A 144,179-nucleotide genomic window follows, 5' to 3' on the forward strand; every position below is an offset into this window, starting at 1 on the left:
CCTCTTTGGCCTTATCAAGGGAACAGCCACTTCTTGCAATCCCTGCTGGGAATGGATTTCTTCACTTTTCCCTGAAAGGCCAGAGTATCCCCCTTTCCCTGAATCCCTCATCAAGCAGAGGCAGCTCAACCTTTTGTTTTTTTCTTATGCAGCTCCCTGGAGAAAAAATTTTACTTACAAATAAAAAATGTCTGTAATTTTAGATACCTTATCTTTGAAAAAGAAACAGAACAATTTTATTTTGAGCAGTGGATTTATGGAGTCCTGTTAGACGTTTATTCAGCATGCCTTTTTCTCTTTCCTACCAGGACTTGATTTTGTTTAGGTGTCTCTGCCCTCCTCTGTGCTGCCCACGTATGCTTTATAGCTTCCATTTGCCCCTCCAAATCCACCTTCGTCCTTCTCCACTCTGACCTGGGATCTGAGGATTTGACCTAGTGATGGATATGCACGGATGGCTTCCATGTACTGTGGCTTTCAGCAGAAAGTTAGAAAGTGGTAGAACAGTGAGGCTGGGTATTTATTCCCCTGGCTTCCTCCCTTTGTCAGGTAGCTGTAAATTGATGGCATCCTTCTATGAATGGACAAAGACTCTCTTGGCCAGACTTCTCCATATGGTTCTCTGTGTCTCTGGGTGTGGTCTGATAACTGCTTTCTCCCCTGCTCGCCAGGCTGAAGGGCATTAATGGTCCCCTGTTTTTGCTGGACCCTGGGTACCACACCATCTCTTGTTGTGTTTCCTAAATGTCATCTCAACTTAATAGTCACTTTATTAAAATCTCCTCATTTAACTAGCTTAAATATACCATCTGCTTCCTGCAGGGGCCCTGACTAAGACATCATGTAACTCATATGCCCTGTTTCAGAGGCTGTATGCTGAACAATCTAATCTAACCACAGTATCCCATTTGCCAGCAATTGGTTCAGAAACCCAAAGTTAAAGGCAATATTCCTTTAAGAAATGTTTTGAGCCAGACGTGGGCACCTGGCTTAAGTTGGCCGAATTAGATGGAAGAGAAGCATCTGACCTCATATATTGCGGCAGCCATCTTCTGAGCATTAGTGAAGCCCCTGTGAGGACAAAGACAACATAGTCATAGCGCAGAGCCCAGAGTAATGGTACTGGAGTCCTGATTATCCTGTTTATGGGCTTCCTGTTAGAGGAAGTAGTAGCTCTCCTTAAAGGTAAGCCACTTTTAGTTTTTTTGTTTGTTTATTTATTTTTGGTAATTTGTTGCTGAAAGCACTATAACCAGCATAGTTTCATCAGCATTTCTTTTATTTGTGTAGCAGTCATAGGGTTTAAAGCGTTTCCCATGCATTGCCCCAGTAGTCACAGGAGTGATTATAATAATAATAATAACTAAGGTAATTAGTAATAGTAATAACTGTTGTCAGGCCTTTTTTCTGTAGTGCTGCTGGGTGGGTTCAAACCGCCAATCTTTTGGTGAATAGCCAAGCACAAAATGTTTGTGTCACCCAAGGACTTTATAACAATAGTTATATCTAGGATAATTACTAATAATAATTGCTATATGCCAGATACTGAAGTACTTTATCTATAAATATAAATTTAGTTAATTCTCACAAGAACTGTATTCAGTAGACACCCTTATTACTCCTATTATTATTATTAGATGATGGAATGTAAGCACAGAGATAACAAAAACTAACACAGCTGGTAGGTGTCAAAACTGGAATTTGAACCCAAGCAGTCCAATCCCAGAGTGTGTGTTCTTTATCACCCTGAATTAAGGAAGGGAGGTTTCATCATGCTCATGTTTCATATAGTGAAACAGAGAATCGGAAAGCCAAGAGCTAGCTACTCAGAAGAAATATCAGGACTCATATTAGATCTAGTGTTATTTCCACTATCCCTCATCATCCCCCACTCCCCCCACCCCCCAGCTTCCTACCCAATTTGCCCTTGAAGCGGTGATGGTTGTATGCCATTAAGTCAAGTCCGATTCATAGGGAATCTAGGGTTTCGTAGGCTGAAATCTTTATAGGAATAGGTTGCCAGGTGTCCTCTCCCTGCATCCCCCCACCCCACCCCACTGCAGAGCAACTGGTGGGTTCAAACTGCCAACGTTTAGGTTAGCAGTCAAGTCCTTAAGCATTGTGTCACCAGGGCTTCTTGGTCTTGAAGTGGGACTGGGGAACCGTGAGAGGGAGAAGAGACTCCTTGAAAACCAGAGGACACATACACCCATGGAATCGTCATGAGCCAGAGTCGGCAAGCTAACAGCTAACAAAAATCCAAATTTCACCTTATATACCTCCTAAAAGTATTTTGTATAACTATATACTCCCTCACATATTTTAAGTTACCATCAAAATTTTTTATATGTCACAATTAAAATAAAACTGGTAGACATTCAAAGATATCTAATTTTCATCGTAATTTGTCACCATTACCCAGTCTAAAAAATGTGAAAATGTACGTATCTTTCCTTTTTTTCTTGAAGCCCTATTTCCATTCCACACTTCACAAAGAATTTTATACCAATGTAACGTATTTTATTCCTAAAAGCCTTTTATTTCTCTTTGAAACAAGAATATGCATATAAATTGAAAGTAAATCTATTTTATTAATTGCTCAACCATAAGGTCCTAAGTGTTAAAATATCTCTTTTAGATTAATATTTTTAAATACTGTGTTGTTGTTGCCGTTAGGTGCCACAGCATCAGTTGTGACCTATAACGACCCTGTGTACGACAGAATGAAACACTGCCCAGTCCTGCGCCATCCTCACAACCATTACGTTTGAGCCCATTGTTGCAGCCACTGTGTCAATCCATCTCATTGAGGGCCTTCTTTTTTGCTGACCCTCTACCAAGCATGATATCCTTTTCCAGGGACTGATCCCTCCTGATAACATGTCCAAAGTATGTGGGACATAGTGTTGCCATCCTTGCTTTTAGGGAGAGTTCTGGCTGTATTTCTTCTAAGACAGATTTGTTCGTTCTTTTGGCAGTCCACAGTATATTCAATATTCTTCCCCAACACCACAATTCAAAGGTGTCAATTCTTCCTTGGTCTTCCTTATTCATAGCCCAGCTTTCACATGCCTATGAGGTGATCGAAAGCATCTTGGCTTGGGTCAGGCACACTTTAATCTTCAAGGTGACATTTTTGCTTTTTAATACTTTAAAGCGGTCTTTTGCAGTAGTTTGCCCAATACAATGCATTATGTAATTTCTTGACTGCTGCTTTCAAATATTAGTATGCAATTCTTCAAAACAATATATTATAAATTTTGATAATAATTGATCAAAAAGTACACTTTTATTGGAAAAGTATTTATTAATTAGATGATTTTTTTACCCCATTCATTAGAAATTTACTTTTTTTCTAGAATGGGACAGAAATCAGTATTGATTCTATTTATGTCCTTTTCACTTTTTTATAGCTAAAGGTATTGAGAAATCTTATTGACATAAAAAAGTGATACTATAAGGTTTATTGTAATAGCTTTGCTCAAGTTTTTGAATACCTTCAGATTATTTGCCAAAATTATAGTGATCCCTCCTTAAAAATTATTTTTAATGAGCAATAAGATGCTTACTTTCTTACTTTACACTAGTATATTCCTTTTTATTTATTTTATGTGCCCCCCCCCGCCCCCAGCTCCCCTACCCATATATCAAGACGTGGACTCCAGAAGAACAGGAATCTTGCCGGTATTCTTTGGAACAGTATCTGGCACATAGTAGGTGCTTAAGAAATACTTGTTGAACAAATGACTGAGGTAGTCTGTAACCCAGAGGCAAGGCAACCTCAGTGGTTCTGTTAGGACAGTGGCTAAGGGAAGATTAGATGTGTAGGAGACTGGGTTCTCTATAAGCTCAACCGTTGGAGCCTCCTCCTTCCCCATGGGTAGCCTCTCTGAAGTATACTTTTGTTCCAGTAGAACAAAGCTGCTCCTCTTATCCCCAGATGTGGAGCTGGGACAAATCCCTGATTCTCCTGTACCACTGGCATCAGGTACCTTGGCAGCCACCCCTCTATTCTCTTCTCAGTGGACCCTCTTAATAGACCCCTCAGTAGACCAAATGACTCTTTGAGTCATTTCGATGTGTCTGGTGGTTCCATCAAACTTTGCTCAGTCTGGAGCTATGTGCTGCTTAGGGAAAAGCTCCTAAAAGGACCCTCTGGTAACTTAACAATACCACACTTACATCTCCACGCCCTTTGAAGATCTACACATTGAATTTTCATATTTTATTTTTATTCTTATACCAATTTTTGTGAGGTGGGCTGGGCAGGTTTTGTCATCCCTTAATTAAAGGTGAGGAAACTGAGGCTTAGGGAGGTAAAGAAAGGTGTTCAATAGCACATCGTTAGCAGATAGCTGAGCATTGGTTTGAATGCCTGGTCCAGAAGCAGCATAGATCTTAACTGGAGTCCAGATTGGTTCAGCGACTTAGTAGTATGACAATGGGAAGGTAACTTCTCTGAACTTTAGTTGACTTAGTAAAAAGGGACCATTAAGAACATTTGATGTCAGGGGGAAAATAATATATATTATATAAATAGTATACTTACCATCCTTCTCATATATTACCCTCCTTGTCACGAGAAGGTATTGTTATTATTATCCACATTTTGAAGATGAGAAAACTGAGATATAATCATGGCAGAGTATTATAGTTTTGAAGAGTGCAGACTTTGAAGTCAAGTTGCCTGAGCTCAAGCCCTGTCTCTACCACTAACTATGCAACCTTGGGCAAGTTACCTAATAACTGCCTGGCACAAGGTAAGCACTCAGTGCCTGCCAACTGATATTATTAGGAAACTTGCCCAAGGCCACAAAGCGACAATGGCAGTGCCAGGGTTCAAAACTAATCGATCTGGTTCCAGGGACCATGCTCTGAACCAGAGCACTATGTTATCTTTAGAGCTGGAAAGTCAGAGGGAAACACGAAGGTAAGTAAGAGAAAGAAAAGCTATATGGGCTGGAGGTTTGAGAGGTAGAAAGTACAGGGGAGAGAGGAGAGAAATTTGAGAGCAGCTGATCTGATGCCTTGGGGAATTTAAATGTTGAAGCAGGGGATGGAAGCATTTTGTTGTATGGCAAGAATGGAATTTCCCTTAGATGCTCTTTTTAAAAATTCCAGTGAAATTTAAATTGCTCAAAAATACTTCTTTACCGTTAGCATGATGTTTCCTTAGAAAGCAATGCTGTGATAAGATCAGCCACGAGGCAGCCCAGCTTTATTCAGGTTAAAATTGATGAAAGAATTCCAACAGTTCTGTCTGGACGAGCACCAGTGTGGGAGTTTAGAGGGAAGTGGCATAAATTTCTAGGACAAATCCCACTGTGTGTTCCCAGCAATGATGTGACCTGCACGCTGTGAATACTTAATCTAGCTTTAGAACAGACCAGCTGTTCCAGTCAAGATGCCCAACCCTCCTCTGAGAGTGTCTAGACAGAGCCACACTCCCTTCTTGGTCTTCACCTACTCCCATTTCAGTGCCATCCTAATTGAACCTACAGACAGTCCCCAGGTTATGAAGGAGATCTGTTCCTAACTGTGTCTTTAAGTCCATTTCGTAGGTAAGTTATAAAAGGTGCATATAGTTCTTATCTAGCCTTACTGGAGCCCTGGTGGCTCAATGATTAAGAGCTCAGCTGCTAACCAAAATGTTGGTAGTTTGAACCAAGCAGCTGCTCCTTGGAAACCCTATGGAGCAGTTCTACTCTGTGCTATAGGGTTGCTATGAGGTGGAATCAACTCGACAGCAATGAACTTGGTTTTTGGTTTAGTGCAAGTAAGGAGCCCTGGTGGTACAGTGGTTAAGAGCTCCACTGATAACCAAAAGGTCAGCAGTTTGAATCCACCAGTTGCTCCTTGGAAACCCTTTGGGGCAGTTCTACTCTGTCTTGTTGGGTCGCCATGAGTCAAAATCAACTCTATGGCAACAGGTTTTGGGTTTAGTGCAGGACAAGACTCAAAGCCTTTTCAATGATTTAAAAGCTACAGATGCAGCAAATGAAGTTGATCATGATGAATTTGTTGTGAGTAGGGGCTGGTTCAGTGGTCCAAAGTGAGGGCAAATTTGCATAATATTAAAGGGCAAGTACATCTGAGAGTCAGCCCTTGGAAACCCAGGGATTGCCTATGCTTTTCCTGCTGGCCAACTTCACTGAGGAGGTCCTACCTACCCTTCCAAGACTGATATTGTCCAAATTTTTGGTCTGGAGAAGAGTAATGGTCTCCTATTTTCAGCTCTTCTTAGCTGTTACCTGTAGCCACCTAAGTAAGGATAGGCTCTGAACTGACGTATAAGCATGATGTCTCCCAACAATCATCTCTTCCCTTTGCACTCACAGTAACAACGTTAATATCAACAATCATATCTAACATGTAGTAAGCAATTACTACAGGTACTTGCTGAGACCGACTGTGTGTCCTTTATAATGTTACTTCACCTGGCCTTAGTTAGGGGGCTACTATGCTGAAGGATATTTATGGTCTCTTTCCAGCTCCCAGATTCTACAAATTTTGTGTGTACTATGTGGTCCCTTATGGTTTCTAGCCAAAATCTCACTGCTGTTATTATTCTTATCAATAGTAGTAATAAGGGCTAACGTTCCTTGGGCACTTAATATATGCCATTGTGCTAAGTACTTCATATGCCTTAGTATATTTAATCTATACCAAAAAAAGAAACTATGAGGTATGTGTATATCATTATTATGTCCAATTTTCAAATGAGGAAATCAAAGCTTAGAGAGAACAGATAAATTTCTCAAGTTTTCAAAGACAGTAGTAGAGTCAGGATGTGAACCCACTTATCTGATTCTACATTGCTCACTCTACTATGAAGATTGGCTCCTTCTAAGGTACTCATGAAGAGGGTACTTCAGTATACCTTTATCTATATGCTTCAGGTTAGAGTCTCTGAAATACAACATGTACATTGGTCTAAATCTATATGCATCTTTCCAACCATATTTTTAGGAAAGATAGGATACTGCCTGTCAGATTTCTGCCTGGTAATGACAATAATGGTATTTATTTTCAGTGCAGATGAAAAGCCTTCCTGGAATCCTCTTTTGGAAGGTAGCAAGTTATGAAATAGGATCCAAACGAGGGTATTTCACTCACAGGGTGACACTCATCCAAATTGGATTCATAACTGGTTACCAAGTGGTGGCAGGATCCTTTATTTTCCTTGGAAACAAAGGAACTGTAAGAAATAGAACTGGACGTATATGAGTTAATTGAAAGCAAAGAAACCTTAAAATGGATCATTTCATAGGATAAGCAGTCATGGATGGGATTCTTGGAAGCAAATAATGCAGTTGGTATGAACAACGCATGCTGCCGCCGCCACTGCCACCACCATCATCAAAACACTCTGTAATTCTATTTTAGTTTGAGATCTTCCAGAAGCAGACCCTGAGAAAAGGATTCTAGTGCAAGTAGTTTATTTAGGAACTGAAGGAAGAAAAGTAGGAAAGAAAAACAGGGAAGGAAAGGCATTCACTAAAGGGAGCATTATCAGACAGCTATTGCTGTGGGAAACTGAGCTTAAAACCACTGAGGAAACTCTGGGAGCCAGTGCACAAAAACAAGCCTCAGAATTATTCAACCCAAGGGTCAGGAAGCTGGGTTATCTATACACAAAATTTTACTGGTCGTTGGTGGAGGGCTGATGGGGACGGGAAGACTGTTAATTCCTAGGCAGTTTTTTGTCTACCATAAGGGCACGCAAAAAGGCTTATGAGCCAGAGAAAACTCAGGAAGAGAAATGCGGGAGCTGGAAGTTGGAAGTCAGCCAAAGTGAAAAACACAATGGATCATTCTCAGCATCTGAAGCAGTTCTGCTTTTACAGGGTTAGACACAGATAATAGGTACTATTTAATTCTTAGAATTCACTGAATTCTCGCAATCACCATATAAAATGAGTACTACTATTATTGGCATTTTGAACTTAGCAAAAAGTACAGAGAGGTAGCATAATTGCTCATGGCCGAATAGCTGGTAAATGGCAGAGCCAAGGGTTGAACCCAGGCGGTCTGACCCTAAAATGTATTATGTTATTCCATGCAATATGAAGCTTCAGGCTCCTTAATCTATTTGCATTTCTCCAGCTGACATCTGCCCTATCCTTCTTGTCCACCTTGTGTTATAGCTATTTTTATCTGGAAAATATCCCAGTTTCTTTGAACAGGTTTCCACTGCCCCTTGATTTTCGATATCCTAGTCAGGGCTAGTGATAATGACTGCTGACACTTAACACTATCTTAAGCACTTGGAGGGTCAGTAAAAGAGAGGTAGACTCTCAAAGAGATGGGCTGATATGGTGGCTACAATGGGATCAGACATAACAAAGATTGTGAGGATGGTACAAGACCGGGCAGTGTTTCATTCTGTTGTACACAGATAGGGTCGCTATAAGTAGGAACTGACTCGAGGGTACCTAACTACAACTAAGCACTTTGCAGGTTTATCTTGTGTTATACTCTCATCAACCCTATGAGGTAGGTACTATTGTTATCCTCACCTTACCGATGAGGAAACCAAAGCACAAAGTGGTAAATAACTTGCTCAAGGCCTTATATTCATAGAACAGGAAAACTATGGCTCAGTCCAGCTCCAAACTTCCTTGCTTAATCACTATGCTGTGCCATCTCCTTAGTCAAAAATGTTTGAAAGAACAAAGTTTTGAGCAGACCGTACCTTTGCCAATCCCAGGAACTGGCTTTAAAATGAAACAGGAATAGTGAGCACAGGCAACCCAGGCAAATGGAAAAACTTCATCTCTACTTTTGCTTTTGATTCAGAATGACTGAATAAGGAAATACAACGAGATACTTCTTTCATCTCAGTAAGCATGCAAATCTTTGAGCTCTTATTCTAAAATGTCTATAAAAAGGCTGACACTGGACTTAAGAATGTCACATTTCATATAAAAGTACAGCAGGTACAAAGCATTCTTAGCATCAGGAGCAGGACTGGATTCTAGATGGTAGATCTTTGCTTCGAAGAAGTCAGTGGAAAAGATGGATTGGTAATTGACCTTTTCATGTACTTATATTTTCTTTTTTAGGTGGCATTTCCCACTACAGAAATGTGGAAATAAAGAAAAGCAAAATAACAAAAACGGAAAATTAGAATTACCCTTAATCACATCACTTTTTTTCTTCTCTTTAAAACAGTATATAAGGTAAATACTGAATGCCATACCTGCACCCCAATGCCAGCCCCACTAGTAACTACTGTCAAAATTCCGATACTTCTCCCTCTTGTCTTTTTTCCAGGGCTCTGAACCCTTGCTGAGAATTTGCTTTTCTAACAAGTTCCCAGGCGATGTTAATGCTGCTGGTTAGGGACCAAGTCTGAGAGCAGAAGAGCAGTGGTTCTCGAAATTTATTATATGTAAAAACCACCTGGGGATCTTGTGAAAACGTAGATTCTTATTCAGTGTATCTGGGGTGGAAATGGAAATTCTCAGCAAGGGTTTGAACTGCAATGAACTGGTTCGAAGCCCTGTTTTTTTCTCTGCAATCATACAAATGTGTACACACATACCGTGTGGGTACATATGCTCTACAGCTTCTTTTTTTAAAAAAAGAAAATATTGTCATGATTTTTAGTCATCATACCTCATAAACATCTCTGGCAGTATATACAGATTTACCTTATTTTTAGCTCCTGTACAATATTATAGGATTATTATAGATTATAATTTACATATATTATCTCTTACTGATAGTTTGGTTGTTTCAAAAATTTTGCTAATCCAAAAAGTGCTATAAAAGATCATCTTGGTGTATTTTTTCACACTCCCTAATTTGTGTCTTTTCAGAGCATTTGCCTGGGAATGTCAGATGATTGGGATTTTCCCCCTTGAATTGACTAGGTAAAGCCTAGCCAATTATTTAGTTTTCAGATCCCCAGATTCTCACCCACAAATACCTCCTCCTTCTGATTTTAGCTTAAACAAACAAACGAACAAACCCATTGCCGTTGAGTCTATTCTAACTCACAGCAACCCTGTAAGAACAGAGTAGAAGTGTCCCATAGTGTATCTAAGGCTGTAAATTCTTAGCAAGCAGACTGCCACATCTTTCTTCTGTGGAGTGGTTAGTGGGTTCAAACCATTGACCAAGCACTGACCACTTAACTACTGTGCCATCCCCATGATCAGTAGCAATCACTTAAAATTCTGGATCCTTTAAAGAAATAGTATTCTGCTTTCCTGTTCTAATACCCAGCCAAAAAGAAAACCCGATCAGCATCCTTCTTCTTTCCTCCACTAGCTCCCCCATCATCCCCACCACCACTGAGGTCCAGCCTTTCACCCTGACTGCTTGTCTCCAGGGCCAGTGCTGACTCCTTCTTGGATTCACAAAGACCAAAGCCTTGGAAGTTGTTGCTCAGCTGAAAAGAAATATGCCCCCACTGCTAGACACACATACACACACACACAGAGAGAGAGAGAGGTCCAGCTCTTTGAACAAAAGCTATATCTGTGAAAAGCTTTTTCGGTCTTGGAGAAACAGGAATACATTTTCTCCTTGAGCTCTGCTTTCTACACTTGGAATGTTGTTGTTGTTGTTAGGTGCCATGGAGTCGATTTTTGATTCACAGCAACCCCATGTGACAGAGTAACACTGCCCCATAGAGTTTTCCTGGCTGTACTCTTTACAGAAGCAGATCCCCAGGTCTTCCTCACACAGTGCCAATGGATGGGTTTGAACCACCAATGTTTAGCTTAGCCACAGAGCACTTAACATACAGTCAGAATATAATCCAGAAAAAAGATCAACTGGAAACCGAAGGCTCTCACAGTTTCTCCCCACCTTCCAACAGAAGGGAAGAAGCCCCGGGGCCCCAACTCCAGCGAGACCCAGCAATCTGATCTTCCTCTCAGGTTTTACTATTCCCTTCCCTCTTTCCACAAGGCTTGAGGGTGGATGGATCTGGAAAGAGGGGCAATGGGAGAGAGTGGAGACCTCCCAGTAGTTGGCAAACTGGGAACACAGAGGAGACACTGCGGGTCAGGGAATTCCACATCTGGCCAACCCACAAAGAGCTGGGTTAGGAAGGGAGTTGAGGTGGCGTTGGGAAGGGAAAGTGGAGGGTGCAATTCTGGGAAATCTCAGCTCCCAGTGCAGAGTGGCCCCAACACTTCTCTTTCCCCCACCCCCCATCGTTCCCTCACATGGAAGCAAACATGGATCCAAGGGAAAGCGGTACCTCCAGGACTTGGGCTGCCTTTGACAAATCAGCCTCCCTCGTGTAGAAAAGCAAGGTCATCTACGCCCTGTCGTCTTTAGGGGCCGCATGCATCTGACTTTTTCCCTCTGTGATCTTCCAGGGCGCTGCCTTTAGAGGGGAAGCTGAACTCCCATGGAGTCGCTGACTTTGGACTTCAGCGGGCTTCCCTTCTAGGCTGTTCAGCTCTGATCCTACCAGAGGTACTTAGATCGAGGCTACACCCTGACAACCCAGAAGACAGTCCGGGGTGGATGGGAAAGGGAACAGAGCAAGAGGAGGCCAAGCGCAGGCACACTTCTGGTCCACCTAGATGGAACTGGAGACAGTCCAATACAGAGATGGCTTAAGGAGCGCTGAGCGGGAGCTGACCCAGGTTCTGGCCAACGTCCCTGCGTGGATATAGGCCAGGAGCAGCCCGCCCACCTGCTTCCAAATCTATGGGAGGGGCCAAAGGTTGCTGGAGCCAGAAAATGGGTTTTAATTAAACTGCGCGCAGGCAGAGTCTGAGAGTCGTGTTTCTCTCCCTTTTGGAGTGTACATCATTGCCGTGCAGTGTCTGAAAGTTTCATGTTACCCCTCAACTCCATATCCTTTGAGAACTTAAAAGGCTTTGGCTATTTCGATGCCTCCCACTCTCCCATTTTCTCCCCCTAGGGATTCCACCTCCCCCACCCCCAGCTACGAATGGATCTAAGGTGAAAAAGAGCGAAGCGAGCTTAGGGCAGCCTCATCATCCCCGGGAGGGGTCCTTGCAGCTTTGCTCTTGGGTCACAACCAACCGGGCCGGCTCTGGTAATTCCTGGGAATTGAGCTAAAAACTACTGCCATTGCCTGTATGTCGATGGGATGGTATTCTAAATTCATCACATAGACACTGGATCTTAAGAATGACGAGATCTGAACCTCTTAAATGGACCCTGTGTTTGAAGTTCAGTCTGAACGAACTCTGAGCAAGGACTGAAGAGTGGCCCTTCTCTACCAGAGAAGCAGCTCCCTTTCTGCTCAGAGCTCTGCTGAGAGCAAGGACAAACGAGGGTGGAAGAAGGGGGGGGGGGGGAGGGGTCCCATAGACAGCACATAAACCCAAAACTCACTGGCATTCAGTCGATTCTGACTCATAGCAACGCTATAGGGCAGAGTAGAACTGCCCCCATGTGGTTTCCAATGCTGTAAATATTAAAGGAAGCAGACTACCACATCTTTCTCCCCTGGAGCTACTGGTGAGTTAGAGCCACCAACCTTTGGGTTAGCAGCCAAGCACTTTAACCACTGTGCCACAAAGGCTCCTAGACTGCACATTGTTGTTGTTAGGTACTGTGGGGTCAGTTCCAACTTATAGTGACCCTATGTACAACAGAACAAAACATCGCCTGTCCTTGCACCATCCACATAATTGTTACTTCCTTTGAGCCCATTGTTGCAGCCACTGTGTCAATGCCATCTTATTGAGCGTCTTCCTCTTTTTTGGTTACCCTTTTATGTTACCAAGCATGATGTCCTTTGGGGACTGATCCCTTCTGATAACATGTCCAAAGTATGTAAGATGAAGTCTCACCATCCTCACTTTTTAGGGAGCATTCTGGCTGTAATTCTTCTAAGACACATTTTTTCCCTTCTTCTGGCAGTCCATGCTATCTATATTCAATATTCTCCAACACCATAATTCAAAGGCATCAATTCATCTTTATCTTCTTTATTTATTGTCCAACTTTCTTATGTATATGAGGTGATTGAAAAGACTATAGTTTGGGTCAGGAGCTCCTTAGTTCTCAAGGGGCTATCTTTGCTTTTTAACACTTTAAAGAGGCCTTTTGCAGCAGATTTGCCCAATGCAATGCGTCATCTGATTTCTTGACTGCTGTTTCCACAGGTGTTGATTGTGGATCCAAGTAAAATGAAATCCTTCACAACTTCAATATTTTCTCCATTTATCATGATGTTGCTTACTGGTCCAATTGTGAGGATTTTTGTTTTCTTTATGTTGAGGTGTAATCCATACTGAAAGCTGTGGTCTTTGATCTTCATCAGTAAGTGCTTCAAGTCCTCTTCATTTTCAACAAGCAAGGTTGTGTCATCTGCATAATGCGGGTTGTTAATGAGTCTCCCTCCAATCCTGATGCCTAGTTCTTCATATGGTCCAGCTTCTCGGATTATTTGCTCAGCATACAGATTGAGTAAATATGATGAAAGAATACAATCCTGATGCACACCTTTCTTGATTTTGAATCACAAAATATCCCCTTGTTCTGTTTGAATGATTGCCTTCTTGTCAATGTACAGATTTCAAATGAGCACAATTAAGTGTTCTGGAATTCCCATTCTTTGAAATGTTAGCCATCATTTGTTATGATCCACACAGTTGAATGCCTTTGCATAGTCAGTAAAACGTAGGTAAACATCTTTCTGGTATTCTCTGCTTTCAGCTAAGATTCATCTGACATCAACAGTGATACCCCTTCTTCCATAAGAAAAAAAAATTGCCTCTTCTAAATCTGGCTTGAATTTCTGGAAGTTCCCTATTGATACACTGCTGCAACCTATTTTGAATTGCCTTCAGCAAAATTTTACTTGCATGTGATATAATATTTTTAATGATATTAACAATATTGTTCAACAATTTCTGAATTCTGTTGGATCCCCTTTCTTTGGAATGGGCACAAATATGGATCTCTTCCAGTTGGTTGGCCAGGAAGTTGTCTTCCAAATTTCTTGTCATAGCTTAGTGAGTACTTCCAGTGTTGCATCTATTTGTTGAAACATCTCAATTTGTATTCCATCAATTCCTGGACCTTGTTTTTTGCCAACGCCTTCAGTGCAGCTTGGGCTTCTTCCTTCAGTACCATCTGTTGCTGATCATATGCCCCCTCCTGAAACAGTTGTACATCATTTAACATTTTGCCCATAGAATCCTTCAATATTGCAACTTGAGGCTTGGATTTTTTCTTCGGTTCTTTCAGCTTGAGAAATGCTGAGTGTGTTCTTCTCTTTTGGTTTTCTATCTCCAGGTCTTTTCACAGTTCATTATAATACTTTATTCTGTCTTCTCGAACTGCCATTTGAAATCTTCCATTCAGTTCTTTTCCTTCATCATTACTTTGATTAGCTTTAACTACTCTACATTCAAAAGTAAGTTTCAGAGTCTCTTCTGACATCTATTTTGATCTTTTCTCTCTCCTGTCTTTTTGATGAGCTTTTACTTTCTTCATGTGTGATATCTTTGATGTCATCCCTCAACTCATCTGGTCTTCAGTCATTAGTGCTTGGCATGGATTGAATTACGCTTCCCCCAAAAATGTGCGTATCAAGTTGGTTAGGCCATGATTCCCCATATTGTGTGATTGTCCTCCATTTTATGATTGTAATTTTATGTTGAGAGGATTAGAGTGGGATCATAACACCACCCTTACTCAGGTCACCTCCCTGATCCAAGGTAAAGGGAGTTTCCTGGGGTATGGCCTGCACCACACTTCATCTCTCAGGAGATGAAAGGAAAGGGAAGCAAGCAGAGAGTTCGGGACCTCATACCACCAAGAAAGCACCACCGGAAGCAGAGTGTGTCCTTGGACCTGGGGTCCCTGTGCCTGAGAAGCTCCTAGACCATGGGAAGATTGAAGAGAAGGACCTTCTTCCTGAGCCAGCACAGACAGAAAGATTCCCCTGGAGCTGACATCTTGAATTTAGACTGTTAGCCTACTTTATTGTGAGGAAATAAATTTCTCTTTGTTAAAGCCATTCGCTTGTGGTATCTCTGTTATGGCAGCAGTAGGTGACTAAAAACGTCCTCAGTGCATCAAATCTATTCTTGAAATGGTCTCTAAATTCAGGTGGAATATACCCAAGGTCATACTTTGGCTTTTACGGAATTCTTTCAATTTTCTTAAGCTTCATCTTGAACTTGTATATGAGCAATTGATGGTCAATTCCAAAGTTAACCCCTGGCCTTGTTCTGAGTGATGATATTGAGCTTTTCCATCATCTCCTTCCACAGATGTAGTCTATTTGATTCCTGTGTATTCCATCCAGCGAGGTCCATATATATAGTCGATGTTTATGTTGTTGGAAAAGGGTATTTGTAATGAATAAGTCATTGGTCTTACAAAATCTAGCACATACATGGGCTAGATCAACAACTCAGTGCACTGGGGCAACTGAGACACAGCCACATTACCTGAACAGTCCTTGTTTTAATGCACTAACTGCCCAGCATGAAATAGACACTCAGATACTTGTTGAATTTCACCTAAAAAGTAAGAGCAATAAATTGCATTTTTGAACATTGTGTATTAACTGATTCTCTCCCTTCCCTCTCCTTTGTCAAACTATATAGCCATTGGCTGATTTTGGCTACTTTTATTCTACAATTCCTTAGTGAGTGGGATGGAGCAAAACTCATCTGGGGAAACAGAGCCCTTTCTTATCACAGCTGCATATCTGAAGGACTGATTTGGACTGTTCTGTTTTGCAAGAATTATTATTCCCATTTCACTTCCTAAATTGTTTTCTTCTAGGCACCAAGGTTTGAACAAAGTGTTCAGAGGAAATGTCATGACCACAGTGCCAGCTACTTATATTTTAAAGTTTGGTTTCCATTTCCCACCCCTGGAAAGACAATAAGCCTTCCACCCATTCCCTCCCAAGGTGGCCTTAAAACTGAGCAGCAAAGCGAAGCCAGGTTTCTTTGTGTTGGTCCTTCAGTAAAACACATCTAGAGATTGATTAATTTTTTTAATCAATTCATTTATGTCAACCACTTCATAAAACCTTCACAATACAATCTTCCCAGCAGAAAGAAATGTCATTTGCAGGACAAAGAAGAAAAGGAAAACACAAAATGGCAACTGAATGTCAGAAATGAAGGTGGAGAAGTGAAGGTCTAATACATTTAGCTTCAAATGGGATGTTTCATTTTCAGTGTCTAATGTTGCCTTTTCCAGGATAGAATTTTAACCTTAAATTGGCACAAATCTTATAATTTTCCTGCTCACAGCATTAATTTATATGCTTATATATTTGAACCATGTAGAAAAGTTTAAATTTTGCTTTAACCAAAACTTTTCTCAAATGGAAACCAGAGAGTCTTCATGCAGGGCATCCTCATAACTATCCATCTCTTTGGAAAGAGAAGATGATTGGGATCATGTTGCTGGGCTAAGGTGATCAGAATAATAATGACTAATCCTTATGGGAGCCCATTTGTACTTTATATCAGAATAGTAAACAATTAAAATTGTTAGATGTGACTGAAAGTGATAGAGAAGCTTCTTCTGTACACAAAAGATGTTATTTGATGTTTCTGACAATCTTATGAGTCAGAATCTTATGAGGTAGGTACACATTTTTCCTATTTTTCAGATGTAGAACCAGACAGAGTTTAAGCATCTGTCCAAGTAAATTCAGCTTAATGGAAAAATTGCCATTTGAATCAGGATGACCAGACCAGCACTTTTGGCAGATGCTACATACTCAGGTCTCAAATAATAACATGGGGGAAGCCTACTACTGAAAAAAACGCTACTTGGTTTTTGCCTATATAAAGCTTAAGATGCTGGGCATTGTTGATAAATGGTACACTTGTTCATTCTGTCTTTCATTCATTCAGCCAAAAGTTATTCAAAGTCTGCAGTGAGCAAGACAATCATCAGTCTAATTTCCTGGGTGTTGTATTAACTCGCCCTTAATTCTGTCCCACTCCTTTCACTTCGGCTGTAAAAGAATGTCTGTTGTCCTCGAGTCAATTCCACTCATAATGACCCTATAGGACACGGTAAAATTGTCTCATAGTGTTTCCAAGGAGCGGCTGGTGGATTCAAACTGCAGGCCTTTGGATTAGTAGCTGAGCTCTTAAGCACTGCACCACCAGGGTTCCACTGTGCTGCTCTGGCTCCCTCTGTTAATAGACATGCCCATTTACCACATCCTTTCTAGCCTGCCCTGCTGGGTAGGGCGTGGGCGCTGTCCGCGGTGCTGAGAATCTCCTCTCTGGGAGATGCGTGCTGTCAGTCGTCTCTCCTTGGTCTCCAACCTCAGACCCTCTCTCATAAAACTGGCTATTTTGTAACCTCAGGTGGCTCCTCCGCTCTGGGAAACGAGGTGTTTTTGTTTGTTTGTTTTTCCCTCCCCCAAGAGAGACTCTGCAGGGAGCCTCCGGCCTTTTCAGCTTTCCCAGGATCCCAGCGACGTCTTGGGAATGGAAACTTTGAAAAACGTTCTGCTTGCTCCTCACCCCCCACTATAAAATTTCATTTATTTTGTTAAACCAAGAAAATAGAGCTCAACAGGCCCCACAGGCTCCAAGGATGGCGGCTGCGAGGAGTATTTGAGTGCTAGAGGAGCTTAGAAGCTTTCTTAGACCAACAGTTACCACTTGCAAGTAATGCAGTTGTTACAGGTGGATTCTCTGCTCCTGGATGGTGCACTGGCTGGAGGCTAAGAAACAGTTTTAAAACATGTTCTCTGCAAGCACACACGGTAGGGTGGGGGCTTAAAGGAAGGACTAGATGCTCTGTGCCTCTGCTAGTGGCATTCTCAACTGAGCCACATCTTAAAGCATCTGAAAGTCAGAAGAATGGGGAGGAAGGTGTATTAGAATGAGTTACCTCTCAAGGAAACCCAATGGCCACACTTTTGAAAAGAGAGACATGAAGGAGAAACTTCAAAGACACAAGTGTAGGTCTATTCCTTATCTTTCCCTTTCTAAGTTGAAACTCCACTCTCCCAGACCCCCCAGTGAAGTGTGGGAATCAACCCTTTGCCACCATCTTCTCTACTTGCAAAGTCATTGCAAATAAGGACAGAATTCAACTCACATTTCTTTGAGAACCCTTAGGAATAAAGAGACCCCAGAGAAGAAGAGTTTATTTCTTCTTTAATAGATACTCCTTAATTAACTTCTATTTCTAGAAGAATAACCATAGGCATCCAAAGTATGCATCAGTTTTAAAAACCTCAGTGAGGAATGCTTATCCACTTACTTTCCTGAAACATCATCTACCTACTACAAATATTCTGAGGAAAAATAAGAACTGAAATTGAAGCCAATTGTCATTCATCTTTTATCCAGGTTTTTATGCTTCCTGTGGTAACATCTCCTTCCGTCTGTGATTTCTACAACTCTTAGGCAAGTCACTCTTTATTATCATTCCAGCCCCACTATGGGCAACTGCAAAGTTCTGCTGACATAATTTCGGTCCCTTTATTTAACAAACATTTATTAGGCATTTCTTATATGTCAATATTGTTCAAGAAGTGTAAATAGAAACTGGCCATAATCTAGACAAAACTGGTACAAGGGGTAATAATACCATAGTTTTTAAAAATCATAGTTTAGACTAAGATGCAACTTTTAAATAGCTTTTAAAAGAAAAGGGAAACTGCAAATTTAGTTGTTTCTCAATTTTTTCTTGCAAAATAACTTATTTGACAGACAGTCTTCATGACATTGCCTGTGATTCAGCTCACTCAGAACATTAAAAAAATTGCTGAGCACCTACTATGTGTTACGTCCTCAGAATTTCAGAGGTGAAGAAGATATTGAAGGTCCCTGGTTTTTATTAAGTTAACATTTTAATGATGTATTCTTTGAAACAAAACTATAGAACTTAGAATCCTAGAATTAAAAATTAGATTCATCTTTTCAGTTGCTTATGGAGTATTTGTAACGCTGCACACCTGTAATGTTCTTACATGTATTTTTGCCTGGACACATCAGGATCAGCTGTCATTAAAATGTTACTATTGTTTCCAAATGACTGCTCATTTACTAGGTCTTAAACAGGTAATAATATTAATAGAAATATATTGAATCCCATCACTGTAGGTGGGGCTTGGTTGTTGTTAGTTGTCATTGGGTTGATTCCGATTGGGCTTTTATATCCAGATAAAAAGAGCTAACTACTGACTTACTAAAATCTCAAAGATTATTTCACATTCAGTATAAAATTTCTTGCTGTAAAATTCCCAACATAAACTAAATTTTAACTTCAAATACATTAAAATATCTTCATCAGGACTAAAAATTGCTATTCAAGAAAACATTCAGTCAAAATACTGTATGATATTTAAGTTCCAAAGGCAATAGATTCTCTAATTAACATATAATGTGAAATAAAGAAACATTTATTAAAATAGTCCCTTTGAAGAGCATTTGAGGGTCTAGAGGAACACCAGAGAAAAGGTCCATTTCTGCTTTTAGAATAAGTGCCTCTCACTGGGTTCTATGAAGGCATGAGAAAGCAGACAGAGACATGAAAATCCCAACTTCAAAGCAACGAATCTTCAGACACATTCAGACCAAATTGCTCTTTCCTCCCAGCTGGCATACTTAGGCGAGTATTATTACACATTATTAATGGATAGGGAACAGCTATTTAAAGACACATGTGAGCATTTGAATCATAATATTTCAAGGCTGGAAGGAACCTTGGTTTATCCAGTTTAACTCCCTCATTGTTACAGAGAGGTCCAAAGAAGGCAAAAAACTTCCTCAAGGTGATGTAGTTGGCAAGTGGCAGAACTGACCACTCAAAGTCATAACTTCAGATCTCTAGTAAATTTGGTTGTGTATAAAGAAATCACTGGGGTCCTTTAAAATCCAGGTTTCTGGGTCCCATCTCAAGAGATTGTAATTGGGTCAAACTGGGGTAGTGCCAAGGAATCTACGTCTTATTCAATTTCCTATTGATGACAACAAAGCTGCTCTGAGGACCACACTTCAAGAAATGCTATGTAAACCCTTTAAAATTAAAGTGTTCTGAGAATTTGGAAGCAATGATTAAAGTCACTGTTATTCTCTTCTATCACTTCTCACATATTCATGTGTTCATATAAATTGCATAACCACAAAAGTCAAGGCCTGTTGACTTTGATTATCACAATCAATTTCTGTAATGGGTTGCAAGTCTGAGTCTCTGATCCTTTCTCCATGTCACAAGATTACCCAGCTATTGTATTTCTAAGGCAATGGGAGGAGTATACTCCGAAACCATGTTTCATTCTAAGCAATATTTGAAAATGCAAAATTTTGTAACCACTGAAGTTTTTAAAATATAATTAAAATTCTCACTTTCATTGTGGATTTGCTATTCAATAATGGATTTTCTTCATTCAATAAATATTTACTGAATATCTACCAGCCAGGCCCTTAGTCAACATCTATTGCCTAATAAGTATCTTTAAAATATCTCCCAATACAGACTTGACAATTGGATAGTGATATTGTAATATGTGGAGGTTAGGTGGGGAGTTTCATTACTTTGCACAGCAGTATTTATGATTACAATAAAACATACAAGAATTTTTTTGTATATCATGCTATAGAACTTTAATGTTTATAACTATTTTAATGAGCTCCTGAATTAAAGGAAATCTAATAGGCAAAATAACAAAGCAGTAAGTGGAATTACAGTTGAATAGAAAATGAACTTGTGGGTTAAAACATATTAAACCTGAAAATTCAACTCTAATGACAGTCTTGTGTTTAACATTTAATCACATATATTCCTTTAGGAAATCTCTATGGCAAATAACAAAAAAAAATTAATCTGGACGAAAATGTGACATATTGTTGATTTTTAATCAGTTGCAAATATGGGATTATCATCTCTACATCAAAGATGACCCCCAAATGATCCACTGCTATGCTTTTTTTGTATATATTAATATGCAGCCATTTCAGATTATTTTTATTTGTTGATCCTCCATCTTGTCCCCCCAAAATCTAAGTCTGTCATTTAAAATTAAGGTTTGCCTTTTCAGGCTTTTTCAGATGAAATGAAAGAAGCAATTGCGTTTCCATCAAGAGATTCACCAGTTGACAGACTAGGTTCTGCCCAAAATTTCACTTTATTTTCTGCAGGGCACTGCAAAGGATTCCAACTTCACCTACAAAGAAAAACATCATCCACATAGGCCACCTACATAATGAGCAAACACCCTTCAAGTGTTCTCAGTGTGCAAACACTAGGGGACCAGGGGAGCATATGGATAAGCTAGGTGCCATCCTATCTAAAGACGCTTATAGCTCACTTATTGAAAAGAGATCTGGGCAGTTATAGTATACATACTCCCAAGTTTTTAAAAGTGCTAGAGCTGCTAAGGTAACTAGCTACCTCTTTCCCTAAGCCTTTTCCCAAGGAAGGAGTTAATAGGTTTCTAAAAACCTATTAGAAAAAGAAATCACTAGCTGCTCCAAGTCTCTTTTATATGACTATGCTTAGATGTTTGCACCTAGTTTTTTTTATTTAAAAGTGTGGTTCACACAAACCTGTGTCAGAATCACCTGGGGTGTTATTACAAACACAAATTCCCAAACCTTACCTCAAAGTTAGTCAAGTTAGTCTGGGGCTATAGTCCAGGACCATTAATTTTTAATTAGCTCTCTGAGTGATTCTGAGGCACATTAAATTTTGAGAATGCATGATCTAACCGGATAGCAGCCTTGCTCAATAGACCAATGGACTAAGGTGTGACGATGGCCCTCCCATTATGCTGTTTTCACACTGACAAAGGGCCATATGGGCACAGACTGTCCATAGACATAGAAGGAGCCTAAAATATCCTCATTGTTCCGGAAGAATAGAAGGTCAATCCCAGTGGCCGTCCAGGGGATTTTGACTCATGGTGGCCCCATGTGATACAGAGTAGAACTGAGTTCCATAGAGTTTTCTTGGCTGCAATCCTTATAGAATCAGATATCCAGGGCTTTCTTCCATGGCTCCACTGGGTGGGTTTGAAATACCAACCTTTCAATTAGTAGTAGAGCACAAACCATTTGTGCCACACAGGGACTTTGGAAGACCATAGTTCTTTCCTGTTGGCATATAAGACCTATCTGATGATTGAGAAAGTAGATAGAAACTGTCTATTAAGGGATGAGATTCCAGGAAAAGCAATATAAATTGGGGACTTCTTAGAGGAAAAGGGTTGGAGAGGTACTATGGTTTGAATTGTGTCCCCCCAAAATATATGGCGAAGTTCTAATCCCCCAGTACCTGTGAATGTGACTTTATTTGGAAATAAGGTTTTTATAGTTGTAAGCATTAGGTAAGGTCATAGTGGATGACAGTGGGCCCTAAATCCCAAATGCCTGATGTCTTTATAAGAAGAGAAGAAGAGATACAGACACAGATACAGAGAAGGCAGCCATGTGAAGACAGGGGCAGAGATTGGAGTGAGGCAGCTACAAGCCAGGGAACGCTGAGGATTGCTGGTGACCACCAAAAGCTAGAAAGAGGCAAGGAAGCGTTCTCCCCTAGAGCCATCAAGAGAGCATGGCCCTGCTGACAGCTGGATTTTGGACTTCTAGCCTCCAGAGCTGTGAGAGAATAAATAGCTGTGATTATAAGCCACCCCATTTGTGGTACTTTGTTATGTCAATCCCAGGAAACCAAAACAAGAGGCAAAGGAGAAAGAAGGTCATGTCAGTGACAAGTCAGGGGTGGTAAGGTGGCATGGATCTAGGGGTGGGGTGCAATCCGGAAGGGAAAGGGGGAAAGGACACTCAAGGCAATTCTTTTTTTTTTTTTTTTGCCAACTGTTTTCTCCCTCAGTAAACCCATAGCTTACCTGGAGGTGCCTATTCTCCTTAATTCAATCTTTAATAACCGTTTTCTTTTTCCTATAGTGAAGGCAAGGAAACACAACCCTCTAATTCTGGGGAAGAGGGTGATAACAAAGGGTTTAAATTACTTACTGTTGATGGAGTCAGCAAGAATCTTGAGCTGCTCAGTATTATCCAAGACCTCGATCCTTTGGGTGTACGGATCATAGTGAACTGAGAAGGGTCTTGGGATAGTAGCAGCAAAATCCCTGAGACCAAAATCACAGACCTCAGTGAAGGGTGCCAATGGGGGAGAGCTACCTCTAGGAGATTTCCCAGTGGCATTTCACTTTGCTGTTACTAGCAATGAAGCCTCACTAAAACAGAAGTTTCAGAATCCAGCGGCTATGAAATGAAATGGAGTTTCATTGAGGTCCTTTTGGGAAACCTTTGTGTGTTGTGTGTCTGTGTGTATGTGCAACATAGGTATATACCAATAGCAGTTGTCACTGAGCCAACTTCAGCTCACGGTGATCCCATGTGTATCAGAGCATGACCATGCTCCACAGAGTTTTCAATGGCTAATTTTTCAGAAGTAGATCACCAGGCCTTTCTTCTGAGGCACCTTGAAGTGGACTTGAACCTTCAATCTTTTGGTCAACAGCTGAGTGCATTTGCACCACCGAGCGACTCCCACAGCATGCCTATACACATATTTATGTATTCACCTACTTGCAAAAAGACCGAGATAGCTTACGATAAAAGCATACATTACAATAAAATAAAATAAAATAAACCCTCTTATCGTTAAATAAAATCAAAAGAGTGAGCAAAATCTGGCCAAGGAATGCTATAAATATATATATATATATATGTTCTAAGATTCCTGAAAATCAATTTCAAAGAGGGAAACAGCACTCAGGGTTGAAGAAAATACTACGTTAATACTAAAATTTATAATACTAAAATTTAGTATGTACCAGGAACTATATTACGTCCTAACTGTTCTATACTCTTGACAAATACCATTCCTAATTCAACCTCCACAACAACTTTATATAAAAGATACTATTACTATCCCCGTTTTATGGATGTGGAAACTGAGGCTTAGGGAAGGTAAGTGACTCAACAAGGTCACATTGCCCGTAAGTTTTGAAGTTGGGAAGGGACCCTGTGCTCTGAAGGCCCCTGGTATTCCAATGCTTTACTCCTGGCTGTGGGAGGAATCTGCCAGGAGGGCCTGCATAAAGGACATACCAAAAAAACCCAAACCTATTGCCATCGAGTTGATTTTGACTAATAGCGGCCCCATAGAGTTGACAAGGAGTGGCTGGTGGATTCGAACTGCTGACCTTTTGGTTAGCAGCTGAACTCTTAATCACTACACTACCAGGGCTCCATAAAGGACGTAGAGCAATATAATTAAAAAGGTATTCCAGAATGGTTCATAAAATGTAAATTCAGAAAAAATTATATTTCTGAGTTGGTCCCTGGTGAACGCAGACTGGCAGGGCTCTCCAACTTTGGCAAGAGTGGTGTAGCACAATGGTTAGAAACGCAAGCACTGGAATCAGACTCCTGGGCTCAAATGTTGCCTCTGCCAGATCAGAAGACTTCTGTGACTGATTGGACGTGGGAGGGGGGTGACTTTTGTGGCCACTCTGTATACAAGAGGGCTGGGTGACTGGACTTGATGACTACATTGATTGGCAGGGATCAGGTGGCTGTGTTGGCAGCCATAAGTTGTCTACAGGGGACAGCATGTTCAACTAATAAGCTGGGAAATGAGGTTTGGCTAAAGGGCACTTCTCAACAGAATAGCAAGGGACAAGGGTGGATGCTGGGAAGATAAATTCTGTCTGCTCTCCAACATTGCTGTAGGCATTTAAGTTCACTCTCCTAAGCAAATATGCATAAATCACAGGGTCTGGTGTACTGGCACCAGACCCAGTTGGGAGGTCCACAGAGCTGCCGGGCTACCTTGGTCGCTGCCTCACCTCACTTTCTCCTTGGCATCGTTAAAGCTTTCAGCCACATAATACAGAGGCTGGAACTCTGTGATGGTGTACTCCTGGATGGCTGTCTTCTCCATCTCCAGGGGGAGGAGCTTCGGCTTGCCAGATAAGCAGTACTGTAGGCCCCAAGTGGAAAATTCGTGCAGTTAAATTAGGGTCGGTGATCCCTGGTGTCTCCCATAGGCTATTTGTATATCTTCTCCCATGTCACCCTGATTCCTTCCACACCACAGCCCAAATGCAGTGAGCTAAATTATTTTGCATGTCCTAGATCCCGCCCTTCATATTGCTGTGGTAGGTGCCATCGAGTCAGTTCTGACTCATGGCAACCCTATGTAAAACAAAAACTAAACACTGCCCAGTCCTGCACCATCCTCACAATCATTGCTATGTTTGAGCCATTTTGCAGCCACTGTTTCAGTCCAACCCATTGAGAGTCTACCTCTTTTTCTCTGACCCTCTAGTTTTCCAAGTATGATATCCTTATCTAGGGGCCGGTCCCTCCTGATAACATGTCCAAAGTATGCGAGATGAAGTCTTGCCATCTTCACTTCTAAGGAACATTCTGGCTGTACTTCTGAGACAGATTTGTTTGTGCTTCTAGCAGTCTGTAGTATATTCAATATTCTTCTCCAACACCATAATTCAAAGGCATCAATTCTTCTTCAGTCTTCATTATTTATTGTCTGGCCTTTGAATGCATATGAGGCAATTAAAAATATCATGGCTTGAGTCAGGAGCACCTTAGTCCTCAAAGTGACATCTTTGCTTTTTAACACTTTAAAGAGGTCTTTTGCAGCCAATGCAATACATCATTTGCTTTCTTGACTGCAGCTTCCATGGCTGTTGATTGTGGATCTAAGTAAAATAAAATCCTTGACAACCTCAATATTTTCTCCGTTTATCATGTTGGTCATTGGTCTAGTTGTGAGGATTTTTGTTTTCTTTACGTTGAGAGGAAACCCTGGTGGCGTAGTGGTTAAGTGCTACAGCTGCTAACCAAAGGGTCAGCAGTTCGAATCTGCCAGGCACTCCTTGGAAACTCTATGGGGCAGTCCTACTCTGTCCTATAGGGTCACTATGAGTCAGAATTGACTCGATGGCACTGGGTTTGGTTTTGGTTTTGGTTTTATGTTGAGATGTAATCCATACCGAAGGCTGTGGTCTATGATCTTTATCAGTGTTTCAAGTCCTCTTTGCTTTCAGCAATCAAGGTTGCATCATCTGCCTTTCAGCACAGGAACCCTGGTCCAAAGTACTCACATGTTCCTGGTTCTTCTTGCTTGGTGGTAAGAAGGTCCCTAAGTCTCTCTTCTCACTTTTCTCTTTCATATCGCAAAAAAGATTGATTTAAGACATAACCTAATCTCGTAGACTGAGCCCTGCCTCATAAACATAACTGCCTCTAACCCTGCCTCATTAACATCTTAGAGGCAGGATTTACAACACAGGAAAATCTGTCAGATTACAAAATGGCGGAAAATCACACAATACTGGGAATCATGGCCTAGACAAGCTGACACATGTTTGGGGGGGACACAATTCAATCCATGACACCACTGGTTCTTGATCATATGTCATCTCCTGAAATGGCTGAAGGTTGTTCAATATTTTGCCCATAGAATCCTTCAGTATTGCAACTTGAGGCTTGAATTTTTCTTCGGTTTTTTCAGCTTGAAAATTGCCGAGCGTGTTCTTCCCTTTTGGTTTTCTATCTCTAGGTCTTTGAACATTTCATTATAATATTTTGTCTTCTTGAGCTTCTGTATATCTCTTTTACTTCATCATTTCTTCCATTTGCTTTAGCTGTTCTACATTCAAGAGCAAGTTTCACAGTCTCTTCTGATATCCATTTTGCTCTTTTCTTTTTTTCCTGTCTTTTTAATGACCTTTTGCATTTTTCATATATAATGTCTTTGATGTCATCCCACAACTCATCTGGTCTTCAGTCATTAGTATCCAATGCATCAAGTCTTCATAGTCTACCTGAAATTGACAATCAAGATCCCCCCCCCCAAAAAAAAATACTACTGCTGTTGAGTTGATTCCAACTCATAGCACCCCTATACATATGGGTGTAATTCACCCCAACCACTCTCAAGAAAGGTGATCAATAGAAGATATGAGGGTTAACCACATTTTCTGATATGTGTTTGCATATGTCTGTAGGTGCAATTCAACCTTGGGATCAATGAGGCCCCTATGCCCTGGAGACCTGTGTACTTGCACCGCCTACCTCTAATGCCCATTTCTACCTCTGATACCCAAAATCATGACCAAATATCAGCTGCTAAGGTACCAATCACTGGGTGATGAGACCCTAGAATACACCTCATTATGGATGTAAAGGGATTTCAACAGCATTCAACAATGATGGTTTCCTGTACCCACCCCTTACAAATACATCCTTGGTTTCTGTCAGGGTCATACCTGTAATTCACCAAAAGATGATAAGAGCCCAGCACCATAGGCCTTTATGGAGCCTTCTTGCTTGCAGAGCCCAAACTCCACAGTAAACCAGTAAATCTGAAATGGAAAGTAAAGCTGAGAGCACACCCCAAGGAACAGGAAGGCAGCAGATGTCTTGTGGCCAAGGACAGCACTGTCCAAATGGGAGTCCATGCAGGCCTGTTCTCTGAGTCAACATGACCAAGGCTCACTTCTATGTGACCTATGTCTCATCTTACCTGGTCACCTGTTGAATCAATAGTTGGATGAAGGCAAGATGTGATAGGAGGCCATGGAAGGTCTTGAGGAGGCTCCAAAAGAGGGAGACTAAAAAGGACACCTCTAACACATTCCTTTATCTATGGCAGGAACTCTTCAATCCCTTTTTCTTTCTTATCTGTACCGTCAACTAGACTGAGATGTACCATTAAATTGGTCAGGTTTATCAGGCAATCCCTTCAGGCTTAGCAGTGGGAGGTAGGGGGATTTGGTGAGAGAATTGAGAGGAGAATCCCATCATTCACGCTAAAACTTGGGGTGTTTCTGACATGCCACCTGTCAACCACTGCAGTTAACCTCCCCAAATAACCAAGTCCTTTTTTTCAACGGTTCCTGTTCCAATATGTCCTAAATGCCTGGTCAGGGAAAAATGATCCTGGAATTCTGGTATAACGCTACTGACTGGGGCCAAGAGAAACTCAGAGGTCATTTAGATGCTGGAGACAGCCACAGTCTTGGAGAAAAAGGGGTGGGTTATTAATTAAGTCTGTTTATTGGACTGCTGTCATTGTTAGCTGGTGCCCAGGCAGCCCCTGACACATGGTGACCCCATGCACAACAGAAGGAAGTGTTGCCTAGTCCTGCGCCATCCCCATGATCATATGGGGATCAGACAGTTACGATCCATAGGGTTTTCACTGGCTTATATTTGGAAGTAGATTGCCAGGTCTTCCCTCTTAGTTCATCTTTGTATGGAAGCTCCACTGAAACACGTTCAGCATCATAGAAACATGCACATCACCACTGACAGATGGGGAAGGCTGTATATGAGGTGCATTGGCTACAAATCACAGCCAGGTCTTCCATGTGAATGGCTAGAATTATGTCACTGAACCATCAGTGCCTGTACTAGAGAATGTTAAACCTAGGAAGGTTGCCAGAGCTTCGTCAGTCTGGCTTCCTCACATGCAGATGAGGAATCTTCAGCCCAGGAAGTTGGAACAATGTATATAAAGTTACACAAAGAATTAAGGGCAGAGAAAGAACCCAGGACTGCTACAGTCCCATACATTAGTAATAAAATATTGTTTTTTTTGAGAGGTAAGGTGGGTTATGGGTACTTTGATCATTGTTACAGTAGGTAATATTATACTATGAGTCCTTCTTACAAGTGACTTTCCTTCTTACAAGTGACAGATTCTATCTAGTTCTGTAGCTTCTTTGAAAGCTGCTTTTTGCATCTGTACAGCATGTGGCATTCTAAAAATCATGTTCACAAAAATATAACTTTTTAAGTCCTCATGATGGACTTTTAAGATGGGCAGGATATGAACTATTCTACTTATTTGAATTATGGTGTTGGCAAAGAATATTGAATATACTGTGGACTGCCAGAGGAATGACCAAATCTGTCTTGGAAGAAGTACAGCCAGGATGTTTCTTAGCAGCAAGGATGGCAAGACTTTGTCTCATGTACTTTGGACATGTTATCAGAAGGGGCAAGTCCCTGGAGAAGGACATCATGCTTGGTAAAGCAGAGGGTCAAAGAAAAAGAGGAAAACCCTCAATGAGATGAATTGACACAGTGGCTGCAACAGTGGGGTTAAACACAGCAATGACTGTGAGGATGGCACAGGAATGAGCAATATTTTGTTCAGTTGTACATAGGGTCACTATGAGTTGGAACCAACCCAACAGCACCTAACAACAACAATTCATTTTTAGAGATGAGGAAAACATAGCCACTTGCCCAGGGTCTCCTAGCAGCTGGTCAGTGGAAAAGAAATTTCTGGGAGTGTTTGGCCTTTCTGGTAAATTGCATTTGTAAACTTTCAAGCTGGTACATCTTCATGGTGGATGTGCATTCATTTGAGGTCCCAAACTCCATTATAAGTTTTTTATTTTTCAACTTTCCGAATGAGGGAATTATAAGGGATACGGCCTAGAAGCTGGGGAGGAATGTGCTCAGACTGGAAAGGACTCTAAAGGAAGGAAATCACCTGCTCCACAGACTTACTGCTTCACTGAAAGAGTTTCATCAGATTCAGTCATGAGAGGGATGTGTTTGGAAGTCCACCTCCATTTCCGCCTTTGTTTGGGAAAGGAAAGACCCTAATGCTAGCTTCAGTGCCATGGTAGAGATGTAAATATTCCCTCTTCAAAGCTGTGAAGCCAGACTACTTCATACACATGTTCTGTGCCTGAGGGTTCTCAGAGGCTATTATTAAAGCTGTGGTGTTTTGAAGATACTGTGTTTAAAACTACATGTAAACATCTGTATGCATCAGATTTGAAAATTAAACCATTAAAAAGATATCAAAATGTGAAAGTTCACTTTTGTAAGCTCATTCCAGTGCATTCTGATATTTTTTCCCCAGGGGATGAGCAAAGCTTCAAAGGTCTGAGGGCTGTGGCCTTTAGGACTCCCACCATCCACCCAGGAAGAGAAGGGACTTCCAGTTTACCGTGGCGAGTTTCTCAATGTATTCATCAGGTGCACCCAGAGAGGCAAGGCCAATTTCCTGTAGTTGTGGAAAAACAGAGTCACTGGCACTGCTGGTGTCTGCCCATCTTCAACCTTTACTGCCAGTACCAAACTGGCACTTGACCATGATGTTGGTGTGGGGTCAAGTATCTTCAGAAGAACCCAGACTGACCTTGAATGTTTTGTCAAGCTTTCCCTATTCATAATCATAACATGACAGATTTCTAGAACAGGGTAAACCTTTCACCATCACTTGGTCCTTTGTATTTACTTTACCAATGGGAACACTGAGGCTCAGAGAAGGGAAATGACTTTCCCAAGGTCACGTAGTAAGCTAGTGTCTGAAGCCTCATCTCTTCACTCCAGTCCAGTGGTTATTCCCGCACAGCACAATTGGAACATTCCTGGAGTACCTGAATGAGTCTTAATCATGTAATATGAAAATACCACAGAAGAACTGCAGAAGACAGTCACTCAGATACATACAAAACTGGAGAGTTTGAAATATCATGGACAAATTCTCACCACAACTCCAACAGCAGAATTGCTCTACTGGTCTCATTACAGCATTTTCTTGTACGGGTTATTTATATATTTGTCTCCCCTACTATACACATTCATTCATTCCAAAAAACTGAGTGCCTTGTATGTGCTAGTGTTTATTGAGTGCCTTCTACATGCTAGGCAGTATATAAAATCAAATATCCTTGTTCTGTGGTGTTTAAATTTGAGTGTGTGGGGATAGACAATAAACAACAAGCATATAAACAGGTATTTTTAAAGGTGTTATTTCTTCTTTAGGAAGAAGAAATAAAAGTAGAAGAGGCGAAGAGGGTGGGGAGTGCCATGGAAGTGAGAAGAGTTTACCGTTTTAAATAGGGTTGGAGGGTGAGCATCACTAAGAAGGTGATGTGTGCACAAAGACTTGAAGGAACCAAGGTTGTTGGCTCTGGTGACATCTGCGGGAAGAGTATTTTAAGAGAAGTGTACAGATAGTTCAAGGGCTTTGTAAGGCATTGGGTTCAGGAAACAGTGAGAGACCGGTGTGCTTGTGCAAAGTAAGCAAGCAAGCGTGGTGGTGGTGGTGGTGGTAGAAGATATCAAAAAGGGGCCTTGGACTAGATCATGTAGGACTTTTTCGGGAAATTTAGAGTCTGGGCTTTTACTCTCAGTGAAATGGAAAACCATCGAAGAATTCTGAGCAGAGGAGGGACATGATCTGACTTATGTTACCAAAGATTGAATCTGACTCTTGTGTGAGAATGGACTCTAAGGGGTCAACGGCAAAGGATGTTGGAAGCTACTGAAGTCACTCAGATGAGAAACAAGAGTGATTGAGACCAGGTTCGTAGCAGGGAATGTGACGAGAAATGGTTAGATTTTACATAAATGGTTGGATGGGAAATGGGTAGATTTTTGAAGATAGAGTACACAGAATTTTCTGAAAGATTTAGCTATGGGGCATGTGGAAGACAAAGAAGTCAATGATGGTGCCAAGCTTTTTTAATTTGAGCAATGGGATGGATGAAGTTGCTAAAACTGATATGGGGAGGGCTCTGTGCAGGGAAAGGGACGCTGGTGGTGCAGCGGTGAAGTGCTCGGCTGCTAATCAAAAGGTTGATGGCTCAAACCCACCAGCCGCTCCACAGAAGAAATATATGGCAGTGTGCTCCATAAAGATTACAGCTTTGAAAACCCTATGAGGCCTTTCTAGTCTGTCCTGTAGGGTTGCTGTGGGTCAGAATCAAATCAATGGCAATGAGTTTGGGTTTGGTTCTGGGTAGAGAAACTTTGACAGGGAAGATCAAGAGTGCAGTATTGAAGGGAATGAACAGAGATGCCTAATAGATATCCAAGTGGAGATGCTAAGTAGGCAGCTGAATATGTAAATCTGAGTTTTGGGATTGAAATCTGGGCTTGAGTTATAAATTTGGTCATCGTCAGAGTAGAGATGGTATTGATCCATGCTACTGGATGAGATCACCAAGGGATTGAGTGTAAACAGAGAGCAGGACTCAGGATTGAAGCCACTTTGAAGCAAGAGTCAATGTGGTCTTCATCTCTGGGTCAAAAACAGTGCCTGGCCCACTGATTTAATACTTTGATTTAAAGCAAATCAAATTCAGACACCACCCTTAATCTGCTTCTACTCTCCTGCCCCCTCTCCATCTCTGCTTCATCCACCCTGCCCAGACATGCCACAATCCTGAGTCTATCAAAAGGCATTGATAAATCAATATGGCACCCTATTCTTCTAGGTACCATTCTTCCTTGAGAGCCCAGAACTTTCCTAAAACAGTGGCACCAAGGTTTCCCTGTGCTTTATTCCTACCCCATCTGCACCATAGTGGGAAGCAAGTCCTGCCTTTAGAACAAAAAAGGATATGCTCGGGGAACTTTCAAAATGAACTTCCTGCCTTGGGGCTGCCCAGATTCAAGTTGGAACCATGTCACACAGATGCTCAGTAGCTTCCATTGGTTGACTCGGATAATTGTCCACTCCTCTGTAGGGCTGCCTTAAAGAGGAAATGGCTAAAGGGAGATTGCCACTCACTTTCTGACTGGGCAGAATAGCTTCTGGGGCGAGAATAAAAAGTTCCTATTCTCTGAGGACAAAACTGATTGTTCTTTGGTCATAGTAAAAAGTACCCATTTTAAACCTGTCCTAAGCAGTCAATGGAAACCATTTTTTTAATTTGATTTTGAAGCAGTCAATGGCATCTTGGCAGGAGTAACCAAGTTTCTGAAAGTCTTGGTTACTTTCAGAAGCCCTGGCCCTGTAGCTAGAAAACTGAAGAGATTTGTTCCTTCCCTGAGAAAACTGGGTCGGCAATAGCCTCACTCCAGCAGTGACACTTCGACTGTCAAAATTCAACTAATCCTTAAATACTTCCGCTTCTGAAAGTTCAGCAATCTCTGAGCTCCATAATTCTCAAAACCCTGTATAACAGCAGCAGTGTTCTTTGGACAGGCTGTATTTTACAAGTACAAGCAAAAAATTTGCTTGGTTGGTTGGTTTGTCAGTTCGTTTCAAATATTAATTTATAGCCTCTTCATTCACCATGAATGTCTATCTAGTTCTTCCAGCTGAGGAAAAATGGTTATAAAACTTACAATCTCATTACTCTGGAATTCATACTTTGGTAAGAATGATGCCTCGGTCCAGCATTTGCTCATGAGTCATTCCATTCTATCCTCATTCTTCCTTGTAAGAAAGAACACTTGCCCACACCTGTGACCCACACCTGTGAAGACTGAGGCACAGGGAGACCTAGCAACTTTCCCAGGTCGCAGAGATGGTCAGTAGCAGAAGAGGGGCCTGTGGGTACATCAGAACCATCACTCAACATTCCCATGATTCCAGCTACTCAATCATGCATGGTTCTAGGCTGCTTCTCAGTACCCAGAGAGACTTGGTATAGTTCTTTTACTCATCCAAAAGGCATATTATGAGCCTGCTCACCACTGTGAACTATAGCAAAGATGAACTGAAATCTAGGCTGCTATTTTGATGCTGGTGACGAGATATTTGGCTTTTTATTTTTTGCCAAAAATGAGACAGGCTACTGGGACTGTATTTTTGGAAAATACCATCTTATTTAATCAGGGAATATAGACAAATGACTGCCTAACAAAGTAGAAAGTCACAAAGTACCTAAAAGAGGAGGAGAAAAGAGAACCTGGAAGAAGGTGAGGTTACTTCTCCGTGGGGATCAAGGAAGGCTTCATGAGTGAAAATGTTCTTAAGCTATACCTGGTAGGACCAAGGAGATTGGCAAATTCACAACACACATATAATTCAGAGAGTGGTTGATTCACCAACCCCACACTGTGGATCCCTGGGATGGATATTTAGCCTGCCGTCTCAGGTGGCCCCATAGAACTGCATCTGATTTCTACCCTTGTAGAGGGTATAAGCCCCTATTTGGGCTCCATTTGTTTGAGCTATCCAGGCCCTGGCCCTGAAGCTACGAAACTGAAGAGATTTTTTCCTTACCTGGGAAAACTGGGCAAAGCTGCGGTCTGAAAACAAGGGCACGTGTCCCAATAGCTCATGGCAGATGTCACTGAAAGACAGAATGCACAGAGCTTGGAGGGGAGGAGGATTATAAGCCAAGTGACTCAGACTTTCTATATGAGGAATGGGCTGGAAGAAAGAAGCTAACTCATTTGGTCTTATGGCCTCAAACCTAAGAATAAGATGTGTGCAGAACTTGGGGTCAGATGAGGTAAGGTACAAGAGAAAAGGAAAACAGGAAGATAAAGTTAGGAACAGGCCAGGACACAGCAGCCAGGGGGTCTTAGGAGTGTGCCTAGTAGTGTGTGGGACAGGAGAGCCAATGTTTCTCCCATACATCTGAGTGAACTGTGAGTGGTCAGCACTTTTCATCCTGTCTTCTCCTTTGGATTGTCATCTCTGAGCAAATACAATACGCTTAGTTATTCCCAAAGGAATTAGAAAAATAGTGCTGTCCTATCTTAGTCTGGAGGGAGGCAGAAGTCAGGGAAGAAACCCTGTATTTATTTAATACTTTATATGCCAGGTCCATTAGGAACGGTCTTTTCTGATTTGAAGCAATAAATTTTGTGGGCAAGGAAAAATCATTTTGCACATCCTGCTGACTTTTTTATATAGATTGCATGTATCCTATCCAACTAAAAAGTGGCTAAACGCAAAATTAAGAAGCACAGTGGCCAGCTATTCTCTAACTTCAACCATGACACAATATAGGCAAAGAAAGATTAAAATCACCTATACATCTATTGGAGCCCTGGTGGCGCAGTGGTTAAGAGCTTGGCTGCTAACCAAAAGGTAGGCAGTTCAAATCCACCAGCTGTTTCTTGGAAACTCTATGGGGGCAGCTCTACTCTGTCCTATAGGGTCACTATGAGTTGAATCTAACTCAATAGAAAAAAAATTTTTTAATACATATACTACCCTGGTGGTGCAGTGGTTAAGTGCTTGGCTGCTAACCGAAGGTTGGTGGTCTGAACCCACTAGCCACTTCACAGGAAAAAGATGTGGCAGTCTGCTTCTGTAAAGTTTACAGCCTTGGAAACCCTATGGGGCAGTTGTACTCTGTCCTATAGAGTCACTATGAGTTGGAATTGACTCAACAGTAACGAGTTCGGTTTGGTATACATACATCCAGGAGGTATTTAGATGGCTTGACTCTTGTTCTCGCTTGGAACTTTGTAGTTCTAACTTCTACACTTCCTTCAGAACTTGATTCCTACTGCCAGGGGGTTATGTATCCTTGGTTCACAGGCTCCCCAAATCTCTAATCAGCCTGGTCTCTTCTGACAGAGAAAATCCTCAGAGTGGGTGAGTTTCTCTCTTATCTTAGTACCACCATCAAACAATCCAGCCCACTATCCCTGCAGACCAGCCCACAAAAATCCAAACCTCATTCCTGGGAAAGGGAGAAAGGGTGCTCACTGTGGGTCACTACGAGTTGGAATCAACCTGACGACAATGTGCAGGGACAGTGGCTGGCTGTTAGGGTCAATACTCACGGTTCAGGTGTGTACATGGGCTTGGATCCATGTCTGATGTACTGTGTGCAATGGAAGACTCGGAAGGCCAGGCCACCCAAGAAATCCCGAGAGGAAAGCAGACCAGCCACAGGTCGAAGGCGGAAACCAGTGCAAGCTGAGAAACACAAAGGAGAAAGAACACTCAAACCCCATCACGGTGGAGCCAGAGGGAACTGAGACACCCTTAGGTAGGGATGCCATACACCCAGCTGCCTAGGAACGTGACTTTGATGCCAGGTAGGCTTGGCTTTGAGTCTGTGCCCCACTATTTTCTAGCTGGGTAACTTGAGTCAAGTTACTTCGTTTCTCTGTACCTCATCTGCAAACTGGGATAGGTACTTCTTAGGATTATTCTATCTAAAGAGCTAATGAATATAAGTACTTAACACAGAGCCTATCACATCGGAAACACTTGATGCATTTAGCTTTCACTATTATTAGAGAAAAAACATTAGTTTCCTCTTTTTGTGTTTCCAGAGTGAGGCAGGAATTCTCACTGTACTTGCCAGAAGGGAAAAGTACGGAAGGAGCACTTCCAGCTAATCTACCGTGCCTCACACAGTCCACCCCATGAGCGGCAGTGATTTCTCTAATTGGACCATTTGGGAGGAGGAAGTGAATATTCTTCATTTGACCCTTTCTGAACTGATTTTTCTCTCTGACCCTGCTTGCCCATAGAGGAGTGCATTCTGGTCTGCTTTCGGTCACGCAAGGGACTGTGTGTACCATGACAGTGAATTGGCAGGTGAATTTATCTAATTCAGGGGTAAACTATTAGGAAGCCCATTTTGGCTGTACATTTATGCTATATTCTCTAAATAGCTTTCTATCAGTAATAAAGCTGACATTTTGATTACCACCTCTCTGGTTCTTTTATTTGTCTCTCAATTCATTCCAAACTTGGAAGGAGAATGATACTGATAATGATAATAATAATAGCTAACAGTGTATATTACCTACCACATGTCAGGCACTGTTCCAGCTCTTTACTTATATGAACTAATTCTCACACTAACCCTATGAGATGGATGCTCTTATTATCCCCACTGGGCACCCTGGGCTTTGACTACGAAAGGAAATGCTTTTTATGGGCATGTATATGGCAAAACCTGTGTCTGATGCCTTTTCTTTGAGTAACACAGATTCATGGTGGGGGCTGGATGGGAAGAGAGGGCGGAGCACAGCAGTGAATTCAGTTTTTTCTGGGAGAATCAACCCATGTTTATCACCACAAACATATTTACTCTCCTGGCCTTATTCTTTCCCAGCCCTTCCCCATCACTTCCTTCAAGGCCTTTGGCCCTGATGTGGACTTACTCTGTAGAAATTGAGAAACTTCTTCCAGCTGGGGAATGTTATCTTCACGGAAACCGCAGTACTTTTCCAGAAGAGGGAAAATGTGATTGTGCTCATAGCAAGCGTGGGTTTTGTACAAGGACTTCAGGGTCCTGAACACCGTCCCCCAGGTTTTCTTTTCTTCTTCTGTGTATTCCACTCGAGGGATGGGCTGTCCACTAGAATACAGGCATGAAATAGTTGTCTCCAGCAGGGTAGGTGCAGAGGAGGGGACGAAGGTAAGATTGGCAAATAGAGATGGGATACAGAGTCTATGAGAGTCACCACCCAGACTGTGTTGCTGTTAGGTGCTGTTGAGTCGATTTCAACTCATAGTGACCCCATTTGACAGAGTAGAACTGCCCCATAGGGTTTTCTAGGCTATAATCTTGTTGAATCATTCTTCCATGGAGCCAGATCTTTCTTCCACAGAGCCACTGGGTGGGTTCGAACTGCCAACGTTTTTAGTTAGCAACTAAGAGCTTAACTGCGGCACTACCAGGGCTCTTTACCCAGACAATAGTGGATTTAAAACGTTACTGTAAAGAGGGACATTCCATTTCTTGATATAGGAAACATTCATGTCTCAATTTTCCAGGTGAAAGGGGATTTGATTAAGCTCTCATCTCATCAGCTGTGTCACTTGGGGAAATCACTTAGCCTTTCTGCTCTCCTACCTCTCCAATCATTTACCCAGAGTGGACATTCACCTACCTTCAGCGGCCAGGCTGGTAACATAAATGTGTAAAGTAGCAGGTGTAAGGCTGTAAGGAGGATGGGGGCTGAGGTGAACTGAAGAATGCATTTTCTTTCTAAACAGAGGCACCTAAGTTCAATTAAAGCAACATAGTGTTTTATGCCATGTCAACCAAAGCAATTGTATCTGCGGGCTAAACTGGATTCAATATGTGGGCCGTGAGTTTGAGACCCCTTGTTTAGTGGGGCATTCACTTCTTGGATTTGATACTTCTGTCCCTGGGAAGTTATCAAGGTATTTCTATGCATACACAAGATACATTTATCTAGCATCTTCTGCTATGACACAACAGAATTATAGGGAGCTTGTTAAAGTTCATATGGCAGGCCCTGACCATAGGTCCTGATTCTGTAGGGGAGGGGAGAGCCCAGGTATCTGGTTTCCAATAAACTCCTCCACATGATTCTGATGCACGCTACAGTTTTATAGTGTTCTGAACAGCAAAAACAAAGAAAATCAAACAAAGCCTGATTTCAAACACCAGTGACTATAACCTGTAACTCCAAGCTGCTTCTGTGACAGGGTACACAGTGTTTGGGACAAGACAGGGCTGTCTACTTTGGAATTATGTATTATTACCAGGTGGTCAGAGGGATAACTGATGGTGGGCTCAGACAGAGGATATTGGATATCTTCAAATGGTTTCTATCTCCACTGGCAACAGCCTCTGCCCCAGCCCATCAAAGCCCACAGGTGACCAAAGTCATCTGAGCATTACAACTGAAGCAAATGAATCAATTACCTGTGATGCCTTTCCCAAGTCTGCCCCTTTCCATCCCTCTACTGTATGTCAGATTGTGCTGACATATATCAGGAACTGATGATATATGTATACATGTGTATACATATATATACATGCGTATATATGTATGTATGTATATCTTCTAGCTGCTAGAGTAGAATAATACATGGCAGATAGCAGTTACTTATTCCACTTAGCACTAGAAGGAGGGTAGTGCTTAAATATTACCCAATTAAAAGGCTTCATTTTACAGAAAAGAAAACTGAAGCATAAAATATAGTAGAAGAAACTTTCACTTAAAGCACAATAAAATTAAAAAAAAAAAAAGAATATGTAGTAGAAGAGCCATGGTTAAAACCCAAGTTTCTTGATTCCTTGATACAGTTCTTTCTTCTTGGTAGCACAGCCACCAGGATTTATTAATTGATTGAAAATCCCACATTCTCAACTCAAGCAAAAAATCTCAAGGAGTATGTTACAGATTGAATTCTGTCTCCCAAAAAGTTGTTGAGGTCCTAACCCTGTATCTGTGAATGTGAGCTTCTTTGGAAATAGGGATTTTCTTTTATCATCAGTTAAATTAAATGAGTTCCTACCTCCTTTAGGGTATAACCTAAGTATAGTAGGTTGGGTCCGAAACTTAATCTCTTCTGAGTGGTGTCTTATAAAAGGGAGACACACACAGCGGAAAGACAGAATGTGAAGAATGCCAAGAAACACCCAGGGCAACATAAAGCCCACATAGAGAGAGCATAGCCCTGCCGACGTCCTGAATTTGGACTCCCTACCTCCAAAACTACAAGAAAAATACATTTCTGTCTTTAAAGCTATACACTTTGTGGTATTTTGTTACAAAAGCCCTAAGAAGCTAAGATAGACTGTATAGGTTCTAGGTTCCTTTATAAGCCTGGTGGCATAGCGGTTAAGTGCTACAGCTGTCAACCAAAAGGTCGGCAGTTTGAAACCACCAGGTGCTCCTTGGAAACTGGGGCAGTTCTACTCTGTCCTACAGGGTCGCTATGAGTTGGAATCGACTCGATGGCAACGGGTTTGGTTTTTTATAACTTTATAATTTTTTTACTGAATGCTAAATTCCATCTGGTAAGTACTCAGTTAGGTGCTGGGCACTGTAACACATCCTAAGGAAACAGACGAAGGTGCAAGCACTCATCTCAAAGAGTTTGTAGTCTTCAAGGGAAACAGACAGGTAGACAAAAGAATTTTAATCACTGAGGGATGAGTACTCTGGGAGCAGAGAGGAAGAGGGGATGGAGAAGAGAGGGAGAAGGCATTTGATTTGGAAGTGGTGGAATCTGAGTTGAGTCTTAAAGAATAGGTAAAAGCTTTGTAGGCAAAAAGGAGAGGAAAAAATTATTCCCGGCAGAGAAAAGGGCATGTCTAAATGTTCAGAGGTATTAAAAGGCACCTGGTAGAAGATGACTAGTTCAATTTGGCTAAAATAGATTGCATAAGGGCTAGAAGATGAGGCTGAAGAGGTTGGCTGAAGTCAGATGGCAAAAAAGCTCCTTAAGCCATACTATAGAAGAGTCGACTTTATCTTATGGGCAACAGCACATCCATAAAGTTCCTGAAAGAAGTGTATATAAAAATATAAGGTCGCAGAATTAAATAATGGCTCTAAAGTCAGCCTATGCAAGTCTAAAACCTGGTTTTACCATATCCTGGCTATGTGACCTAGGGCAAATTGCTTCTAAGCTTCAATTTTTTCATTTATTAAATGATACGAAAAAGAGTGATAACTTCATAACGTATTGTAGGAATAAATGAGATAATCCATGTAGAACTATTAATATAATGCCTGGGATATAGTAAGCACTCAATATGTTAGGTATTATTTTGCATTCATTTGTCCTTATGTATTTTTATTTACTTATTTTGGTGGGAAAGAGGGTCCCATAGCTTTATATAGATTCTCAAAAGAGTCCATGAATTCACCAAGAGTGAAAAAACTTCAGAGAAGTTGGAGCCCAATGGAAGGATTTAAGCAGAGATATAACATGACCAATGAGCTTTAAATAGGTTGAATTTGAAGGGTGTGTGGGATATGGGGGGTTAAAGAGTCATTTGATGAATGGGAATTTGTATGTGGCACTCAGGATAGAGTTCAGGGCTAGAGATTCAATAAGGAGCTATTGGTATGGATGGTGGCTGAAGCCAAGGGAGAAGGCCAAAGCTAAATCCCGAAAGATAATACAATTTCTGGAGTTAGAGGAAGAGACCAAAGAAGACTGAGAAAAAGCATTCAAAAAAGTAGGAGGGGAAGCAGGGAGATTAGAATGCCAGAAACCGAGGTAAGAGAATACTTCAAAGAAGGAAGTGATGGTAATCAGCATTATAAGCTTAAAAGAAATGAGGTAAAATGAAATAGGCTTTAAACTTCTGAATAAGTTCTGCTCCTAACTAGCTACATTACCTTGGGCACATTTCTTAACCACCTGGGGTTCATCTATAAAAGGTGGGAACTCAGCTAGAAGATCTCTCAGTCCTTTGAGAGCCCAGTTGTCTACCAATAAATTTCAATCATCAATTTAACTTAATTGGTTAACATCCAGGTTTATAAGGCATTCGATTCATTCCATTTGCCTTAATTCCTTTTTACTAGGTTTAACATTTTTATGGGAAGGGGGTTGAGGAGGATCAACAAGTGAGTGAATGTATCTCCTATGCTGCCCATCCTCGATTACATGGGAAATTGATGTCTTGCAACTCTGAGAGAATCCCCAGACACTCAGACAAGTGGCTGAAAATGACTTTGGAGTTGGACAAACTTGAGTCCAAAATCTGATTATGCCACTTATTACTTATTAGTCTTATGACCTTGGTGTCATGGATTGAATTATGTCCCCCTAAAAATGTGTGTATTAACTTGGTTAGGCCATGATTCCCAGTATTCTGTGGTTGTCCTCCGTTTTGTGATTGTAATTTTATGTTGAGGGGATTAGGGTGGGATTGTAACACCACCCTTACTCAGACCCAATGTAAAGGGAGTTTCTCTGCGGCATGGCCTGCACCACCTTTTATCTCTCAGGAGATAAAAGGAAAGGTAAGCAAGCAAGCAGAGAGTTGGGGACCTCATGCCACCGCGAAAGTAGTGCTGGGAACAGACCGTGTCCTTTGGACCTGAGGTTCCTGCACCTGAGAAGCTCCTTGACCATGGGAAGATTGAGGACAAGGACCTTCCTTGTCCTAGTCCTCCAGAGCCAACAGAGAGAGGAAGCCTTCCCCTGGAGCTGACGCCCTGAATTTAGACTTGTAACCTACTAGACTGTGAGAAAACAAATTTCTCTTTGTTAAAGCCATTCACTTGTGGTATGTCTGTTATGGCAGCACTAGATGACTAAGACACTTGGCAAGTTATTTCACTTAAAAAAGTTAAAGTTTTACTTTCTCTTCCTGAAAAATGGGTAGTTATTATTAAGGCTACATGAAATAATGTAAACAAAGCATTTAGCAAAGCCTCAGTGTAAGATAATAAACATGATCTACTAATGACCATCTGAAGAAGGGCTCTTGCCTGTACATGATTTAACGCTGTCCACCTGACTATGCTGGGGCGAAGGCAGGGGCAGTGAAGAGTGGTTACCATATTCTATGATTCCTGCTCAGCACAACCCAAGGCCCAGATGGGCCCCGAAGTTTTCGACCAATGTCAGCAATTTTCTGGATCCATCCACTACCAGGAACCATTCAGTGAAACAACTTTTCTCATTTTCTCTGGACGTATTTCCATTTTGAAGGTAACTATGGAGCCCTGGTGGTGCAGTGGTTAAGAGCATGGCTGCTAACCAAAAGGTTGGCAGTTCAAATCTACCAGCCGTTCCTTAGAAGCCCTATGAGGCGATTCTACTCTGTCCTATAGGGTCACTATGAGTCAAAATCAGCTTGATGGCAACTTTTTTTTTTTTTTCACACATTCAGTCAGGAGCCCTGGTGGCACAATGGTTAAGAGCTGGGCTGCTAACCAAAAGGTTGACAGTCTGAACCCACTTGGAGCTCCACGGGAGAAAAATGTGGCAATTTGATTCTGAAAAAATTACAGCCTTGGAAACCCCATGGGGCAGTTCTACTCTGTCCTATAAAAAAAAAGTCCTATAGGGTGGCTATAAGTCTGAATCAACCTGACAGTGCACAACAACAACATGAGTTCAGTATACAAAGTCCCATCATTTCCTTTATCTCCCTGATATAATATCAAAGCTTTTAATTTAAAGTGTTATTACCTCTGTGTTCTGGTCAACTTTTAAGATCTGTTTTTTACATGTCTGTTCTGACGCCTTTAACTCAGGAATAGAAACCCCATGTGTGTCAGAGTAGCTCTGTGCTCCACAGGGTTTTCAATCACTTATTTTTTGGAAGTAGATCACCAGGCCTTTCTTCCAAGGCACCTCTGGGTAGACTTGAATCTCCAACTTTTCAGTAGGTCAGTAGCCTAACACTGACTGAACCACCCAAGGATCAACTGAATAACTGAATTTTTTCACTCAGAGATGGTGCTCAGTTCTAAAACTCTAAGCTCCCGGTGAAAGTATTTCTCTAATTCCTACTGTGCAAACTAGGAAATCAGTCCTCTTCTCAAATAACACGTTTGCTATTCGCATTTTCTCTTGGCTAAAGCAGGGTAGGGGTGGAACCTAGAATCCCAAACAGAAAAAAGCAAACTCGTCATAAAATTGCCCTTTGCAGCTGGGTCAACCAGATAAAAGTAGAATGGTGAAGCTTGGCTCGCCTGAAAACTCAAATGATTCATTGGTTCAGTGAAGCTGCCAGCTCCTTCTTTAACGTACACGATTCTCTTTTTCCTTTGTCTCTGTTTAATGTAGAGAATACCAGTGGCTATTTTATTAGTACTGAGGCCTTTTAAAATAAGAGGCAGTTCCCGGGTTATGAATGTTGGTCTCACATACAACCCATAGTTATGAACCAACCCCCTAAAGTTATTATATCAAAAAATTCAAGGTACATACAATCATTTGTAATAACAAATGGGCGTTACATTGAGACGCACATCAAAACATTATTATTACTATTATTACTGTATTATTATGTTAAAAACGTTTTAGTATAACTGGAAATGTTTCTTCAGTGTTTTTTATGCATATGCTATATACTAAGACAAACATTTGACTAACATTAGATATAAATCATACCTACCTGTTCAGACTTAGGTAAAAATTCGACTTAAAGACAGGCTTAGGAACAGAACGTGTTTGTAACCTGGGGACTACCTGTACTTCAGACACCACTGCGTAGTTAGATAACAAAGCTTGGGAAAGAGCTGGGCCCCAGTGCAGTGGGTAATTCTGTTTTGTCTAAAGGCAATTTTTAAAAAACATGCGTTATTAAAGGGATGGTTTAAAGGCTTAGACACACCACACACACACACACACACACAACATACGCATAAAACATACACGCACACCACACATTCACAACACACACACACAACATACACTACACAGACAACAGATGCATTCAAACACAACGCACACACACAGAAGCCAGGACTCTCCACGCAGGTGTTTTCCAACCTCAGTCAAGGGAGAGGTTGGCTGGGGTGTGTGGTCTTCTATCTTCCCCACGACAAGTCAGGCAGACTTACTGTCGGTAGCTGTAGGCAATGTCAGCAAACTGCTTCCTTCTTTCTCTGTACACAGGATCTTTAAAACCCTAGGAGAAAAGAGACAACTGACTTCCTGGAGGCTTTTGGAGGGAGAAGCCTAGCATGGCTATGAATGTCTGGAACGGGGGCTGGTGAGACCTGATATTGCATCTCGCCTTCCCCCGATCTTTGAAGACCCTGGCTCCACCTTCACTGTGTCTCTACTTCTCTGAGCCCAGTCCCATGCCCTTTTCCCTTCACCTCAGTAATTGTCACTCCCAAGCAGCACCTGTAAAAATTAGTTGCCCAGGCTACCACCACTGACTGCTCTGACAGGAATCACAATAGAGGGTCCCAGACAGAGCTGGAGAAAAATGTAGAACAAAACTCTAACTCACAAAAAAAAGCCCAGACTTACTGGCCTGACAGGGACTGGAGAAACCCCAAGAGTACGGCTCCTGGACACCCTTTTAGCTCAATACTGAAGTCACTTCTGAGGTTCACCTTTCAGCCAAAGATTAGACAGGCCCATAAAACAAAACACGACTAAAGGGGCACAACAGCTGAGGGGCAAGGATGAGAACAAGAGGGGACAGGAAAGCTGGTACTAGGGAAGCCAAGGTCAAGAAGGGAGAGTGTTGACATGTCATGGGGTTGTTAACCAATGTCATAAAATAATATGTGTATTAACTGTTTAATGAGAAGACAGTCTGTTCTGTAAACCTTCATCTAAAGTACAATAAAAGTAAATAAGTAAAAATCAGTTGCCATTTAGTCAGTTCTGACTCATAGCGACCCCGTGTGTGTCGAGTAGAACTGGCTCCATAGAGTTTTCAATGGCTGATATTTTCGAAGTAGATCATCAGGTCTTTCTTCCCAGGCACCTCTGGGTAGACCGGAATCTCTAATCTTTCAGTAAGCAGCCAAGTGCATTAGCCATTTGCACAGCCCAGGCACTCCTTGTCCCTTTATACCCTGAAAATTAAGTCTCAGCTAAACTGGGGGTAAGGTCTCCCACCAGATATTAAGAGTGACACATTATTAGTAACACCTTCAATTCAGGGTGGGCCTCTCTGCCATGGAATTCTAAACCACAAATAGCGCCCAGGAGTATCCTGGTTCTAAAGAAATCTTATCCACAGCATTTTTAACTTAAAAAAAATTAGGCAAAGTTGGTAGGACAGCTCTCTCTGATGAAGATGTAAAATACCCACTAAATTCGTGACCAACAGTGTGTGTCTAGCACTGTCTCCTAACACCTTTAACTTTAATTCTCCCTTTGGGGGTTTTGTGTGTGTGTGTATGTGTGTAGATAGACAACAAAACCAAAAAAAACAAACCCGCTGCCATCAAGTCGTTTCTGACTCATAGTGACCCTATTGGACAGAGTAGAACTGCCCCATCGGGTTTCCAAGGAGCGCCTGGTGCCGACCTTTTGTTTAGCAGCTGTAGCTCTTAACCACTATGCCACCAGTGTTTCTAGATAGACAACAGGTACATGCTTATGGTTACTGCAATTTTTTAAGATACCATTTACTGAGTGCCTACTCTCTGCCAGCCTGTGCTAGGAACTTATTTAAAATTTTCACAACAAACTTGTAAGGTAGAACAGTATGATTATTTAGCTTTTTCTAGAGAATACACAGTGGCTTGAAGAAATGGAGGCACAGCAAAGGTAGCACCAGGATCTGAATTGCCCAGTCTCATGCCCTTTCCCCTACACCTCAATCACTGTCAACCTTTACATCTTGACAGAGGCTTAATTAACTGGGAAGCCTGGTTAAACCCCTTCTGTTGAGTCGATTCTGACTCGTAGCAACCCTCTAGGACAGAGTACAACTGCCCATAGGGTTTCCAAGGAGCGGCTGGTGGATTTGAACTGCCAACCTTTTGTTTAGCCGCCATAGCTCTTAATCACTGCACCACCAGGGCTCCCTCCACTGAGAAGCCTGGCTGGTACATAGAAAAATGATGATTGTTTCTCCTTCAAGGCTGACCTACAGGGAGAAAACAGGCCCAGTGTCTTTCAGTGTTGGAGAAGCACATACCTGAGTTGAAGGTGATCCCCCTTGATAAAAAGGGCATTTTCCTAAAAAGTTGGCTGTAATTCAAATTTTGGTAAGACAAGAGACTGGTGTGATCACTGTAGAACTCTGTTTTGTTCCCTCCAAACACTTTCCAGTAAGCCGTGACATCTATCACCTGAGCTAGCAATTTCTCTGCCCCAGCAACCCTCCAATCCTAGAAGTTAATGAACTGAAAACAAGGCTTGCATCGTGGAACTTAATACTTAAAGGAATTTTTTAAAAAGGTATATACTACCTAATTTTCAGATATTGCTTTTTGTATGTTGATTTTATTGGCTGATTCTTATTTGTTTGTTTGTTTAAACCAGTAATTCCAAAGAACCAGGGGTCAATGTATATAAAACCAAAAAAACCAAACCTGTTGCCATAGAGTCCATTCTGACTCACAGCAACCCTACAGGACAGAGTAGAACTGCCCCATAGGGCTTCCAAGAAGTGGCCGGTAGATGCGAACTGCAGACCTTTTGGTTAGCAGCCTGAGCTCTTAACCACTACACCAGGACTCCTCAATGTGTATAATGTAATTTTATCTGAGAAACTGTAACACAGTCTAGCATACAAATGGGATTACACACACACTTGTTGAAAGAAGAAAGGGAGGGAGGAAGGGAGGGAGAGAAAGGTAGGGTTAGAGGAAAGGGAGGAGAAAAAAAGGTTTTTTTTTTTTTCCTAAGATATATTTTGAGAAATCAAGAAATCCAAATGTTGCAAACCAGAAAAGTAAAGTTCCCATACATTTGTTATTCTAAAACTATACCGCAGATAAATGACGTGATTGGTCAGTTTAGACAGGGTTCTATGACGTGGTTATTACAAAGTGTAACCCTATTGCTCTCCCTAGAGTACTGAAGGGTTTGAATGAACCGTTAACTATATGTAGGAAAGCCTAGGAATCTGAGAACTTAAACCCACCGTAGGGCCTCACTTCTGCTGGGTGAAGATAAGTCACTTTGGGATGATGTAGTAAGAAAACTAGGCAGCATTATTTAATTTTCAAACACTGCTAACATACCCTTTAAGGAAGTTGACTGTTGAAGTAAAGAAGGAACACTTATTTTTACACATCTCCTTACTTCGGGCTAAATAAATTGAATATTTGGCAGTAGTTAAAGTTTGGCTGCTACAATTATTCTTACCTATCAGGCTGTTTTTATCAGTCAGTAGTGAATGGCTGAGGATCTCTGGTGGTGCAACAGTTGAGCACTCGGCTGCTAACCAAAAGGTTGGCAGTTGGAACCTGCCCAGCAGCTCTGTGGCGATCTACTCTCGTAAAGATTACAGCCTAGAAAACCATATAAGGCAGTTCTACTCTGTCACACGGGGTCACTATGAGTCAGGATTGACTTGATGGTACCTAAAAATAACAGTGAATGGCTTTTTATAGCTCTTAAGTGTAAAATGTAGACTTTTGCACCTGCAAAGCACCTTGGAGAACACCTACTGTTAAAAATTTCATCTACAAATAAGGGAAGTGAAGCCCATAGGGTCGTTTGTCCAAGGCCCTTAACTGCAGAACCTGCACCTCCATCCAGGTTTTCTGGCTCTACTCAAGATGGTAAGTTGAGGTTTGAAGGTTGAAGCAGGAAACCAAGGACGACAAGAAAAGAATTCAGCTTAACCAGTGGTTTTTCACTTTATCCTCCCTCCTCCCTCCAGGAATAGAATATTCATGGCAATTTCTCTTCTTTATTTGGCTGTTACTTTTTATTCTTAATGTGCCCTGTCTAGGTGTTTCACATATTTTTCCATCAGTGAAGAAAAGCTTAATATAAAACTGTATATCCATAAGGTTATATATATCTCATATATATCATATCATATGTATATCTCATGTGTACCATATCATATGTATATCTCTGGAAACCCTGGTGGCATAGTGGTTAAGTGCTACAGCTGCTAACCAAAGGGTCGGCAGTTCGAATCCACCAGGCGCTCATTGGAAACTCTACGTGGCAGTTCTACCCTGTCCTATAGAGTCGCTATGAGTAGGAATCGACTAAAAGGCACTGGGGTTTTTTTTTTTTTTTTTTTTTTTTGTATATCTCATATATATCATATCGTATGTATTGTTGTTGTTGTTGTTAGGCACTGTCGAATCAGTTCCAACTCATAACGACCCTATAGGACAGAGTAGAATTGCCCCATAGGGTTTCCAAGGAGCAGATGGTAGATTTGAACTGCCTAACTTTTGGTTAGCAGTCGAGCTTTTAACAACTATGCCACCAGGGCTCCATATCATATGTATATTATATATATATTACATACATCATACTGTATAGATCACATCATATCATAGCATATATATCATATATATCTCACATCATATACATATATCTTATTATATATAAAATGAAGGAAGGAATACACCAAACTGTAACAAATGTTATCTCTGGGTCATGGGAATTGAGTGGCTGTTTTATTTTTTATACTATTTCTGATTTTGAAGTTTTCTATTGTAAAAATCTACTATCAAATCATTTTGGGGAAGGGGCAGAAGATTAACACTTTAAGGAACACACAACACACACACACAATACACTACACAGATTTTCCACATGGGAAGGTTTCTAACCATGGTCTTTTCCAGCTCTAAGTTTCTAAGAAGGTCGTTATCCTCCTGCAGGCACACCCCATCTACCAAACTTCAGGGACTTTTGCTCTCTTAGTCACTAAGAACCAAAGAAAATTGTGGCCTTGCAGCCCTTTCTTGGGGCTTGACTCCCCCATCCTTTGGGCTGCCAGATGACCACAAGGCCTCTGGTTATGCAGGATGAATTCCGAATTAAGCTGCAGTTGGTGAATGACTAATCACCCGTCTCAATTTAGACTAATAGCAGCAATTTCAGGAGCATTGCATGTAATTTATTTATAATAACCCTGTCCCAATTAAACTAATAGCAGCAATTTCGGTTGCACAGCATGTAACCAAGTATGTTTTGACAGGAAAATATATTGTTGGTGAAGCAGGGGGGAGAGGAGAGGATGGGAGAAAGTAGAGCTCTCTATAGGATGCAAAATTATAACATCACCTGAAATCTACATGCAGTCTCTTCTCTTACTCTCAGAAGTTTCATTATTTGGGCAATAGTCAAGGTGCTGAGGGGTGCGATTTTGTGTTTGTGGACGTTTTGGAGAAAGACTAACATGGAAAGGATTTGGAGCAGTCTTCTAGACTGAGATATTTATCGCATCCTCTCTAGATATCATGGCTGTGGTTAAAACTCAGAAACGCTATCTTTAGCCTAGTGAGAAGAAGAGCACGAGGTCTAGAGTCAGACTGGCTGGGTGGAAATGCTGAGCCATTCATCCATTCATTCACTAGGAGCACGGGATCTGCCAATTCACCTCTCAGGATCTTAGTTTCTTCATCCGTAAATTTAGACTGTTAATTGTACCTCCCTCACAGTGTTGTGTGGTTGGACTGGATGGGCATCAAGCAAAAGTCTGAGCACATAACAAGGACTCAAAAAATAATATATTTATGAAAAAAAAAATGGTGGGAAATCCAGGAACTAAGAAGTCTGGCTCAGCATGTAAAAAGGATGTACTCTGAGCCCCTACTTCGGCTCTCAGGATTTTTAAACAGCATCTGCACAATTCTTTCCTTGCTATTTACATTTCCTCTACCCCAGTAATAAGTTTATTATATCCCATATGTCCCATTCTAACTGACTGGGGGAAGGATGGTATAAAGGGGACAAAAGGTTTAAACTGGTATCATTAAACATCTGTCATTCCCATGCTACAGACACTGGTGAAATAAGTCTTGCAAATGCGTAGACTAGGGGAATGCTGGAAACCCTGGTGGCATAGTGGTTAAAAGCTATGGCTGCTAATCAAAGGGTTGGCAGTTCAAATCTGCCAGGTGCTCCTTGGAAACTCTAAGGGGCAGTTCTACTCTGTTCTACAGGGTCGCTATGAGTCAGAATCGACTCGACCGCAGTGGGTTTTGAGGGAAGTGCTGACAGAGGCCCCCTCTCCTTGCCCACCCTGCATTGCTCGTCATGGTCACCACCAATAAGACCGAGAAGATTATTCTGGAAAGGATCCTGATACCCAGTTGCCCACTTCAGTAACCTGAGAGTCATTGCATTACTTCTCCTCTCCATTCTGCCTTTGCATTCAATAACCAGCTTCTGTCCATTCTACCCTCCATATACCTTGAGTCTATCATTTTCCCTTTATTCTCAGTGCTAACACCTTAATCCAGGCCACCATTATTGCTTGCTTGGACTATCGAAACTGCTTTCTAAGTTGCCGTCCTCTGTCCCCTCTTCCCCCTTCACTGCAGCCCAAGTGAACTTAAAAAATGTGGATCTGGTGAGGTCACTCCCCTCCTTAAAACCTTCAATAGTTTCTCTTTTTAAGTATAAAGTTCAAAATCTTTTACAAGGCATTATGTGACCTGACCCTGCCTGTGTTTCCAACTCTATGCTGAGCCATTCTTGCCTTCATACTGTGCTCTAATAGGACTAACTTTAAGTTCTCAAACACCCCACGGTCTTCCCACACCTCAAGGGCTTCACACGTGCTGTTGCTTCTCATTGGAATGCTTGTCCTCATGCTCTTAAACCAATAAACTCCCATCTGTTCCTTTGGTCTGAGTTTAAATTGGAGGCCTTTTTTGATTTTTCCCAAGCTTATTGGTTTCCCTCTACGATACCTTCCCTCAGAAACCTGCAGGCTTCTCCTTTCAGACAGGAGGTAATTACTAAATTTAGGGATCTGCTTCCCTTGCTTATCACTAGATTTTCAGTGTCTAGCATACCCCTGAGTAGGAGTTGTAAAGAAAAATTATCCAGAACTTGGTAAGACAGGAAAGTAAGAGTACAGTGTGCCTTTTCAAAGTCATATCAGGTTGTTGTCTAATGAGTCCCCTAGGTGCTCTAGGGACAGGTTGTTATGGATTGAATAGTGCTCCCTCCAAATATGTGTTGGAATCCTAACCTCTATACCTGTGGATAAAATCCTGTTTGGAAACAGGGTTTTCTTTGTTATGTTAATTAGATCATTACCTGAGTAGGATGAGTTCTAAATCTAATCACTTCTGAGTTATAAAAACAGCAAATTAGATAGATAGATGCACACATGAACACAGGAAGACAGACACCATGTGAGAATCGTCTACAAGCCAAGGAATCAGGGAATGCCCGGGACTACCTACAAGGAAGGAATCAACTTGGCTGAGACCCTGATGTGCACTTTTAGCCTCCAGAACTATGAGAAAACAAATTTCTGTTCTTTAAAGTCACCCATTTGTGGTATTTCTGTTACAGCAGCACTAGGGAACTAAGACAGAAGTATATTTGCCTGATGTACAATTTACAAAGGCCCGGGAACCTTGGTGGCATAGTGGTTAAGAGCTCATCTGCTAACCTAAATGTCGGCAGTTCGAATCCACCATGCCCGCCTTGAAAACTCTATAGCGCAGTTCTATTCAGTCCTATAGGGTCAGTATGAGTTGGAATTGACTCAACAGCAAAGGATATTAAGGCCCAGACTTTGCAAAGTTAGATGCTGACTTTTATTTATTTTTGTTTCTTTTTGTATGCAAACATTTTCATGAGTTTTTACAGTAGTGATGTCATACAATATTTGTCCTTTTGTGATTGACTTATTTCACTCAGCATAACACCCTCCAGATTCATCCATGTTAGAAGATGCTTCACAGATTCACCACTGTTCATTATCGTTGTGTAGTACTCCACTGTGTGCATGTACCACAGTTTGTTTATCCATTCATCTGTTGATGGGCATCTAGGTTGTTACATGCCGACTTTTAGAAGATGGATCTGTTGCAAAAGATTTTTTTTTTCTGATGCAGTTGCAAATGAAGTCTCTCTGGTAAAAAGGATAACACTCTCACGGTCATGGTTTTACTGCTTGCAGAAAATTAATCATTTGAGTATCCATCTTTGCAGTCTTGTTCCAGCACTCTATCATTCAGTGACTATATGTACTTTGATCTCTTGTATCTTCCTTTGAACCACATTTGTCATCCTGCTATTTCCTTTGTTGAGCCAAATAGATCTCTGACAGGTATTCATTATCTACATATATTGTAGATACGTTTTAAATTTTTTTGAAAATTATGCTTCGTCAGAGCAATGACGTAGGAGTACAGGTGTTTGGTGAGTGGATTGATGAAGCTTTAGTATAGACTCCAACAGGGTCCCCAGGTGGAGAAGGTGGGAGAGAGGAAAAGGAAAGGGGAGAAGTTTTGGAAAATAGCGCCCTGCTCTTGGAGAATTTGCTGGAGAGAAGGAATACTCAATACCTATGCCTTGAAAGATTGAGAAGTAGAAACAAACACAGAAGGCCAGTTGTGTTGGTTGATATTTCTCCTGCCAAAAAGTCCCCCGGTGCAGATCTTCAGCCTAGATGTAGCCACAGGTGGTAGGCTAACTGGAATAGGGAGCTCTGGAGTTAGGGAATGTGCAGCAGAGGCTGCTCATGCTTTCTAAGATCTGTCCTCCCCCTTCTTCCAGAGTACATAGCTAAACTACTTTTCCCAGTCTCCTTTGCAGTTAGCAATGGTCAGGTGCTTGAGCTCTGGCCAACAGAATTCGAGCAAAAGAATATGAGGCATCTCTTCTAAACTGGCTGTGAAAACCTTCCAGGAGCAATTCTCACCTCTCCCACTGGGAATACTTGGGTGGTGCAAATGGTTAAGTGCTCAAATACTAGGTGAAATGTTCGTGACTTGAAGCCATTCAGAGGTACCTGGGAAGACAGGGCTGGAGATCTGCATCCGAAAGGTCATAGCCTTGAAAACCCTATGGAGCAATTCTACTCTGCACACATGGGATCACCGTGAGTCAGAATCAACTCAACAGCAACTAAAAACAACAAACTTTCCCACGTCCTGGTAGAATGGAGGAGGGTGGAAGTGATGGAAGGAAACTTGATTTCTGAAAGACTGTGTGGAACAGAGGTTTCCTACTGAGCCACCCTGGAAATAAACTTTTACACACGTGTTAAGCCACAGAGATTTGAGGGTTGTTTACTTTGGGTGGAAACCCTGGTGGTGTAGTGGTTAAGAGCTACAGATGCTAACCAAAGGGTCGGCAGTTCAAATCCACCAGGCGCTCCTTGGTAACTCTATGGGGCAGTTCTACTCTGTCCCATAGGGTCACTATGAGTCGGAATCGACTCGACGGCACTGGGTTTTTGGTTTGGGTTACGTTGGGTGGTGCAAGCAGTTTGCAGTCAGCCTCTAATCTAATGGTTGGTGGTTGAAATCCACCTAGTGGAGCCACAGAAGAAAGGCCTGGCATTCTGCTTCCATAAAGATTACAGCCAAGAAAACCCTATAGAGCAGTCGTACCCCTATAGAGTAGGGGTCACCATGAGGCAGAATCCACTCAAAAGCAGTGGGTTTGGTTTGATTTTTTTAAATAAACCATTAGCCTACTCTGATGGACTCAGCTCAGAGCATCCTCTTTCAAGAAACCGTCCTTAAACATCCAGGCCACAGTGACCTCTCCTTCCTTAGAAGTGATAGCAGCAGCTGTCTGACTCATTAAATCTGGCTTCTAATTATATACTTTTCTGAGCTCTGATTTAAGCAAATATTGCCCAGACTCTGTTCCTTCACAATAATGTTCCTTGGCATTCCATTTAAAAGGACTTTGCTCAACATTTGCCAGTTCAACTTTTTACAGGTGTACAACTTATTGACAGCAATTATAGCAATCACTGTGCAACCCTACCCTCAATCAATGAGATTTTTCCATCACTGTTAATCCCCCTTTTCCCACTTCCTCCTTCCTCTGGTAACTACTAATAAACTTTGGTCTCTGTGTATAAGTGAAGTCATACAATATTTGTCCTTATGTGATTAGCTCATTTTACTCAGCATAATGTCTTCAAGCTCCTTCCATACTGTAGCATGTATCCAGAATTCATTTCTCCTATTGGTCGAGTAGTATTTCATTGTATGTATGTACCACTGCTTGTTTATCCTTTCATCTGTTGATGGGTATTTAGCATATCTATACAATGACCAAAAAAGAAAAAAAGGAGCTGCTGAAGCTGCTTATGTACAACCAAACACCTCATGGGATTTGGTTCTTTGGTTTGGAGGTTTAGGGTCATGGTTTCATGGGACACCCCAGTTAACTGGACTAATAAAGTGTTTAATTCTTCTCTTCTATCTCCTATTTCATTGCATAGTGCCTGGGGTTTTAAAATCCTGCAAGTGGCCTTCCAAGGCACAATTTGTCTCTATTTACCTGAAGCAACAGAGGAAGAAGAAGAGTCAGGAAAGGAGAAGGATATGGAATGTGTGGCTAATTGCCTCCATCAACAACTGCCTCCTTTGCCATGAGACCGGAAAAACTGGGTGGTGCCTAGTTACCATTACTGAGCATTTTGATCAAAGATTCCATAGAAGAATCCTGATCAAAAGGGGAAAAATGCAGAACAGAATCTCATGGACTCCAGATTTTCTTGAGCCACAGAGGGTGGAGTAACCCCCGAAACTATACCCTGAGATAATCTTTAAACCTTAAACCAAAAATATCCCCTGAAGTCATCTTAACACCAAACAATGGTTTAGCTTAACTAGTAAAAAAAATTCTGCCTTGAGAATTATGCTCTTTTAAGAACTATGTATATGGGATCAAACTGACAACAGCAACTAAAAAGATTAAATAGGAACCTTAGGACAGCAAGTTTATGCTAATGAGGGAGGCACAACTCAGAAAAAGAGAGTGAGATTGGTTGCACAACTCAAAGAATGTAATCAATGTCACTAAATTGTACATGTAGAAACTGCCAAATTTGTGTATGTTTTGTTGTGTATATTCTCAACAACAAAATTATTATTTTTTTTTTAATTTCAAAAACGGGGCTATGGGTAAATGAATTTGAGAAACATCAGGTGGAATGGGTCCCATTTTTACAGGACTTTCCAAAACCTCTAATGAGATATTGGAACTTGTCTATGCTTTAGATGTTTCTCTCTTTGAAGTGCAATATTTCTGTCTTTGATCGTGGGATTTTCTCTTTTCTTAGACTACAGTTTGGGAAACAGGCCTATGACTCTTTAACTTGTATATATCTTGTGCCTCATGTCTGAGGTTACAAGTCGTGGGTGAATGACTTTATCTTGGTCTGCTACTCTATGCTTACAGTATAAAACACAACGTGATACATACCATGACTGAGACATACACACAGTTCTACAGTAACGGCATGAAGAGCTTAGCCATGGCAGACATAACGGAAGGCTTCAAAGAGGCTGAGGAATATAAGTTGGGACTTCCAAGATGAATTAGCAGTTTGCCAGCAGGGAAAGAACAGATGGAAGGTAAGCAAAAGCACCCAAGGTAAGGATAACAACACGGACAGAAGCACAGTGGGAGGAAAATGGTCAAAGGAAGGGGAGCCACCTTTAGAAATGGTAATCAAAGAAAACACACTTAGATTCTGTCTGCCAAGGTCACAGTTATTATTCCAGACCCCTCTGGCAAACCTTTGGGGTTCTTTGGGAAGGGCAGATAGCTTTTCTCCCTGTACCCCACTACTTTAACAGGTCCCTAGGGGGCAAGGATTATGTTTTATTTATCATTTCAATCTCTTTTTTTAATATATATATATATGACCTGGGATCTAGTTCACATATACACAAGGCCACGCAGCCCTCTCTGTCTGAAAATGAGAAAGTACAACCCTCACTGGCTTGTCATAGTTTAAAAAAATAAAAAAAAATTTATACGACCCAGCAATTCCACTCCTGGGTATATTCCCAAAAGAATTGAAAGCAGGGACTCAAACAGATACTTGCATATCAGCGATATTCGCAATAGCCAAAAGATGCAAACAACCCAAATGACCATCAATAGATGAATAGATAAACAAAATGTGCTGTATACATACCACCTAAACCCCAACCCATTGCCATCGAGTCAATTCTGACTCATAGCAACCCTATGGGATAGAGCAGCACTACTCCATAGGCTTTCCAAGGCTGAAGATTCTTAATGGAAACAGACTGCCACATCTTTCTTCTGCAGAGTGGCTGATGGGTTCGAACTCCCAACTTTTTTGGTTAGCAGCCAAGCGCTTAACCACTTCACCACCAGGGCTCCTTATATACATACAATGGAATAATACCCATTGCAGTCTAGTCAATTCTGACTCATAGCAAGCGACCCTATGGGACAGAGTAGAACTGCACCACAGAGTTCCCAAGGAGCACCTCGTGGATTTGAACTGCCAACTTTTTGGTTAGCAGATGTAACTCTTAACCACTATGCCACAATGGTTTCCACAATGGAATATTACTCAGCCATAAATAGAAATGAACTCCTAATACATGCCACAACATGAATGAACATCAAAAACATGCTAAGTGAAATAACCCAGACACAAAAGGGCAAATATTCTATGATCCCACCTACATGAAATATCTAGGATAGACAAATGCCTAGAGACAGAAAGTAGACTAGTGGTTACTGGGACCAGGGGAGGAGGCAATGGGGAGTTTATGCTTAATAGGCACAGAGTCTCTGCTCGGGGTGATGAACAGGTTTTAGGAACAAATAGCGATGACAGTTGGCAACATTGTGAATCTAATTAACACCACTGAATTGTACACTGAAAAATAGCTGGCATGGAAAAATTTATGTCATATATATTTTACCACAATACAAAAAATTGAATTCTTAAATTTTAAAAATGCATGTAAAAGTGGGTATAGAAAATGGAGGGGGAAATCCAGCTTTCCAGGACCATGTTCTTCAAAGTATGGTTGGAAGAATGGCAGTAACCAACTCCTCTGTGTTATAGATTAAATTGTGTCACCCTCCAAAAAAATAAGTGTTAGAATCCTAATCCCTATACCTGTGGATGGGATCCTGTTTGGAAGTAGGGTTTTCTGTGTGATGTGAATTAGATCATACTAGCTCCAAATCTTTGGGTAGCTCCAAATCTAATGACTTGTGAATTATAAAAACAGCAGATAAGACATGGAGATACCACACATGGGGAAAGATGGAGGCCGCATAAGGATCACCAAGGAATCAAGGAACGCGCAGGATTGCCAAGGAAGCAAGGAATGCACAGGACTACCCACAATGAAGGAGTCAACATGGCTGAGACCCTGATGGAGAAGACTTTTAGCCTCCAAAACTGTGAAAAAAATAAATTTCTGTAAAAGAAAGAAAAACAAAATACACGTAAAGCATTTCTACATGCTTAAGAAATACAAGCTATTAATATTGTTAGCTTAATAAATGGTCGTGGAAGGAGGAAGGGCAAGAGGGTGAGGGAGGCAGGGAAAAAAGCAGAGACGGGCAGAGGGCAGTACGGCTCTCCTGGTTCATTTTCCCACTTAGCTAAAGCTGGCAGGCAGATGCCCTTTACGCCGTCTTTAGGAACACTCCCTTCTCAGCCTCATTCATTTCTCAAAGCGGCTGTTTTGTAGGCTGATGCGAGATCCTGGGTCAGGCGCCATTGCACACTGCCAAGAGCGCGGGCCAGGGGAGAAGAGGTCACACTGAATAAGAGGGACAGAGCGGAACAGAGGGTCCTTTCAGAAAGAACAGCCCCGCCACTCCTCAGCTGTGTCTGTTTGCAGTTCAGGCATTGAGGCCTGTGGTTGGTGGGGCCTTGGGCTGTGGGGAAGCACCCTGGCGGGTTTGCTTTGTTCTTGGCCCGTGTTCTAGGACCCGAAGAGAAACCACAGGAACAGGGAGAGCCTGGCGCCTCTTCTTCAGGGGACCATGTACCTGATAATTGCATTATGATAAAATTTGTGACACTAAAGGGCCCAGGAGCCAAAGACTTGGGCTGAGTTCTTAAAGAGGAATGAATTCCAGAGGGTTTTAGGCCAGCCTGTCAGCCTGAGGGGATATGAGGATAAAAACAAAAAACACACCCGTTGCCATCGAGTCCATTTTGACTCATAGTGACCTTATAAATCAGAGTAGAACTGCCTCATCGTGTTTCCAAGGCTGTGTAATCTTTACAGAAGCAGACTGCCACGTCTTTCTCCCGTGGAGCAGCTGGCGGGTTCAAACCGCGTTTCTGGTTAGCATCTGAGGGCTTAACCACTGCCTTGACATGAGGATAAAGGGAGGGAAATGTAGGTGTCTCAAACTAGCCCCTTCTCCCACGGCCCCAAATGACCAGGGAGCAAGTTTAATGGAAGAAGCACTGGTGGGAGTGGGAAAAAGTGAGGCTGGTTAGTGGAGGAAAAAGAAAAAACCAAACCCAGTGCCATCAGGTCAATTCCAATTCATGGCGACCCCATGCATTACAAAGTAGAACTGTTCCATAGGATTTCCTTAGGAGGAAATCTCCAGGCCTTTCTTCCGTGGTGCCACTGGGTGATTTTGAATCACCAACCTTTAGGTTAGTGGTAGAGCACGAACTATTTGCACCACCCAGGGACCTTGGTAAAAGGAGAAACCACCCTAATGGCTAGATTTACCCTAACGGGTAGAGTCAGCTGCTCTGAAAAATGGTATTTTAGGAGATACTCTGCTTTCTTTCTGCTTTAAAGCCTGGGGGTTGGGGGAGGAGGTCTTCACCTTTATTTCCACTCATAAAATACTATCTCATTGTAGAAATTTATAAAATACAGAGTAGTACAAAGAGAAAAACAGAAATGTGGAAATTATGGGAGAATCTTCATTTTCTTCCTCGTGCTTTTCTGTATTTTCAAGTTCACTAGAAGGAATTTTACTATTACAGTTAGAAACAAAACAAGCATAAATCATTCCTATTTTAAAAGCCCAGCTTGTCCCTGAAATCTCTCTCCCTTTGGCTCTGTTAAAGGGTCTGGAATTCTGCCATCAGCTAGACCTTTGTCTTCAGGCCCTGGTGAGCACTGGGTTAAGATCTAAGGACCCAAAGTTCACCATAAAAACAATGCCTTCTAGTCAGTTCTGACTCATGGCAATCCCATATGTGTCAGAGTAGAACTGTGTTCCGTAGAGTTGTCAATGGCTGATTTTTTGGAAGTAGATTGCCAGAACTTTCTTTCGGGGTGCCTCTGGGTAGACTCAAACTTCCAGCCTTTCAGTTAGCAGTTGAGCGTGTAATGATCTGCACCACTCAGGGACTCCTTAGAAAAGCTATTTACCTTCCTGGAGCCAAATGCATCTGTCTACAAAATGGGAACAGGTCCTTTGCTTACTGAAAAGTGCCTTTATGAAGAACAAGTGACATTGTGAGAGCCCCCTGTCCACTGTAAAGACCCACCTAGAGGTGTGCAGATGACAGTCTCCTGAGGGAGTGCAGATGCTTCTGTGGGCTACCGAAAACCATTACTAATACAAACAGTGTCCAAGTCATTTAAAGCTTACTTAGCAATTTGTCTGGCAGGGAATAAAGGACAGGCAACGTGATGGTGGTGCCACTTCTCACCACACAACTGAGTCACTGTCAGAGCAGGCACTGAGCCCCACCATGGGCTGCTCTGCCCAGGGCCCTCCACCCCAGAGAGAGGGAATGGTAGGACCCCTGCCAGGTTCTCTACTCAGAAACAGAGGATCCCTTCCCCTGGCCAACAGACACAGCGCAAGTGCCTTTGTGTTATATGTCAGACCTTTTTCAGTCTGACCCCAACCCACTGCCCTGGCCTCATCTCCAGACACTCACCTTCACATCAAAGCACCAACTACCTTTCCCGAAATATTCTGGGCACTTTCACGACTCTGAGCCTTTGTATACACTCTTCTCTCAGCCTTAGGTGAATTCTCCCTTTCCTATTTGACTACCGTCTGCTCAGTGTTTAAGATCCAGTTCCCATGCCTCCACTCCCTCTGCCCCCCACACCTGGCAGAGTTATTAGCACTGTTGACTGTTTCCCAAGAATCCAATTTAAACATCTGTAATTCAGACATTGTTGTTGTTAGGTGTCGTCAAGTCAATTCCAACTCATAGTGACCCTACGTACAACAGAATGAAACACTGCCCAGTCCTGTGCCTTCCTCATAATTGTCGTTATGCTTGAGCCCATTGTTGCAGCCACCGTGTCAATCCGTCTCATTGAGGGTCTTCCTCTTTTTTGCTGACCCTCTACTTTACCAGGCATGATGCCCTTCTCCAGGGACTGATCCCTCCTGATAATATGTCCAAAGTATGTGAGAGGAAGTCTCGCCATCCTTGCTTCTAAGGAGCATTCTGGCTATACTTTTTCGAAGACAGTTTTGTTTGTTCTTTTGGTAGTCCATGGTACATTTAATATTCTTCACCAACACCATAATTCAAAAGCGTCAATTCTTCTTTGGTCTTCTTATTCACTGTCCAGCTTTTACATACGTAAGAGACAATTGAAAATACCATGACTTGGTTCAGGAGCACCTTAGTCTTCAAGGTGACATCTTTGCTTTTTAACACTTTAAGGAGGTCTTTTGCAGTAGATTTGCCCAGTGCAATGTGTCATTTGATTTCTTGACTGCTGCTTCCATGGCTGTTGATTGTGGATCCAAGTAAAATGAAATCCTTGACAACTTCAATCTTTTCTCCGTTTATCATGATGTTGTTTATTGGTCCATTTGTGAGGATTTTTGTTTTCTTTATGTTGAGGTGTAATCCATAATGAAGGCTGTGGTCTTTGATCTTCATCAGTAAGTGCCTCAAGTCCTCTTCACTTTCAGCAAGCAAGGTTGTTAATGAGTCTTTCTCCAATTCTGATGCCCCTTTCTTCTTCATGTAGTCCAGTTTCTCAGATTATTTGCTCAGCGCACAGCTTGAATGAATATGGTGAAAAGATACAACCCTGACGTACACCCTTCTGACTTTAAACCACTCAGTATACCCTTGTTCTTTTGGAACGACTGCCTCTTGATCTATGTACAGGTTCCTCATGAGCACAATTAAGTGTTCTCGAATTCCCATTATTTGCATTGTTATCCATAATTTGTTATGTTCCACACAGTCGGATGCCTTTGCATAGTCAATAAAACCCAGGTAAACATCTTTCTGGTATTCTCTGCTTTCAACCAGGATCTATCTGACATCAGCAATGATATCCTTCTTTCCATATCCTCTTCGGAATCTGGCTTGAATTTCTGGCAGTTCCTTGTCGATGTACTGCTGCAGCCCCTTTTGAATGATCTTCAACAAAATTTTACTTGTGTGTGATATTAATGATATTGTTTGATAATTTCCACATTTGATTGGATCACATTCCTTTAGCACAGGCATAAATATGGATCTCTTCCAGTTGGCTGGCCAGGTAGCTGTCTTGCAAATTTCTTGGCATAGATGAATGAGCACTTCTAGCTCTGCATCCATTTGTTGAAACATTTCAGTTGGTATTCTGTCAGTTCCTGGAGCCTTGTTTTTTGCCAGTGCCTTTAGTGCAGCTTGGAACTCTTCCTTCAGTACCATAAGTTCCTGGTCATATGCTACTTCCTGAAATGGTTGAAATTTCACCATTTCTGTTTGGTATAGTGACTCTGTGTATTCCTTCCATCTTCTTTTGATGCTTCCTGCTTCAGTTCATTGTATGTATATAAAACCAAAACACCAAACCAGTTACTGTTGAATTGATTCCAACTCATGGCAGCCCCTTACATGCAGGGTAGAACAGTTCTCCATAGGGTTTTCAAGGCTGTGACCTTTTGGAAGCAGATCACCAAACCTGTCTTCCCAGGTACCTCTGAGTGAGTTCAAACCACCAGACTTTCAGTTAGTAGCCCAGTGCTTAACTGTTTGTGCCACCCAGGGACTATCTATCAATCTGTCTGTCTCTCTATCTATGCAATTTCTGGACTATGATTTATATTTGCTGCAATAATAATAATGATAATGATAATGTCTTATTAATCTTTGCTTCCCGAGTCCTGGCCAAAGTAGGCACTGGGTAAATGTTTGTTAACCAAGCAAATGAAGACACATTTCACAAGGGGGAAGGAGTAGGGTGGGAACGGGGAGGGAGGAGAAAGGATCTCATCCTAAAGAGGCATGGGCTCACCGGGTGGTCTGCATCCAGTTCTGCTCCATAGCTGAGAATCTGATTGGCAAATCTGTCGAGCTCTTGAATGGTCCTTGGGAACCAGGGCACTGCAACACAGAAAAGGCAAAGTCCGGAGGGGCTAACTGGCAGGATGTGGTCAAAGACCTCACCAAGGTTAGAAGCAAGATATCAGCACCAATTGAGTCAGTGGCGCAAGTAGGAACCCAGATAACCCCCAAATTACAATAATTTAAAACTTAAATCTATTTGCCTTTTCTGGGAACTAATTTTAAAATATGTTCCCAAACATAGTATGTTTCTGAAGATTTTCTCTGAAATATCTCAAAGTTAATCTCCCTACCACTCAACATGGTACAAAACCCATTGCTGTTGGGTCGATTCCAACTCATAGTTACCCCATAGAAGAGAGTAGGAATACCCCATAGGGTTTCTGTGGTTGAAATATTTATGGAAGTAGACTGCCACATCTTTTTCCTGTGGAACGGCTGGTGGGTTTTATTAGCAGTAAGACGTTGCATGTAACCCCAAAATACAAATTAGATAAAGCCAGAGTTGCTCTAGTGGAGGCAAAAAATGAGCCCCTGAAACCAACTCTCCTCACCCCATCTTCCCATCATGTCTCCCTCCAAAGGCCCCAAGCATCCCGCAAAATCCTTTGATCCCACAGTCAGTTTGAAAACCATTGGTGAAATGGAATGAACAGAGTCAGGTGGTCTGGGACTTGAAGATGCCTCACGGTTTCTAAAGAATTTGTGAGCTTGTTTTTGTAATAGCATAGTAAGGGAAAGAGGGGGGACCTGAGTTCTGCAGCTCACAATGGCTGCAGAGGAGGGACCCCAGGGAGAAGAGTAGGTAGCAGCATCTAAATCCCTGTGCCTTACAGGGAAGAAGACATGTTGAAGAAGAGGGGAGTGGGAATTGTCTCATGGATGAGCAGAGGGTAGGGAATTTGGGACTGTAAATTCCATGAGGGCAGGGGCCATGAGTACTCTGTATTTCTAGGCACATAGAGCTCAGGAATAAAGGGAGGAAGGAAAGAAGAAAGGAAGGAAGAGAGGGAAGAAAGGTGAGAGGAGAGAAGGGAAAGGAGAGAGCAAAGGAGAAAGGAAAGAGAAGAAAGGACAGAAGGAAGAAAGAAAAGAGGATAAAAGGGAGGGAGAGGGAAAGAAGGAGGAAAGAAGAATTGAGGGAAGGAAAGGAAGGAGGGAGGAAAGAAGGGAATGAGAAAGGGAAGGAGAGAGGAGCAAACTCTGGTTATGTTACCACGTAAGGGATAAGGGCAGTCATCACTATCCACAGAAGTTCGACTCTGCTCTAGTTGCTGTTTCTGAAGTATCTCCAAAATGAGGAAGGTATTATAACCCCTATTATACATATGAGAAACTGAGGCTCTGAGAGTCTAAATAACTGGTGTAAGATCACACAGGAAGCAACAAAATGGCAGGCCCTGAAAGAAACCAGAGGGCAGAGTAGTCATGGTGGGAAGCAAGGAAGTAAGCTCAAGGCGTCCAGTATTTCCCCTGAAATGAGGTTCAGGGGGAAGGACGCTGAACTTGCAGTCATTCAGGTCTGGTTTAGAATCTAGCCTCCAACATCTGTCTACTCTCCTCTCTGTGGCTCAGTTCCCACCTCCGTAAAAACGAGGATAACAGAAAGATTAATAAACTCTTTTCTGAGGCCTTACCATGTGCCAGGTACTGTGCTTAGCATTTCTAATAGAGCATCTCCTTTAATCTGAGGTCCTCCATGAGCAGTAAATGAGATTATAGGCAAAGTGCACAGCCTAACGTCTGGCACAGAAATGGTGGCTCACCATCTTTTGTTCCGTGACCTGGGGAAGTGGCAGGAAAGGACATGTGTGCCATCTAGTGGCCACACTTGGGGAAATGTCACTCATGAAATAAGCATATGAACCTCAGGACAAAAAGCAGCTGTATAAAACATATCACAAACAACAAGGAGTTTATCTCAATGGTGTTAATAAAGGCCACTTGCTTCCATTGATTGGAGGGCTTAAACTCTCTACTGCCCATATTAACAATAAAAACTAAGAGTGAGGGCTATTCTAAGTACATTACCAGTGATGTGGGTATGATTGGTATTCCCATATTGCTGTTGTTAGGTGCCATTGATTTAATTTCGACTCATAGCGACCCCATGTGACAGAGTAGCGCTCCGTCATAAGATTTTCTAGGCTATAATCTTTACAGGTGGAAATGCTGGTGGCGTAGTGGTTAAGTGCTACAGCTGCTAACCAAAAAGTTGGCAGTTCACATCCACCAGATGCTCTTTGGAAACTCTATGGGGCAGTTCTACTCTGTCCCGTAGGGTCACTGTGAGTCAGAATCAACTAGATGGCAATGGATTTTTGGTTTGGAATCTTTACAGGAGCAGATAACCAGGTCTTTTTTCCCATGGAGCCGCTAAAGGGTTTGAACCACCAAACTTACAGTTAGCAGCCAAGAACTTAACCTTTGTGCCACCAGGGCTTCTTATGCCCTTATTACAGATGAGAAAACTGAGGAACAGAAAGGTTAAGTGACTAGCCCAAATGCACACTCTGGTAAACAGTAGGGCCAGAATTCAAACTCAGGCCCAGCTAACTTCATAGCCTCTGGTCTTGACCACCAATCCATCCAGCCACTAATGGGAGCTGGCAGAGCAGACTGGTTAGGGGTGTGGCTCTGGAACCTGACTGCATGATTGTTGCTTTTCAGTTTCTACTTGGAGGTCTCCATGCCCCTAAGGCCCAGCCCACTCCTCTAGTTTGGCTCCCTGTGGACAGACATTGCAGTAGTTATTGCAGCTGATGTTTGTACAGCACTTGCTATACGCTAAGCAAAGGAGCCCTGGTTGTGCAGTGGTTAAGCACTTGGCTGCTAACCAAAAGGCCAACAGTTCAAACTCTACAGCCACTCCATGGGAGCAAGATGTGGCAATCTGCTTCGGTAAATATTTACAGCCGTGGAAACCTTGTGGGGCAGTTCTACTCTGTCCTATAGGGTCGCTATGAATTGGAATCCACTCAATGGCAATGAGGAAGTGCTAGGCAGGAGCCCTGGTTGTGCAACGGTTAAACACTTGACTGCTAACTGAAGGGTTAGCGGTTCAAACCCACCAGAAGCTCCACAGGAGAAAAGACCTGGTGATCTGCTCCTGTAAAGATTACAGCCTAAAAAACCCTTGGGGCAGTTCTTCTCTGTTACTTGGGGTCACTATGAGCCAAAATCGACTTGTTAATACACAACAGTAACATGCAGTAAGCACTCTCCTAGACACTGTACATATATATACTGCTTCATTTAATCCTCGCAACAGCCCCACGAAGTAGGTATTATTATGACCCTCATTTTACAGATGAAAAAACTGAGGGATGGCGGGGGAGTCTCTTGATAGATCTCCTTGGTTCCAACTACCTTGATCTCAGGGTCTGGAATGATACAGCATTGTGCTCCACCCACCTAACATGGAACCTGGCTTCCCACTTCACTGCCTAAACTTCTACCCAACCATTCTTTCCTCCTTTTGTCTACTGATCTGCCTTGCACAATGACTGCATTGGAAATGAAGTCCGTTTCCCACCTAGGTTTGGAAGGGCATAGGAAGGAGACCCCATGGTAGTCAGGCAAGGCTCAGGATTTCCTATGAGACTATTCCTATTTATCCAGAATGTTGCCACCAAGGAGCTTCATTGAATGACTCACATGGACAAGGGAACCTGTCCCTCACCTCTGGACTGAGCACCATTGATAAGCCCATCTCCTCACTTCCAAGCCACCCCTTCCCCATTCGTTCATCAGTTTTCTCTACCAGAAATCATCCGTAATTCTGGCAGTGACAGCTGCTCCCAGAGAATGTGCCCGGGGAAACCTTCTTGCTGCACCACCTTCTGACACTTGGGAACCTTAGACTCATCAAAGGAGAACCCACAAATATGTATTGAGTATCTGCTGTGTACCAGGCACTGGGCATAGAGGGGGGAACACCATGGAGTCTCCACACTTGAGATGCTTACATTCTGCTGGGGGAGACAGGAAATGCTAAATTTTAAATGTATAGCAATGCCAGGAAGTTCTTGAAGAAAACTAAAGCAGGGTAAGGAGATGGTGAGTGATGGGGATGCTGTTTTATATGACATCTTATGGCTTTAGACCTCAGGGTGAGGGTCCTGGTGGCTTGACGCTGCCTCACAAAACTGTCCACCACAAACTACCCACAGCCCAGTGGGATCTGGGACACCCAGAGCAGTCCTTAGGCCAGGGCTGGCTGCCTGTTTGTCTTGGGAAGAGCCAGCCTAGCAATGGTTAAGGGCATGGACAATGGAGCCCCACACCATTGGTTTGAATCCTATCTCTGTACTTACTAGCTATGAGACCCAGGACAAGCTGTCAAACCTCTCTGTGCCTCAGTCTTCCCATCTGTAAAATGTGGATATTGTACTTTAGATGAAGGTTTAGAGAACAAACTAGCTTCTCATTAAACAGTACACATATTGTTTTATGACATTGGTTAACAACCCCATGACACGTCAACACTCTCCCTTCTCAACTTTGGGTTCCCTATTATCCTATTACCAGCTTTCCTGTCCCCTTCTGCCTTCTAGTCCTTGCCCCTGGGCTAGGGTGCCCCTTTAGTCTCATTTTGTTTTATGTGCCTATTTAATCTTTAGCTGAAGGGTGAACCTCAGGTGTGACTTCATTACTGAGCTAAAAGGGTGTCCAGGGTCCCTACTCTCAGGGCTTCTCCAGTCTCTGACAGGCCAGTAATTCTAGTCTTTTTTTTTTTTTTCTTTTTGTGAGTTAGAATTTTGTTCTACATTTTTCTCCAGCTCTATGCAGGACCCTCTATTGTGATCCCTGTCAGAGCAGTCAGTGGTGGTAGCCAGGCACCATCTAGTTGTACTGGACTCAATCTGGTGGAAGACACAGTAGTTGTGGTCCATTAGACCTTTGGACTAATCTTGCTCTTGTATCTTTAGTTTTCTTCATTCACCCTTGTTCCCAAAGGGATGAGGCCAGTGGAGTATATTAGATCGCTGCTCACAGGCTTTTAAGATCCCAGACGTTACTCACCAAAGTAGAATGTAGAACATTTTCTTTACATACTATGTTATGCTAATTGAGCTAGATGTTCCCTGAGACCATGGTCCCCACAGCCCTCAGCCCAGTAATTTGGTCCCTTAGGGAGTTTGAATGTGTCTATGGCGCTTCCATGACCTTGCCTTGGTCAAGTTGTGCTGGCTTCCCCAGTATTGTGTACTGTCTTACCCTTCAAAATGGTGGTATTATTAGTACTAATTTATAGGATCATTTTGAGGTTAAATGAGTTAATGTATGTGAGTTGCTGAGAACAGTACACAGCACATAGCAAAAACTACTCAGCTGTAAGTTCCAGAGGATTTTTTTACACTACAGTTAGCTCAGCACAGAACAGAAAGAGCACACGTTTTCCAGCGCAGCTAGAAAGTCTGACACTTACTTTGTTGTGCAACTTTGAACAAATGTTTTATTTCTCAGAGCCTTAGTTTCCTGATCCATAAAATGGGTACAAACTATTTTTCCACGTCCTTGCATGAATTAATGCTGTAGCAAATGTGACTCACCTTAGCATAGTGACTGGCCCACAGTAAGTGCTCTGCCAAAGGTAGCCCATGAGGATGAGAAAGATTTTAACAAAAAGAGGAGGGCAGGGAGTATAAGGGGAAGGGGTAGAAAGGGGGAAGGGAAGGGGGAGGGGGAATTGAGAGGAGGAGAAGGGGGAGGGGAAGGAGAAGAAGAAGGTAAACTGGAGTCAGAAAGCTGGTTCTCAGTACAGCTCTGATATTAACGGGCTTTCTATTCTTGGGCCTCAGTTTCACGCTTCATAAAACAAAGGGTGTTGGATTCATTTGTTGCTGCAGTCTCGTTCGTGTTTCATCTACTGAGACCTGTGAAATGCCTGTGAGGGATGACGCTGGCCAGAGGACATATAAAAGGGCACTCACATCTCAACCGATGTGTCAGCCTCGCTTGTTCTAGAAATACAGTCACTGCATTTTTTTCAGTTCCCCAAGTGCACTTCCTGCATACAATTTCCCATTCTCCTCTCACCAAAGAAACAAGGTTGTACTCCAGGGATGGAAGCTTTTATGCTCCCATCCTAATGCAGAGCGGCGTGTGCTAGCCATCCCCCAACTAACCACCAGGGGGCAGCAAAAAAACAGCATAATTCCTGCTCTAGGTGACTAGTAGTTGGGCCGGTTAACCTTGTACGTTTTCAGGTCTCTTGATAGCGGAAAAAAAATGGAGAACTCAAGAGGGCTACAAAGACCCAAAAGATTCAAGTCTTGACAAAGAGGAGACAAAAGTCAAAGCAGTCTGCCAAGCCTTTTAACAGAACCTCATCACAGAAGCTTGGAGGGACACTGAGGCAGCTTGAAGCAGGACAGTGCCAGGCCATGGGGTGCTCACCCCAGTCCACGGGCCTCCAGTGTCTCCTGAGCCTCATCATCATCCAGAAAAGGCCCCAAACATAGCCAGGCTGGCAATGTGACAGAGCTTGGTGGTTAACTCTAGAGCCAGACTGCCTGGGTCCAAATCTCACTTCTGCTACTTAGTGGCTTTGGGACTTTATGGAGATTACTTTGGTCCTCCGTTTTCCCATCTGTAAAATGGCCTTAATACCAAAACCCGTTGCCATCGAGTCAATTCTGATTCATAACGACCCTATAGGACAGAGTAGAACTGCCCCATAGAGTTTCCAAGGCTATAATCTTTACAGAAGCAGACTGCCACATCTTTCTCCAGTGGAGCAGCTGGTGGCTTCGAACTGCTGACCTTTCAGTTGGCAGCCAAGTGCTTAACCACTGCACCACCAGGGTTCCTTAAAATGGCTACAATAATAGTGCATATAATAATATATAATAATGATATATTGTTGTTGTTGTTAGTTGCCGGTGAGTCAATTCCAACTCATGGCCACCCCATGTGTGCAGAGTAGAATTGCTTTATAAGATATTCAAGGCTATGACCTTTCAGAAGCAGATTGCCAGGCCTTTCTTCTGAGGAACCTCTGGGTGGGTTCAAATTGCCAACCATTTGTGTCATCCAGGGACTCCAATAATATATAATATGATTACATATAACAATATATTCCAATAGTACAGCTTCTATTGATGGGAGAATTAAAATGTGCTGATACTTATATAGTGCTTAGAACAATGCTTTATAAGTGCTTGGTATTATTATTACTATTACTATCATTATAGAGGAGCCCTGGTGGTGTAGTGATTAAGTGCTACAGCTGCTAACCAAAAGGCCGGCAGTTCGAATCCACCAGCCGCTCCTTGGAAACCCTATGGGGCAGTTCTACTTTGTCCTATGGGGTTGCTATGAGTTGGAATGAACTCAACGACAACCAGTTGGGTTTTTTTGTTTGTTTTTTATCATTATAGAAAGCCAGATGATAAGGCTGGCCTGGTTCATACTTCCTCCAGGCGGTGGCCCAACTCTATCTGCCTTGGAATCCATTCCTCCGCTCTTCCCAGGCATCACTTGAGATTATTGTCTCCCAGAAGCCTTTAGGAAGAATCTATGTATAATATAATGGAAGGAGGGCCCAGACCAGGCCTAACAAGTAAGAGGAGTTCACCAGCTGTCACCTTGGAGAGCAGGGGTAAGGCTTAAGGCAATGAGACTGAGGAGAGGCATGTTCTGGGTGTTTGGTAATGGGCGGATTGAGGCCCTGGCATGGCTGGTTTCCTGGGGCAGAGGCTGACCTGAGCAGGGTTGTGAAGCAAGCAGTAGGGAGACATCAGGTACTATAAAGGTAGAAAGACCAAAGAGGACCCGAAAACAAAATCGGTATCAAGACTTATATTTGTTTAAAAAAAAAAAAAAAATTGCTATGGAGTCAACTCTGACTCGTGGTGACCCCATGTGTGACCTAGTAGAACTGCTCCATAGAGTTTTCTTGGCTGTGATCTTTATGGAAGCAGGGCACCAGGCCTTTCTTTTGCAGCACCACTGCGTGGGTTCGAACCACCAACCTTTAAGTTAATAATCAAGTGTTAAACTGTATGTACTGATCTTCATAACATTCAAAGGTTGTGCACATCCTGGATTGGAGCCAGAGGTCTGAGTTCAAGTTTCATCCCTCCCATCTACAAACAGTGTGACTCTAAGAGAGTTACTTGATTTCTGAGTCTCCAGCTTTTCATCTGTGAAAGGGATGAAGCAGCCAATCCCTCTCCTGCCTCTTTGGTTGGGCTGAGAAGCAGCTGAGCCATAGCAGGTAGATCTGTGTCATCATTGCCCTTGGACTTCACAACAAACCCAGGGGACACCAGACTGGGATTCAGGTACATAAGGTCACTGGTGATGGAGCCAGAGTTCAGACTTGTGCACATCAACACCTGAGCCTTCCGATTGTTCTCAGCCAAAAGGTTATAGCTAACTCTCTTCCTTTAAAGTCACATTTTTTTGAGAGCTTACTAGGCACCAGATACTGTGTTAAACTGTTCACTTCCATTGTCTCTTTTGATTCCCAAAGAAATCCTGTGAGGTAGACCTTATTATTTCTGCTTTACTGATAAGCAGACTCAGACTTGTGAAGGTGAAATGACTTGCTCAAGATCACTGAGCTAGTGAGTAGCTGAGCTGAAATTTGAGCTCTGCAAGATGTGTGCTTACCAGGACTCTGCTGGCTTAAATTACAGAGTAGGAGCTCTAGTCAGTTCCTCTTCAACCACCTCAGGAGGAAAAGGAGGTGACGAACTGTGATGGCTTAAATTGTGCCCCCCCCCCCCCAAAAAAAGTGTGTTGGAATCCTGTGAATATAATCCTGTTTGGGAATAGGGTTTTCTTTGTTATTTTAATTAGATCGTACCTGAGTAGGGTGGGTTCCAAATCTAATCACTTCTGATTAGATGCAGAGACACACACACATGGAGGATGACAGATGTCACATATGAGGATTATCTACAAGTTAAGAAACCAAGTAGCCTAGGGCTACTTACAAGGAAGGAATCGACATGGCTGAGATCCTGATTTGGATATTTAGCCCTCAGAACTGTGAGAAAGTAGGTTTCTGTTCTTTAAAGCCACCCGTGTGTTATTTGTGTTACAGCAGCACTAAGATATTGAGAAGGAGTCCTTGGGTGGTGTAAACTGTTAATGCACTCAGCTACTAACCAAAAGGTTGGAGGTTCAAGTCCACCCGGAGGTAGCCCAGAAAAAGGACCTGGCGATCTACTTTTGAAGAATCAGCCATTGAAAACTCCATGAAGCACAGCTCTAGTCTGACTCGCATGGGATCCCCAAGAGCCGGAGCTGACTCGAATGCAACTGGTTAAAGGAAACTAAGACATAAGCTAGAAGTCTACAGGAAACTTGAAGAAAATCCTTGGAACAGCCCTGAGTCCTCACCCACTTTCTGTCCCAAGCCTCCCAGGATCTAGGGGTAGTCACTTTTTAGCACCTAAGTCCTCCACTTCTCACACACATCTTCACATTGCCTTTCTCCTCCCAGTGAAGGTTACAGGCCTCTCCCCTCACCCCAGTCCCACTCACAATGCTGGGAATCCAGACCGACCCCTGTGACCCAGGCCTCCGTTCTGAAAAGTTAAATCAGATTAGCTCATTAATGACCTTTCAAAATACCTCCTTGGTGGGCTGGCCTCTGTGAGTCCCTCCACGGCCTGGAGGGCTGCTGAGCTTGGCGGTTAATGAATGACTTGGACAGGCTGGTGCAACAGAGGCCCTCTGTGAAGACAGAGGGACCCAGGGGGCAGATCATTAATAAATATTGATTTGGCTCCAAGGGAAGCAGCCCATTGAAGAGCTGGCCCCGGACACCCACGTTGTGGTCCCATTAAGTTGGGGTCAGCTGCTCAACCAGGATGCCAAGGGGCGGCTGGCTCAGGATATTCCTGGGCAGAAGCCCCCACAGGCTTGGCCTGAGTCAGCTTCCTGGCCAGCAGGTCAGGAGCAGGCCCATTAAATTTATAGCAGTTCAAGGTGCAGGCTGAGTCCAGTCTAACCTCTCCCTCTACCAGGCTTTCACCAGCCCCAGGGTTTAGCCAACAAGGCACCCAGGCCTGCCCCAGACTTCTGCCTCCAGCCTGTCTCAGAAAGAGCCATAAATCCTCCATTTTTTAGGTCCAAAATAGCGAAGTATTTCACCCCTTACTCCAAGGCTCCCGGATGTTTCCTCCAAGGCAGTGGCCTCCAGCCCCACAGTGAAGCAACTGCTGTGCTGATCCCAATGGCTCCCCAAAAGGGAGAACGGTGGCTTGCAACAGGATGAAAACTGTTGAGAGCGAACTCTTTTAAGAAGTTTCTACTTCCCTTATGTAGAAGGGAATGCCCTTCAGGAAGGTCTTGGGAAGAGTGGGTGAGCCCAGACCTGGCTGATGGTGCCAAGCTATTACCCCCATCCTCCTGGACACAGTAGTGTTCAGGAGTGGTAGGATCAAGGCCTTTTATCATTGACATGATGGGCAAAAAATTGATCTCTCTGTTGTTAAAATGGGAATCCTGAAACCAGATGAATAACAGGGACCTAGCACGTGAAGTGAAGACTAAAATTGTGTTGAAATGAATGAACATTTGGAGTGAACTCATATGAGTGAAATCATAAATGAACAAAACAATGACCTCAAGGGTCATAATTCCAGCCACCAATCTAAACTGGAATTACCTTCTCATATCCTTTTCAAGACGTTATGTATCTCATACACATATCTATTGGCAGTTTGCCCAGTACATCCTAAAATACTCAGCCTGTCTCCTGAGAGAGAGTTTATATTGCACTGAAATCTGGCTGGCTGCCACTTAGAGTGATGGTCAATCCCCATTGAATTAAACAGAATACATCTAAAGTCTCTTACACATAATGTCTATCTCACTTCAGGCCGTCTTCCCTGGCCTGTTCTGCTCACCAAGACTAGGTTCATGGTGCCTTCTAAGTGAGGTACACCACCCTTCCCTATTATTGCACTATCATGCCCTATAGCAATTGTCCACTTACATGTTTCCCTTCCCTACTGGACTGTAAAGGCCCTGGCTGGCACAAATAGTTTGTGTTCATCTGCTAACCTAAAGGTTGGCAGTTTGAACCTACTCAGTGTCAGTGTGGAAGAAAGCCCTGGAAATCTGCTTCTGTAAAGATTACGGCCAAGAAAACCCTATGAAGTAGTTCTACTCTGTAACACATAGGGTCACCATGAGTCGGAATCAACTCCCCAGCAACAGGTAGACTGTAAGTCACATGAGACTAGGCACCATGTTTGCCTTTTTTACTACTGTATCCCTATCATTAAGGAGCCCTGGTGGTGCAGTGGTTAAGCATTTGGCTGCTAACTGAAAGGTCAGCAGTTCAAACCCGCCAGTCATGAGTTGATATTGACTCGATAGCACACAACAACAAAAACCTCCCTATTGTGGTGACTGACACCAAATGGGTGTTCAATAAATATCCATTGAGTGAATGATCAACTGAAGTAGGGGATGAGGTGAAAAAGAAGTTGACAAAGCTGACTTTGCTCTGCAGTTTTTTAAGTAGTGACAGAAGGAAGAAGAGAACTTGAATAGTCAGTGTTTCAAAAGTAAGGGTCACATACTTTATAAAAAGCTAAGAGAATTCATGGGGGATAATGGTGTGAAATGTTGCAAAGATGCCAAGGAAGGTGAAAATAAACCATAAAAAGGCTATTGACTTTGGTGATGGCAATTGTTGGGAAACTTTGAGAGCAGATTCTGTGAGCGGTAGGGTTAGAAATAATAATGTTTAAAGTCAAAGAGTGTGGAGGCGGAGCCAAGATGGCGGAATAGACAGACACTTCCAGCAAGCCCTCTTTACAACAAAGACCCCAAAAAACAAGTGGAACGAGTAAATTTGTGACAAGCTGGAAGCCCTGAGCTTCAAAGGCAAGCTTGGACAACAAACTGAGGGGCAGGTGGAGGAAGAGGCTGTTCAGAAGTGGAGAGGAGTTACCGGACCTGAATTGAGGGGAGCCCTCAGGCACCATTCCCAGAGCAGCGGCGGTGGCGGCGATGGTTGGCTGGTACTGGCTTTGGGCCACTGTTTCCTCAGGGAGAAGCAGCCAGCCACACAGTCCACTCACACCTCCGGAACCTGAGGAGAATGGCGCTCTCGGCAAAAGCTAAGTACTTGCGTATATTTTAATGCGCCCCCCACCCCCCACCCACAAACAGGCTTCAGCAGCTGAATTCCCTGGGCCTGAGATAGGCCCTGGTGAGCACCTAGAGCCATCCTCCCAGCCTTGGGAAAGGAAAAAATTTTCATTTTGGGGGAAAACATAATTTGCTAGCTCCACTAACCAGGGGAGCTCAGGACAGAAGCAGCTCCTGTCCAGGCATAAACCGTCCATGGACTCTGAGCACCTTTCCCTTCTTCATGGACCTGTGTGGGCCTATTTCAGGAGAATAGGCCCTTGTTGGCAGACTCCAACCATTTCACCTGTGCTATGGAGAGGTGGGTGTTTGACATTTGACATTGCTTTGCCTATTAAACAAGGTCCTCACCTACCCACATCAGGGACCTAAGGACTGGTAGCTCCACCCAGGTCACCCAGCCACCTGCGACAGGGGTCCAAAGAAAACTGGTACCTCCCAGTCCTTACAACCAAAAACTTTGGGTGCCTATGGTCCATCTGCAGAATCCACCCACCTGCATGCTCTAGGGAACAGAGATGCATTTTCCTCATAGACACTCAGGGGTCAGTTCTCAGCCCCCTGCCTTGTTCACAGCATGACCCCCTGCTGCAATCAGATACCGGTATATACGCCAATCACTCCTGCCCCTCTAAGACTGTAGGACAGAGCCTGTACCACACACTTGATGATCAGCTACCTGGAAACCTGAGCTGAATTCATACAAGAAAACTGAATGGACGCCTAGACTGATATACCTGATAACAACTCTAGCCATCTGGGGACAGGACGTCAGAGCTCCGAATGTGAAAATACTCATGCTAGCTCACTGAAGCAACCCATAGAGGTATACCAAAACAAAACAAAGCAAGAAGCTACGACACAGTAAGCAAACATAAATTAATACAATAACTTATAGATGGCTCGGAGACAACAGTCAATATCAAGTCACATAAAGAAACAGACCATGATCACCTCAACAGGCTCTCAAAACAAAGAATCCAGGGATCTTCTAGATGAAAGTGCATTCCTGGAATTACCAGATGCAGAATACAAAAGTTTAATATACAGAACCCTTCAAGACATCAGGAAGGAAATGAGGCAATACACAGAACAAGCCAAGGAACACACAGATAAAGCAACTGAAGAAATCAGAAAGATTATTCAGGAACATAATGAAAAGTTTAATAAGCTGGAAAAATCCATAGACAGACAGCAATCAGAACTTCAGAAGATTAACAATAAAATTACAGAATTAGATAACTCAATAGAAAGCCAGAGGAGAAGAATTGAGCAAGTAGAAGCTAGAATTTTGGAACTCGAAGATAAATCACTTGGCACTAATATATTTGAAGAAAAATGAGATAAAAGAATTTAAAAAAATGAAGAAACCGTAAGAATCATGTGGGACTCTATCAAAAGAAATAACCTACGAGTAATTGGAGTACCAGAACAAGGAGGGATAACAGAAAATACAGAGAAAATTGTTGAAGATTTGTTGGCAGAAAACTTCCCTGATATTGTAAAAGATGAGAAGCTATCTATCCAAGATGCTCATCAAACTCCACATAAGGTAGATCTTAAAAGAAAGTCACCAAGACATATTATAATCAAACTAGCCAAAACCAAAGATAGAGAATTACAAGAGCAGCGAGGGATAAATGAAAAGTCACCTACAAAGGAGAGCCAATAAGAATAAACTCGGACGACTTGGCAGAAACCATGCAGGCAAGAAGGCAATGGGATGACATATTTAAAAAATTGAAGGAAAAAAATTGCCTGCCAAGGATCATATATCCAGGAAAACTGTCTCTTAAATATGAAGGTGAAATTAAGACATTTCCAGATAAACACAAGTTTAGGGAATTTGTAAAAACCAAACCAAAACTACAAGAAATACTAAGGGGAGTTCTTTGGTTAGAAAATCAATAATATCAGGGATCAACCCAAGACTAGAACACTGGGCAGGGCAACCAGAAGTCAACCCAGACAGGGAAATCCAAAAAAAAAACAAAGCAAGATTATTAAAAAAAAAAAACAAAAAAAGCTCAAAACAGGTTAAGAGTGATGTTATTATATAAAAGAAGACAACATTAGAATAATAAAGAGGGACTAAAAAATGTAATCATACACCTTCCATATGGAGAGGAAGATATGGCAATACAAAGAAATAAAAGTTAGGTTTAAATTTAGAAAAAATAGGGTTAAATAAGATAACCACAAAGGAGACAAACTATCCTACTCATCAAAATAAAATACAAGAAAAAAATAGAGACTCAGCAGAAACAAAATCAACAACAAATATGAAGAAAGGACAATATATAATCTGCTCAGCACATAAAATTAAATGGGAAAAAGAAACTGTCAACAACACACAAAAAAAAGACATCAAAATGATAGCGCTGAATTCATACCTATCCATAATTACCCTGAATGTAAATGGGCTAAATGCACCAATAAAGAGACAGAGAGTGGCAGAATGGATTAAAAAACAAGATCTGTCTATATGCTGCCTACAAGAGACGCACCTTAGAACAGATATATGCACACCCATGTTTATTGCAGCACTGTTTACAATAGCAAAAAGATGGAAACAACCAAGGTGCCCATCAACAGATGAAAGGATAAACAAATTATGGTATATTCACACAATGGAATACTATGCATCGATAAAGAACAGTGAGAAATCTGTGAAACATTTCATAACATGGAGGAACCTGGGAGGCATTATGCTGAGTGAAATTAGTCAGTTGCAAAAGGACAAATATTGTATAAGACCACTATTATAAGAACTTGAGAAATAGTTTAAACTGAGAAAAAAAACATTCTTTTGTGGTTATGAGAGGAGGGAGGGTGGGAGAGGGGTATTCACTAATTAGTTGGTAGATGAGAACTACTGTAGGTGAAGGGAAAGACAACACACAATACAGGGGAGGTCAGCACAAATGGACTAAACCAAAAGCAAAGAAGTTTTCTGAATAAACTGAATGCTTCGAAGGCCAGTGTAGCAGGGGCAGGGGTTTGGGGACCATGATTTCAGGGGACATCTATGTCAATTGGCATAATAAAATCTATTAAGAAAACATTCTGCATCCCACTTTGAAGAGTAGCGTCTGGGGTCTTAAACGCTAGCAAGCAGCCATCTAAGATGCATCAATTGGTCTCAACCCACCTGGATCAAAGGAGAATGAAGAACACCAAGGACACAAGGTAATTACGAGCCCAAGAGACAGAAAGGGCCACATGAACCAGAGGCTACATCATCCTGAGACCAGAAGACCTAGATGGTGCCTGGCTACAACCGATGACTGCCCTGACAGGGAACACAACAGAGAAGCCCTGAGGGAGCAGGAGAGCAGTGGGATGCAGACCCCAAATTCTCATAAAAAGACCAGACTTAATGGTCTGACTGATGCTGGAAGGACCCCAGTGGTCATGGCCCCCAGACCTTCTGCTGGCCCAGGACAGGAACTGTTCCCGAAGCCAACTCTTCAGACATGGATTGGACAGGACCAATGTGTTGAAGAGGGATGCTGGTGAGGAGTGAGTTTCTTGGATCAGGTGGACACCTGAGACTATGTTGGCATCTCCTGCCTGGAGGGGAGATGAGAGGGAAGAGGGGATTAGAAGCTGATGAAATGGACATGAAAAGAGAGAGTGGAGGGAGAGAGCGGGCTGTCTCATTAGGGGGAGAGTAATTGGGAATAAGTAGCAAGGTGTATATAAGTTTTTACGTGAGAGACTGACTTGTAAAGTTTCACTTAAAGCACAATAAAAATTATAAAAAAAAAAATAAAGTCAAGGAGTGTGTAGGTTTTCAGGACATGGAGGGTGGTTGGTATAATCTTCCATAAAGCTTGGAGTTTGTAGGGCAGATACTAGAATCCAGGAGACACTGTTTTTGGGTTTTGGGGGGATTCTCTTGATGTGATGAAGATTCTTGATGTGGCACATTCAATCTAAGGGGATAATAGAAGGCAATAGCTAAAGACCATCATTTGCACTAGCAAACAAAAACGTGACACATAGGAAAGTGCAGGGCCCAACCCAAGATTTACTTTAACTGATGAGTTAAAAGTAAATCTTCACATGTCTGGCTACTTGTCATCATTTAGGTCTTGATTCCAAAGTCATCCTCTCTTTCTATCACACCAGTCTGCTTAATGTCCTTCATACATAACATGCATTATTATGTGAAATCATCTTGTGTATTTATTTGTTCACTTACTTAGTGTCTCTTTCCCCCTACCAGAATATGTGTCATGATCAGTCGTGTTGTCTGTGCCCCATCCAGTGCCTTGAATAGTGCCTGGAACACAGAAAATGCTTGGTGAATATGAGGAGGAAGGAAGAAAGGAGAGAGGAAGGGGGCCAGGGAGGGAGGGAGGAAACGGACGGAAGGAAAGAGAAAGGGATGGAATGAAAGAAGGAAGGGAGAAAGGGAGGAAAAGAGAGACAAAAAAAAGAATGCCCTGATGAGAAGCATTCTGTCTTCTATACCAGTGCTATTTCCAACTTAACTGTGGATAACGTTAAGAGTCAAAACCATGTTCATAGGAAGTAATATTCCGAAATAAGAGACCATTCCCTGGGTCCCTCACATTCACCTTATATAAAAAGCTGCCTCCCTAACCACTGGGTGAGGTTGGCCCCAATGAGGGGCTGGCTGCCACCAACTCCCTAGGTATCATTAACTTTTCCAGTGTCCATACCCGTGGATCTGATGAATGTAGTTGGTGGTTGTGGTTTAATGGCTTGTTGTTGTGCTGGGTTCATAGATTATAGAGATCTTTCCCTGTTGAGGCCTAAGGATACCTAAAACCAGAGACCTTTTTAACTCACACACCTTCAATTCAATCCACCAAATACCCTAACATACACAGCAGCTGGCATGGTTGCCCTATAAGCTCTAGGAAGTGGTAGAGTGGGCCTTAGCTCCATTTCACGGAAGAGGAAAAAGCGGCTGATGAGGTCACCCAGCCAGTAGTGGGTGAGATGGGGTCAAATCCAGCTGGCAGCGTGTGGAAGGGGGATCCATGTCCTGCTTTCCTGACTCTAAATCTGTCACTCTCCTGAGTCACCATGATGCTTCTCTCCATTCAGCATGAGTGGAATGTTGACACTGAGTTCCCATCACATCATAGTCTCTTATTCCCTCCTTCAATTGAGAAGAATATACCTGTCACCCAGAAAAAGGGTGTTCTCAGTCTTGTTCCTTTTAACTTTCACAATCTTTTGGATGGAGTCAAATAGCATAGTGCGGTGTGGTGGCCTTTCTTTAAGGAAGATCAGGAGTTTCGAGATTCTGGCTATCTTAGCTAGTGCTGCTGTGCTAGAAAAACCACAAATGGTGGCTTTAACAAACAGAAGTTTATTTCCTCACAGTTTAGGAGGCTAGAAATTCAAATTAGGAAGACTCTCTTTGTCCGGTCTGGGCAAAATCCTTGTTTCAGCTTCTCTAGCCCAGCGTTCCTCAGTTCCTTGGCGATCTCCACATGGCATCTATCTTTCCCCGTCTGTGCTTGCTTGTCTCTGTGCCTAATCTGCTCTTTTTATATTTCAGAATGGTTAGGTATAAGACATACCCTACACAGATATAATCTCATTAACATAACAAAGAAATCTATTCCCAAATGGGATTACATCCACAGGTATAGGGACAAGGCATATCTTGCGGGGGGGGGGTGGGGAACACAATTCAACCCATAACACTGGTCTTGCCTCAATCATACGGTTCACTGAGTATCCACATAAAAGACTCAGGGATAAGCTTACTAACACATTTTGTGTGGATCCTATGTGCCAGGCACTTTATACAAATCATATCGTGTAGTCCACACAACCACACTGGCACATAGATATCTCCATTTAACAAGTGAAAAATGGGAGGCCTACAGAGGGCAAACAACTTGGCCAAGCAGCTACTGCCCAGAAACTGAACTGGGCCAATGAGACTCCAAAATCCATGTGGCCTCTCAACTTTACATCTCTGCCTCACATCCTGATACTGAACATGAGAATAATGTTATCTACCTGCACTAGCTCTCTGAGTTGGCTGTTGCAAAGCTTGAACAGGACAATCTAATGAAAAAAGAGTTTTGAGAACACTAGATTCAACGTGAAAAAGAAGGATTCTTCTTAAAATGAGAGCCTATTATTTTATGATCTTCCCTAGCTCAAAGTCCTGTGACCTGGCAAATAGACTGGGCTGCAGAAATAGCATTGGCTTGGAGCTTTCCTTGCCAAGGAATAGAGCAGCCCCTGACAGAGTGCAGGGAGCAAGCTCAACGCCAAAAGACACCAAGAGGTTCTGCTTCCAGCTCTGAGGTTTGTGGTACCTCCCCTGAATGGGCTTATCGTCTTAGCTGTGTGTCTGCTCGTCTCAATGAGGCAGTCTGCAACACAAGTCATAACCCCAGCTGCTAGGGCTTAAGGCCACTGCAACACATCCATGTAAAGACTGGAAAAGGCCATCAATCCTGTGTGATTTCACAAATATGTAAATACTTGGTCTCCTGCATACACAGGGCCAGGAGCTTCTATAGCCCTAAGAGACATATGCAAGACAAGGTGAAATGTACAACAGAAGGCTTAGAACTGAGAAGGGGACAAAGGGAAGGTGGAAACACAGAATAGACAAGCAAAGGAAGGGAAAGGGGAAAATCCAGTACAGGTGGTAGAAATGGGGGCAAGACACCAACCATTTGGATCCCTCCTCCAGCCCCTAAGCAGGTTCTCTCAAACGGTTGTTAATACTTTGGAAACCATGACCCCTTTGAAAATCTTCTTTCCTGAAAGAATATGTATGTACACATATCATTTTGCTCACAATCCCAGCAGCTTTGCAGACCCCCCTAAGGAATCCCAACCCCTCTGCTGATCTGAAATTTCAGCCCTATCATGGCAACTGTTATTCAGGGGAGTGATACTGAAGTAGAAAAGAGAAAACTCAAGAGATCTGTCATGAATTGAATTCTGTTACCCAAAAATGTGTGTCAATTTGGCTAGTCCATGATTTCCAGTATTGTGTAATTGTCCAGCATTTTGTCATTAGACGTGATTTCCCTGCGTGTTGTAATTTCTGCCTCCGTGATGTTAATGAGATGGAATTAGTTTCAGTTATGTTAATGAGGCAGGACTCAATCTACCAGATTAGATTGTGTTTTAAGTCAATCTCTTTAGAGATATAAAAAAAGGAATTGAGCAGAGAGACATGGGGACCTCATACTACCAAGAAACAAGAGCCAGGAGAATAGTCCACCCTTTGAACCTGGAGTCCCTGCACTGAGAAACTCCTTGACCAGGGAGAGATTGATGATAAGGACCTTACTCCAGAGCTGACAGAGACAGAAAGCTTTCCCCTGGACCTGACGCCCTGAATTTGAACTTGTAGCCTTGTGAGAGAATAAATTTCTCTTTGTTAAAGCCATCCACCTATGAAATTTCTGTTATAGCAGCACTAGATGACTAAGACAAGATCTGAAAGGGAAGAGGGGGTATATAAGAAGGAAGGAATAAATATATGATGTTGCTATTGTCTTCTCACAATAACTTTTTCCTTAACTCATTGCTTCAGGAATTGATTCAAATACAAGAGGCAAATAACCCATAAGTGCTCCCTACCCCAAAACCAAACCAGTTGCTGTCATGTGGATTCTGACTCATGGCCACCCCATGTGTTTCAGAGTAGAATTGTGCTCCACAGGGTTTTTCAGTTTCCTTCGTTCCTTCCTCCGTTCCTCCCTCCCTCCGTTCCTCCCTCCCTCCTTTCCTCCCTCCCTTCCTCCCTCCCTCCCTCCCTCCCTTCCTCCCTTCCTCCCTTCCTTCCTTCCTTCCTTTTTCCCCTCCTTTCTTACATTCTGTTCTCCACAGAACATACAGTAGATTGGCAGTCTGGATTCACTTTTATTCTATACCAGGGCTTTCTTATAATCACCACAACTGAGCAAAATCCAGTAAGTGTCCATTTAGTCCTGGAAAATAACTCCAACCAGATAAATTACTCAAAAGGTGATGATCCTAATATCCCCTTCTACCCGGGACATTTTGTCCGTCTGCTTCTCCTGGCTGCAATCTGTCTCCATGTAGGAATTTTCCATCCCCGGCTAAATGTAATGTCATGCAGTAAACTCAAAGGGAAAGGGTAAAAGGATTAGTAGATTGATCGATGGAAGATATTAATGCTCTTTCATGTTGGGTTGAGGAAGGGTTTGATGTCTTTAGGAGAGAGGGTAGCAAGAGAATAGACCTCAAGTATTCAAAAGACTCTCTGAATTAAAATCCTATTAAACCCACATCAGCTTCTCCAGGAGGCATTTTAGAAGGTTGGGATTTCTTTAACATGTCACTGTAATTAACCTTCCCTTAAGCTGTTTTGGGTGGGATACTTTAGCAATTAAGAAACTGAAAACTTTCATTTTCTATCACCCACATGGCCTTTTGAACGGTTTAAAGACTAGAACGGAAAGTGGTTTAGCCTAATTGATTTGAGGGGTTCAGCTCTCCCACTTCAACCTGCTGTCAGACTTGCCCTGGAGATCTGAGCACCTCAATATAAAGGGCATTTTGTCCAGAGAAAGAATCAAATTTCAGATCTACTGCGATGCTTTTCTTCCTCTAATCGTTCTCCCACTGAGTTCTATGGAAAGTGCAACTTTGCAAAGTAATGGCTGTTTCCCCTAAAAAGATGTGTTTCTGGGCCCAAAGACTACCCCAGAAACCAAAAGAGCCCACACCTACCCACAGGTGGAAAGTCAGTCATTTCGTCCTCGGTTGCATCCTTAGCAGCTATTTGGTTCCATGTAACTTAAGGTCAGAGTTGGTGAGTAGTGGAAATAGTTAACACACTCGCCTGCTAACCGAAGACTAGAGGTTCAAGGGGTGCCTTGGAAGAGAGGTCTGGTGGTCAACTTCTGAAAAATCAGCCACTGAAAACTACATGATAAACATCGCTAATGTCACTGAATTACAAATGTGAAAAATGTTGAAAAGGCAAATGATTTGTTACATGTAAAGACTTGTCACCATAAGAAGAGAGTTCTATGCTGACACACGTGGGCTTGTCATGAGTTGGAATCCTCTCTAGAGCAACTGATAAATTAAGGTCAAGAAAAAGTGTCAGGTGGAAGCAGCCATCATGGGATGGGGTGACTCACTACCCAAAGAAACAAGGGTCACGAAACACGTGCTGTTTTAGAAAGGAGCAGTCTTAGCAGCTTTTCGTCGCTAGTTAAAATGTCAACTCAACTTCAAATATAAACACCCAGCAATTCTGAGCAATGAGATGAGGAGGCCTGCTGGGTAACCAGGCCCATGCTAAGTTCACCCTCTGATGATCCCAGGAATGCTTATCCAACCTATGGGTGAAAACATGGCTTTTTACTTTCACATTTGCTGAGTCCCTGCAGTTAAACACTGGAACTGAGACCAAGTTCCATCAACCCTGTCTCCATTACAGCACCTGGTACTTGGCTCTATCCCCTGGGTGTCACATGTCCCTTGCCATACCCCGAGCTCCTTAAACAAGGCAGTTTTCACCCTCTCTCTAGCTCCTAGCACAGTGCCTGGCACACAGCAACACTCAACACACACTGACTCACAACTGCACAGAATCTGCCCTGTGCCTTAAGGCAAGTCATGTTCTCTGTTTATTCAACGAAAACTTAAGGAGCCTATTGGGCTACACAACCTCTGAGGTCACTTTCCAAATCCCAGAATCTATGATAAAGTAGCCGTGTGGCTTTTTGAGGTCCCTGTGCTCGTACCAGAGTTCCTGAGTGGTGCGAACAGTTTGTTCTTGACTTCTGCCCTAAAGGGTGACAGCTGAAACCCATCAAGTGGCACTGCAAGAAGTAAAGGCCTGGCAATCAGCTTCCATAGCAATTACAGCCAAGAAAACCCTGTGGAGCAGTTTTACTATGTAACACATGGGGTTGTCATGAGCTGGAATTGACAACAATGGTTTTTGTTTTCTTTTTTTTATTTTTATGAGTGCTTATACCATTATTTTTAATAACGACGACAATAATGGTAAAAATAGAAAACATCTTTTAAGCCCTTAAAACATGCTCTGCACTGTTCTCTGTAGTTGTGTTATTTCTTTAATTCTATAAGTCAGGGACTCTTGTTATTCCCATTTTACACAGCAGGAGACTGAGAGGGTCAGGAATTTGCCCAAAGTCACACCAAGTGTGGAGCGGTCTGGCTCTGGGGTCTGGGCTCCTACCTATTCTGCCATATGCCCACTAAGAACCTCCTTCCCAGGCCTCCAGTTTGGGCTTCCAGCCCTTCAGCTGATCTATATACGCCTTCCCTGTCTCCCCAAGAGGCCTGCCTGCCCGCCTGTCAATTGCTTTGATTTCCTACACCCGCAGCCCCAGCTGGCCTGGGCTCCACCTGCTCCAACCAGAGGCAGAGCTGGCCCCAGGATCCTGCAGGCCCTTTGTCCTGAAGGGTCTGCAGCTCCTGTTGGGAGCAGGTGGCCGGAAAAGCAGAAGAGGGCTGTCATCAGGGAAGCTGCTCAGGAGGTGGAGGGGAAATGGCAAACAGGGTTGATGTGAGGAGGGATTCCAAGTGCCCGCCCCCAGTGACCTGAGCCCAGCTGCATGGTTGTCCACCCTCAGCAAGGGCAGAACCCTGCAGTGAGCTTCCTTGCCTCGGGTTCAGCCACAGGAGGATGAGGGCAGGAAGCACAGCATCTCCTAGGAAGGCCTGGAAGCTACCTTTCGGACAGTATTTCAGTGGCTTGTGTTAGGAGGTGGGCCTTGTCTCATTTTAAAGCATCTCCTCGTATTAAAATGCTATATTCAGCTACAGAGCCTGATATTCTCTTGACCTAAGGTCTTCAAAGTTTGGTAAGAAACTTTTGACTTTACAACGAGGAAAAGAAACATAAATTGGTTATTTAGGGGGGAAAAAATAGCTTATCTGAATAAGCTTTGGACCCTAAAAAGCAACCAGTTTGTTCCTTAGTATTCATTTCAGGGTAGCCATAACATGACAACTGCATGCTATCATTTATTCAGCCGTACAGTGCATCAGGCACTGTTCTATGCACTGTTTATTATGCATGATCTTTTTTTAACTCCACAAAATGCTGTGGAAATTTGAGGTCAGAGTGGTAAAAGTGGTCAGGGGTCTCAAAACTAATAAATAGCAGAGGTAGGACTTGAACTGAAGTCTGTCCAGCCCCAACTGAGTATGTGTCATCCCTCTACTCTATTGCGCTATGATGTTCTACCCGTAACCCACTGCCATAGAGTCAATTCCGACTCATAGCGGCCCTATAGGACAGAGTAGAACTGCCCCAAGGAGTGCCCGGTGAATTCAAACTGCTGACCTTTTGGTTAACAGCCACAGCTCTTAACCACTATGCCACCAGGGTTTCCTATGATCTTCTAGGGAACAGCAATTGACAACACGTCAGTAAGTAGATAAGGGGGCAAATCCAGTCTTGACAATGCATGTAATTACTCACTCACTCACAAATATTTGCTGAGCACCTTCGTACCAAGAACTGTGTTAACTGCTGAGAGTATAAGTATAGATAATAGACTATATTATCTCCCTGCTGCCAAGGAGCTCACAATCTGGTGGAAGAGAAAGACAAAGAGACCATTACAATGAAAGTCCCCACAATAAGGAGACAGGAATTCCCAGCTCGAGAACTGCCATGTTATGAGAAGAACTTAGGGAGAGCCAATTGGTTGGAATGAAGATAACCAGAGAATGTGTCTTGATGTTGTATTTACATAGGAAGTACGCTGGACCCCTAATCATCCCATCTCTGAAGATAGACTGTTGAGAGCATGATAATCCAGGGATGGAAAATATGTTAAAATTTTAGCCACAGAAAGAAAACTGCTGCTACTAACATGAGAAATAGTTATCTGGAAGAAGAGAGGAAATAACTAACATCTATTGGAAACCCTGGTGGTGTAATGGTTAAGTGCTACAGCTGCTAGCTAAAATGTCAGCAGTTTGAATCCACCAGGCGCTCCTCAGAAACTCTATGGGGGCAGTTCTACTCGGTCCTACAGTGTCACTATGAGTAGGAATCGACTCAACGGCAATGGGTTATTTAATGCTTGACACCCTGGTGGCACAGTGGTTAAGAGCTCAGCTGCTAACCAAAAGGTCAGCAGTTCGAATCCACCAGCTGCTCCTTGGAAACCCTATGGGGCAGTTCAACTCTGTCCTATAGGGTCACTATGAGTCAGAATTGACTCAACAGCAACGGTTTTAGTCAATGCCTGGGAGTCCCTGGTTAATGCACAGAGTTAAGCACTTGGCTGCTGTCATGGATTGAATTATGCCCCCAAAAACGTGTGTATCAATTTGGCTGGGCCGTGATTTCCAGTATTGTGTGGTTGTCCTCCATTGTGTGATTGTAATTTTAAGTTAAAGAGGATTAGGGTGGGATAGTAATACCCTTACCCAGGTCACATTCCTGAGCTAATGTAAAAGGTGTTTCCCTGGGACATGGCCTGCACCAACTTTAATCTTATGAGACATGAAAGGAAAGGGAAGCAAGCAGAGAGCTGGGGACCTCATACCACCAAGAAAGAAGTTCCAGGAGCAGAGCGCGTCCTTTGGATCGAGGGCCCCTGCACAGAGACACTTCTGGTCTGGGGGAAGATTGACGAGAAGGCCAACAGAGAGAGAAAGCCTTCTTTCCCTGGAACTGACACACCAAATTTGGACTTTTAGCCTACTTTACTGTGAGAAAATAAACTTCTCTTTGTTAAAGCCATCCACTTGTGGTATTTCTGTTATAGCAACACTAGATAATTAAGACAGCTGCTAACTGAAAGGTTGGCAGTTGGAACCCACCCAGAGGGACCTCAGAAGAAAAGTCACAACCACAAAAACCAAACGGAGCAGTTCTACTCCACGCACACGGGGTCCTCATGAGTTGAAATCAACGCGATGGCAATTGTTTTTTGTTTTGTTTTGTGTTTTTTGTGCCTACAATACGTTAGGCACTGGTCTAAGTGCCTTTCTTACATCTTCTTGCTTAATCTTCCAACAGTCTTGCAGGGTAGGTATTATTTTATGAAAAGAATATAGGGTCATTTGTGTCACTAAACTCCTTTAACTCTTACCTGTGTCTTTCTTCTTTTCTCGAGAAAGCTCATGAACAGTGGCTCCAATGTCATGCCTCAGGATCTTGATGATGTTTGGCAAAGCAGGCATGCTGCGTTTATCCAGATGAGTGAAAAATTCATACTCATCTTTTTTTAAACGTGAAGGTCTGGATTCAATGTGGGTCAGATTTATATCATTCTCCTAGGAAAAAAAAGTGGGAGTATAAATGGAAGTCATTGGGATGATTATAAAGAGTAATTCAGGGCAAAAACACAGAACAAAACCAGAAAAAACACACATCAAAATGAAATGGAGAGAGCTGAGGAACAGGGTATTTTTACGAGTAGAAGCAAGCCCTTAAGGTGGCAAAAGTTGCCCGTTTTTTCTTCTGCAAAGCCAAGAGACAAATGGCAAGAGGTGGGGTAAATAGTTCAAATATCCTTTCCCAAATGAAATCCTATAGAATCAATCAATACATTTTACAGAAGTGACATTAGAATACTTGAATAGAGTCCACAAAAGTCAGGCTTCTTGTATTTAAATCTAAGTTCTAAACTATATGGGCCATGAGATCTTGAACAATTGAATATTTCTAACCGTTGATTTCTGCTCTGTAGTTTAGTGGTCTTAATGACGCCTGTATTATGAGTTTGCTGGGAGCATTGGAAGGGATGATATATATGCACTGCCAGGCACACAGTAAATGCTCAGTAAAAATTATCTAGTATAATAACCATTAATATTTTTATATAATTACTTTTTATTAAGTAATTGAATGAATATACATGCAACACCTACCACATGCCAGTCATCCTTCTAGGTGCTTGGGATTCATCAGTGAATAAAACACCCAAAGGTGCTTCCTTTATAAAATTTCCACTTAAGTGTGAAGGTATAGACAACAAACATAATAAATAACTAATGTATATATTAAGGGAAACCCTGGTGACATAGTGGTTAAGTGCTACAGCTGCTAACCAAAAGGTTGGCAGTTCAAATCAATCCATCAGGTGCTCCTTGGAAACCCTGTGTGCCAGTTCTACCGTCCTATAGGGCCGCTATGAGTCGGAATCGACTCGATGGCAACTGGTTTTGGTTTGGTATATATTAAGGAGTCCCTAGGAGATGCAAAAGGTTAAGTGCTGCACTACTAGCCAAAAGCTTGGCAGTTCAAACCCACCTAGAGACACCTCAGAAGACACACCTGGCGATCTGCTTCTGAAAGGTCCCAACCTTGAAAACCCTATGGAGCCATGAGTTGGAATTGACTCAACAGCAATTAACAACAACATATATTGTTTTATAATAAGTGCTTAGAAAAAATACAAGGCAGAGCTGGGGGAAGGGGATGGATACTCCTGAGGTGGGGTGGGCGCAGGTCATAGTATTAGATAGGGTGCTTATGTGAGACCTCATTGAGAAGGTGAGATCAACAGGCCAGCGTGACTCATAGCAACCCAATAGGACAGAGTATGTTGTTGTTATTGTTGTGAGGTGCTGTCAAGCCGGTTGTGACTTACAGTGATCCCATGTACAACAGAATGAAACACTGCCTGGTCCTGCGCCATCCTCACAATCATTGTCATGCTTGAGCCCATCTGCAACCGCTGTGTCGATCTGTCTTATTGACGGTCTTCCTCTTTTTTGCTGACCGTCTACTTTGCCAAGCATGATGTCCTTCTCCAGGGACTGTTCCCTCCTGATAACATGTCCAAAGTATGTGAGACAAAGTCTTGCCATCCTTGCTTCTAAGAAGGCTTCTGGCTGTACTTCTCCCAAGACAGATTTGTTCATTCTTTTGGCAGTCCATGGTATATTCAACATTCTTCAACAATTCAAAGGCATCAATTCTTCTTCAGTCTTCCTTATTCATTGTCCAGCTTTTGCATGCATATGAGGCAACTGAAAACACCATGGCTTGGGTCAAGTACACCTTAGTCCTTAAAGTGACATCTTTGCTTCTCAACACTTCAAAGAGATCTTTGCAGCAGATTTGCCCAATGCAATGTGTTGTTTGATTTCTTTCTTTTTTTTTGGCATAGTTTAATTTTTTGACTGCAGCTTCCATGGGTGTTGATTGTGGATCCAAGTAAAATGAAATCCTTTACAACTTCACTATTTTCTCTGTTTACCGTGATGTTACTTGTTGCTCATTGTATGGACGTGTCATAATTTATTTAACCAATGCTATGGTGACGGGCATGTGGTTGGTTTCTTATTTCTTGCCACTATAAATGATAAACATCATTATTAGGCAAACAGCCAAAAGTGTACACATGCCTAATTGATTTCTCAGGATAAATGCCTAGTGGCCAAATTGCTGAATCAAAAAGTATTTGTCCTTTAAGGGTTCGTTGTATATATTGCCCCATTGCCCTCCAGAAATGGACCCATCTACCGTTCCATAATAGGGCTCACACTTCTCACCTGTACCAACCTTGAGAATTTTCAATATCCTTGACCTGATAGGCAAAGGTAACTTACATCTCACAGCTTAATTTTTATTAAATTGCTAATGAGGCTGGACATTTTTCCTATGTTTAATGGCCAATTCTATTTTTTCTTTTGTGAATTATCAATTCATATCATTTTCTCATTATGCAGTTATTTTATTTTCTGATTGGTAATAATGATTTATATTTGATGTTTACTCTCTATGATATAGTATTTAATTTTTTCAAGTTAACATTTATCTTTGACACTTCTATGAAAGAACAAAATTTTAAGCATCCTCAAAACAACGAGTGTGAATAGCCTTAGAGTTTGTAAGGAATACAGCTGCAACGTGAAGGCAACAAATCTTCCCCACCACTGTTTCTGTATTAGGCTTTCCTGATACCTTTAGAACTCAACTCAGTGGACTTCACTGGTTTATTATGGCACCTGCTGACTGTTGTTATTATGTTGTCAGGTGCCTTCAAGTCAGTTCTGACCCACAATGACGCTGTGCTCGACAGAACAAAGCACTGCCCAGTCCTGCACTATCCTCATGATCGTTGCTATGTTTGAGCCCATTGTTGCAGCCACCTGTGTCAATCCATCTCACTGACGGTCTTCCTTTTTTCACTGACTCTCCACTTTACCAAGCATGATGTCCTTCTTCAGGGACTGGTCCCTCCTGATTACATGTCCAAAGTATGTAAGATGCAGTCTAGCCATCCTTCCTTCTAAGGAGCATTCTGGTTGTACTTCTTCCAAGACAGATTCGTTTGTTCTTCTGGCAGTCTATGGTATATTCAAATATTCTTCCCAACACCATAATTCAAAGGCTAACTGATAATTCAATCTCCTGAAGGCTAGGCACGAAATCACCAGAACATAAACAAGAAGCACAAGGCTGGTTATATAATCTGCCCAAATTCATTCCCCCCCTCCCAAAAAATGAAAAAATGAATAAATAAGGCTAGCTGACTCAAGAGCCTCTGAGTCAATTCAGGCAATCTCTGGATTGTGCCTTTCTGAGAAAGGAGGCAGGAAAGTGGGGAGTGAGGAACTAAAGCCTCTCTCTAGTAATGAGATGCCACAGTCGTCCTCCAGAACCTGGACTCTAAAAACTGGCTCACAAACAGAAATGAGTTAAAAGAAGAAAAAAAAAAAAAAGAGAATGTCCCTCAACAGAATTGGTAGAGTTTAGTAAAGTTTACTGAATCCTCAACACAAAGACGTCAACTTGAAGTCATCAGTCAGGTTTCTCCGTTGGAATTTTAAACTACGTTGCAAACACCCTATTACCACATCCATGGAAAGAACTGAGAAGCTACTTTTATTAAAGGCAGCAAAAATACAAAATTAACAACTATTTACTACAGCTACTGAAGTTAAATATCTTTGGTAATATTTCAGTTATTATAGGTTTACTGTTATTGTTGCATGCCATCGAATTGATTCTGACTCTTAGTGACCCCATATGAAGCACCCCATAGGTTTACCTAGGCTGTAGTCTTTACATAAGGAGATCACCAGGTCTTTTTCTCACTGAGCTAATGGTGGTCTAAGCTGCCAAGGTTTCAGTTAGCAATCGAGCACTTAACCATTGTGCCACCAGGGCTCCTTATAGGTTTCACCAAAAAAGCACTGCTTAAATTGGTCCCAGATTTAAGTAACTGTCAACTCATCTGCTCTTATTCAGACAGCCTGTTATTTCATTGGTAGTACTGTTCATTAACAGAAACCCAAGGACTGTCCCCTTTGCTTCTCACAATTAAATAATAGGTGTTCCCCCAAACATTTAAATAGACAAAAGGTCCCTGAGAAAATGTTTAACTCGAATAAGTCTAAAATTTCAAAAAAATAAATTCTTCAACCTTGTAGTTGAAGACGTCTTTTTCTTTATTGCTGAAGAGCACTTGGGTCATTACAATAGTGATTTTTTTTTTTTTAACATTTGACTATAACTCCACAGCTTAGAATTATTTTCTGTGACCTTCACAACTATCCTCCAGGGAAGTTAAGGAAGATGTTAAAAATGAAACCAGGGATTGAAGGTGCTTTGCTGTAACTGTGGGAGGGAAAGACCCGTTTTTTCTAACCTCAGAGTCATTGGTCTTCCAACCACACTGCCTCTCATGCTGGTGATGGAGTGAGCACTCCACAAATGTCAGCTGTTCCCATTATTATTAGTGGTCTCTGGGTGGCACAAATGGTTATGCACTCCACTACTAGCCAAAAGGTTGGCAGTTCAAACTCACCCAGAGGCATCTCAGAAGACAGGCCTGACAATCTGCTTTTGAAAGGTCCCAGCCTTGAAAATGGTATGGAGTAGTTCTACTCTGCACACAAGGTGTCACCATGAGTCAGAAGCAACTCTATGGCAACTAACAAAAACAAAAAAAATTGTTATTATTACTATTATGCCAAGCCCCCAAAATTAAAACCTCTGTGCATAGTAAAAGCAATAATCCCTTTGCCATCCAGTCAATTCTGACTCACAGTGACCCTATAGGACAGAGTAGAACTGCCCCACAAGATTTCTGAGGCTGTGATATTTATGGAAGCATATTGCTTGGAGTAGCTGGTGGGTTTGAATCGCCAACATTTTGGTTAGGCAGCCAAGCACTTATAACCACTTCACCACTAGGGTTCCTTAAGGCAATAAGGAGTAACCTCAAATAGGATCTTTTCCTCCTGGCTTTTTCCCATCATCTCCAAGGGTGCATGGTGCAGCCGTTATTTATGGGCTCAGCTGTAAAGGACACACCCTGTAAGCTGTGGCCAGGTAACCCAGCAAGAAGACCTTGCCTGGAGAGAAAATGTGGCGGAGGGAAGGCCAGGGAGACAGCAGTTGCTCTGAAGCCTTCTCTGGCAAACAGAGGTTATAACCTTAACAAAGCAAAGAGCAATGTCATCCTTCTTGGCTGAGGAAGAGTAAAAAAAAAAAAAAAAAAAAAAATGGGTAGACGTCACCTGCTATTTATCTAAGTTGAAATTTCAAAAGATGAGATAACCAATTCTTGCTTTTTGTAGAGCAGGGAACACAGAGAATGGACACACCTCTGCAGTGCTTATTTGTGGAAAAGTTTGGAAAGGCAGGGTGAATGGGTGGTGGGGAGGGTGGAAGAAGAACTGGAAGGCAGGCTATAGGCCATTAGCATTCACCACCCACTCTCCACACCTCCAAATAGCTTCTTCCAGAGAGAAGTTCTCACTTTGGAATAGGCACAAAACAGGTTATGCCCCATGATCCAGTTTTTTTAATTCTAGAGATCTAACTGGAGTCCCTAGGTGGTACAAACGGTTAACAAACTCAGCTGCTAACCAAAAGATTGGCAGGTTGGAGGTTTGTACTCACCCAGAGGTGCCTCAGAAGAAAAACCTGGTGACCTACTTCCCAAAAAAATCAGCCATTGAAAACCCTAAGAAGCACGGTTCTGCTCTGACACACAGGGGTTGCCAGGGATCAGAAGTGACTCTATTGGCAAATAGTTACTGGGTTAGGGACTCAGCCTATGTGAAAAATTCACAAAGCCTTTCTTCGAAATTTGCAAGCTACCTAAATGCCTACCAATAGGGGAACAATTAGGTGGATCGTGGTGTAATAACCCAGCAAAAGATTATGCAAACATTAAAAAGTAACAACAACATGTATAGGACAAAGAGTGTCAGTGATAATTCCAACATAACATACACAGCGGTTGTCTCTAGATGATGGGCCTACACGTGATTTTCTTTCCTCCTTTCTATTTCTTTTTTAAAATTAGCATTGTTTAAGTTTTTTAAAAAAACAACAGTTTATTACTTCTGTAATGAAAAGTTAACTTAATTTCTTCAATGGTTATAATGATAATCTCTTGTGAAAATATTTAAGGTGGACATATACGTGCAATAATTATGAACATACTTTAAAAGTTATGCCCAGGTCAAAAGAAAAGACTAGAAGATAAAATATCAAAATAAATTATGATGAGAAGATTGTGGATCACTTCTATTTTTTTTGCCAAAAGTCTTTAATATGCTTCTATTACCCGTGTAATGAAAAACATAAGTTTTAAATGTGAGAGAAATTTCTGGCTTGGTATACAGTGAACACACAGCTGAATTCTTTGGACTATGTCTTTCTCATTTGAATCAATTTGTTAATTAGCCATTTAGTTCAGAGTGTAATTTCCTTACTGGGATTTTTCCAACATATCAGTGTGACTCTTCAGCTACCAACAATTTTGACTGCCAAAGGAGGTTTAAAAATTAATTTCCAACCCTGATTAGTATCATAGTTAATTCTCGGTAAATAAGCTTTTAATTTTAAACAAGGGCTTGATGCAGGTTTATAAATTGACACCCCACACACATTCACCACATCTCTAAGTGAGAGTTAAAGAAAGAATTCTTTCTTTTATTCCAAGTGGACATCTGAGGGAAGGCAAGAAACATTTATAATTAAAGATTTCAAAAACATTTTCATGATCTGTACACAAAAGATTGCAGAGTAAAACCTGGATTCATCGGGTCTCTGGAGCAAAGAGTGTGGGGCTCAGAGAGCTGTGAAATGAATAAGCAATTTAATTAAAAATTTACCAGAAACGCTTTTTACTTCCCATCCTTAAGGAAAATCTCTCTACAGGAGAATGGTCGTAAGTGAACAAAACTAAACCAAAACCCGTTGCTGTAGAGTTGATTCCAACTCACAGTGACCCTTAGAACAGAGTAGAGCTGCCTTATACAATTTCCAAGGAGCAGTTGGTAGATTCAAACTGCTGACCTTTTGGTTAGCAGCTGAACACTTAACCACCAAGCCAGCAAAACTATAAACCAAACCAAAAACCCAGTCCCATCAAGCCGATTCCAACTCATAAAAAAAAAAAAAACTCATAACGACCCTATAAAATCCAGAGAATTCACAGTGGCAGAAAAGTCAGTTTGTCTTTCTAGATCTCTGCTTAACCTCAAACTTAGGGCCCACTCCCCACCTCTTCCATTTCGTTTCTTGAGGAAAGGAGAATGGAATGGTGTAAGAGTGTAGGTTTTGGAACTCACCTTGAGTTCAAATTCTGGTTCTGTTACTCACTATCTTTGGATACTTTAGTGGGCCATTCTGAACTTTAGTTTGTTCATGTTTAAAATAAGGATAATGATATTACCTGGCAACTTAATGAGAATTAAGAAGAAAAAAAGTAGCACAATGTAGGCTTTATTGATAGATAGTAAGTACTCCTACTCTGCCTCCCACAACTTGGTATAGATAGATACACATTTCCCTGGGAGGTATATCACATTAAACTTGATGAGCCATTTAACTTGTTAATGTGTACTTTACCCTAAATTTCTCTCAGGTCTTTTCCTGAGAGCAGATTTCTAAAATAAGAGGGAAAGATGGAGCATATTTTGAGATGGGACTAGACTGAAAAGAGAATTTCTTGGACCATTGCGTGCTGTTATCTTGGAGTAAACAAATGAAATTTTGTCCTGGTCTCTTCAGAGGTTTCTGGGGACAACATCAAAAACATTCATAAAGCATATTCCAAGTAACTGGTCTCAAGTAAACAGACAGGAGCATTCAACGATTTATACTTAGTGCCATCCATGGCCAAACACTGAGGTAAAACAGTGCGTAAAGTAGAAAATAAATCCTTACCCTTATGGAAACCGGTTGCCATTGAGTTGACTCCGGCTCATGACTCTGTTGTACATAGGGTCGCTGTGAGTCAGAACCAACTCAATGGCACCTAACAACAACAACAACAACATGGCAACGTGTAGAACTGTGCTCCATAGGGTTTTCAATGACTGATTTTTCAGAAGTAAATTGCCAGGCCTTTCTTCTGAGGCTCCTCCAACCTTTTGGTTAGCATCCAAATGCTTTGACCATTTACACCACCCGGGGGTTCCAACTGTCACAATAGGAGATCCAATTTCATAAGCAAAGTTTAAAAAGTAAATTCTGTATTGATATTTCTCAAATATTCCCAGCTATGAACTGTTTAACAACTGAAAACAGTGCTATCTGAGATTTTCCATTTAAAATTCTTCTACTCAATAAATGTCGTAATACCCAACCCATACACAATGTTTAATATGGCACTGTCTGTGTAGAAAAAAAAAAAATGGAAACAAGCTGAATGTCCTCTAACAGGAAGATGGATAAAGTGTAGTCTATTCATAAAATGGAATACATAGAAGGAAAAACAAATCCACAAACCATATATATGTAGATCTCAAAGACAATGTTAACTATCCTTCTCAAAAAAAAGGAAACCGCAGAAGAATAGCTACAATATGATTCCAATTTTCATGAATTTTAAGAGCTTTCAAAATTGTACCACATATAACTAATGGATATCGATATATAGCAAAAGAATAAAAAGATGCGTGGGGATAATACGCATCAACTTCAGTTTAATAAGTTACCTCCGAAGAGGTAGTTGCCTGCGAGAAGGAAGGAATTCCACAGAGGCTTTAGTTGTCTCTGCAATGTCTTCTTTCTTAAGCAGGGAATGAATTACATGAATTTTCTTTATATCATTATTTATATCTTTTGGTTTAAAAAAATTTTTTTTAATCATCTGCATCATAAAAACTTTTTTTTTTTTCCTCCAGTGGAACTTGAAGCTTCAAAATAAAGAAGAAACATTCCTGGTAAACCGTTTGTGGCTCATTGTTGCTCTGCAGCAAAGGCCAGAGGGTAAAAGCAGTTCTTGTGATGCATCTTGATCTAGTCCTGCTCACCAAGCCCAGGGTCACAAGTAGGGCCACAAGTCCAAACCTTAGAAGAATAAACATCGTGTTTCTGCCTGGGTGTCCTCTCTGTAACCCAGCCCCGGCCCCCCGGAACACTGGGGTTGGCAGATGGAAGGGATATGAGGCATCCATGACTTGACCTCCTGTTTATGCTCTCTCATTGCTGTGTTCTTTCATTCTGGAGTTCCCTTCCTCCTTCCTCAGTCTTCTGGTCAACCCCTTCAGGTAGAGCTTAAATGTTATGTCTCCAAGAAACCTCCCCTGGCTTCTTCCCTGACATGTCTGGGCTAAGAAAGCTCCTTGAACCTTGAGGTCCTCACAGCACTTGTTGTATGCCACAGTGTACTCTATAGCAATCGCCTATTTATGTAGAGTCTGTGTGTTCTATTAGGGGAAAGACGGACTCACGTCAGTGTTCCCAGCACCTAGTATAAAATACCCATTGCCGTTGTGTCAATTCCAACTCATAGAGATCCTATAGGACAGAGTAGAACTGCCCCATGGGGTTTCCAAGGCTGTAATCTTTACAGAAGCAGGCTGCCACATCTTTCTCTCACAGAGCAGCTGGTGAGTTCAAATCACATACCTTTTGGTTAACAGCCAAGTGCTTAACTACTGTGCCACCAGGGCTCCTTCACCTAGTATAAGAGGTACTCCAAAAAAATTGAATGTATAAGTGAGGGAGTAGGAGAACATGATACATGGGGATGGAGTAGGCAGGGAAGCATGGGAAGGGGATGTGACAAAGGTAGAGACTGTGCTTTGTCTACTTGTTTCCAAAGGACCAGTCTACCATGAAAATGGAGGGTGAACTCTGAAGCAATTTTTAGGTCTCAGTGTCTAGCCTTAGGTAGCTTGCTATCAACGGAAGCTGCAGTCAAGAAATCAAGTGACACATTGTATTGGGCAAATCTGTGACAAAAGAACTCTTTAAAATCTTAAAAAGCAAAGATGTTGGTTTGATGACTAAGGTGCACCTGACCCAAGCCATGGTCTTTTCAATCACCTCATATGCGTGCATAAGTTGGACAGTGAAAGAGGAAGACAGAAGGATTGATACATTCAAACAGTGGTGTTGGGGAAGAATATTGAATATAGTGTGGACTGCCAGAAAAACAAACCAACCCGTCTTGGAGGACGTACAGCCGTAAGAGAGGTTGCTGAGTCTTTGGCCATTCACTTTGGACATGTCATCAGGAAAGACCAATTGCTAGAAAAGTACACGATATTTGGTAAAGTAGAGGGTCAGTGAAAATGAGGTAAACCCTGAATGAGATGGATTGACACAATAGCCACAACGATGGAAACGTACAAATGACCAGGAAGACGGCAACATTTCGTTCAGTTATACATAATGTCCCCATGAGTCAGAGCCGGCGGTACAGCAGCCAACAACAACAACTGAGCGTACCCATGTACCTCACACTGTCCCCGGGCACGCTCAGAGCTCTGTGCATCTACTTGTCTGTTTGTTCCTTCCCTAGAGAAAACCCTGTAAGGTTATCAGTGAAGAGTTGGCACAGAAAGGAAAACCTCTTCTTTGCTACTTACTCCCCGTCTCCCAAGGAGCCTCCTTCCAATTCTATAGCCCATTACTAATCCACTTGCAATAAAATCTCTCAGGAGACTCTTATCCTATGAAGGCATGAGACATGAGCTAGTAGAAGCCCAAAACACGTAAAACTACACAAGAAATACAGATAAACGTAAAGAATTGAGAGGCGGAACCATCCACTTAGGGCAGTGGAATGTTTGCAGGTTATCCAATAGGGGTTTTTGTATATTCCTAATCATTTGACCCCAATTCCCTGGACCATCTGCTTCATTCCCCCCACCACCCAACACATGCCAACACAGTACATCTGTATGTCTTTTATAAATATCAAATCTATCACGCTGTATTTGACATCATTATGAGCTGAGATCTGTAGGCCACAATCCCACCGGCAGGCAACATGGTCCCTTCGTGTGATGGTGAATTTGATGCCAATCATCCAAGGAAGAGATGGGCTCTCACACAGGGAATCAAATCTGGCCAAGTTGTGAGCCTCTCGCTTTGCAGACTCCTTTTTTTTTTTTCCTTTGAGGAGTTGGGATGCCTTGGTATGTGTTCTTGGCAGTGTGGGGCTAAGAAAGCTTTCACCACGTGGAGTCAGGCCAGGAGGGCTAGATGGTGTAGGTTCGCATTGCTGTTACCGTTTATTACTCTGGGCATTGAGTAAGGTTTGGTGAAATGTCCCATTTTCATCTCTGCTATGCTACAGAGGACTGATGGAAGGTCCCTGTGGTCCAGCTCATTAAGTACAGAGGTAACTGTGGCAGTACTTAGCAAGGGATTTGCAGGGTGCAGGTAATTCTCCCATATCGAATGTTTCTCCCACCACTACCAACCTTGGAGGAGCCAAATTTATTTTTATCGTTTGTCTCTACTAAGGAAAGTTTATTTATACTATAATTTTTGTTTTGATTCTGCTCTGCGTCTTGCTGGCTGTTTTGACAGGAGCAGTACTTGAAATTAATGCCTTCCAGCCCTCCTACGGTAGAGACATTGCCTTTAAGTGATTTCAAATATGCCTCCTTATAATTTCCACTCATCATCCTTTTGCATCTGAAGTTATAGAAAATAATTAGGATTCTTTCTTCATGATAGCCTTTCAAATATTTGAATGAAACTATTATGTTCCCCAGAAACCCTGGCAACATAGTGGTTAAGTGCTACGGCTGCTAACTAAAAGGTTGGGAGTTCAAATCTACCAGGCACTCCTTGGAAACTCTATGGGTCAGTTCCACTCTATCCCATAGGGTCACCATGAGTTGGAATCGACTCGATGGCAACAGGTTTGGTTTTCTGGTTGGTATTATGTTCCCGCAAGGAGCCCTGGTGGCACAATGGTTTAAGTGCTAGACTGCCAACCTAGACTGCCACTTCACAGGAAAAAAAGACCTGGCAATCTACTCCTGCAAAATTACAGCCTAGAAAACCCTATGGGGCAGTTCCACTCTGTCCTATAGGGTCATTACGAGTCAGAATTAACTCAATGGCACACAACAAGAGCAATTGTTCCCAACCCCATCTTCCCATCTTCAAAGTAAATAATCCTAGTCCTTTAATTATTTTTCATACAGCCATGAATTTAAGAGTCCCTAATGTTCCATGACCTACTACAAATATGGCACCTGAAATAATGAGACCAAGCATTTATTGATCTCTTACTATGTGCCAGATACACACACACACACACACACACACACACACACACGCCTCTTTGGCGTGTTCCATCTAGTCCTGGTAATTCGGTTACTCATAGTTTCTTTATCAGGTTGAAAACATCGTCCTCATTTACTATTAACTCTGACTTAGGCCTAAAGGGCAGCTTTTCAAGGAAAAAACTATCGATGAACTGTCTAATAGAAAGGCTGAATGATTAGTAGGAGAATTTTACAGGTATCTTCTTTCTCATGAACAGTTTATCACTCAAAAAGTATTTTCTCTTCCACACCCATTGCTTGCTCTTAGTCAGGCAGACATTTTTGTTCCTCATTGGGTAATCAGGTTGAATTTTATTAAAGAACCTCAGGGTAAGTTTCATTGGCTCAAACATAATCCTTCTTTTGTAAATCCAGGGAAGGAGAATAAAACAATCCCAATTCATAATTCATTTGCTCATATTTAAATTTAGTTTCATTCTTAACTGAACAATATATATAGTGTATGTGTGTGTGTTAATGTTAATTTCATCATCTTGAAATCCTTAATACATACATACATATGTTGTCGTTGTAGTTTGGTGTCATCAAGCCAATTTTCACCTCATAGCAACCCTATGTGGCAGAGTAGAGCTGCCCCATAGGGTCTTCTTTATGGGACCAGGTTGCCAGGTCTTTCTCCCACAGAGGTGCTTGCTGGGTAGGTTAGAACTGCCAACATTTTTGTTAGCAGCCTAGCACTTAACTGCACCACCAGGGCTCCTTACACACACACACACACACACATATATGAGCCCTGGTGGCACAGTGGTTAAAGTAATTGACTTCTAATCGAAAGGCCAGCGGTTCAAAACCAACAGCAGCTTGGAAGGAGAAAGATGTGGCAGTCTGCTTCCATAGAGATTTACAGCCTTGGAAACCCAATGGAGTCACTATGAGTCGGAATTGATGCAACAGCAGTGGGTTTGGTTTTTTTTTTTTTTAATGTATGGATCTGGGTTTGTAGAGAATATAAAAATAACTGACAGAAGGTCCTCAGCCTTAAGAAATGTTATCCTCAGGGACAGACAGAAAAGTGTACACTTAAGGTGGATCAGTGCTGCAGTTACTTTCAAATCCCTGAGAAGATAATTAATTCAAGGAAGGCTTGATGAAAGAGGTCTAAAGCCAGGGCTGGCTTCATGGGCTCAGAACAGCCCTGTGCTTGCAGTTTAATTCTACACATCATCTTGAAATTCTTAATAATTGTATCTTTGAACTTGTGTTTGTAAATGAAGTTCATTGGGACCATGACGCATGTACTGGAAGCTTAAGCCTCCTGCTGCCTACCCACATTCCCAGCATAGGTCTGGGCCTCTCTCATCTCCCTGGCACCCCCGGACACCTCTCTTCCCCATCCCACAATGGCTGCCACCTTCTGGCCAGGGTAGTGACTAAATGGCATGGGGTGTTGGGTGGGAGGTCCATGTTCTGTGGCCGCCATCTGTCACCAGTGATTTGACAATTGATTCAGTGGTGGTGACTTAGTGGGGACCAGCCTCTCACCCACCCCCACCCAGGTACCTAGTGCACCCTGCATGTAGCTTGCAATCATTTTGGAGTCACCTGTCAATGGATTGGTGGTCAGACCTATGGGAAGGAGAGACAGACTTCCTGTCTTCAGAAGGAGCAGGGCTTGTGGGGCCAGCAGCTGGCAGAAGGGAGAATCCAGCAGCTGGTGGGCTGGACATGTGCCCAAGAGAAGGGAGGATGCTGTTGTTATTGTTCTTTTGTGGGCCACCGAGTCGATTCCAACTAAGAGCGACCCTATAGGACAGAGTAGAACTGCCCCATAGGGTTTCCAAGGAGCGGCTGATAGATTTGAACTGCTGACCTTTTTTGGTTAGCAGCCGAGCTCTTAACCACTATGCTGCCAGGGCTCCCAAGGATGATATTAAACAGCAAATAAAAAACACCATGGACAGTTGAGGGTGAGACTGCAGAAGAACGGAAAAAGTTTCTTATTACTAAACCTTTAACAGTACTTTTTCCTGCTTTTTGAACAAGAGACCCCATATTTCCATTTTGCACTGGGCCCAGCAAATGATGTAGTTGGTCTTATCTGAGACAGCACAGTATAACAGTTAAGAAGGCAGACTCTGGAGTCAGAATGTCTGGGTTGAAACAACGTCTCCAGCATTTACTAGCTGTGTAAACTTGGGCAAGTTTCTTAACCTCTCTAAGCCTTAGTTCCTTTCTCTGAAAAACAGAGATAGAAATATTTTTATATTTGATGTTATTATAAGATTGAATGAGATGATATCTGCAAAAGCCCTGTCACCAAGAGACGTCCCCACCCTCCATCCCTGTCCCACAGGAGATACATGGCTGCTCAGGACACCTGCTTGCTCCCCTGGATTCTCAAGGAGACAGTTTCTCTTCCTTATAACACCTGCGTATCCTCCACTCTCCCCCTCCCCACCTCCCACACACAGAGTACTGAGAATGTCACAGGTATCCAAGCACTATTCCCAGCCCATATCCAAAACAGACTTGTTGAATACATGGCCAAACACACTGAGTTTTAACTGTGTGCACAGCCCTGACCAACATGCCACCCTTGGTTCCAACCTGCAGGAGAAGCCACAGAAAAATGGTTACAAGGCAATTCATCCTCCAGTGGGAACTGTCCCAGCCAAATCATGAACAAAGTACTTAGGAGAAATCTGAATTAGGAAACCTGTTTGGGGTTATGTGAAGTTCAAATGCCAGGCTAAAGTTCAAACCAGCATGTCCCAAACTGTCTTCCAATATGTGAATAGATATACTTGTAATGAAAAGGAGTCCAAAGTCAAATAAATTTGGAAAATAATACATACCACATTTCTCAGACTTTTCTTGTATATATTAGGGTTTCATAGGCTCTGAGAAGTCCACAGTAAAGAAATCAGATGAAATGATATGAACCCAAGTTTTCCAAATTTATTTGATCATGGCATCCATTTAATTATAAGAGATCTACCAGTGTCTTGAGGAATATTAGCTACTTTGAAATTAACTGCTTGAAATAAGAAACTGTGTCTTGTTTATTATTTTATGCATAGACACACAGAAGATGTTGTTGTGGTTAGATGCTGTCAAGTCGATTTCTACTCAGAGTGACCCACGTGACAGAGCAGAACTGCCCCACAGGTTTTTCTTGACTGTAACCTTTATGGAAGCCAATGTAGCCAGGTCTTTTTCCCATGAAGTTGCTGGTTAGGTTCAAACCACCAACCTCTCAATTAGCAGCCAAGCGTTTAACCATTTTCACCACCAGAGCTCCTTATATAGGAGATAATCAATATAAATAATCAATATAAATTTGGTGATTGTATTAATAGTTTTTTCAATCATTTTTTATCTAATCTTTTACTGTGATCACATACAACATGTATATAATCAGTTGTTTTGCAAAACATATGCTCTTATCACAAAAGTTCTGTTGAACTTGTCAAGACAGGTATTACCAACTCCATTTTACAAAGAGAGAAACTAAGGCTCTGAAAGAATTAATGTCACACAGCTGGTTAATAGAAAAGCTTGAGCTGAAAATCAAGTCTTCCAGTTCCAGATCCTATGTTCTTTTCATTGCATCTAACTACCAAAGAACACATTAGCCAAAGCAAAATATGGATAAAGCAGTTACCTCAAATAAGCGCAGGACCTTGGCCAGTGCACCAACTTCCTCTTTGAGCGAGAAGATCAGCGATATGTCGCCATTTTGATTGGAGTTGTCTTCAGTATAGCTTGTTTCCTGCAATATTAGAAGGACTTGGTTAAAGCTTAGCCAATTCATTTCACTGAGATCACCAAGAAAGACGCAAGCATGAACTCTATAAAAAAACCCCAAAACCTATAATGGCTTGCATATATTCTATATGGAAGTATATAATGTTGGTAGAAAATAAGTGGCCCACGGGTCATGAAATTATCATTGACACTCTTAGGTCAGGCTTTCAATTTTAGATAAGCTTTGATTATTTATTGATATCACCAGCCAACCCTATAAATTCAACACTTTTTAATTAGCACCTGCAAAGTGCCAGGCACTATTAGGGCTCTAAAAGATACAAAGATGAATAAGACAGTGTCCCATCCTTCAAGAACTCACAATCTGGCTTAATAGTCATATATACAACAGACTGGATAACTAGAGAAAAATCCTTAGAAGTGCTATAATAGAGGTCAAAAAGTGTCCCAGGAAAACACTGAGAAATACAGTGTAGAAAGTGCTAAAAATGGAAATGCACACAGGCTTTTGAGTCCGAAGACCTGGGTTGGAATCCTCTCTTCCATTTACCAGCTAGACCAATTTGGGCAAATTGCTCAGCTTTTTTAGTTTCCTCATTTGTAAAATAATGCTAATAATAAGCCCTATCAAAACTGCATTCAAATGTTATAAAAGAAAAAGATAAAAATGTTTTAAATAGAAAGTCAAGAGAATTCAATAAAAATAACGGACATATTATAAATATACAAGAATGACTTCTTGGCCTTTGGCAAAAGTCTCAGGGAAGCAGTAATATGTTCCCACGTACTTGGATCTGAGATATCCAATTTTTGAAAAAAGAAAGAATCACAAATATATAGACCTGGCCCATAGAGTTTCCAAGGAGCACCTGGTAGATTCTAACTACCAACCTTTTGGTTAGCAGCCATATCTCTTAACCACTACACCAGCAGGGTTTTCAAATATTTAAAAGCATACAAATAACCAACCAGAAGGTGAATGCTTTAAACTAAATAACAAAAAATGTCAAGGATCTAACCTTCCTACGTGTATACACCTAATCATGGGGATTTGAGTTGGCTTTCAGGAAGAGTTTGCCAAAACATTGCCAAAGGTTTAAAGTAATATGTAAAATTCTATGTGTGCCCACAAATCAAGAGCATGCGTCTAAAACTGGGAAGACAAAAAAAAATGTTCAGAACAATTGCCCTCTTGTAAGCAAGCTAATGAAATTAATAGAATGAATGTTACATCCTCTCAATGAGAGAAGGCTCTGTTGGGAAGACTCTGTCAGGAGTATGGAATAATAAGACCCATATGAATACTGATAACCCTTAGGATAAAATTCTTTCAATTTGGAACATTCAAATTTTTCCAGAACCTCACAGGAAAAAAGAGTATGGGGTAAAGGATCAAAATTATCAGCAATTGTGATTACAGAGAGTCTTAAATGAATTAGAAGATTTAACTGTTATATATCCCCATTTGGAAACCCTGGTGGCTTAGTGGTTAAGTGCTACGGCTGCTAAGCAAATGGTCAGCAGTTCGAATCCGCCAGGCGCTCCTTGGACACTCTAAGGGGCAGTTCTACTCTGTCCTATAGGGCTGCTATGAGTCGGAATTGACTCAACGGCAGTGGGTTTTTTGGGTTTTTTTATATGCCTGTTCCTGGAAACCCTGGTGGCGTAGTGGTTAGGTGTTACGGCTGCTAACCAAAGGTTCAGCAGTTCGAATCTGCCAGGTGCTCCTTGGAAACTCTATGGGGCAGTTCTTTGTCCTACAGGGTCGCTATGAGTCGGAATCAACTCGACGGCACTGGGTTTGGTTTTTTATTATTATTATTATTATTATTATTATTATTATTGGTTTTTCGTGTTTCTGGCTTATTCGGCAACATTCTCTCCTCCTGTTGGCCTCCAAGAGCAGTAACATATTCCTGATATACCTCAACAGATGCCACCTATGACAGGCAATTCAGACTTGAACACACGCTTATTCGAAGCTGTTACCTCCTCCCCACCTCTGTGCATGTCTAGCCAAGTCCAATCGGACCTCCTCCAGAAATAACTCTCAGAGCCAGGCCTTTCTTTTGTTCCCACTGCCTCCACTCAAATCCAGCTATTAGTGATCCGCATGGATCCAGCCTACCTGAATTTTGCTTACTTCAGTCTTCTACTCAGGATTCTTCAAAGTTTTCCCCATGACCATCAGGATAAAATACCTCTTGTTGATATTCAAATGTCTCCTTAGTGCCCACCCACAGGAACCTCCCTTCCAACCAAACTGGTGTCCTCCTTGCCTTTTCAACTTCTCAATAGAATAAATGCTCTGCATCCCTGCTTTCAAATATCTCATCCTTCTCAAAGGCCCTCTTGGGTCTTTTTTTTTTTAATTAACTTTTATTAAGCTTCAAGTGAACATTTACAATTCCAATCAGTCTGTCACATGTAAGTTTACATACATCTTACTCCCTTCTCCCACCTGCTCTCCCCCTATTGAGTCAGCCCTTTCAGTCTCTCGTTTCGTGCCAATTTTGCCGTCTTCCCTCTCTCTCTATCTTCCCATCCCCCCTTCAGTCAAGAGTTGCCAACACACTCTCCAGTGTCCACCTGATTTAATTAGCTCACTCTTCATCAGCATTTCTCTCCCCTCCACTGACCAGTCCCTTTCATGACTGATGAGTTGTCTTCGGGGATGGTTCCTGTCCTGTGCCATCAGAAGGTCTGGGGACTATGGCCGCCGGGATTCCTCTAGTCGCAGTCAGACCATTAAGTACGGTCTTTTTATGAGAATTTGGGGTCTGCATCCCACTGATCTCCTGCTCCCTCAGGAGTTCTCTGTTGTGCTCCCTGTCAGGGCAGTCATCGATTGTGGCCGGGCACCAACTAGTTCTTCTGGTCTCAGGATGATGTAGGTCTCTGGTTCATGTGGCCCTTTCTGTCTCTTGGGTTCTTAGTTGTTATGTGACCTTGGTGTTCTTCATTTTCCTTTGCTCCAGGTGGGTTGAGACCAATTGATGTATCTTAGATGGCCGCTTGTTAGCATTTAGGACCCCAGACGCCACATTTCAAAGTGGGATGCAGAATGTTTTCATAATAGAATTATTTTGCCAATTGACTTAGAAGTCCCCTCAAACCATGTTCCCCAGACCCCAGCCCCTGCTCCGCTGACCTTTGAAGCATTCATTTTATCCCGGAAACCTCTTTGCTTTTAGTCCAGTCCAATTGGGCTGACCTTCTTTGTATTGAGTGTTGTCTTTCCCTTCACCCAAAGCAGTTCTTATCTACTGATTGATTAATAAAAAACCCTCTCCCTCCCTCCCTCCCTCCCCCCTTCGTAACCACAAAAGTATGTGTTCTTCTCCGTTTTTTCTATTTCTCAAGATCTTATAATAGTGGTCTTATACAATATTTGTCCTTTTGCCTCTGACTCATTTCGCTCAGCATAATGCCTTCCAGATTCCTCCATGTTATGAAATGTTTCAGAGATTCGTCACTGTTCTTTATCGATGCGTAGTATTCCATTGTGTGAATATACCACAATTTATTTACCCATTCATCCGTTGACGGACACCTTAGTTGCTTCCAGCTTTTTGCTATTGTAAGCAGAGCTGCAATAAACATGGGTGTGCATATATCTGTTTGTGTGAAGGCTCTTGTATCTCTAGGGTATATTCCGAGGAGTGGGATCTCTGGGTTGTATGGTAGTTCTATTTCTAACTGTTTAAGATAACGCCAGATGGATTTCCAAAGTGGTTGTACCATTTTACATTCCCACCAGCAGTGTATGAGAGTTCCGATCTCTCCGCAGCCTTTCCAACATTTATTATTTTGTGTTTTTTGGATTAATACCAGTCTAGTTGGTGTGAGACGGAATCTCATCGTAGTTTTAATTTGCATTTCTCTAATGGCTAATGATCGAGAGCATTTTCTCATGTATCTGTTGGCTGCCTGAATATCTTCTTTAGTGAAATGTGTGTTCATATCCTTTGCCCACTTCTTGATTGGGTTGTTTGTCTTTTTGTGGTTGAGTTTCGACAGAATCATGTAGATTTTAGAGATGAGGTGCTGGTCTGAGATGTCATAGCTGAAAATTCTTTCCCAGTCTGTAGGTGGTCTTTTTACTCTTTTGGTGAAGTCTTTAGATGAGCATAGGTGTTTGATTTTTAGGAGCTCCCAGTTATCTGGTTTCTCTTCATCATTTTTGGTAATGTTTTGTATTCTGTTTATGCCCTGTATTAGGGCTCCTAGGGTTGTCCCTATTTTTTCTTCCATGATCTTTATCATTTTAGTCTTTATGTTTAGGTCTTTGATCCACTTGAAGTTAGTTTTTGTGCATGGTGTGAGGTATGGGTCCTGTTTCATTCTTTTGCAAATGGATATCCAGTTATGCCAGCACCATTTGTTAAAAAGACTATCTTTTCCCCAACTAACTGACACTGGTCCTTTGTCAAATATCACCTGCTCATACATGGATGGATTTATATCTGGGTTCTCAATTCTGTTCCTTTGGTCTATGTGCCTGTTGTTGTACCAGTACCAGGCTGTTTTGACTACTGTAGCTATATAATAGGTTCTGAAATCAGGTAGAGTGAGGCCTCCCACTTTCTTCTTCTTTTTCAGTAATGTTTTGCTTATCCGGGGGTTCTTTCCCTTCCATATGAAATGGGTGATTTGTTTCTCTATCCCCTTAAAATATGACATTGGAATTTGGATCGGAAGTGCATTATATGTATAGATGGCTTTTGGTAGAATAGACATTTTTACTATGTTAAGTCTTCCTATCCACGAGCAGGGTATGTTTTTCCACTTAAATATGTCCTTTTGAATTTCTTGTAGTAGAGCTTTGTAGTTTTCTTTGTATAGGTCTTTTACATCCTTGGTAAGATTTATTCCTGAGTATTTTATCTTCTTGGGTGCTTCTGTGAATGGTATTGATTTGGTTATTTCCTCTTCGGTGTTCTTTTTGTTGATGTAGAGGAATCCAAGTGATTTTTGTATGTTTATTTTATAACCTGAGACTCTTCCAAACTCTTCTATTAGTTTCAGTAGTTTTCTGGAGGATTCCTTAGGGTTTTCCATGTATACGATCATGTCATCTGCAAATAGTGATAGCTTTACTTCCTCCTTGCCAATCCGGATACTCTTTATTTCTTTGTCTAGCCTAATTACCCTGGCTAGGACTTCAAGTACGATGTTGAATAAGAGCGGTGATAAAGGGCATCCTTGTCTGGTTCCCGTTCTCAAGGGAAATGCTTTCAGGTTCCCTCCATTTAGAGTGATATTGGCTGTTGGCTTTGCATAGAGGCCCTTTATTATGTTGAGGAATTTTCCTTCAATTCCTATTTTGGTAAGAGTTTTTATCATAAATGGGTGTTGAACTTTGTCAAATGCCTTTTCTGCATCTATTGATAAGATCATGTGGTTTTTATCTTTTGTTTTACTTATGTGATGGATTACATTAATGGTTTTTCTGATATTAAACCAGCCTTGCATACCTGGTATAAATCCCACTTGATCAGGGTGAATTATTTTTTTGATGTGTTGTTGGATTCTATTGGCTAGCATTTTGTTGAGGATTTTTGCATCTATGTTCATGAGGGATATAGGTCTATAATTTTCTTTTTTTGTAATGTCTTTACCTGGTTTTGGTATCAGGGAGATGGTAGCTTCATAGAATGAGTTGGGTAGTACTCCACCTTTTTCTATGCTTTGAAATACCTTCAGTAGTAGTGGTGTTAAGTCTTCTCTGAAGGTTTGGTAGAACTCTGCAGTGAAGCCGTTCGGGCCAGGGCTTTTTTTTTGTTGGAAGTTTTTTGATTACCGTTTCAATCTCTTTTTTTGTTATGGGTCTATTTAGTTGTTCTACTTCTGAATGTGTTAGTTTAGGTAGGTAGTGTTTTTCCAAGAATTCATCCATTTCTTCTAGGTTTTCAAATTTGTTAGAGTACAATTTTTCGTAGTAATCTGAAATGATTCTTTTAATTTCATTTGGCTCTGTTGTGATGTGGTCCTTCTCGTTTCTTATTCGGGTTATTTGTTTCCTTTCCTGTTTTTCTTTAGTCAGTCTAGCCAATGGTTTATCAATTTTGTTAATTTTTTCAAAGAACCAGCTTTTGGCTTTGTTAATTCTTTCAATTGTTTTTCTGTTCTCTAATTCATTTAGTTCGGCTCTAATTTTTATTATTTGTTTTCTTCTGGCGCCTGATGGGTTCTTCTGTTGCTCACTTTCTATTTGTTCAAGTTGTCAGGACAGTTCTCTGATTTTGGCTCTTTCTTTTTTTTGTATGTGTGCATTTATCGATATAAATTGGCCTCTGAGCACTGCTTTTGCTGTGTCCCAGAGGTTTTGATAGGAAGTATTTTCATTCTCGCTGCTTTCTAAGAATTTCCTTATTCCCTCCTTGATGTCTTCTATAACCCAGTCTTTTTTCAGGAGGGTATTGTTCAGTTTCCAAGTATTTGATTTCTTTTCCCTAGTTTTTCTGTTATTGATTTCTAGCTTCATTGCCTTGTGGTCTGAGAAGATGCTTTGTAATATTTCGATGTTTTGGGTTCTGCAAAGATTTGTTTTATGACCTAATATGTGGTCTATTCTAGAGAATGTTCCATGTGCACTAGAAAAAAAAGTATATTTTGCAGCAGTTGGGTGGAGAGTTCTGTATAAGTCAATGAGGTCAAGTTGGTTGATTGTTGTAAGTAGGTCTTCCGTGTCTCTATTGAGCTTCTTATTGGATGTCCTGTCCTTCTCCAAAAGTGGTGTGTTGAAGTCTCCTACTATAAATGTGGAGGTGTCTATCTCACTTTTCAATTCTGTTAAAATTTGATTTATGTATCTTGCAGCCCTGTCATTGGGTGCATAAATATTTAATATGGTTATGTCTTCCTGATCAATTGTCCCTTTTATCATTATATAGTGTCCTTGTTTATCCTTTGTGGTGGATTTAAGTCTAAAGTCTATTTTGTCAGAAATTAATATTGCTACTCCTCTTCTTTTTTGCTTATTGTTTGCTTGATATATTTTTTTCCATCCTTTGAGTTTTAGTTTGTTTGTGTCTCTAAGTCTAAGGTGTGTCTCTTGTAGGCAGCATGTAGATAGATCGTGTTTCTTTATCCAGTCTGTGACTCTCTGTCTCTTTATTGGTGCATTTAGTCCATTTACATTCAGCGCAATTATAGATAAATAAGTTTCTAGTGCTGTCATTTTGATGCCTTTTCATGTGAGTTGTTGGCCATTTCATTTTTCCCCATACTTTTTTGTGCTGAGACTTTTTCTTAGTAGATTGTGAGATCCTCATTTTCATAATGTTTAACTTTATGTTAGTTGAGTCATTACGTTTTTCTTGACATTTTTCTTGAGTTATGGAGTTGATATTCCTTTTGTGGTTACCTTATTACTTACCCCTATTTTTCTAAGTAAAAACCTAACTTGTATCGTTCTATATCGCCTTGTATCACTCTCCATCTGGCAGTTCAATGCCTCCTATATTTTGTCCCTCTTTTTGATTATTGTGATCTTTTATCTATTGATTTCCATGATTCCCTGTTATGTATATTATTTTGTTTATTTATTTATTTTTTAGAATTAATCTTAATTTGTTTGTTTTTGTGCTTTCCCTATTTGAGTTGATATCAGGACGTTCTGTTTTGTGACCTTGTATTGTGCTGGTATCTGATATTATTGGTCATCTGACCAAACAATCTCCTTTAGCATTTCTTGTATCCTTGGTTTGGTTTTTGCAAATTCTCTAAACTTGTGTTTATCTGTAAATATCTTAATTTCTCCTTCATATTTCAGAGAGAGTTTTGCTGGATATATGATCCTTGGTTGGCAGTTTTTCTCCTTCAGTGCTCTATATACGTCGTCCCATTCCCTTCTTGCCTGCATGGTTTCTGCTGAGTAGTCTGAACTTATTCTTATTGATTCTCCCTTGAAGGAAACCTTTCTTTTCTCCCTGGCTGCTTTTAAAATTTTCTGTTTGTCTTTGTTTTTGGCAAGTTTGATGATAATATGTCTTGGTGTTTTTCTTTTCGGATCAATCTTAAATGGGGTTCGATGAGCATCTTGGATAGATATCCTTTCATCTTTCATGATGTCAGGGAAGTTTTGTGTCAGGAGTTGTTTAACTATTTTCTCTGTGTTTTCTGTCCCCCCTCCCTGTTCTGGGACTCCAATCACTCGCAAGTTATCCTTCTTGATAGAGTCCCACATGATTCTTAGGGTTTCTTCATTTTTTTTAATTCTTTTATCTGACTTTTTTTCAGCTATGTTGGTGTTGATTCCCTGGTCCTCCAGATGTCCCAGTCTACATTCTAATTGCTCGAGTCTGCTCCTCTGACTTCCTATTGCGTTGTCTAATTCTGTAATTTTATTGTTAATCTTTTGGATTTCTACATGCTGTCTCTCTATGGATTCTTGCAACTTATTAATTTTTCCACTATGTTCTTGAATAATCTTTTTGAGTTCTTCAACACTTTTATCAGTGTGTTCCTTGGCTTTTTCTGCAGTTAGCCTAATTTCATTTGTGATGTCTTTAAGCATTCTGTAAATTAGTTTCTTATATTCTGTATCTGATAATTCCAGGATTGTATCTTCATTTGGGAAAGATTTTGATTCTTTTGTTTGGGGGGTTGGAGAAGCTGTCATGGTCTGCTTCTTTATGTGGTTTGATATGGACTGCTGTCTCCGAGCCATCACTGGGAAACTAATTTTTCCAGAAAATCTGCTGGTACGCTGGCCTCTGGCTCTGAAAACAATCGCTGTCTCCCCGTATTTGTTCGTTCTCCGTCTCTAAATCTTTGTTTGTTGTTCAGAGTTCATAGATTGTTATGTATGTGATCGATTTACTTGTTTTTCCGAGTCTTTGTTGCGAGAGGGATCCGCGGTAGCGTCCACCTAGTCCCCCATCTTGGTCCCGCCTCTTTCCTCCCTCTTGGGTCTTAATATTCTCAGAAAACCTTTCTACTCTTTAGTCTAGATGAACAACCACTCCTTTATCTACGCATTCCCTTTGGCTTCTGATGCCCACATAGAACTTGATCATTGACTCACAGAGCCAGAAATGTCCTTGGAGATTGTCATGGATTGAATTGTGCCCCTCAAAAATATGTGTATCAATTTGGCTAGGCCATGATTCCTAATATTGTTTGATTGTCCACCATTTTGTCATCTGATAAGATTTTCCTATGTGTTGTAAATCCTGTCTCTATCATGTTGATGAGATGGGATTAGTGGCAGTTACGTTAACGAGGCAGGACTCAATCTACAAGATTGGATAGTCTCTTGTGCCAATCTCTTTTGAGACATAAAAGAGAGAAGCAAGCAGAGAGACATGGGGACCTCATGCCACCAAGAAAGCAGTGCCAGGACCAGAGTGTGTCCTTTGGGCGTAGATTCCTATGCAGAGAAGCTCCAAGACGGGGGGAAGATTGATGACAAGGACCTTCCTCCAGAACCAACAGGGAAAGAAAGCCTTTCCCTGGAGCTAGCACCTTGAATTCAGACTTCTAGCCTACTAGACTGTGAAAGAAAAAATTTCTCTTTGTTAAAGCCATTCACTTGTGGTATTTCTGTTATAGCAGTACTAGATGACAGTACTAGATGACTAAAACAGAGATTATCTGATTCGATCCTTTCATGTTACAGACTGGGAAACTAGAGGCCAAAGAGAGAAAGTTATTTCCTTGAGGTCACACAGGTAATAAGTGGCAGGTCAAGAACTTAAGCTCTTACATGAGGCTTTCTATACAGTTCCCTCTGCTATGGATATAATAAGAGAATTAAGACTTCTGGTTCTTTCAAAGTAAAGGATTTGTTTTGGTCAAATCACCCGGCAATTGCTCAGTACCACTATGAATACCCCACATTTGCCCAGGCCTATCCCCCATTCTCCACATGTCCCATACTCTTTATCCATCAGTGTTTCTCAATGAGTGTTCCTTGGATCGCCACTCCAAAATTATCTAGGAATTCTTTGCTAAAATGCAGATTGCTAGGATGCATCCAAACCTATCAAATCAGAATCTTTGGTGGGGCATTTTCATAAGCATCCCAGATGATTCTTAAATATGGTAAATTTTGAGAACCACTGAAAAATATACAACTTTTATCATTTTAATTATGACCTTTCCTAAATGTGTCTGGAAAATCACATTTACCATATCATAATGTACTACTTTTTGTTATTATTAATAGTAATAATAGAGCCTGCCATTTGCTAAGCATCCACTATGTGCCAGGAACCATACTTGGAACTTTTTATAGCTAATAAACATCACTGACAGCACTAACACTGTTCTAAGGGTTTACATGTTCATTTGTCCTCAGAATGACCCCATGGGGTGGGTACCGTTGTTATTCTCTTTTGCAAATGAGGAAATGGACTGAGCAGTTAAGTCACTTGCCCAAGGATATGGCTAATGAGTGGCAGAGCCTGGACTTGAATCCAGCTTCAACAATTCCAAAGCCCCTATTCTACCACCCATCAACAGACCCAGCTAGGACAATATACCAGTTGGCATCAAGTCAGTTCCAACTCATGGTGATCTCATATGTGTCAGAGTAGAACTGGGCTCCATAGAGTTTTCAATGGCTGATTGATTGGAAGTAGATCTTCAGAGCTTTCTTCCAAGGCACTTCTGTGTGGACTCAAATTATCAACCTTCCAGTTAGCTGCCAAGCACAGTAACCAGTCGTACCACCCAAGGACTTCCTTTTCAAAGCTTGGGGGTTTTTAAGTGAAAGGACTCTCACGGAAGTTGGTCGAATGATGTACCTTGAGTAGGTTCTGGTTGATCCAACCAGTCATGGTTCCTTGGGCAAATTACTTTCAGAAAATGTTTTTATTGGCAAATAATCTATACCTTACTTGTTTCCAACAGACATATGAGTTGACTTACAAACACATGTATACCCAGAATAGGTAAAAGGTAGAGAAAAGGAGCTCAGAACCTATGCAGATAAAAATAGGTTAGGGAGAAAGAACTTTACTTGGAAACAGGAAAGAAAAATCTTGATCATTGAGCAATACATTTCACAATAGAAGTTTATTCTCTTTGGTGATGTCTAACAAATTCATTGCTGCCTTTGGAACAGACCAGTTTTTAAAATTAAAAGCAATATGTTTTGACAACTGTATTCCAGAGCACTGGTATTCAGTTTTAGTTTTAATCTTAGTGCTTTTGAAGGGGACATGGTAGGATGCACAATTGCAAGAACACATACCTGTAGTGTAAGACAAGGCACCTGCCAAGGACACACCATACCTCTGTATTCCAGCATTTATCTACAGGAGGAAGCAGTGGAGTAGACGAGTAGGCGCAGGTGTTGGAGTCAGATTTGTCCTCAAATGCTGGCTGCACCATTCATACTTGGGGTTTCTGAGTTTCTTTCATCTTCTATCCCATTACCCTGCTCTATTTTTCTTCACAGCACTTATCTCTACATTAAAACGTGTGTTCATTCACTTGATGTATGATTAATATCTGTCTTCACCATGAGAGAGAACGTAAGTTTCACCAGGGCAGAACTTAATATTCTTTGCTGTACCTGGTACATAGTAGTTGCTCAATAAATCTTTGTTGAGTGAATGAATGAGCCACATCTTTCTTGCAGGATTGTTTTGCATGTTTTGTGTGTAAAGCTCTTGACATAGTATATGGCTTCACCACAGGGTGGTTCCTTCCTGCTGCCTGCCTTATGTCAGGATTACATCCAGTGCGTGGTGCTCATCTGGGTTAGGAGCTTCAAGAAGGCATAAGCTGTGTCTTTTTTGCAGAATGTTTGAGCTGGAGGCAATCCTAAAGGTCATTCTAGTCCAACACATCCCACCCCACGCCCATTTGACAGATACCAACCCGAGTCTTTTCACTCCAATTTAGTGATTCCCCTAATATACAGCTTAAGTAGACCAAAGACGAGGACTCAGGTTGCTTGACTCCACACCCACCAAGCACCCTTTCCATGACTAGGCTATACCAATTGCAGTGCCTGATTCTGTGCTTGTCCTTCCTGCCAGTGTTCAAGAAGCATTTCATTGAATGAATGAATAAAGAAGTTTGGGCTAGATAGACATTGGCATGTGTATCTTTCCCGTGTTCCAGGAACTGTTCATTTAAATCTCACATCAATCCTAGAACACAAATATTTTTATTCCTATGTTTTAAATAATTTTAAAAAAAGAAAACCCTAAGACTTTGAAGTTAAAAAAAAAAAAAAAAAAAACTGTTGCCAACTCATGGTAAACCAACGTGTTTCCAAGTGGATCTGTGATCCATAGGGTTTTCAATGGCTGATTGTTTGGAAATAGATCACCAGGCCTTTCTTCCAGGGAAACTCTGGGTGGACTTGAACCTCCAACTTTTCACTTAGCAGCCCAGCGTATGAATGGTTTGCACCACCCAGGGACTCCACAAAGTTAAATACCCTGCTTTAAATATAGAGAGGATACAAGGGGACTGCTTTAAAACTCCTTTTAAATAGTCCCAACTCCCCCCCATCCCCCCACCCCCGACACCACAATTGATATTGACAATTTGTGGATCCTCAATCTTCTAAGTGCTCCATGAATAAAACTTCCAGCCCCCATGGCTCTCTAACCAGAGCGCTGCCCTGAGCCCCCTTCCATGATTGTGGGGGCCCCACTGTCAGCAACACAGACACTAAATGGTGGATGGAGCCAGGACCTGTCCTGGGATCTGACTGCTGCATTGTTCCTCTTTAACACAAAGTTCTCCTGTCTCCCAAACACTGTGTACCATTTGCAAAGGAAGCTTTCTTTGACGTCCAAAACAAAGTCAGTCCAAAGTCCGGCAGCCTTTCTTGTTATACTACAAAAAAAAAAAAAGCCCTGTCTTCTCCAGCCTCTCTGTCCTCTACAGAAGATTTTCTTACTAATCCTACAGATAACTCCAGACTCAGATCATATCCTGGATCTGGGTTTTAAATCTCAACCTGAGTCCAGGAGGGTGATTCCTTGCCTTGGGTGAGTATATCAGTTAAATTAAAGAATGCATTCTGCACTTTTTAACTCAAGGAAAAGGCAACAAATCCTGAAGAATTGAATACAACCTGGACATTATCCCTGTGTCATGTTTAGGGTTCTCTCATATTCCAAGCCCCAATAACCTTACACCAGGAGGGGCTAAACCATGTTCATTTCCCCTCTCTTTACCCTCATTCCCTCCTCAGGTCTAAGTCTCTGAGTCCTCTTCATGCCTCACTTTCTCCAAAAGCGAAAGGGGAATACAGTGTCTCACAATTTTGACATTTCAATCCCTGGGTAAGAGTACTTTATAAACATCACAAATATCAGATCTAGGTGGACCTCCATTCCCCAGGTCATTAAGGACCAACCCTTTAGTTACAGAAGAGAAAACAGGCACTAGAGAGGAGCAGTGACTTGTCTGAGGACACACAGCTAGCTCATGGCAACCCTGGAAGCCAGATCCCTGATTCCTAAACCCAGCACCCTTTCCCTTGAAAGACACACAGGAGAAAACTAGAAAAAATTGTTGGGGACATGTGCTATCTGCTGACTTTCTGGACATTTCATCACCTTCAAATGAATTCGGACTTCTTGGCGAGTTTATGGAACTAGGAAACACCAACCTTCCTCCGACCCCTTTCCTTTGAAGCCAAACTCCCCTACCTGAGCAGATAAGCCCACCCTAACTCACCTGTCCAAAGTCGGAGAATTTCTTGCCCAAGCCTTGGCTCTCCAGGACTACAGCTGCCATGCTGGCTACCTGCAAGTGAGGTCTCTAGCTTTGGGGTACCAGTAGCAGGCAGGTTTGCAAACAGCACGTGATGCTGAGGTTTTTAAGCTGGTTTTAGGGAGGAGAGGAGAGGAGAGATTCCAAAGGGTGTTTCCTGCACAGGAACGCCCTTCTGGTGGGTGTCGTCCTGACGCAGTGGGCAAAGGGGGACCTTTACCCTGCTCCTGACCACTGGCCCTAGACTGCCCTAGGGGCAGGAGAGTCCAGTGCCAGGAGGCCACTGAGTGAACACACAGGCACCTGTGTCCTGGAAATCAGACTGTTTTGTCATTTCTGGAACTCTCCACCTCCTGGTAATAAGTAACTCTTCCTCTTCCTGATAGAAGCAGAGACAAGATCATAAGTTGGTTTTTTTTTTTTTCTTTTCTTTTTGGTCCTTCTATTAACCACTATTTTTTGGGTATTAACAACTAAGTAAACTGCCTTTCTTTCTTTTTTTTTAAATTTTTATTGTGCTTTAACTGCAAGTTTACAAATCAAGTCAGCTTCTCATACAAAAATTTATATATACTTACTAAAAAAAAAAAAAAAATGTTTTTTTTTTTTTTTTTTTTTTTTTTTTAGTACACACTCCTAATTGTTCTCCCCCTAATGAGACAGCACACTCCTTCCCTCCATTCTCTACCTTTGTGTCCATTCGGCCAGCTTCTGACTCCCTCTGCTCTCTCATCTCCCCTCCAGACAGGAGATGCTGACATAGTCTCAAGTCTCTACTTGATCCAGGAAGCTCATTCTTCACCAGTATCATATTCTATCCTATAGTCCAGTCCAATCCCTGTCTGAAGAGTTGGTTTTGGAAAAGACTCCTGTCTTGGTCTAATAGAAGGTCTGGGGACCATGACCACCGGGGTCCTTCTGGTTTCAGTCAGACCATTAAGTCTGGTCTTTTTACAAGGATTTGGGGTCTGCATCCCACTGCTCTCCTGCTCCCTCAGGGGCTCTCGGTTTCTCTCCCTGTCAGGGCAGTCATTGGTTGTAGCTGGGCACCATCTAGCTCTTCTGGTCTCGGGCCAATGCAGTCTCTGGCTTATGTGGTCCTTTCTATCTCTTGGGCTCACTAATTACCTTGTGTCTTTGGTGTTCTTCATTCTCCTTTGCTCCAGGTGTGTTGAGGCCCATTGAAACATCTTGGATGGCTGCTTGCTAGAGTTTAAAACCCCAGAAGCCACTCTCAAAAGTGGGATGCGAAATGTTTTCTTAATAGGTTTTATTATGTCAATTGACTTAGATGTCCCCTGAAACCATGGTCCCCAAACCCCTGCCCCTGATATGCTGGCCTTTGAAGCATCGAGTTTATTCAGGAAACTTCATTGCTTTTAGTTTAGTCCAGTTGTGCTGACCTCGCCTATATTGTGTATTCTCTTTCCCTTCACCTAATATAATTCTTACCTACTACCTAATTAGCGAAACCCCTCTCCCTTCTGCCCTCCTTCCCCACTCCTTACCATCAAAGAATATTTTCTTCTCTGTTTGAACTATTTCTCCAGTTATAATAATAGTGGTCTTATACAATATTTGTCCTTTTGGAACTGACTCATTTCACTCAGCATAATGCCTTCCAGATTACTCCTTGTTATGAAATATTTCACGGATTCATCACTGTTCTTTATCGATGCGTAGTATTTCATTGTGCAAATATACCATAATTTATCTATCCATTCATCCATCGATGGGCTCCTTGGTTGCTTCCATCTTTTTGCTATTATAAACACTGCTGCAATGAACATGGGTGTGCATATATCTGTTTGTGTAAAGGCTCTTAATTCTCTAAAATATATTCCAAGGAGTGGGATTGTTGGATCATTTGGTAATTCTATTTCTAGTTTTTTAAGGAAGAGCCATATTGACTTCCAAAGTGGTTGTACCACTTTATATTCCCACCAGCAGTGTATAAGTATTCCAGTCTCTCCACAACTTCTTCAACATTTATTATTTTATTATTTTATGTTTTTTGGATTAATGCCAGCCTTGTTGGTGTGAGATGGAATCTCATTGTAGTTTTGATTTGCATTTCTCTAATGGCTAATGATCATGAGCATTTTCCTCATGTATCTGTTGGCTACCTGAATGTCTTCTTTAGTGAAGTGCCTGTTAATATCCTTTGCCCATTTTTTAATTGAGTTATTTGTCTTTTTGTTGTTGAGTTTTTACAGTATCATGTAGATTTTAGAGATCAGGCACTGATTGGAAATGTCATAGCTAAAAACTTTTTCCCAGTCTGTAGGTAATCTTTTTACTCTTTTGGTGAAGTCTTTGGATGAGCATAGGTGTTTGATTTTTAGGAGCTCGCAGTTATCTAGTTTCTCTTCTGCATTGTTAGTAATGTTTCATATACTGTTTATGCCATGTATTAAGACTCCTAGCATTGTTCCTATTTTTTCTTCCATGATCTTTATCATTTCAGATTTTGTACTTAGGCCTTTGATCCATTTTGAGTTAGTTTTTGTTCATGGTGTGAGGTATGGGTCTTGTTTCTTTTTTTTCAGATGGATATCCAGTTGTGCAAGCACCATTTGTTAAAGAGACTGTCTTTTCCCCATTTAACTGACTTTGGGCCTTTGTCAAATATCAGCTGCTCATATGCGGATGGATTTAGGTCTAGATTCTCAATTCTGTTCCATTGGGCTATGTATCTGTTGTTCTACCAGTACGAGGCTGTTTTGACTACTGTGGAAGTATAATAGATTCTAAAATCAGGTAGAGTGAGAACTCCCACTTTGTTCTTCTTTTTCAGTAATGCTTTACTTATCCAGGAACTCTTTCCCTTCCATATGAAGTTGGTAATTTGTTTCTCCATCTCACTAGAAAATGTCATTGGAATTTGAATCGGAATTGCATTGTATCTATATATGGCTTTTGGTAGAATAGACATTTTTACAATGTTAAGTCTTCCTATCCATGAGCAAGGTAAGTTTTTCCACTTATGTAGGTCTCTTTTGGTTTCTTACAGTAGTGTCTTATAGTTTTCTTTGTATAGGTCTTTTACATCTCTGGTAAGACTTATTCCTAAGTATTTTATCTTCTTGGGGGGCTACTGTAAACGGTATTGATTCGGTGATTTCCTCCTTGATGTTCTTTTTTTTGTTGTAGAGGAATCCATCCAACTGATCTTTGTTTGTTTATCTTGTATCCTGATACTCTGCTGAACTCTTGTATTAGTTTCAGTAGTTTCCTTGAGGATTCTTTAGGGTTTTCTGTGTATAAGATCATGTCATCGGCAAATAGAGATAACTTACTTCTTCCTTACCAATCTGGATGCCTTTTATTTCTTTACCTACCCTAATTGCTCTAAGACCTCCAGCGCAATGTTGAATAAGTGTGGTGATAAAGGGCATCCTTTATCACCACACTTTTCCCAATCTCAAGAGGAATGCTTTCAGACACTCTCAGTTTAGTATGATGTTGGCTATTGGCTTTGTATAAATGCCCTTTATTATGTTGAGGAATTTTCCTTCTATTCTTTTTTTTGGTAAACAAGAAAAAAAGTTTTATTCAGTATATATTCAAAAAAAACAAAAGTGGGAAATGGACAGCCAGGCTGCTGGAGCCATATCTGCCCGTGTCCAAGGAAATATTACAGAATAAACAAGAATGGGAAAACGGACAAGCATGCTGCTAGAGCCACGTTTGTCCAAGTCCAAGGAAACTACAGAATAGAGCAAGAATGGGAAAATGGACAAGCACACTGCCACACCCATGCCTGCCCAAGCCCCAAAGCAAACTGCCTTTCTATGCTTTGAGTTTAGAAAACTGTAGATGACATTACAAATGCTGAGCACAGAGCTAAAGAATAAAGGTAAGAGCCAGCTAGGTTAGAATCCAGCAATGTGGCCTTGGGCTATTTACATAGCTGCTGGGAGCTCTGAACACAAAATGGAAGAGCCGCTTTGCTGGGATGTTTTAAGAATTTCAGGAACGAGGCAATGTATTAAACATTTAGTACAGTACTTGGCACATAAACTCTCGATGAATGGAAAACCAAAAACCAAACCTGTGTCTGTCAGTCCTGGTGATCCTACGTGTAATGTAAGTGCTTATTTAAAAGTTGTTGTTATTATTAAGGGCCATCATGTCCGTTCTGACTCATAACGACCCTATACACGACAGAGTGAAACACTGCACAGTCCTGCATCATACTCACAATCGTTGCTGTGATTGAGCCTGTCTTTGCAGCCACTGTGTCAATTCATTTTCTTGAGAGCCTTCCTCTATTTTGCTGACCCTCTGCTTTACCAAGCATGATGTCCTTCTCCAGGGACTGATCCTTCCTGATAACAAGTCCAAAGTATGTGAGACATAGTCTCACCATCCTTCCTTCTAAGGAGCATTCTGGTTGTACTTCCAAGACAGATTTGTTTGTTCTTTGGGCAGTCCATGGTATATTCAATATTCTTTACCAACACCAAAATTTAAAAGCATCAATTCTCCTTCAGTCTTCCTTATCCATTGTCTGGCTTTCCCATGCATATGAGGCAATTGAAAATACTATGGCTTAGATCAGGTGCACCTTAGTCCTCAAAGTGACACCTTTGCTTTTTAATACTTGGAACAGGTCTTTTGCAGCAGATTTGCCCAGTGCAACATGTTATTTGATTTCCTGACTGCTGCTTCCATGAGTGTTGACTGTGGATCCAAATAAAATGAAATCCTTAACAACTTCAATCTTTTCTCTGTTTATCATGATGTTGCTTATTGGTCCAGTTGTGAGGGTTTTGGTTTCTTTATGTTGAGGTGCAATCCATACTGAAGGCTGTGGTCTTTGATCTTCATCAGTAAGTGCTTCAAATTCTCTTCACTTTCAGCAAGCAATGTTGTGTCTTCTGCATATCACAGGTTGTTAATGAGTCTCTTCAATCCTGATGCGACGTTCTTCTTCATATAATCAAGCTTCTTGGATTATTTGCTCAGCATACAGATTGAATAAGTATGGTGAAAGTGTACAACCCTGGCACGCCATTCCTGACTTTATACCACCCAGTATCCGCCTATTCTGTTCGAACAACTGTCACGTGCTCTATGTAAAGGTTCCTCATGAGCACAACGAAGTGTTCGGGAATTCCCATTCTTCACAATGTCATTCAAAATTTGTTATGATCCATACAGTCAAATGCCTTTGCACAGTCAGTAAAACAGGTAAACATCTTTCTGGTATTCTCTGCTTTCAACCAGGATCCATCTGACATCAGCAATGACATCCCTTGTTCCACAACCTCTTCCAAATCTGGCTTGAATTTCTGGCAGTTCCCTGTCAATAGACTGCTGCAACTGTTTTTGAATTGTCTTCAGCAAAATTTAATTACTTGTGATATTAATGATATTGTTTGATAATTTCTGCTTTCTCTTGGATGACTTTTCTTTGAATGGGCACAAATATTAATCTTTTCCAGTTTGTTGGCCAGGTAGCTGTCTTCCAAATTTCTTGGCATAAATGAGCAAGCACCTTCAGAGCTGCACCCATGTGTTGAAGTATCTCAACTGGTATTCTGTCAATTCCTGGAGGCTTGTTTTTCACAAATGCCTTAAGTGTAACTTGGACTTCCTTCAGTACTGTCAGTTCTTAATCATATGCTACCTTCTGAAATGGTTGTACTTTGAGAAATTCTTTTTGGTACAGTCACTCTGTATATTCCTTCTGTCATAAAATCCTTGAGAAATGCCAAGTGTGTTCTTCCCTTTTGGTTTTCTAACTCCAGGTCTTTGCACATGTCATTAAAATACTTCACTTTGTCTTCTAGAGCCACCCTTTGAAATCTTCTCTTCAGCTCTTTTACTTATTTCGTCCATTCACTCTAGCTACTCGACATTCAAGAGCAAGTTTCAGAGTTCCCTCTGACATTCATTTTGTTATTATTATTTTTTATTGTACTTCAGTTGAAGGTTAACAGAATAAACTAGTTTCTCATTAAACAGTTGGTACACATACTGTTTTATGACACTGACATCCATTTTGATCTTGTCTTCCTCTCCTGTCTTTTTAATGACCTCTTGCTTTCTTCATGTATAGTGTCCATGATGTCATTCCACAACTTCTCTGGTCTTCAGTCATTAGTGTTCAATGCCTCAAATCTATTCTTGAGGCATACTCTAAATTCAGGTGGGAAATACTCAACATCATACTTTGGCTCTTGTGGACTTGTTTTAAGTTTTTTCAGCTTCAGCTTGCACTTGCATATGAGCAATTGATGGTCTGTTCTCCAGTCGGCCCCTGGCCTTGTTCTGCCTGATGATATTAAGCTTCTCCATCATCTCATTTCACAGGTGTAGTTGATTTGATTCCTGTGTATTCCATCTGGCAAGGTCCATGTGTATAGTTGCCATTTATGTTGTTGAAAAAAAGGTGTTTGTGATAAATAAATCATTGGTCTTGCAAAATTCTATCATGAGGTCTCCGACATTGTTATCCTATTACCAAGCACACATTTTCCAACTACTGATTCTTACTCTTTGTTTCCAACTTCCACATTCCAATCACAAGTAATTATCAATGCATCTTGATGGCATGTTTGATCAACTTCAGACCGCAGAAGTTAGTAAAAAATCTTCAATTTCTTCATCTTTGGCCTTAGTGGTTGATGTGTAAATTTAAATAATAGTTGTATTAATTCATTTCCCTTGTAGGCCTATGGATATTAACATACCACTGACAGCATTGTGGAGCCCTGATGGTGCAACAGTTAAGAGCTTGACTGCTAACTGAAAGATCAGCAGTTTGAATCCACTAGCTGCTCCTTGGAAACCCTATGGGGCAGTTCTGCTCTGTCCTACAGGGCCACTAAGAGTCAGAACCAACTTGAGGGCAAGAGGTTTGGTTTTTCTTTTTTTTGTTTGAACTGTATTGTACTTCAGGATATATCTTGAAATGTTCTTTTTGGTGATGAATCCAAAGCCATTTCTTTTCGATTTATCATTCCTGGCATAGTAGACCATATGATTGTCTGATTGAAAATGACAAATACCAGTCCGTTTCAGCTCACTAATGCCTAGGATATCAATATTTATGTGTTCCGTTTCATTTTTTATAACTTCCAATTTTCCTAGACTCATACATTCCAGGTTCCAGTTAATGATGGATGTTTCCAGCTGTTTCTTCTCATTTTGAGTCATGCGACATCAGCAAATGAAGCTTTACTCCATCCAGGTCATTAAGGTTGACTCAACTTTGAGGAGGCAACTCTTCCCCAGTCATACTTTGAGTGCCTTCCAACCTGAGGAGCTCATCTTCCAGCACGTAATCAGACAATGTTCAGCTACTATTCGTAAGGTTTTCACTGGCCAGTTTTTTCAGAAGCAGATCACCAGGTCCTGCTTCCTAGTCTGTCTTAGTCTGGAAGCTCAACTGAAACCTATCCACCATGGACAACCCTACTGGTATTTGAAATTCCACTGGCTTACCTTCCACTATCAAAATAACATGCAAGCCACCGCAGTACAAAAAACTGACAGATGAGTGGTGATTTTTTTAAAAGTATGTTCAGAGAAATCTAATAACAAATAATTGTTGAGGGCCTATTATTCAAGTAGACAGGAAGGGTGCCGTTAATCCCATTTTTCAGATGAGGAAACTGAGGTGCAGTATTAGCCGTCATTTGGAGAAACAAAATATAAGAGAACACTGCAAAGCCAGTGGTTTGGAAAGAATGTGGAAAACTGAAGGCATCAAGGCCTTGACCAAAATAATAAAGTTAAATTAAATTAAAAATTGCCTTCAAGTAGATTCTGATTCATGACTACTCCACATGTTTCAGAATTGAACTGCACTCATTAGGATTTTCAATGGGCTTTCTTTCACTATGCTGCTGGGTGGATTCCAACTACCGACCTTTTGGTTAGTGGGCTAGGCAAATTGCTTGCACTAGCCAGGAACCTCAAAATCTTGAGTGGCTGCCTAATATTTACCCAGCAGGTGTCAATGGGCTGGAAGTAGAGGGGCCAATAGTAGAGGTTGCTAGAAATCCACCCCTCCCCTCCCATTCCTCTTTGACTACATGGCCAAGCTTCAGGAAAAAACAAAAGCTCAGCAGTTGATATTTGACAAATGCCCCAAATCAGTTAAATGGGGAAAAGACAGTCTTTCTAACAAATGGTGCTTGCATAACTGGATATCCATCTGCAAAAATATGAAACAAGACCCATACCTCACACCATGCAAAAAAATGAAGTCAAAATGGATCAAAGACCTAAATATAAAATCTAAAGCGATAAAGATCACGGAAGAAAAAATAGGGACAATGTTAGGAGCCCTAATACATGGCATAACAGTATATGAAACATTACTAACAATGCAGAAGAGAAACTAGATAACTGGGAGCTCCTAAAAATCAAACACCTATGCTCATCCAAAGACTTCACCAAAGGAGTAAAAAGATTACCTACAGACTGGGAAAAAGTTTTTAGCTATGACATTTCCAATCAGTGCCTGATCTCTAAAATCTACATGATACTGTAAAAACTCAACTACAAAAAGACAAATAACTCAATTAAAAAATGGGCAAAAGATATGAACAGACACTTCACTAAAGAAGACATTCAGGTAGCTAACAGATACATGAGGAAATGCTCACGATCATTAGCCATTAGAGAAATGCAAATCAAAACTACAATGAGATTCCATCTCACACCAACAAGGCTGGCATTAATCCAAAAAACACAAAATTATAAATGTTGGAGAAGTTGTGGAGAGACTGGAACACTTATGCACTGCTAGTGGGAAGGTAAAATGGTACAACCACTTTGGAAATCGATTTGGTGCTTCCTTAAAAAGCTAGAAATAGAATTACCATATGATCCAGCAATCCCATTCCTTGGAATATATCCTAGAGAAGTAAGGGCCTTCACAAGAACAGATATATGCACACCCATGTTCATTGCAGCAGTGTTTATAATAGCAAAAAGATGGAAGCAACCAAGGTGCCCATCAACAGATAAATGGGTAAATAAATTATGGTATATTCACGCAATGGAATACTACACATCAATAAAGAACAGTGAGGAATCTGTGAAACATTTCATAACATGGAGTAATCTGGAAGGCATTATGCTGAGTGAAATTAGTCAGTTGCAGAAGAACAAATATTGTATAAGACCGCTATTAAAAGAACTCGAGAAATAGTTTAAACAGAGAAGAAAATAATCTTTGATGGTTATGAGAGTGGGGAGGGAGGGAGGGAGGGAGAGGGGTATTCACTAACTAGATAGTAGATAAGAACTACTTTAGGTAAAGGGAAAGACAACATACAATTCAGACGATGTCAGCACAACTGGACTAAAAGAAAAGCAAAAGTAGTTTCCTGAATAAACTGAATGCTTCGAAGGCCAGCGTAGCAGTGGCAGGGGTATGGAGACCGTGGTTTCAGGGGACATCTAAGTCAATTGGCATAATAAAATCTATTAAGAAAACATTCTGCATCCCACTTTAGAGAACGGCATCTGGGGTCTTAAACGCTAGCAAGCGCTCATCTAAGATGCATCGATTGGTCTCAATCCACCTGGACCAAAAGAGAATGAAGAACATCAGGGACACAAGGTAATTACGAGCCCAGGAGACATAAAAAGCCACATAAACCAGAGACTACTTCATCCTGAGACCAGAAGAACTAGATGCCCAGCTACAACCAATGACAGCCCTGACAGGGAACACAACAGAGAGCCCCTGAGGGAGCAGGAGAGCAGTGGGATGCAGACCCTAAATTCTCATAAAAAGACCAGACCTAATGGTCTGACTGAGACTAGAAGAACCCTGGTGGTCATGGCCCCCAGACCTTCTGTTAGCCCAGGACAGGAACCATTCCCAAAGCCAGCTCTTCAGACAGGGATTAGACTGGACAATAGTATAGAAAAAGATGCTGGTAAAGAATGAGCTTCTTGGATCAAGTAGACACTTGAGACTATGTTGGCATCTCCTATCTGGAGGGGAGATGAGAGGGAAGAGGGGGTTAGAAGCTGGTGGAATGGATACAAAAAAAGATAGTGAAGGAAAGGAGCGGGCTGTCTCATTAGTGATAGAGCAATTAGGAGTATATAGCAAGGTGTATCTGAATTTTTGTATGAGAGACAACTTGGTTTGTAAACTTTCACTTAATGTACAATAAAAAAATTAAAAAAAAAAAAAGGTCAGGTTTAGATTCAAAGCAAATGTATCAACTCCTGGTTCCACCTCTGGTCAAGTCACTTAATGCCACTCTATGCCTCAGTTGTTTTGTCTTTAAAATAGGCATTTTAAGGGTTGTTGTTTAAGTTTCATTGAACACTCTACTGTGCCAGGCTCTCCTACAGAGAGGACTAGGATAATTTCTGTCCAAAAGGAGTCCTAAAACCAAAAATAAAAAAAAAAAAAAACCCATTGCTGTCTAGTTGATTCCAACTCATAGCAACCCTATAGAACAGAGTAGAATTCTTTCATACTATTTCCAAGGAGTGCCTGGTGGATTCGAACTGTCAATCTTTTGGTTAGCAGCCATAGCTCTTAACCACTACAAAAAGGAATACCAGAGCTGTAATTAATATTTCCTATGGTACATTCTTTTCTTTTGATGTTTCCTGTGTCATTTAATATTTTCCCTGTAGAATCCTTCAGTATTGCAACTCAAGGCTTGAATTATTTTCTTCAGTTCTTTCAGCTTGAGAAATGCTGAGCCTGTTCTTCCCTTTTGGTTTTCTATCTCCAGGTCTTTGCACATGTCATCATAATGCTTTGCTTTGTCTTATTGAGCTGCCCTTTGAAATCTTCTGTTCAGCTCTTTCACTTCATCAGTTTTTCCTTTCACTTTATCTCCTCCACGTTCAAGAGCAAGTTTCAGGGTCTCTTCTGACATCCATTTAGGTCTTTTCTTTCTCTCCTGTCTTTTTAATGACCTCTTGCTTTCTTCATGCATGATGTCCTTGATGTCATTCCGTAACTCATCTGGTCTTCAGTCATTAGTGTTCAACGTGTCAAATCTATTCTTAAGAAGGTCTCTAAATTCAGGTGGGATATACTCAAGTTTGTATTTTGGCTCTTGTCGACTTGTTCTAATTTTCTTCAGTTTCAACTTGACCTTGCATATGGGTAATCGATGGTCTGATCCACAGTTAGTTCCTGCCCTTGTTCTGACTGATGATATTGAGCTTTTCCATCATCTCTTTCCACAGATGCAGTGGATTTGATTCCTGTGTATTCCATCTGGCGAGGTCCACTTGTATAGTCACCATTTTTGTTGGTGAAAAAAGGCATCTGCAGTGAAGCAGTCCTTGGTCTTGCAAAATTCAGTCATGTGATCTCCGGCATCATTTCTGCCACCAAGGCTGTATTTTCCAACTACCTATTCTCCTTTGTTTCTATCTTTTCCACTCCAATAACCAGTAATTATCAGTTCATCCTGATTGCATGTTCCATCACTTTCAGACTGCAGAAGTTAGTAAAAATCTTTAATTTCTTCATCTTGGCCTTAGTGGTTGGTGTATAAATTTGAGTAATAATCATATTGACTGGTCTTCCTTGCAGGCATATGGATATTATCCTATCACTTACAGCGTTGTACTTCAGGATAGGTCCTAAAATGTTTTTTGGTGATGAATGCAACACCATTCCTCTTCAAGTTGTCAATCCCAGCATAGTAGACCATATGATAGTCCAATTCAAAATGGCCAATACCAGTTCATTTCAGCTCTCTAATGCCTAGAATATCAATCTTTATGCATTCCATTTCACTTTTGACTATTTCCAATTTTTCTAGATTCATACTTCATATATTCCAGGTTCTGATTATTAATGGATGTTTGCAGCTGTTTCTTCTCATTTTGAGTCATGCCACACCAGTAAATGAAGGCCCAAAAGTTTGACTGCATCGACGTCATTAAGGTTGACTCTACTTTGAGGAGACAGCTCTTTCCCAGACATATTTGAGTGCCTTCCAACCTGAGGGGCTCATCTTCTGGCACTAAATCAGACAATGTTCTGCTGCTATTCATAAGGTTGTCAGTGGCTAATTCTTTTCAGAAGTAGACCACCTGGTCCTTCTTCCTCGACTGTCTTAGTCTGGAAGCTGAGCTGAAACCTGTTTGCCATGGGTGACCCTGCTGGTATTTGAATACCAGTGGCATAGCTTCCAGCATCATAACAACACACAAGCCCCCACAGTATGACAAACTGACAGACATATGGGGAAAAATTCAAGCTTTGAGTTGCAATACTGAAGAATTCTATGGGAAAAATATTAATGATGCAGGAAACATCAAAAGAAAATAGAAGGAATACAGAGAGTCACTATTACCAAAAAGAATTGGTTGACATTCAACCATTTCAGGAGGCAACATGTGATCAGGAACCGATGGTACTGAAAGAAGAAGCCCCAGCTACATTGAAGGCATTGGCAAAAAAACTACACCCTGGGAATTGACAGAATACCAGGGATATCATTGCTGATGTCAGACGGATCCTGGCTAAAAGTAGAGAATACCAGGAGGATGTTTACCTGTGTTTTATTGACCATGCAAAGGCATTTGACTGTGTGGATCATAACAAATTATGAATAACATTGCAGAGAATGGGAATTCCAGAACACTTAATTGTGCTCTTGAGGAACCTTTACATAGATCAAGAGGCAGATGTTCAGACAGAACAAGAGGATACTGAGTGGTTTAAAGTCAGGAAAGGTGTGCATCAGGGTTGTATCCTTTCATCATACCTATTTAATCTGTACGCTGAGCAAATAATCCAAGAAGCTGGACTATATGAAGAAGAATGGGGCATCAGGATTGGAGAACACTCATTAACAATCTGCATTACGCAGATGACACAACCTTGCTTGCCGAAAGCTAAGAGGACTTGAATCACTTACTGATGAAGATCAAAGACCACAGGCTTCAGTATGGATTACACTTCAACATAAAGAAAACAAAAATCCTCACAACTGGACCTATAAGAAACATATAATAAACAGAGAAAAGATTGAGGTTGTCAAGGATTTCATTTTACTTGGATACACAATCAACACCCATGGAAGTAAAAAAAAAAAAAAATGAAACCCGTTGCCGTCGAGTCGATTCCATCTCATAGCAACTCTATAGAAGTCCTCTTCAAAGTGTTGCAAAGCAAAAATGCCATCTTGAGGACTAAGGTGTGCCTGACCCAAGCCGTTGTGTTCGCAAACGTCTCATATGCATGTGAAAACTGGACAATGAATAAGGAAGACTGAAGGAGAATTAACATCTTTGAATTGTGGTGTTGGTGAAGAATATTGAATATACCATGGACTGCCAAAAAAAGAACAAATCTGTCTTGGAAGAAGTACAACCAGAAAGCTCCTTAAAGGCAAGGATGGTGAGACTATGTCTCACATACTTTGGACTGATCCTCAGGAGGAATCAGTCCCTGGAGAAGGACATCATGCTTGGTAAAGTAGAGGGTCGGTGAAAAAGACGAAGACCATCAAAAAGATGTATTGACGCAGTGGCTGCAACGATGGGCTTAAGCATAACAACATTTGTGATGGTGCAGGACCGGGCAGTGCTTCATTCTGTTGTGCATAGGGTGGCTATGAGTTGGAACTGACTTAATGGCATCTAACAACAACAATAACATGGTACCTTGGAAGGTCAATGCTATTGAACATAGAAGTCCAAGACCTTGACTTCCACCCTCAGGAGATCTTTATCCTTTATCTGACTTCAATATTTTTCTAGTGCAGTAGACTTAAAATGTAGTGTTTTCCTTAGCCTTGGAATTGCCATACATGCATCATTTTATTCCCTGGAGCTGCTGGTATACTAGGAGAGCAATGGCTGTGACAGCACCTGAAATGCAACAGGAATGCAATAAATAAGCACAAACAACAATAGCTACTTATTTGCATGCACACTATGTGTTAGGCACTGTGCCAAGCTCTCCACATGCATGATCTCATGTCCTCCTCTCACCAACTCTGTGAACTACACATCCCTACTTTATAGATAAGGAAACTGAGGTACAGGAATTTTAAATAATAGTCCAAGATCAAAGTATGTTTCACCCAACTCCAGGGCACTGGCTCTTAAATACTCTTTCTTTCCTTTCTGAAATCAGGAGAGCAAAATGATAGCACATCTCTTTCCTCTCCACACCAGCTCAGAATTGAATTGTGAATCCTATCTCAGATAAAAATTCCCCAGATATGGTTTGGAAAGACAGCACACTAAATTGTCTGCTACCTCAGAGAAAAATACAAATAGCTTCTTTAACAAAAAAAAAAAGAAATTCTTCTGGCAAAAAGGGACAATTTATCCATGGGCTAAGATACAAAAGAAAATAACAGTTGCCATCAGGTCGATCCCTACTCATGGCGACCTCATGCGAGTCAGAGGAGAACTGGGCTCCATAGGATTTTTGTGACTTCCTTATCTGGGTTGACATCTGGCTACTCTGTCCTGTGATCTAGTCTTGGGTTGTTATCTGATATTATTGATTTTCTAACTAGAGAGCTCCCTTTAGTATTTCTTGTAATTTTGGTTTGGTTTTTGCAAATTCCCTAAACTTCTGTTTATCTGGAAATGCTCTAATTTTGCCATCATAGTTAAGATATATTTTTGCTGTATATATAATTCTTGGCTGGCAATTATTTTCCTTCAAGGCTTTATATGTGTCATTCCATTGCCTTCTTGCCTGCACGGTTTCTGCTGAGTAGTCAGAGTTTAGTCTTACTGACTCTCCTTTGTGGATGACTTTTCATTTATCCCTAGCCATTCTTAAAATTCTCTCTTCATCTTTGGTTTTGGCAAGTTTGATTATAATATGTCTTGGTGACTTTCTTTTGGGATCTACCTTGTGTGGGGTTCGATGAGCATTTTGGATAGGTATCTTCTTATATTTCACGATATCAGGGAAGTTTTCTACCAACAAATCTTCAACAATTCTCTCTGTATTTTCTGTTATCCCCCCTGTTTTGTACTCTAATCACTTTTAGGTTATTCCTCTTGATAAAGTCGCACATAATTCTTAGGGTTTCTTCATTTTTTTTAATTCTTTTATCTGATTTTTTCTCAAGTAAGTTTGTGTCAAGTGCTTTATCTTCGATCTCGCTGATTCTGACTTCCATTGCCTCAATTCTGCTCCTATGACTTTCTATTGAGTTGTCTAATTCTGAAATTTTATTGTTAATCTTCTGGATTTCTGTTTGCTGTCTCTCTATGGATTCTTGCAACCTGTTAAATTTGTCATTTCGCTCTTCTGTAATCTTCTTAAGTTCCTCTATTGCTTTGTCTGTGTGTTGCTTGGCTTGTTCAGCATTTTGCCCAATCTCCTTCCTGGTCTCTTGAAGAACTCTGTATATTAATCTCTTGTGTTCTACCTCTGGTAATTCCAGGAAGTTATCTTCCTCCAGAAGATTTCTTGATTCTTTGTTTTGAGAGCTTGATGAAGCCATCATGGTCTGCCTGTTTATGTGATTTGATATTGACTGTTTTGTCCAAGCCTTCAATATGTTATTGTGTTTATTTATATTATATTTGCTTAGTGTGTCCTAGCTTTTTGTTTTCATATGTCCAAAAAGGCTGCTTGTGTGAGCTAGTTTGATTATTGGTGCTTTTGAAGCTCCAGCGTCCTGTCACCAGGTGGTTAAATCTGGTACGAGGTATGTGAGCCCAAGAGTGTGTTTACTTTTCTTGTACAGGTTCAGCTCAGGTTTCCAGGTAGTTGGTCACCAAGTGTGTGCTGCAGGCTCTCACCTACAGTCCTAGATGGGCAGGGGTGATTGGTGTAGGCACAGGTATCTTACTGCAGTAGGGGGTCATGTGCTGAGCAAGGCAGGGTGCTGACAGCAGCCTCTGAGTGTCTGGGAGGAAAGTGTTTCCCTGTTCCCTATAGCATGTAGGTGGGTGGGTTTTGCAGCTGGACTATGGGCACCCAAAGCTGCTGGCTGTAAGGACTGGGATGCACCACTTATTCTTGGACCCCTGTCACAGATGGCTAGGTGGCATGGGTGGAGCCACCAGTCCTCAGGCCCTTGATGTGGGAAGGTGAGGACTCTGCTTAATAGGCAGAGTGGTGTCAAATATTACAAATCAGCCTCTTTGCCATATAGATGGTAGTCGATGTTAGGCTTCAGGTATATACCCTGTGGTGCTGTGCTAATGAGGGCCTACACTTTGAAATGGTCCCACACAGGTCTATGCAGGGGTGAAAGGAATTCAAAGTCTGTGGACCCCTTATTCCTGTTCCTAGGCAAAGGAGCTGTGTCTGCACTGAGTTCCTGGCTTACGGGTGCTGGCATATTATTTTCTCCTGTTTGTTAATTTGTTCCCTCTCCAAAGCAGAGAGAATGGCTCAGAGCATGCAACGGGTCCCACTTCCAACCTAGGGGACGCGGCTACCACTGAAGCTGGCTCAGGACCCAGAGAGAGGTCAGGTAAATGGGGAGAGGTTTTTCCCAAAGAGCTGTTTTTTGATCCTCGAGGTAGGTTAGATGCACGTTATCTTTTACCTATTGAGCGTCACTTTTCATTGGTTCTGGAGGTGTGAGTAGACTCTCCACCACTCAGTCTCTCTGGATGTGGAAAATGAGTCCCGATTCAGCCTGAAGGGTGCTGGTTCCCACTGGGTAAGTTCTGGCAACTGCTTGCTGCTTCTGAACAGTCTCTTCCTCCCTGTGCCACTCAGAACAATTCCTCAATTTTGCCTTTGATGTTCAGGGCTCCTAGTTTGTCATATATAATCAATTCACTTGTTTTATTGGATCTTTGTTATAAGAGAGACTACAGGAAGCATCTCGCTACTCTGCCATCTTGGCCCTGCCTGACCTCCATAGGGCTTTTAATGGTTGATGTTTTGGAGGTAGATCTCCAGGCCTTTCTTCTGAGGTGATTCTAGGTGGATTCAAACCTTCAACCTTTAGGTTAAAAGCTTAACCATTTGGATCACCCAGGAACTCACCTAATAAGGAATTGTTTGTGACATGAATTTTGTAGATAATTTTAAACAATATTAATGTTTGATTTGGGTAAAATACAATATGTTGCTGTTACTAATAAGTGTGGTGCTAGGTGCTAAGCAAGTAGAGGAGAAAGACAGTGCAAGTCTAGAAGGAACATTCCACAATTCATCTGTAGACCACTGTTCACGGTTATGCAGAGGTGGGCACCATGTTGCAATATGTGTCATTGTGTACCTGATAGACTTAGAGCTCACCTTCATTGATTTGAAAGTTGAAGATTTCTCAACCACTGCATGTTATCAGTTTCTTTTTATTTAACCTCATGTGCATAAAAAAGAAAGGAGCACCTGGTGGACTCGAACTGCTAACCTTTTGGTCAGCAGCCATAGCACTTAACCACTATGCCACCAGGGTTTCCTCCAAAGGCTTAGGGAAACTAAAATGTCAGAGTGGATTTATCAGCTTAAACTCACAGACCTACACATGGAGTACCCAGAGGACACATCTTTTACCACAATTGTAAGGAACAAATTTGTGAAGGCAGCTCCAGCGTTCTTGAATACTGCTGTGATTGCTGTTTAATATAAGTCAGATTTGACAGTAAGAACTGTCCTAATTTAAGACACCTTACTATGATGGAAACCCTGGTGATGTAGGGGTTAAGAGCTACAGCTGCTAACAAAAATGTCAGCAATTCTAATCCACCAGGCGCTTCTTGGAAGCCCCATGGGGCAGTTCTACTCTGTTCTATAGGGTCAGTATGAGTCAGAATCAACTTGATGGTAACGGGTTCATTTCTTTCTATGATGGGGCTGATTGGACCTCTTGGTGGTAGGGGCCAAGTAGCAGCACTCAATCAACAAAGACAAGGTGGGTGTGGTTACCATACTGGAGAGCGGAGTCAAAGCAGTAATCAGAATAGTCTGACTCATATGGACTTATGGCTTTGGCTACATTGTCATGGCGTTCCTAGGAATGAAACAGATGGGAAGTCTACTAAATATTTACTTGAACTGTACAAGTGGAAGAATTCTAGGTCAAATGAACAGCAATCTAACTTGAACCACCAGAATAGACAGTCATGGCCCCTCAATCAATTCCCAGACTTGAGTGAGTTTACAGACCCACAGCCCTTTGAATGAAGGGGAGGCTAGATTCCCCTGAGGAAGGACCCCACTATGCTGCCAAAAATGTACAGTGTTAATCTTCCTCCTAGGCTTCCCCAAAGGGATCTAAGGCCTTTTATGAGAGTGATTGTCCGTTGGAGAAAAGGAAATAACGAAACTTTTCAGGGATCACTGAATACTGGCTCTGAACCGACACTAATTCCAGGAGACCCAAAACATCACTGTGACCTACCAGTCAGAGTAGGGGCATATGGAGGTCAGGTTATTAATGGGGTCTTAGTTCAGGTTTGTCTCACAACGTGTCCAGTGGATTTCTGAACCCATCGTGTAGTGATTTCCCCAGTTCCAGAATGCGTAATTGCGTAATTGGAATAGATATACTCAATAACTAGCAGAACTCCCACATTGGATCCCTGACAAATGAAGTAAGGGCTATTACAGTAGGAAAGGTCAAGGGGAAGCCATTAGAACTGCCCTACCTGGAAAATAGTAAACCAAAAGCAATACCACATTCCCGGAGAGATTTTAGAGATTATTGACAACATCAAGGACTTAAAGGATGCAGGGATGATGATTCCCACGATATTCCCATTCAACTCTCCTATTTGGCCTGTTCAATGAGCAAATGGATCTTGGAGAATGACAGTGAATTATCATTAACTTAACCAGGTGGTGACTGTAACGGCAGAGCCTGTTCCCAATGTGGTTTCATTGCTCGAACAAATTAATACATCTCCTGATACCTGATATGCAGCTATTGATCTGGCCAATGCCTTTTCCTCAATTCTGGATTTGAAGGAACACCAGAAGTATTTGCCTTCAGCTAGCAAGGCCAGCAATGAACCTTCACAGTCATCCTTCAGTATTATATCTACCCTCCAACTCTATGTCATAATTTAGTTCTCAGGGAACTTGATCACCTTTCCCTTCCATAAGACATAACACTGGTCCATTACCTTGATGACATTATGCTGATTAGAACTAGTAAGGAAAAGGTATCAATGACTCTAGATTTATTAGTAAGACATTTTCATACTAGAACGTGGGAAGTTAATTCCACAAAAATTCAGGCATCTTCCACCTCACTGAAATGTCTAGGAGTCAGTATTGTGGGGCATGTCAAGATATTCCTTCTAAAGTAAAAGAGAAGTTGTTACATCTGCCCCATTCTATAGCTTAAAGAAGGCACAACACCTGGTAGGTGTCTTTGGATATTGGAGGCAACATAATCCTCATTTGGGTGTGATACTCTGGCCCATTTATCAAGTGACTCGAAAAGCTGGTAGTTTCGAGTGGGGCTCAGAACAAGAGAATGCTCTGCAACAAGTTTGGGCTGCCATGCAAGCTGCTCTGCCATTTGGGCCATATGATCTGGCTGAACCAGTGGTGCTTGAAGTGCCAGATAGCAATCCTTTTCTGAGCCTTTGGAAGGTCCCTATTGGTGAAACACAGCACAGGCACTTAGGATTTTGGAACAAAGCCTTGCCATCCTCTGCAGATACCTAATTTCCTTTTGAGAAATAGCTTTTGGCTTGTTATTGGGCCTTAGTAGAGACTGAATTCTTAACCATTGGCTACCAAGTCACCATGAAGCCTGAGCTGCCCATCATGAACTGGGTGTTGCCTGACATACAGAACCATAAACTTGGTTGTGCACAGCAGCACTCCATCATTAATGGAAGTGGTATATGCGAGATCGGGCCCAAGCAGGGCCTGAAGGCACAAGTAAGTTGCGTGACAAAGTGGCACAAACACCCATGGTCTCCATTCCTGTCACATTACCTGACCTCTCCCAGTCTACACCTATGGCTCTATGGAGAGTTCATTATGATCAGTTGACTGAAGAAGAGAAAACTCATCCCTGGTTTACAGATGGTTCTGCCCAATATGCAGGCACTACTCAAAAGTGGAAAAGTGGGCAGTGGCAACACTACAGCCCCTTTATGAGACTTCCCTGAAGGACAGTGATGAAGGAAAGCCCTCCAAATAGGCAGAACTTTGAGCAGTGAACCAAGTTGTTCACTTTAGTTGGAAGGAGAAATGGCCACGTGTGCAATTGTCTACTGATTCATTGGCTGTGGCCAATGGTTTGGGCGGAAGGTATGGGACTTGGAAGGAACATGTTTGGAAAATTTGAGAAAATGAGGCATGCAGAAGAGGTATGTGCATAGACCTTTCTAAATGGGCCAGAGAAATGAAGATGTTTGTGTCTTATGTGAATGCTTACCAAAGGATGACCTGGACAGAGGAGGATTTTAACAATCAAACGGATATCATGGTGCTTTCTGTGGAAACCAGTCATCGTCTTTCCCCAGCCACTCTCATCATTGCCCAGTGGGCTCATGAACAAAGTGGCCATGGAGGCAGGGATAGAGGTTATGCTTGGGCTTAGCAGCAGGGACTTCCACTCACCAAGGCTGACTTGGATACAGCCAGTGCTAAGTGTTCAATCTGCCAGCAGCAGAGACCAACACAGAGTCCCTGGTATGGCATCAATTCTCAAGATGATCAGCCAGCAACCTGGTGGCAAGTTGATTACGTTGGACCACTTCCATCATAGAAAGGGCAATGTTTTGTTCTTACAGGAATAAACACCTACTCTGAATACAGATTTTTCTTTCCTGCTTGCAATGTTTCTGCCAAATCTACAATCCGTGGACTTACAGAATGCCTTATTCACCGTCATGGTATTCCACACAGCAGCACCTTGGATCAAGGGACTCCTTCACAGCAAATGAAGTGTGGGAATGAGCCCATGCTCATGGAATTCACTGGTCTTACCATGTTCCCCATCATTCTGAAGCAGCTGGCTTGATAGAACAATGGAATGGTCTTCTAAAGACATGGTTACACCCCAGCTAGGTGGCAGTACATTGCAGGGTTGGGGCAGTGTTCTCCAGGAGGCTGTATATGCTCTAAACCAGCATCTGATATATGTTGCTGTTTCTCCCATAGCCCGGATTCATGCATGGGTCCAGAATCAAGGGGCAGACATGAGAGTGGCACTACTCACTATTACCCCTAGTAACCCACTCCCAAAATTTTTGCTTCCTGATGTTAACAAAGAATATTGAATGTACCATGGACATCCAGAAGAATGAGCAAATCTGTCTTGGAAGAAGTACAGCCAAAATGTTCCTTAGAAGCAAGGATGGTGAGGTGTCATCTCACATACTTTGGACAAGTTATCAGGAGGGATCAGTCCCTGGAGAAGGACATCATGCTTGGTAAAATACAGAGTCAGCCAAAAAGAGGAAGACCCTCAACGAGATGATGGATTGACACAGTGGCTGAAACAATGTACTCAAGCATAGCAACAATTGTGAGCATGGCGCAGGACAGGGCAGTGTTTTGTTCTGTTGTACATAGGGTTGCTATAAGTCGCAACTGACTCGACGGCACCTAACAACGGCATTAGTCCTGTGCCTTTTTTAGTCAGTGAAGACTCCATCTCCCAATTTTTACCTGTCAGCTATCTCAACAACTCATGTCCTGTCTTGAGAAAAAAAAAAAAAAAGCACTTTAGCTGTGCCTCATAAATTTGATAATTTACTGTTTTTACTATTCAGTTCTCTAAGTTTTTTATATAAATTTCTCATACAATTCAAAAGTTATTAGGAGTAAATTATTTAAATTCTAGGCACTTGAATATTTTTAACTTTTCCTTTGGATTGGAATTGTATTATACTGGGATTAACAAGAAACCCTGGTGGTGTAGTGGTTAAGAATTATGGCTCCTAACCAAAATTTTTTTTTTTTTAACCAAAAGGTCAGCAGTTCAAACCTGTCAGGTGCTCCTTGGAAACCATATAAAGCAGTTCTACTCTGTCCTGTAGGGTCGCTATGAGTCAGAATTGACTCGATGGCAATGGGATGGGTTATGATTAACAAACCACCTTTTTAGGATATTAATTCTTTGAAGTTTATTGACACTTCCTTCATGTGGCCAAGCACATACGGTTGACTTTTATAAATGTCCATACATCCTATCAAAAAATTGTTGGAAGTATATGTTTATATATAAACCAATGTATACCTGTTGTCTCAGTGTAATTATAACTAGACATAGTATATTTATAATATAGGTTTAAATATGTTTGAATGTTTTATTTTGTGTTCTGCATCTTTTCTGTCTGCTTAATCTATTAATTTCTGAAATGAGTATGTTAAAATATCCATCTACCATTATTCCATTATTTTATTTCTCCCCACAGTGCTGTCAATTTTGCTTTATCTGTTGAACTATAGGTTCCAATACGTAGTGGTTGTATATTCTTGATACCTTATGCACACACACACACACACACGTATGTAGAATTTTTTGCCTTGAAATATTTTTGTCAATTAATAGGATAACTACATCAGCTTTCTTTTGATCCATATATGCCCATCTACCCGACATGCAATTTTCAATACTTTTATTTCCAGCGTGTGTGCATCCTTTTGTGTTGTGTGTCTCGTAGACAACATTTTGGTGACTCTCATTTTTAAATCTAATCTGATCATTTCTGTCTTTTATTATTAAATTGACCCCATTTCCATTTATTGTAATCACTTTTATATAAGGAGTCATTTCTGCTATTTTATTTCATATTTTCTATTTTCTGTACTTTCTATGCCTTCCCCTGGATAGATCAAGTGTTCTTCTTCTGAGTTGAAAGCTATCTTTTCTGTTTTTATTCCTTTGGGGTTACCACTAATTGATTTTTACACTTAGATACACTTTTTTCCTATTTTATTTATTTTTGAAGAGGGGAACATTAATATGACAAAAATCCAAAAGTAAAAACATAAGCTGTAAAAATTCTCTCATGCTCCTCTGTGCTTCCGGCACCTGATTCTTCTTCCCAAAGACAACCAATGGTATTAATCTCTGTCAGAGATGTTTAAGCAAATATGTGTTTGTGTCTATGTGTGCATGTACTCCTTCCCTCCTTCCTACACAAGTAGTATCATACTATACTGGTTCGATACCATCTTGTTTTAAACTTTTAACTTAATCTTAATTTAACCCCATTTACCAAATGAAGACCTTCCTTATTCTTTTTTAATGACTCCGTTGTATTTGTTTTTTATGGATTGTCATAATTTAATCAGCACTTTGTTGATAGACATGCTGTTTTTAATCTTTTGTTATTACAAATAAAGCTGCAATTAATAACTTTGTATATCATCATTTTACTCATGTTTCAGAACACAACTGCATGAAAAAGTACTTCAGGTAGTATTTTCCGGTCCAAGGATATGTGCATTTGCAATTTTAATAGATACTGACAAGTAAGCCTCTAGAGGTGACCACAATTTATTATCAAGCTGAAATTTTGTAACAGTGAAAGGGAGTGCTAATTACAATGACACTGAAATGAGACAACAGGGGTAAACTGGAGCTATCCCAGGCAAATTGTTATATATGATCTCCCTATCCATACAGGATCTGCCAGTTTACACTCTACCAAACAAGTGTAAAACCAGTTGCCATCAAGTCAACCCTATATGTGCCAGAGTAGAACTGTGCTCCACAGAATTTTCAATGGCTGGTTTTTTGGAAGTAGATCACCAAATCTTTCTTCCCAGTTGTCTCTGGGTGAACTCAAACTTCCAACTTTGCAGTTAGCAGCCAAGCATTTTAACCATTTGCACCACCCAGAGACTCTTCCAGCCAAGTATGAGTGCCTATTGCCCTACACTTTCCCCCAATCCCATGTGAGGCTGTGTACTTCAGTATTGACAAATGTCAACAAGTAGGTTGAGATTCACAGAAAGACCAGACATCATTTGAGTAGATCAAACAAGGATTATTTACATAGGAGATTCAAAAGGAAGTATGCTGGGTCAGGATACACATCCTAATGGTCATCATTGTTATCCAGGGGCAAGAAGGGGTATAAATTTCTAGTTTGCAATCCTTACCTTGCAGATGATAATATCACATTTGCAGATGATAATATATAAGTGAATGAGAGATATCTGACCTTATGGAAGTTCCCCTTTACTCCCAGCCTGATAAACACGCCGCTATAAAGCAGTTCTTAGCAGAGCTTTGCCTAGAGACACCACACTTGCATGAGGCCTAACTCACTAATCTTAGTCATTCATTGCATGGTGTGCTGAAGTGGTTACAGCACTTGAAAACTTTAGGACTAAACAAACTTCCCACTCATCGCATTCAGCCTTATCATGCTAACGTAAACTGCTTGAACCAAGAACATGTATGAATTTATTATGGTAAGCCCAGAACAAATGTTAGATACCCAGACAGGTAACCTTTAGACCAGCCATGAGGCCTCTCCTGGTCTTAGTACATTTTTAAATTATTTTCAATCTGGAGGGAAAAAAAAAAAAAAAAACCTCATTATAGTTTTAATTAGAATATCTCTTATTCTGAGACAAGTTAAGCAAGGTTTTCACATCTGTAAAAGCAGTTTCTATTTACTTTCCTGTGAACTGTCTATATTTTAAGGTATATCCCTACCCCTTATTTTTTAAACAGCTGAGCAGAACAGAGGCCTGGCTTCATCCTTGTCTTCTCCTGCCCCTGAACCTAGATAACACTGTACCATGAAAGACACGTGTTCTTCAAGGCAGCATCTGCAGTTGCAGTCTTGTATTGATGTCCTTTGTTTCAACAAAGATGTCCAAATTCTGATTATTTCCTGTGTTAGTTAAGATTGTTTGTCAGCTTGGCTGGGCCATTATTCTCAGTGTTTATATGTGATCATTTCCATGACTGAATCTGCTGTGAGTAGCCAATCAGTTGAAAGAGAGTTTCCTTGGAGCTGTGGCCTGCATCCGAATATAAGCAGATGTTCTGGCTTTTTTGCTCACTCTGGATCCTGCAGCTACCTTCTGTTTGTCTGACCTCTGAATCTTGGGACTTGAGCAACCAGCTTACCTGCAGACCTTGGGATTCGTTGATCTTCACAGCCTGAGGGCAGGAGTCCTGCTGTCTGACCTGCAGATCTTGGGTTTGCCAGCCCCTGCAGCTACTTGAATTGAGAGAAGCCTCTATCCCGATCCATGGACTTGGGACATTCTAGCCTCTACAATTGCATGAGCCATTTCCCTGATATAAATAAATAAATATATATATATAGGCTTTACTGGTTTTGCTTCTCTAGAGAACCCAGCCTAAGACATTTCCCTAATGAGGTATTTTTCTAGGTGCCTTGGAGATTCCCATTGGAGGCTTTTAATGATGATTCCATGGTCCAAGCTACATCCTGACTCTGAGGGGTCTATCTCATATATAGGAAACCCTGGTGGCATAAAGGTTAAGAGTTCGGCTGCTAATCAAAAGGTTGGCAGTTCAAATCCACCAGGCACTCCTTGGAAGCCCTATGGGGCAGTTCTACTCTCTCCTGTAGGGTCGCTATGAGTTGAAATCTCGACTCAATGACAATGGGTTTGTTTTTTTGTTTAATCGCATAAAAAAAAAATCTAAATATCTAAAATATCTCTTTTAGAATCATCTCACCATGCAACTTATCTCCAGAAAAACACACTTTTGCTCTGTCAGTGGTGGGATTCAGCTTGTCCTCACTGTGTCCATCAGTCAGTATTCAATCTTCAAAGAAGCTAGCCAGTTTCTTGTCTTTATAAATGAGTTAGGCACAGTCCTCCCATCTGCCAAATTCCTGGGGACATAGGCCAAGTTCTCTGATAGATTCTTTTCAACTTCCTTAACTTAGTATAAGGTAAAGAGGAAGGGCCTCTCTCCCCTTCTAATGGAAAGAAAAATGTCACAGCACACTAACACATCTCCGATGAAATTCTTTCCAGTCATCTTAGTCTCATGTTGTTGCTGTTATTGTTGTTTTTTCCACTGAGTTGATTCTGACTCATGGCGACCACATATGTGCACAGGAGAAACGCACCGCAGGTTTTCCAAGTCTGTGACCTTTGAGAAACAGATCACCAGGCCTGTCTTCTGAGGGGCCTCTGGGTAGGTTCGAACACCAGCTTTTTGGCTAGTAATCAAGTGTGTAATCATTGGCTTCACCTAGGGACTCCTTTAGTCTCACATTCTCCTCTTTTAAATTGTTAAGGTGACTGGTAACCCAAGGGTTGTAAAATGGACTTTACCATCTCAGCATGTCCTGTATACAGGCTCTCAGGCTCCAAAACAACAACAAAGCAATCACTTTTAACGTACTATTAGAGTGGTAACTAGACCAATGAGTTCCCAAAAAAAAAGAGAGAGAGAGACATTTCATTAAATATTTAACTAGATGCATGCATTCATGCACAATTTAGAAAAGGGAAATGTTGGCAGACAATCTTCCAGGACATTTCTGTATGTCTCAGGCTATCTTTTTAAGGATGTTTGCACAATGAAGAGCCTTGGAAACTAGAGACAGTGTCTCCTCTGGATCAGAGGGAAAATTTGTTTCCTGACCAATATAATAAAGATAGAGAACATCTTCATCCCCAAAGATGTTCCAAAATTATGAGGTCTTCCTCCTCTTCCTGAGAAGGTTTGCTTACATTCCAGGGTAAAAATAATGCCTCACTCTGGAGAGGAGGATGGGCAGGTTGCCATCAGCCAGTATGGAAGATCAGTGTTCCTCTACTGTGACACATGCCCACTGTGTGTTCAGTGTCCAGAGTTTGCTCTTCATAGCTCCACCAAGGGACTTTGAAGACAGGGGAGCCGACGTAAATATGAAACTCATGTTGCCTGTTACACCCTGAGTAATAAACTGTATAAATTCATTTAGGCTCATGGCTTCCTTACTCGCCAAGTTTATGAAAGTGTGGCAAGTCAGCCTAGTAGTTATTCTGCTGTTTAGGGACTGTTTGACAACCTGTCAAAGAAGAAAGTATATGCAGCATGTTGCCCAGTTCTCTTTCCTCCTCTATCACGGAAATAGAAGCTCTGAATGTTAATTAGGCCCAAGACTTCCCAGAATAAAAACTACATTTACCAGCCTCCCTCGCAGCTAAGCATAGTTAATATCTGGCCAAGAATTGTAAGTAGTCTGTGCAATATCTGAGAGGTGTCCCTAAAGGAGGCACATCTTTCTTCCATTTTCCCCTTCTTCCAGGATGGGATGCAGACTAGCTGCCTGGAAC

At 41.6% G+C, this 144,179-nt stretch overlaps 1 protein-coding gene across 1 annotated transcript; it reads right to left on the bottom strand.

Annotated features, from left to right (window-relative positions):
• Positions 1 to 21,074: 21,074 nt before the first annotated feature.
• Positions 21,075 to 108,488, bottom strand: PAH (phenylalanine hydroxylase). The gene is made up of 13 exons (XM_049881592.1): positions 108,347 to 108,488; positions 103,242 to 103,349; positions 87,214 to 87,397; positions 61,956 to 62,044; positions 43,935 to 44,002; positions 36,798 to 36,994; positions 35,460 to 35,595; positions 33,940 to 34,009; positions 29,923 to 29,979; positions 27,221 to 27,316; positions 24,773 to 24,906; positions 22,929 to 23,044; positions 21,075 to 21,118 (listed from the first exon to the last, which is right to left on the bottom strand). The coding sequence occupies exons 1-13, from the start codon at positions 108,416 to 108,418 to the stop codon at positions 21,075 to 21,077; spliced, it is 1,371 nt and encodes a 456-aa protein (XP_049737549.1). The 5' UTR covers positions 108,419 to 108,488.
• Positions 108,489 to 144,179: the final 35,691 nt, after the last annotated feature.

The sequence above is a fragment of the Elephas maximus genome, chromosome 4 (assembly GCF_024166365.1).
Source record: "Elephas maximus indicus isolate mEleMax1 chromosome 4, mEleMax1 primary haplotype, whole genome shotgun sequence".
In the NCBI taxonomy this organism is placed as follows: domain Eukaryota; kingdom Metazoa; phylum Chordata; class Mammalia; order Proboscidea; family Elephantidae; genus Elephas; species Elephas maximus.

Excerpts from the sequence above, each read along its gene's own strand:
- PAH (XM_049881592.1), bottom strand. The coding sequence starts at position 108,418 with ATGATCGTATACATGGAAAACCCTAAGGAATCCTCCAGAAAACTACTG. Across the intron at positions 103,350-108,346 it reads TAATAGAAGAGTTTGGAAGA|GAAACAAGCTATACTGAAGA; the intron begins GTCTCAGGTTAT and ends CTAATATTGCAG. Across the intron at positions 21,119-22,928 it reads TCTTGCTGACTCCATCAACA|GTGAAGTTGGAATCCTTTGC; the intron begins GTAAGTAATTTA and ends TTTTCTTTGTAG.